The 144,179-nt window shown below is 46.8% G+C and overlaps 1 protein-coding gene, 1 long non-coding RNA gene and 1 other non-coding gene across 8 annotated transcripts; 1 reads left to right on the top strand and 2 right to left on the bottom strand.

The window, feature by feature from the left end:
• Nucleotides 1–9,607: 9,607 nt before the first annotated feature.
• Nucleotides 9,608–101,689, bottom strand: Homer2 (homer scaffold protein 2). Of its 6 annotated transcripts, none has more exons than XM_087551633.1 (10): nucleotides 101,420–101,577; nucleotides 42,431–42,587; nucleotides 30,197–30,328; nucleotides 21,108–21,200; nucleotides 18,170–18,276; nucleotides 14,566–14,722; nucleotides 12,465–12,575; nucleotides 11,534–11,614; nucleotides 10,567–10,741; nucleotides 9,608–10,443 (listed from the first exon to the last, which is right to left on the bottom strand). In XM_087551633.1, exons 1-10 carry the CDS (start codon nucleotides 101,422–101,424, stop codon nucleotides 10,409–10,411), a joined length of 1,053 nt encoding a protein of 350 aa, XP_087407759.1. In that variant the 5' UTR covers nucleotides 101,425–101,577; the 3' UTR covers nucleotides 9,608–10,408.
• Nucleotides 63,377–63,483, top strand: Rnu6-946 (RNA, U6 small nuclear 946). The gene has a single exon (XR_015656080.1). It is a non-coding gene; the product is annotated as a U6 spliceosomal RNA (small nuclear RNA).
• An 18,721-nt stretch (nucleotides 101,690–120,410) lies between the features above and the next one.
• On the bottom strand, nucleotides 120,411–122,812 carry LOC148007740 (uncharacterized). The gene is made up of 3 exons (XR_015655241.1): nucleotides 122,681–122,812; nucleotides 122,012–122,124; nucleotides 120,411–121,505 (listed from the first exon to the last, which is right to left on the bottom strand). It is a non-coding gene; the product is annotated as an uncharacterized LOC148007740 (long non-coding RNA).
• Nucleotides 122,813–144,179: the final 21,367 nt, after the last annotated feature.

Below are 144,179 nucleotides of genomic sequence, written 5' to 3' on the forward strand. Positions count from 1 at the left end.
TTCACAGCAGTAAAACCCTAACTAAGACTCTGACTTACTTAGGGCTTTGCAAGAAATCTCTGACAGCTTTGTGTAAGAGCAACCAGGAAATGAAGTTTATGGATGAGGGGACCAGCAATTGGGCAGGGATGGCAAAATCACAGCAGCCACGGGAGAGAGATGTGGTAAGCACAGGACTGCATCTCAACGCTGGGAAGGGCACAGATGACGCTGGCAAGGCCAGTCTTAGAATGCAGGTGGTGTGTTTATACAAGTGAGGTGGGGCGGGGTGAATACCCTCAAGGCAATATGCTAAGTGCAGAATGGCCATTTTAAGTTGCTCACCTCCAGGCAAGGGAGAGGGAAAGACCTTAGGGCAATGACCTTGGACAGAGCATTGGAAACCCAATAAAAACAAACCAGGGGAAATAAAGAAATACTCAGAGGCCAGATAAGAACCGGAAGGAGACACTGTCCATCCTCGGACTATAAAGGCCTGCTGCTATGTCTCAGTGACGTCATACGTGTGCTTCTTCCCCTGAGCCCTCACTCCCCAAATTGTTAAAGACTCACCTTGGGAGAAAGACGGAACCCAGAATTGCATGAGCCTGGTGCAACAGGGCTTAAAATGGAAATTAAACGAAGGCACAACAGGTCATGTCTGCCATTCCTCAGTCAAGGGCTGGGAGTTGCACCTCCCACACATTTGGGGAAAGGCACTTCTGTGCTTGGCACAGACTATGCTGTATGCAGAGCTCGTTGAAATTCTTCGGGAAAGGTCTGCTCTAGTAGGATGTATCACTGGCTTTTTTTCTCTTGTATCCAGGCAACCAGCGTCCATTCTCACTGCCTCTCTCAGAAAGCTAGTCTCTCCACGAGAAAAAATTTATATCGCTAGGAGTCATAGTGTGGCAGAAATATAGCGAGCTGTAGGGTAGCCACCCATCCCGTAAGCATCCCTGTGTAAGAGGCCACTCCCAAACAGGAAGTGAAAACATTTGCATGCTCAAAAGAACCTCCATTCTGCTCCCAAAGCTAGGGAGCCTCCACCCAGACGGAAGGACATCTTCTGCCCAGGAAGGACATCTAGAGGACATCATGCATTTCCAAAACACCTTGAAGCACGAAGGCCTTTCCAAAGGTTTCTGTCAGCTTAAAAACACAGAGATTTCACCGAGCCATGGATTTATACATAAACAACTCTATTACATCAAAGCCAAGGGACACAAGTCTTTAGGAAAACAACTTTTTCCTTAAATATAAAAGGGTCATTTTTCTATGGAAACAGAAATACACAAGCAGAAACTGTTAGGTACATGAGGAAAGGACAGACATACAGTGGTAATGGGACAAGCCTTAGTCGTTAATGAGTTAAAATAAAAGTTAAAGGTCCACAAGAGTGTATTTAGTAAGGTCAAATTATCATACATAGATCAAATATTGTTGCTTAAAAGCATATACCTTCTCTAACTTCCTGGGTATCTCACTAAAACTGAAAACCTACTAGGTCTCAACAAAATGTTAATGAACTCCAAAGCACACTGTGTGCAGGCCTTACCCTCCTTGACAACGAGGTAAAAACGCAGTCTGTAATAAATGTTAAAAGTAACAGCAACGAAGACGAATGATTGGGAAATCTAAAAGTATAATTTAAAATAACTCCTCAGTAAAAGATAAACCCCAACCTGAAGTGGTAAGTTATTTATAACAATCACATCACACGTAAACATTTATGGGATACAGATGTACTTCGAGGAAAGGTCACAGGCTTACAACAGGAGTTACTGTGCCTTTCCCTGCGTAAGAAGTCAAGATGGCCTTTAACTTGAAAAGCTGGAAAAATACCAAGGGAAAAACAACAGTCATAAAAAGGTAAAACTGGAGATGTGCGTATAAACTCCAACGCTGTGTTTTTGAAAAGATGATTAAAAATCGACTACTTATTGAAAACCTAGTCAGAATAAAATGGGAAGCAGAGACATACAACACTAAGGGGAAAAAAAATCATACAATTCGACATCAGCATATCCCAAAAACCTTAGACAATCATCAGTTAGTACAAGTTAAGTTGTCAGAAATCTTACAGAGTAAGAAGCAACTTCAAAGAGACCCATGAATATGGAAAACGATTTAAAATTATGGAAGAATTATTTCTTTAAAAGGCACTAGACTTGGACAGTTGTATACAGGTTATAAAAACTTCAAAGAGCGAGAAGTTCTGAATGTTACTTGAACTGTTCCAGGGCATAGAAAAAGAGATAGAAAGTGGCCCAAGATACATTTTAAAGGAGATTCACATAAAAACACCTGACAAGGACAGCAGAAAAATCACAATTATGCATCGTATTAATGAGATATGGAATTCTAAAATAAAAGGAACTGATAAAATCAAGAAGTCTTTTCTCATTGTAAAGCTCTTAATTTTATTATACAAGTAATAGGCAACTTTTGTAGAAAAAATCTGAAAGCACAAATAAGTAAAAATGTACCAAAGACCAACCAATCATGAGTAACCACTGTTAACTTCAAAGGGAGGTGTATATTAAAAGAATAACAAAGTACGGTGACTACATCAGGGTTTTGGGGAAACAGAAGGAGCATTTAACTACATCTTAAGTCATCTTAAGTCATGATAGAGAAAAGTCATTTGAACAGCTTTGACAGATGTTAAAAATTCATTTCCTAAAATCCTAACACCCCTTACTTGCCAGCAAACCAGAGACACGAGAGTATGGCTTGACTATACAAGAGTCACAGGTAAAGACACTAACTTGTCCTCACCAAAGGGGAGGTATGTGGAGAGGCATGTTCGAGACTAGCACAATCATAAACAACTCTGTCACTGTTACAGAGGGGCCGGTCAGCGTGGGAAGGCAAGAAAGTGAACACTCTGGGCATGATATCATCATTACTAATCAAGGTCATCACCTACAAGGAAGGCAAAGGAAGTTAAGACCAAAAGAATTAACCAGTGAGCGGCTGGACAGACTGGAAATGGACTTGTTCGCAGACACACTCTTCTGTGCAGATAAAATGAGGTAGATTGATCGATGCTTCCTGATGGTCAAGATCTTCTCCAAGCAAAGAATGCACGTAGCAGAGGGGCTGTGTCAAACTGTCAAGATGATAAACACTGTGTGTGTATTTGTGTGTGTATGTGTGTGTGTGTGTGTGTATGTATGTGTTTGTGTGTGTGTATGTGTTTGTGTGTGTGTGTGTGTGTGTGTGGTGTGTAGACTTTACATAATTGTTGAGTATCTTGGATCAGAGGGAATTTTAATTTTAATTATAGGAGATTTTGATTTTCTATAGTTTTTTTTATGTCTAAATTTATGTAATGTTTATTTGCTGTCCTCAAATAGAAATCCAAGGGGAAGGATTTTTCACTGACAAAGCAGTGTTATATCTATGTAACTGTCGGGAAAGATCTCATTTACAGCAACAACCGCAAGGAAAAAATTACCTTTATAAAAAATAGACTGAACATTATAAATTTAGTGAAACAAAAGAGGTTACAGAGATGTTACTTCTCTTGTAAGATAGAAATATTATGTAATTCAATTTCCAAGGATTCCAAAATTTAAAAAATGGCCCCTGAATTTCTTTTGGAAATATTAGTATATAAAGGAGACTAGCAAATTTAAAAAAATCATTAACTGGGGATTTCAAACCTAAATTAGGATTACCTAACAAGTGTAGTCCCAGTAGCAGAATACACGGACAGGCAGTTCACAAGTACAGCTCACACCCGCTCAGGGGTAGGGTACATAAAATGCAATTTGACATCAGTAAAGAAAGGGTCCTTTCCCCCCAAATAGTTTTGGTGCAATTTAGAAATAAATTAGGAATAAAAGGGCAGTTTTGCTTTGCTGTGTTGTTTTATTTGTTTTGGAGACAGGATCTCACTGTGCAACCCTGGCTGGCTTGGGAACTCACAGAGATCCCCCTGCTTCTGCCTTCTTTGTACTGGAATTAAAGGTATGCATCACAACTGACTGGTTGGTTTGTTTGTTTCTGGTTTGTCTTGTGTTTTTGAGATAGGGTCTCCATAAATAGTCAAGGCTGGCGCTTAGTCTTTCTATGCGGCTGATCGTCCTGCCTGGCTGAGATCAGAGATTCCACAGCTGAAACGGGGTTAATGAACGTACAAGATCAATACACTAATGAACAGAGTAGGCTGGGATCAGAACCAGAAAAACTTTCACAATCATGACAACAAAGGATTAACTATAAAGGAAAAGATAAAAAAAGGTTTCTTCCTGTGCAAGAATTTCTCTAAAAGCCATGATATGACTTTAGTTTTTAGAATATTTATGAAGAAATTTTGACATCAATGAAACCGCTGTCTGTGGTGGAGCAAGCCTGTAATTCCAGCACTTGGAAGGCTGAGGCAGGAGGATTGCCATACATTTAAGGCTAGTGTGGTCTACCCAGAGAACTCCAGGCTAGCCAGTTATATGGATGAGACCTTGTTTCAAAATAAATAAATAAATAAATAAAAAGCAAACAAAAGGGGGGCTGAGTAATGGAGAGATGGCTCAGTGGTTAAGAGCACTAGGTATGCTTTCAGAGGGTTTGACTCCCAGCACCCACATGGCAGCTCACAACCTTCTCCAGTTCCAGGGCATCTGATACCCTCTCTTCTGGTCTCCTTGAATATCAGGCACACAAGTAGTATACATATACTAAAAAAAAAAAAAAGAGGAGTGAATGAGACCACTAAAGACCTTATGAGGAAGCAGGCCTGAAGCAGGGTGGTGGTGCACACCTTTGACCCCAGCACTTGGGTAGCAGAGGCAGGCGGGGCTCATTTGCTAATGAGGATCATATTTTAACGAAAACTGTAACTTTCTTAGCTCCTGCCTCCATGATACTGACAGAGCTGCTGAGGGAGCCGGGTGCTCACAGACACTCTGAGGGGAGGTATAGTTGGTGTGGGGCATCTTTCTGAAAGGTAATTTGAAGTGCTATGTTTAGATCCTAAAAACATGGATGCCTTTCTTAGTAGTTAAAATAGGGCTGTGTTATGCTGCAGTCAGTCTTCAACCCTGAAGTCCCAGTGGTAAAACACAAGGGTCTATCTCTGTGTGTGCCGTATGGCTGTCTCGATGGCAGGCAGAGTGGGGTGCGAGGACCTGTCCCACACAGTCCCTCGAGGCCGGGAGAAGCCCTAACCCTGGGATAATACCATTTGTTATGGGAAAGGATCAGAGACACTGGAGACAAGCATGGCGCCCTCCACAGTCCTGGCTAGAGTTTCAGATACTACTTCTGCCCACATCCTTGACCAGAATTATTCCCAGGGCCCTAAAGAGCTGACCACCCAGGGGCTGGTGAATGGAGTCTCTCACATGTTTAGGAAGGAAAGGAACCAGGGTTTGGAGATCAGAAAAGTCTAATATTAGAAATTTATTCTATGCAAATATTCTAAACAGTTTACAAAGACGTCAGAAACAGTTTTTATTGAGTCCTGACTACAAGAGTAGAAAACTGGAAACAGCTTAACTATCCAAGGAATGACTACACAGGTGTTAAAAAGAGTAGTAGTTACTTACTTAGCAACAGAGAAACACGTCTGTGATACAGTGTAAAAGGGGACAAAGGTGGAAGAGTGTGCGTGAGACCAGGATATTTCATGGAAAAGGAACAAAAGCAGCGTAGTGAGGACGCTGAAGAGCCACACTAGTTAACAGTGGTTACAATCAGATGGTGGAACAATAGGTGGGTTGTTTGCTTTTTTTTTTTTTTGTTCCTTTTATCTTTAGTTTCATTTTTAAAAAAGTATCTATTACTTATATTCCAAAAAAGCATTTAAAAAGAAAAAATGACTCATGAAATAATTTGCTTATCCAATCCATACTTAGCATTAAGCTCTTGTGGAGATGTAAGAAACGTCTTCCTGCTATCACATCATGGTACAGGATGGAGACATCAAGCTGCTGATCTCCTGACAGAGTGGGCAAGCCTGCTGTGGTCCATGTGGCCTCTGCAGTGGTCCCTGTGGCCCCTCTCTGCAGCAAGTGCTACACTATCAAAAAGAACTGTACAATTTCACATCAAACCGAAGCCCCACAAGTCCTGTAAGTGGATTCCAGAACATTCGCCATCACCTCCAGAAATATTCAAAGACTCCTCCTGGTTATGGAGTTGTACTTGAATTCCTCCTAATTGTTTCTCTGGCTTTCCCTGATGCTTCCTCCCTCCAATGCCTGCACGCACGCACGCACGCACGCACGCACGCACACACACACACACACACACACACACACACACACACACTTCATACAGCTCAAAATTCCTACCAAAGTCACCTTCTTGCCAGGCTTGTTTTTAAAGAGGGATTTATATCCTTCAGAAAGGTGTAAGGAAAAGACATGTAAATAACTCACACTTCTATTTAGGGATCTGTCTCCATGCCGTCACACCCACTGTCCCCAGAACACAGTGTATTTCTTTGGGTGGGTGGGGGGCATGTATTCATAAGTCACGGTCCGTTTAAAATCATGCCTATCATTCAAGAGGCATATGGACACTGAATTGAAAGCTTCTGATTCATGTTGCAAGTGCTTCAAAATCCAGTGATGTTCCCAAGAGTCACCCGAATGTAACTTCTAGTGACCCATTTCCGTTGTCAGCAAAGAGCAGTGGTTGGTGCCGTTTGGTGTTCCCTGAAGGGCAGCTTCACTTGAACTCCTACCAGACCGCCCTGTTTCCAAGCATGCGCCTGGCTCCATGTGAGGTCTAAGTTGGGTCTCATTCACAGTTGCCCCCGATGTCTGCAGAAGAGGAATCTTGTCTGTAGAGAGAGCCCCTGCAAAATGGGCTTGCTCGGAATGCTTTTGGGCTGCATGGTGAGCTATCACTCACTCACATCAAATGCAGCTCATGCATCTGCCCACAGAGCAGCTGAAGGCTATGGCTGTGGAGTACGCAGGCTAGAGAGCAGCGCCCCCTGTGGACAGCCTGTCGTACACGCAAACCACTCTACGCACTGGATGGGTCTGCACCTCCCCAGCTGTGGCTCCTGTGCACCAGCCAGCCATCTCTGGGCCTGTTCCTACTCCTGACTCTGCCATCGAAGGCCTTTTCCCCCTCTTTAAAAAGACCAGTGTACCTCCATTAAAGCCATCAGCAAAGAATTCAAAACCAGACAGTGTTCCACCAAACTGGCCTCATCAAGCGGAGATCACTGAAGAGGTCCCTACAGAGCAGAATCATTTAAAACTAAAACAAAAAACAAAAACAGACCTTACTGTGTATGGTGAACAATTCTGCCTTGTCCCTGTCGTCGGCTGTTCTTTGCTGTGGACTAAAATTAATACAGTTGCAACATGTTTCTAATAGGGCAGAGGGCTACTTATTTCTTCTTGGCATCTAAGGGACACCAACGGGAGAGTGACAATATGGCTCATGGGAGAACAGTGGATCAAGGTCCAGGAGACCCAGGAGCCCACGCCGCTGGCCACAGCTGGGTAGCTCTGGGCATGCTACTCTGCCTCTGCTTCCTGTTGATAGTCTCCGCCAAGTTCTCTCACCCAGTCAAGGTCTAAAGTGACTGCTCTTGGGGAGATGCAACAGAAGACGACCGGAGGTCTAGCATGGGCTGTTTCTTCCCTTCCAATCCTTCCCTCCGGTGGTCTCTCATTCCTAGGCACCAGAAGCATGGCCTCTGCCCCACCCCAGCCCCAAGTCAGAAATGCATGTGGGTCATGGCTAAAGGCTTCTGAGGTTTTCTTGGCCTCTTTTAGGCTCTAAGTAGATGGCTGCAGAATGCAAGCTAAGTGAGGTGCAGACTGCTAGCCTTGGAGATGCCAAGGCCGATCTCATCTGACACCGGGCTCTGCAGGCAGCACGCGGTGGCTGTAATTGCTGGGAGGAAACAGCTCACACCATCTGCACAGGGTTTGAGGTCATGACAACAGGCCTAAGACTAGGTTGGATGTCATAATAAATGAAGGTACGGCCCACCAATGGGAATGGATAGGAACATTTCAGAGGGCCGTTTGCTCTGTACAGAGTCTACTTTGTACAGTGCCAGGGGCTGCAGACAGAGCCAGCCTATTGTTGGCCTTCCAGGCTCTTCCTGGGCCACAATTGTTTTTAAAAAGAAAGCAAACGAGGAATCATGAGGTCTTTAGAGGAAGCAGACAAAAGGGAGGTTCAGTGTTTCAGGCTTTAACTGTGAAGCCTACATCACTCTTCAGGGGAGACTGTAGTCTCTTAGGCTCATGAGTTGTGGCAGTTTGGGGGCTGCTTGGGTCCAAGAGTATAAAAACTCTATTTCCCCTGCCTACTGGCTACAAGAAGCTTGCCAAACCCCCGAGTGGCTAACAACAGGGATCATGGGTTCCAACCTTACAGCCAGCCCACGATGCTCAGAACTTCTAGAATTTTCTGCGTTTCTGATTCAGTGGCTTTAGCAAGTGTCCTCATGTGATCATGTCAGCAGGTCATACCTCCAGTCAGACAAGAGAGCATCTTCTACATGACCATGTTTCCTGCAGACGGAGGCTCATCTGAAGCTGAGGGTCCCAGTGTCCACTACTCTTGGGAGCCATGTTCCCTTTAGCCCAATGCTGGGTCATGGCTAACCCAGTCTATGTTCTCTTGGTGCAGCAGAGTTAGCGGCTGCTACTGACTTGAGAACTACTGGAAACTGTGGGAAAGGCAGGACTGGCAGTACCCTGGGCTGAATTACAGCAGAGGTGACCGCTCTGTTGCATAAAAAGTATCCTGACTGGATGGTGTCACCCCTGCCCTAATATACCTCAGCCTTCCATATCACCAGCCTTCCTTTCTTATCCCAGTCGAGTTCCTTGCTCAGAGCAACTCGTCAGCCACTGCAAGGAAAGATGAGGACTTGGAAGTGTCCACAGGGCTTGGGTCTTGAACATGCAGATCTAGCCCCTTCCTCAGGCTGTTTTCTCATTCAGGAGGAAGAATTTCTGATCCCATGTGGACACATCTAGAGGGGTCTTAGAGGTGTAGGAAACCAATGTTTCTCTTGCCCAAGGCATTCAGAAGGGTTGGGGGTTGGACTTAGCACAGTTTGCCTCCTGTGTGCAATCTCTCACAGGAGGAATGCCCATGGACCAGAATGTCCAATGACCCCACTAAGAAGTTCTCTGTGAGCAGAAAGAGAGCCTTTTGGCTGCAGACCCTTCCTTAGCAGGAACTGGAAAAGGAAAGGTGGACCTGGGAGGAATGTCTCCATCACTGAGGCTAAGGGCTGCCACCCAAGGGGCCCTCACCCCGTGGCCTGTAGGAAGGCTCTGCTATTGTTCAAACCCATTATGGGGAGCACAGCCTACTTTCTAAGCCCAGGGTAGCTCCTACACCATGCTCTCCTAGTATCCAGAAAGCCTCTAACTACAGGTCCTCTGCCTGGAAGAGAAGGTGGCCCAAAGGCAATGTCTTCTAGAGGGATCGTGGCTGGGGCCCTGCAGGAGGGCCTCAGAGTAGCCTATGATGATCACCTTGCCACAGTCTGAGCCTCAGAGCTAAGTCTAGGTTTGAGTACAGTAAACTGCATTTGTTTCTGATAATTACTTCAGCACAACAGAAACGATGTGTTGTTCAACAAGGGTCTGAACTCTGCTGTGCGGTCTGATTAAAACACTAAATTCTGTTTATATGTTTAAGTGAACGAATGTTTATTAAGCACCTATTATGTGCCCAGACTGTGCTAGACACCCTCCCTGCATTCTGTTCCAACAGCTCAAGCATCTGTTCTGAAATTTAAAAAGGAAAGCAAACAAAACAAAAACAAAACAAACTAACAAACAAAAAAACATTGTTGCAACCGTGACAAATCAGGGGAGGATGGGTCAGAGTAGGTACAAGTAATTCCTTGTCAGTAAGCGCACGCCAAAACTTCTGGTTTGTCTTCCCACTGGACAAGTCTCCATTAAATGGTTCCTTTCAAGTACGTTTGTGTGGCCTACAGTCCAAAGGCCACATGCAGCTGAGGGTAACTATGAATGCGCTCCAACCCAAAACAGTGTATTTACTTAAAATATGTTAGGTTTTTTTTTTTAAATAATTATTTCTTTTTGGGTAGATCAATTGTGCAGTTTTTGAGTGTGAAATCTGTCATAACTTCGAAAGGTTAGCTACCTCTGCTAAAGGAACAGAATGCATCCTGGGAAAAGATGTTCCCTCCACGTGCTCCCGGTCTGGAATCTAGAGTCTCACACACTGAGTGCCACGCAGCGGAAGGCGCCCAAAGGCCTGTTGTAAAGGTTAATGATACTTGGATTAGAAAATACTTCCCCCATCCCCAGTTCATAGGGTTGCAACAGCCCTTAAGGGAAGATCTGAATGTCCCTGCCCTGACTGCGTAAACGGCTAAGGTAGACCGTTCTGGATTCCTGAGTCAGAAGCTTCCAGGTGTCCACGACCTCACAAAGCCAGAGAAGCAAGAGATTTTCTATTCTGGAGGAGCGAGTGGACGGCACGACTGGCCTGGAGACAGACAGAACGCACCCGCATTACAGAAGCAAACGGAGAATGCCCTATGCCCACTTCATCTCTCACACACGCTTTCCACTCTCCATCTAGGCTCCGCCCCACCCTAGTTATCCGTGCCTAGCTTGGAGAGCCCTCGGCGGAAGTCGTGGAGGTCATCGATCTTTCCGTCCAGCACCTCAAGGAAGCTCTTGAGCTCCCCCTTCAGGTGGCGCTGCCGGTATTTACTCTCCTCGATGTCTGTCTTTAGAGACCGCACTTTGTCTTCCAAGTTTTGATTGTCTCTTTCTGCAGCCTGATGAGACAAAAGGGAGAGGGATCTAGAAGGCAGTGACTGATGGAGCCATCACTGAAAACAGCTGAACCCGGACCAAATGCTCACCACTCTAGTCAGAAAGGGGGCCACTTGGTGGTTTTCCTAAAGAAGGATTAAAAGGCCTGAACACCCCAAAGCGGCAACCAGAAATGCAGAACGCACAGTCCTGCTCAAGGGAGTGTCACGAAGGTTCCAATGGAGAACCAGAAATCTGAGGCCCCGTCCTTTCTCTTATATCCTACCAAAGCCAGAACACCATGGAAGAGCTGTATTCTGTGGTGCTAAACTAGGACTTTCTTGAATATGTGCCTAGAAACTGGTTATTAATGCAATCCTGGGGTTGTAATTCAATAAAGTGCCCCTTGTGTAGGTCAAGGGGACTGCAGTGAGGAAACCACTGAGGGAGAAGAAAACCCCTTGTTTTGTAGATCGGGGAGCTGATGGTAGTGAGGAAGGGCAGTTTAAGGTCAGCATCCAAAGGCAAGAGCTGGGAAGAGGCCAGGGCAGACTTGTACCTGACCCTGTCCAGACACCCAGGCCACTCCAGTGCCCCCTCCTGACTGGCTTGGTCCTGCAGGGATTTCCCATAAGTGGGAAACTATCGCCCACGCTCTGGCTGTGCACAAGAACCTTTGTGTAAATTCCTGAGGCAGCCCCCAGGAATGCTCTTGAAAGTAGAAAGCCACCCTTGACCATCCTAGGTGTAAACATGAGAGGGAACAGAAGAGTTAGGGACACGCTGATCACCTCGGGACCAATGTGCACCCTTACCTCTAACTTCTCAGAGACATATTCACACTCGGACATGAGCTGAGGTATGATTTCACTTTGTTTGCGGAGATCCTTCAACTCCTAGGGGAGACAGACATTTTTAAAGAGACACGGGGGGTGGGGGGAGGGAGAGAGATTATAACACACTCTTGAAAATGGCTGACTTGTATGTGTAGTTCTGGGACCCTGTCTTGCTCACTTAGATCATAACAGAGGGATCTATCCTGAAGCACCGCTGGGCTCTAAGGGTGCGTGCAGTATCTGATACATCACCACATCAAATCTGTACACGCTGTAAAATGACTTGTATTTTTATAATTGCTGCTTCATAGTGGTAAAAACCGAGGCCTAGGGAGGTCTCGTTGACTTGCCCATATCCCAGTGCTGTGTGCTTACCTTTTCTGTCTCCCCAAACATAAACGACTGTGGGGACGGAAAGTCTAGTTGCCTGAGCCTGATGGCGGAACTCTGCTCTGGTGATCTCTAAGACTGACTGTGGCTTTTGTGCTTTTGGGAAATCTTTTATTTTTCCCAGAAAGCACCTCATGTATCCAGACTGGCCTTAATGGAGATGGCCTCTGAACTCCTGATCCTCCTGCCTCTGCGAACTCTGGGTTGTGCCTCCATGGGAGTTCACACTGTCCTGGGGGTCAAACCCCAGAACTTACGCATGCTGGGCAAGCATTCTACCTACTGAGCTGCAACTGCCCCCCTCAGTTCACTCCAGGATGTCCTACACTGAAGGCTGCAAGCGGCCTGTGAGGCTCTGGCTCTCAGGGGAAGCTGATCTGTGGTACAAGCCCTGATTCTCTATCCTGGAGTCCAGGCAGTTGCCAGAGTCCCAGGTCACCTGTCCTGCTCTGAAGAGATGACAGAGGTCGCCATGCAAGGCCGGGGACATGCAGGGCGCTGCTCCGAGCTCTCTACTCACCATTTCCTTTTCTCGGACCTCTGACTCCAGCTCCTCAATCCTCCTCTTCAGCTGGGTGTTCTTTTCCTTCTCCCTGTTGATCTCACCGCACTGTTCTTCCAGCTCCTCAATCTTAAAGAACGGCACAGTTAAGGCGAGCCTGCCAGGTTGACTTTTATGCTCTCTTTTCAGATAAGCCATACAATACAGCGCTCCATAGGCACCGTGCAGCTCCCATCAGCTGTCTGCCTGCTACCTGAGAGTCTGAACTTAATCCCAGTGGGGCCACTAAGTCCCGAAAACCCACCTATGAGCTGGGCTTCTGCATTTCTCTTCTGCATTCTCTACTCCACATGGGAGTGAGTTGCCCTAAGGATCATCCCAGGCCAGATGTCCCCTGAATCGATCTGTTTTTCCCAAGAATGACTTTTACATCATTTTAATCACCTCAGGGTCTAAGGTGGCCAACTAGAGAATTTAGCAGCACTACGGGCAGGAGATACCAAATGGAAATCAAAGAAATTTCCATCACTGAAGAGCAAGATGGTCCCCACAGGAAGGGGCTTGGCTGGGGAGCAGTGTGGGTAGCTGATGGGCAAACCCCAGGACTGCCTCTTTTCCCCTGACCCCCACAAAGGATCACCAAGCAGAGCGACAGAACAGAGTCTTCACATCCTGACCCCATCGTCAGCCGCTTAGCATTTCTTGGAAACCAAAATGCGTGTGCAGAGTGGACGGTGGGAGTGGAGCCAGTGTACCATCCAAAAGCAGACACACTGCATTGCCACACTCAGACGATGCCAGTCTTTGGCATAAGGCCTTTCTCTGTAGCTGCACCAACCCCTGGGCCTAAAGCATCAGTCCCAACTGAAGCTGAGCCTCCAGCCTGGGAACCAAGCACCTGAAGTGTTCCTCCGAGGGAGGCCCACGCCCTCCCAGGGAGCCACACCTCAGCACTGCCTTTGGCTAACACACTCTGACCAGATGGAGAAATTCCATCCTTTGCTTGCAATGGAGGAGCAGTCGATCCCTCCCCTCTGCCAGCAGGATCGGCCAGGGCTCAGATAGGAACATGCAGAGTCAGCAGCTGGCCCTGTGCCCTGGCTGTCAGTCAGCACATTCATCACAGGGATGGGAAATGAAAATGACAAGAGGCTGGGTTGGGGATTTGGCTCAGTGGTAGAGCGCTTGCCTAGGAAGCGCAAGGCCCTGGGTTCGGTCCCCAGCCCCGGGAAAAAAAAAAAAAAAAAAAGAAGAAAATGACAAGAGGCAGCTGGGTGGGCAGTTAGCGCCTGAGGAAGGTGGTGCTGTGGGGCTACACCACAGTGGCTCGGCCTGGGCCAGTCAGGGCACGTGATACACGTGGGTCCAGAAACATGTCCCCCGAAACCCTGCACTTACGGCGCATTCTCTGAAGCCCTGTGGGCTCACACTCAGGGGGTTAATGGGTTCACACATCATAGTCTAAACAGAGACTGGAGGACTTCTACACGGGCATCCCTGAGCACCTCGCAGTACCACAGCACCAGATCAGATGAGAGTGACCACAGAGCTGATTACAGGGACAATCTGAATAAAATCTAAACCCTCAGTCATCAAAGGCGGACAACAGAGAGTCCCTCAGTCATCAAAGGCGGACAACAGAGAGTCCCTCAGCGGTTGGCACCCACCTTTCTCCTCTCTCAGTACTACATCACTCTTTTGGCTTCTAAACTTACATTTTTAGAAATCATGATTTGGATGGAATCAGGGTCTCTGTGGAAACATACTCAGCGTTTCCTGGACCAATTTCTCATTTGTCCTTGGGTTCCCTTCCTCGGCTGGAGAGCCCAAGCCACAGAGATGACCAGCTTGGGGCAGGGTGCAGGCTATGGGGGAACCCTTGGCAGGGATCTCTGGTTCACTTATCTTTTCCTTAGCCACAGGAATTCAAGGTCAATCATTTTCATGATTGAAGTCCTACTAAGAGAAGCGGGAAGATGGGAGTGTTGAAAGAGGAGATGAAAATGTCTTCCTCCTGCCCGTGGGGTGAAGGCAGAGAGAGGAAAGGGTCTTTCTGTGGCCCATCTCCTCCGCCCGCTCCAGCCCGCCAGGCCTCTGTCCTGCTGGCTGCTGTCCCCACCTTGCTGCGGAGCCTGTCATTCTCATCTCTGCAGATGGAGAACTGCCGCTTCCACTGTTCTACACTGGCCGCCGACTCCTGCAGCGCGGTGGTCAGCCGGGCATTGCTCTCCCGCAGGGTCTGCAGCTCGATCTCCCACTTCTTCACATTGGCAGCACTGGAGGGGTGACGGTAGGGACAGAGATTAGAAGTGGTGTCCATCACCCCTCCATCTGCTGAGGAGTGGGAAGCTGGCCATCCCTTGGCCCACCCCCTCGGGAAGCTCAAATTCCTTGTCTACCAGTCGGCCAGCTCTCTAGTGTTGGGTCTGTTTGCACGACTGCCAGGAGGGACTGGAGTCTCTCTGGTGTGAACATATCACTCTACCCACTTCTTTCCTGTAAAAGTTGCCTTAGAAGAGGGGCTGGGATAGAGCCGTTCTTAAGAGCCCATACTGAGTCCTGTCGCAGCATTGATCTCAGTGAAGAAGACCTTTCGAACAGAAGGAACCAAGCTTCCTTGGTTATCACTCAACCCCTCCCTCCCAATCCCCGACCACCACTTTCATTTCCTTGTTCAGGACTGGATAGTCTCACACAGCACTGAATGTGACCAGAGCCGACGGACCAGAGCTGGACAGGACAAACCCATGGGAGGTTCTACTGACAGGCAGAGTGACAGCCCAGTCTGTGTGGGGCTTGTCACAGGGGCACGAGGACCCGAGTCTGACTTAAGAACACAGGTGTAGAAATCCAGGGGCGTTTGTACATGCTTGGGACCCCTGTACTGGGAGGCAGGAGGATTTGTTGGCTGGCCAGTGTAGATGATGGATGAGCTCTGGGTCAAGTGAGAGACCCTGCTTCAAAATGAAAACCAAACCAAATCCTAACAAACGAAACAAAACAGGAGCCAGGCATAGTGGTGCACACCTTTAACCCAGCACCGCAGAGGCAGAGGCAGGAGGATCTCTGTAAATTATAGCCAAAGGTTCCTGGGAAACCCTGTCTAAAACAAAACAACACAAAACAACAAAAAGGAGGTGAAAGATGGGTCACTGGATAAGAATGGTTGTTGTGAAAGCAAGGGTTCAGAGTTCAAGTCCCCAGCGCCCGTGTAAAAGCTGGGCATGACCACAGTGCCTGTAACTCCAGCTCTGAGGGACGGAGGCAGACAGACTACAGAAACTGGATGCAGAGTCAGTCCAGCCAAATGGTGAGCTTCAGGCTCAGCAGAAACCGTGACTCCAAAAATAAGGTGAAAGGTGGCAGAAACAGCCCCCTCTGGTTTCTGTACATACATGTAAGGTGCACACACCCACATACATGAGTGTGCGCGCATGCGCACACGCACGTATACACACACACACACACACACACACACACACACACACACACACACAGTTATTCAAGTGCCATATACAAAGAAAAATTTTGCCCCCCAAAAGTCCTTTTTCTAAGGACTTAAAGAAAAAATTTAAATATATACAACTATATCTGAACAATATGTTATCTTTCTACCTACAGTCTCATGGATCTATGATATGACCAGGAACTGCGTGCTCTCAGTTTTAAATGCCGCATACTGAATTAAAAAAAAAAACAAAATAGTAAAATGTTTTTATCTGATGACTTTCAGAGGCGACGACTAAGAATTAAGCTGATCTAGGGAAACAGCTTCACAGCTTTTCCTCTGACTCACTCTCACTGAACTTGGATTTGAAAACATTTATTTTTAGGGTTGGAATATTTTCATTGGGGCATCCCACTGTGACTTTAAACAGCCAAAAATAGTCCTCCTAGCCACCTGGTAAGAGAAGAAACTGGTCAGTTTTGTCTCCGAAGCGCCTAAGTCAGCATCCAGACGCAGAAGGTGGGATCTGAGAGCCTCTGTGCTTTCTGGAATTTCTAGGTCAGAAACAGGAATCGGGTTCCTGACAGGGGCCAGGGTGCTGAGCTGCGGCACTGAATGGCGGCTCTTTGGGGGTGCAGGGGCTCCAATGGAGGCTGCGGCTGGCTGAAGAGACTGTCCACAGAGATCCGTTCAAGAAGGCAGTGCTGGGAGAAGGGGAGGCTTGCTTGCTTTTAGCCATGTGACCTTGGGCAAGGAGTCCCTCGATAACTAGGCCTCGTTTCAATAGTCCAGTGGGAGAATCTAGACAGGATGGCTCTTATGAGGGGGAATGTGGTGAGAGAATCTTCCTGGACAGAAAGACGAGACTGAGGGCACCTGGCTGAAGCCCTCAGCCAGGTGAGCAGGGTAATTCTGATGGTACCTAGGGCTAGTCCTGAAGGTCCAGAACACAGGAGAGCTTGTGTTGTCATCTAAAATCTTCTTGATATCACTATGGGGACCATGCTAAAGTACAGAACCACACAGAAGAAACGGGTACCTTGCAAACTCCTTACGACTTCTGATTGAAGGCCACCTGTGTTTGAACGAAGGATTGCTGACTGATTTGAGTACCTCATACTGTATGTGTTTAGAACTCTGTGTTAACTATACATGTTTTTAAAGATTTGTGTATTTGTGTATGTGCGTGTGCATGAGAGACCCCATATGCATGCATGTGTGCATGCAGATAGCACGTGTGCTGGTGGTGCTTTCAAGGGCCAAAGAAAATGCTGGGTCCCCTGCAGCTGACATTACAGGCAGTTATGAGCCACCCAGGGTGGGTTTTGGCAATGGAACTTGTTCTTTGTAAGAGCAGCAAGCACTCTGCTTAACTGGTCTCCACAAATTTTGTCCCTCTTTCTTCCCCATAAAAAAAAAAAATTAAAGGCAAGACACATGTTATATGTTAAATTATTTATCTGTGACCCTCAAAAGATCACATAGAGTCATGCATGCTTGTGATTTCAGACTTGTGACTCAGAGGCAGGAAGACCCAGAGTTCAAACCTGTGCTCAGATACAGTGAGCTGCAGGCTTGCCCACGAGCTGCAGGCTTGTTCATGCTGAGACCCTGTTTCAAAACAGCAGCAACCCCTTTGCTTCCTGTCATCCTGGACATTTCTCACCAGCTGTATCCTCATGTGTTTTATAATTCTAGTTAATTTTATAAAGAAAACCTCTTCTTTAAGTACTAGTCCACCTTTTTTATATATAGGAACATTATTGATTTTGTGTGTAATTTTGTATTATTTTTCATAATTTCTTAGACTTTCTTAAAAAGCAGAACTGGAGTCTACTGAAAGGCATTTTTAATGTAGATCTGGAACACAGGGGTGAGTAGAAAGGAGCAGGGCACACCCGAGTGTGGTGTCAGCTCCTCAGGAGGAGAACTGTTTCTTAGCTCTTACATATTTTTCTTGGATGTTTAAGATCCTTCTTGTCAGAGATGAATAAATAAATACTCCTCTTCAAAAGCAAAACACGATTAGAGATCCAGCAGATTTTCACACACACACTTGCATGTAATTGTATCTCCTGTACACACACCCTACACTAACACTCATGCACACTCACCGACACCGGTTGACACTGACAGACAGGTGAGGAAGACAATAGGTCTTCCTCTGACCAGGAGGGAGAATGAGATACCCTGAGCAGGACCCTGCCTGGTTGGGAAAGGCTTTCGGGAAACACAGCACGGAGAACAGAGGGCATGGATTCTGCTGCAACCTCACCTCTGTGTCAAAGCGATCTTCAGCTTGTCATTCTCAGACTTGAGGTGTGTGTCGGCCGGACTCGCATGGGAGGCTTTCTCGTCATCTGTCCCATTGACGCTGGATGCCTGAGTGGAAGACGGGGTTTCACACCCAGATTCCTGGCCAAAGTGAATTATCTTCACATGTTACTGCTTGCCCTTACATTGGCAGCAAATTAGGCATAATGACAAAATATGAGTCTGGACAAACCCACTCACTGAACCAGAATGCAGTGTAGACTGACTGGCAGAAAGGCTGACCAAGACAATCGTTCACGGGGTCTAAGTGCCACGAACACTCCACACCATGAGGAAGTTCATTATATAGTTTATGTCTAAAATTTTCACATATTAAAAAGCCAACAGCTGTGGTTGTCTGAACAAGCCTAGGATATAGTCAATCCAGGCAATATTCCAGCATGGAGGGTGGGGCTCAAGAGCTGCCACCCCTAATTGAAGAGCTACAGATAGTAGATATCTTCTGGAAGAGAAAGAATCAGTTCTCTTTAAGGGTTTGACCCCAGTAGGTCAGCTATGCTCCGGTGGACATGAGACTTCACATCCAAGAGTCTAAAGGCAGCCATATTGGACTTGGCAGGTTATTTAGAGAGAAAGAAAGAACAAAAGGTAAGAGGGGTAGATACACTGTGTGAAATTCTCAAAGAAGCAATAAAAATATCATTATATATTTAATACTACATAAATATCTGTAAAGCCCTTAGAAACCAACATATGAATACTTTACTCTCTTGAAAAGTAAAGAAAGACTATTGGTAATTACAAAAGAAGAAATGCACATAATCAATAAGCATAAAAACATTTAATGTCACTGGAAACGGAGAAACCCAGTGGAGATCCACTTGTCATCTGTCAGATCAACAGATTGGTGGGCTAAGAGCACAGCGCACCTCAGTGCTTTACATGCCCACACCTCAACCCAGGTTTCCATTCGTAGAGTTTATCCTGCAGAGCAGCCATCGAATGCTCACAGAGGGGCAGGAACACCACTGTCATGGTGTTCGTGTTAGTGAAGACATCAGAAAAGGCACAGCTGCCTCGGATTGTAAGGAGTCACGGGAATACGCCATGGCGAGACTGGGATACTCCTTGGGCGTTACAGCAGGGTTGAAAGGGAACACTGGGAACTGGGGGGAAACGGTCATGACTTGGAAAGTATTTTCTTAAAAGGTTAAAAGGAGTGGTGATAAAAGAAAGTGCTAGAAAGGTTTAACAAACTAGCGGCTTATCTTGTGGTTGATACGGCACATGGCAATACGACGACGTGTTCTGTGCTTGTTTTCCAGTGCTGGGGCTAGAACTCAGGGCCTTGTGCTTGTTAGGCAATATTAGGCGGTGTCCTACCATTGAGCTACATCCTAGCCAAAGGGCAACTGGGCTTTATTTCTTTCTTGACAGTCTGCTATGTTGTATTTCTTTTATTCTCTCTCTCTCTCTCTCTCTCTCTCTCTCTCTCACACACACACACACACACACACACACACACACACAAGTAAACATATAGCAGTTTTTTTTTAAACAAAAACAACTGACTGCAGTTTCTACCCACATTTCCATTCCAAGAACTCAAGTGATGACTCAATAATTATTACCCTAAATCAAACTGTCCCTTGGATCAAGGACTAGTTAAAGTCCCACCCACCAGAAGCCTAGCATTCATATACTCAGTCTAACTCCTCCTGGACTATCTTCTCTAAGGCAAGCCCAATGGGTGTGTAAGTCCGGACAGACGTAGGTCTGCCTGTGCCATTGTCCCAGCCACCGAGTCTGCTGGCAGACGCGGGGCCCCAGGTGGCTCTCTCATCCTCAGTGACTGCTCCACCTGCTGAGGCTTCTCCTTCCCAGGGCTCTGCTCAGCTCCTCTTTTCCTTGCTTCCTAGGCTTCTGCTTTTCCGTGGGACTCAGGGTCCAGTCCTGACCCCACAGCTACCCAGGCTAAGCCATTCTTCCCCCAGCAGCCTTGTGAGACACGCCCTTCCTTGGTGCCTACATATCCTACTCATGTCATATAACAACTCCGAAGGCTACTGACCACCCAGCTGATGAGATGAATGATAAATAAGGAAGAATTCCGGACTTCACAGTGTCTCCAGACTATCATTCTCAACCAAATCCCAATTCTGTTCCTGGAGGTCGCCCCCTCCCCCCCATAGGATAATTAAGCCTTTCTTAATTTTTTTTTTCAATTTTGGGTTAAAAATGGGTCCTTTATAGTCATTGTTATATCATGGTTTTAAGCAGACAGACTACTCAAATCCTGGCAAAGCTGAATCTCTTCAGACTTCGAACTGTGGGAACACCATCTCCCATCTGCCTCTTGTTAAGACAGGGAGAGGCTTGGAGCTCTGGGTATCAAGCATTTTCCCAGGTGCAAAGTAGGGACATCCTGCTATGGATTTCCCAACAATCAGTAAACACAGCCTTGTCACTCACATTCAAACACTGCCTGTCCTCGGGGCTGCTAGAGTTCAGGAAAACACAGAGACTCTGACCTAGCATGACTGTCTTAATGCAGACATGGTGTGCTAACCAAGCCCCGCCCCCTTCCAAGTGCCGGGAACCCATCCTGGTCTAAGCAGGCTAAGTAAGCAGCACTATTCCACAAAGCCACACTCTGACCTTCAAACACAATGACTGCAGTTCTTCCTGGGTCGGGGACAGGCAACCCTCATTGTATCAACAGCTTTCTGTCAAAAATACAGTACTACACCTGAGAAATTCCAAAGTCTCATGAAAACGTGTCACTTGCATCTCACCGGGAGCAGGCTAATAGTTGAAAAAAAAAATGCCTTCAGAATGTCCTGCTGCTAAAATTACCCATTTCTTGCCAGGAGTGACAAGGAATAGGGAATCTCAATTACTGATCACACTCAGATGTATTTCAGGGACAAATTACTTACTTGGGAATGATTACTTGACGTCTCGATTTTCTCCTGGGACTTGTCTCTGGCTAACCTGGCAGCTTCTCTTACCTCCTGGAATTTCTCTGCAAACTGAACACATAGAACAGTTGTTAGGGCTTCGATTTTATTCATGGCGTCTCCAGTGCCCACCTTGTTATCCTGCATCCATGCTAACCCTATAAATTCTGTACAAATGGCAGAAGAATTCTGTCATTAAAAGGAAACAAAGATAAGAAATCCCTTTTTCCAATAATCGCTGGCCCTGGTCAGCCTGGACCCAGTTTCAGAGTTACTGAGACTAGCTGGATGCAGTGACTGAGAGGACGCATGAATTTAAAATCCTCCGGCTAACAGTAACCAACACAAAGACATCGCAAGAAATACAGCTTCTCCACAGAAGGAACCCATGGCGAAGTCCACCGACTCTGTTGGTGGTTGAAGAACTTGTAAGTTGGTGCCACGAAAAAGGGAAACGAGGCTGTGGTGTGCACACCGGGAACCCCAGAACTTAGGAGGCTGTGCTGAGAGAATTGAAAGTTCAAAGCCAGCTCTTGCCCTGTCTAGGGCAGCCTGCAATATAAACAACGAGACCCCGTCACACTGACACCACTGCCATGTGGCAGCGGCAGCAGCAGCAACAACAAAACAAACACCTAAAGTGTTAGGGGAAAGCTTTAGGTACAAACCAGAAAATGCCATAAACAGCTGATGTCTAATGATCGCGTCATTAACTCTGAAATGCTCCAGCAAGAAAGGGGAAGCACGATAGACTGTTAGCATGGTGGTTAATCTTCACGGTCAGCCCGACCTGATTTGCAACCCTTGGAGATGCGCTTCTTCAATCTTCCAGAGAGGGTTAACTGAGGAGGAAGACACCCTGAATGGGCTATGGGCTGGGATCTGGGGATGCTAAAGGGGGAGGCGGTTAGTGCTGAGGACCAGCATTCGGCTCCCTGCTTCCTGTCTAGGGACACTTCAGGACCAGCCAGCCACTCCCCGTCCTCTGTACCCTGATGGACTGCACCTTTAAAGCAAGAGTCAAAAGAAACCCTTCTTTAGGTTGCATTTGACACAACCATGAGAAAACCTACCAACACGGTTAATCGGCGTCTGGCTGATAATTTATTATTAGCCACAGTTTATTATTCTATGTCCTCTGTTTTAAAATGTTTTAATATTTCTATAACTCTGAAAAGATTTATTTATTTGCTTTATGTATGTGAGTAATAATATATATGAGTACACTGTAGCTGTCTTCAGACACCAGAAGAGGGCATCAGATCCCATTACAGATGGTTGTGAGCCACCATGTGGTTGCTGGGAATTGAACTCAGGACCTCTGGGAGAGCAGTCAGTGCTCTTAACCGCTGAGCCATCTCTCTAGCCCCTTATTTCTATAATTTCAACATTCTAAAGTCAGGACTAGAGAGAGGATTCAACAGTTAGAGAGCACAGCGCTCTTGTAGAAGACTCAGGGTTTGGTTCCTAGCTCCCAGGTCAGGTGGCTTACAACCACCTGTAACTCCAGCTCCAGGAGACCCACACCTTTCTCTGGAGTCTCTGTGTACTTCACGTAAGCACACAAATCCACGCTCAGCCACACATATACGCACAGTCTAACGTAAACACTTAGAGAATCTTTTAAAAAAATCCAACAGTCACAGGCAATCACTACACTGTCTTATAGTCTCTGACAGGAGAGAGTTTACTTAGCAGTATGCCGTAGACCAGCAGATTATTTAATGATAATGCTGGAGTTATATATCTAGGAAGGCTAAAAGGGTAACACTGAGAAACAGGAAAAACCAGCAGGTTTCCAGACCCTGAGAATTCTGGAAGTTCTGCTACATGCTCATCTGTGGGTAAACACAGGGTCTCTTCTCTGAGCCCGCTTTCTGGACCCTGACAGACAGAACCCCATGTGAGGAGAAAAGGGTATGCTTCTTACTCCAGCCTGCATCTTCCCTACCACAGGGCCACTAACTAAGCCACAGACAAGAGGCTTCAGACCTGACCACTGCAAAGCTGTCAGAGGAAAATCATCTCCCACTGCTTAAGCACATGAGACTGATGGGGGGACCGATGGGTAATGCCACTCACTTTGAGGGACCATGATGGACATGGCCTCTCCTTCTGGAAAACCCCAGGCAGAGAGCAGGCACAGGCCTGTTGTGAGCCCCTGCCTACTGAGAAAGGACACAATCTTGTCAAAGACTCGGTCCCTCTCCACAAAGGAACTCTAAGGGATTTTGCTTACATTCAAACAAACACAAACTATAAAGGAAATTTCTGGGGGAAAAAAAGCTTTAAAGTAACAAAAAGGAAGAGTGGGACCAGAGAGCTGGCTTAGCAGTTGAGAGCACTGACTGATCTTGGGGACCTCAGGGCTTTGGTTCCCAGCACCCACAAGAGAACTCCAGTTCTGGGGGCTCTGGTGCCCTCTTCCGGCCTCTTCGGGAGTGGTGCATCAGATAACGCTCATGTAAAATGTTTTATAAGCTGAGCATGGTGGCACTTAGGAAGCTGAAGCAGGAGGATCACACATAACTGAAAGCCACCAAGCCTTGGCTACACAATGAATTCTAAGCCTGGACTATAGTGCGAGACCCTATCTCAAAAAGCAAAAACAGACCCCCAGAACAACAACAACAACGAAATCCCCTAAACAAAACAAATTTCTAGGTTACCAGTTGATATACAGGCCAGAGCAGAGTGAGCCATGAGAATTGGGCCCTGAGCTTAGGCCAGAAGGCGAACAGTAAATCAAGGTTATTCAGCTACGGTAAGTGGGAAACAAGAGTGCTGGACTCCTGATAGATTAAAAGGCCGACTTTGGAAATCAGTCCTGGGTGCAAACAGAATCAAGCCTTTATGAGACCACGGCTGGAGGGCTAGGACAGTAATTCTCTAAACTTGGAAGACATGAAAGAAAGTCACAGAAGTGACAGGTCTGACGATATACCAATTCAAAGCTTTTAAATGTAGAGAGAGAGAAAAAAAAAAAAACAAAATTCAAAGACATAAAACAAAACAAAACAAAAAAACCAATCCCCACTCACTCAGAAGGGAAACAGCAGCCACGTGTCCTCAGCCAGGGTAGGACTGCATGAAAAAGGACTAATACTGTTCACACAGATGAAAGGAAAAATATAAAAATGCCAATAAATAAATGGTGGAATTCATGAGCAGAATACAGGAAATAAACAGCGCATAACTAGGGTGGCTCAGCCTGCCTGGAGAACTGAAACAAAAATGACACGGTGCCATTCTTTGCCTGTAAGATTAGCACGCGCTAAATACAATCCCAAGCCCCCGTGCTGGCGAGATCGTTTTGTTTTGGTACGTGTTTTGGTACAGCCCCACTGAGAAGCAATTTGGAAGGACATATTGTGAGTGAGAAAAATATTCATACCTACTGATGCAACGATAGCACTCCTGGGAAACCTCGGAGAAAATAACTGAGAATATGAAAAAAGGGGGCCCTCAATACAGTGATCATAATCACAGCGTCGTCCATAATAACGAAAACCTGGACGTGATCCAAACCCCCGTGAGCATGCTGGGAGAACGCTACCCACCAGGAGAGCAGAGGCAGGCAGGAGACCCAGAAAGCTATCATCCAGTGGGGGTCTAAAGCTTTCTAATATCTCCCCCTTATTATATTAAAAAGCATATGTGGGCTGGGAATTTAGCTCAGTGGTAGAGCGCTTACCTAGGAAGCGCAAGGCCCTGGGTTCGGTCCCCAGCTCCAAAAAAAAGAACCAAAAAAAAAGCATATGTGCGTGTAAGCCTAGAAAATATTGTTTTATATTGTTTTAATTTTTTGTTATTATTGTATCTGTCGGAGGATAGCCTGTGGTGTCGATTCTCTCTCTGCACTTTGACATGGGTCCCAGGGATTGAACTCAGGATATGCACGCAGCAAGCGCCTTTACCTGCCGAGCTGTCTCAGTGGCCTCAGAAAAAAATGTGTATGCACATATGCACTCATCGCTTCTTTAAAATATGAAACCATACTGCAGATCGCGTGTCACAGACAATTTTGAAATTAATAATACGGCATTAGTACTCTCAAACATTTATGTGACCTTCTTCTAAATTATCTTCATCGCTGCACAATATTATCCTGAAGGATGCACGAGGCTATTTAATCAATTTTCTTTCTTCTTCTGTTAACCAGCTTCCTCAGGTTGGAGTTTTAGTGTGTCTGTTTGGTTTTCACTCTGACCCAGCAAGAATATCCCTATGGTAACTGCACCATGCAACCAATACCTCCTTACAGTTGCCTCATGGATGGCGGGGTGTTTAAAACAGGGTTTTCTGGAATATATTGTCAAGTGCATGGCTTATTTATTTATTCTGAGGTCATTTTTCTAAGATTTCTAAAAGCTGCAATAATTTTAATCAAAATCGTCATCATTTATGGAAACCGAGACTGCTCGACCTTGCGTGTGGCTATTTGGGGTTGGGGTAGGTCTCGAAAACCTGAACCCTAAACCTTATCCACTAAAACCTGAGTATTTTCTTTTTTGTTGGCTTAGTGGAATCTCACCACCACAATCTGGAACGGTGAGGAGGAATAAGGGCGGTCAGGTTTGTCGAGACGACCTACTTTCTCATTTATTTTGTATGTTTTGGAATGGAGGGCTGGGCACCCAGGGCTTGCGAGGGAGCCAGAGAAGGGGTCTATCCCTATTGTTTGTTTGGTTTTCAGAATAGTGCTGGTGACACCCTCTGCCTCCTCCTGCTTTCTTCCATGAAGGCAGGATGACTAGAGCTTGAGAAGAAAGGCCGGCAAAAGGAAAAACAAACAGAAGAAAAGCCATGAAGTCTCAGAGCCAATGGGGTGGAAGCAGTGTCTCAGTCACTGTTCTGTTTGTTGCTGTGAGGAAGCACGGAGACCAAGGCAGAAAAGCAGCATTTGCTTGGGGCCTCCATCACAATGGAGGTCATTGAATCTGGTCTGACACTCCCACCGCTGTTCTGGTATAAGCCACTGTCCTCTCTAACCTGTGTTTGTAGCATCAATTCCTACTGGGTCACACTTCTCCTGCCTACAGTCTCTCTCCAATACAGCAGCCATAGGTAAGGTTGGTGATGTATACCTATATTCCCAGCACCCAAAAGTCAAAGGTAAGAGGGGGACATGTTTGAGGCCAGCCTGGGCTATCTAGGGAGACCACTCTGTCTGTCTGTCTGTCTGTCTGTCTGTCTGTCTGTCTGTCTCTTTCACACACACACACCTCTGTTGTAGTCACTATTATATTGCTGTGAAGAGACACCATGACTAAGGCAACACTTATAAAAAGAAAATATTTAATTGGGAACTTGCTTACAGTTCTGGAGGGTTAGTTACTGTCACCGTGGCAGGGAGCATGGCTGCGTGCGTGGTGCTGGAGCAGTAGCTGAGAGTTACCTCCTGATCCTTAGGCAGATGGAGAGGTGTTGAGCCTGTGTGGGCTCCAAGCCCACACCCAGTGACACACTTCCTCTAACAGGCCACACCCCCTGATCTTTCTAATCCTTCTCAAATAGTGCCCCTCTCTGATGACTCAGCGTTCAAATACACGAGCCTCTGAGGGCTAATGTCATTCAGTCACCACGGTGCCAGCAACAGCCTGCCTCAGACCTTTGCATAGTAAGATTAACGGCATCCATTTAAGCACTGTGGTCATATTTTGTGCTACTGGCAGCCAAAAGCACTCTAACTAAAACATATCAAGAGAACGGCTAATGACTGTGGGTAGAAAACTGGCCCTGAAATTAGAGTAAATTAGGTGCTTACTCTTATGACCACAGTGAATAAATCAGGGAATGTGAGGGGACACGTCGGTCATGGGTTAACTTTTATTTTTATTTATTGAGGGTGTACACATACGCCAAGCAAGCATGTGGAGTCAGAGGATACCTTGCAGGAGTTCTCTCCCTTACACCATGTGGGTACCAAGGCTTGAACTCAGGTCTTTAGCCTTGGATGCAGATGCCTTCATTGACTGAGCCATCTCATGGGCCCCTGTCCTAACTTCATTTTTGTTGCTGAGGCTAAAATAATATGACTAACCCCCCCCCCCCAAAAAAAACAAAAACAAAAACAAAAAAACCCAACCAACCAAACAAAAAAAACATTACAGGAGAAAAGGTTTATTTTAGCTCACAATTTCATATTATTGTGGGGAAGTAAGAATCAGGAGCTTAAAATAGTTGTTTCTGTCCACAGTCAAAGAGGAATGAATGTGTGCTCAGCTCGGTTCCCTCACTCTCACACTGCATCAAGGATCCCCTGCCTAGGGAATGGTATCGCCCACAGTGGATTGGGCCTCTTAATACTAATTAACTAACAAAGACAATTCCCTACGGAGATGCCCACAGGCCAACCCAACATAGACAACTCCGCATTGAGACCCTTCCTCAGGTGGTCTACAAGTATCAGGTTGACAATTAAGATAAGCGCCACACCCCAGATGAAACTGTGGAAGCTGAAGGCAAGTGCCGAATATGCAGATGGACTGACCTCCATCCACCACAGAGCAGTGGAGATTCAATTCTGGGCCGTTGCCCACAGTGAAAGAACGTTTCCTCTCTGCAGTGAGTGAGGAGGTAGCAAATTCACAACAGTGGGGACGTGAGGTCAGATGCCAGAGAGATGAACTTCAATGGCTGCCTCACTCTTCTACCTCTGCGAGGCTCTTTCCAGAACCTCATCTTAGCAGAGCATGCCCGCTCCTCTCTACCATTCCTCGGTAGGCTGAGGAACTGCGTCTTTTCTAGTGGGTGGACATACGGATGCCCATTCGATTCCAGGAATATATAACTTCTACATATTTTTGGAAAGCCTCTCTAAGGAGCAGAACGTTTCTGCGCCATGCTTCCTGGGCTGTGGTTGTGGCTCCTTCTAATGAAAGCTGCGAAGAACAGGGTATCTATTTTCTTTCTGGGGGTTGGAGAGAGAAGTATGTATGATGTGTTCTTAAGTGAAAATGTCCACACTGGCGTTTCTTTCTCCAGCTCACCACGATGTCTGGTTACCGATCCTGCTGTAGGTCTGTGGGTGTCTGCACTGAGAAGTCAGAAACGCCCAGTCACAGCTGCTCTTCAGCACGCAAGCTTAGGAGCCTTCAGGCCCTGCCCCCCCCCCCCATGCTAGCTAATTGCCCCTGGTTGAGGCTGCTAGCCTCAATTCATGCAACTTCATCAGCGTGTGCTTAATTGCTCCCTTCAAAGAAATGGGAAAAGCTGATGTGAAGCATTTTTGGATGAAGGACGTATTGGGAGCTTGCCTCAGAAATCTCTGTGGAGATGACAGGTCATAGTCACAGAGCAGAGACGTCAGTGTTGTCAGAGACGGGGACTCGGGAAGAAGGGACACTCCTCCTTAATAACAGGACATTTTCTTCATTTGGGAGAAACTGGAAGGAGCTCAGATCAAGGTCTTTTCAGGTCCCAAGGCAGGAACATTCACAGCTTGTTCTAGCTTTTGTTTGGCGTTGTCCTTTCTTTTCCGTGGAGTCTCCTTCATCCGTCCTCACTACCTTCTTTTCTCTACAGAAAGAAAGGACTATACCGGGAAGCCAAGTGCTTCTCGCAGATTGCCCTGGCTCCGGGGAACTTCTGGGCCTGGACAGAGGCGGAGGCATGAGCTGAGCTAGGCCCAGACAGGACCTAGTGCCTGCCCAGCAGCGTGAGGCTACGGGGCCATCTGTGCAGGTGGAAGAATGGCCTGGCATGAGCACGGGTGAGACAGGAATCTCCTCTCCCTTCCCACACAGACCCCTGCTCCATTGCAGACACAGGAGGTCCCGGCCATCCCTGTCACAGTCACAGTGCACTTTGGTCCTCTCTGCCACCACGGCTCTGCACCCACCCCACCCACTTCCCATTTCAGAAGAGGTTACTGCCGTCCCTCCACCATCATCCCAGGGTCTTGGGCTCCCTAACCCATCTGGCAAAGTTCTGCCAAATTTTTAAATTCTTAAAAATTCTCTCTTCTTCAAATCTTCCTCAGCTCTACCCTGAACTGAATCTGACTTGCTTCCAGGAAATAAAATAAAATATACCTGTCTGAAATGCAAATCTGGCCACTTTACTTTTGGGTTAAAATCCTTCTAAGATAACAAGGTAAAACTCAGAAATCTCAGCATGCTCTACAAGACCATCCAAAAGCTGGCTTCTAGCAGTCACACCAAATCAGGGAAGACTCGGTGACAATTCATAGCGCCCCTCTATAGAATATAGCATGGTGCCAGTGTTTGAGCTGGGACTGCTGCTTCCTGCTGTCAGAATGACCATAGGCACCTCTGGAAGCAGGCCTTGGGACACCCACTCGCCCAAGTATACAAGAAAATGGCCATCTACACTGGATCCAGGAAAATCATCAAGGCCAGAGGTGTATGGGACTTCTCCCTACTGCAGTACCTCCCCGCCCCCGCCCCCGCCCCCGCCTCCGCCCCTGTCCCTGCCCCCACCCCAGCTCTGTTTCCAGAAGCACAGCACACAAGTAAAGTATAGCATAGTGGGACAGGGCTTAGGAGGAGAGTCTGTCATGATAACCAATGGCATGGTAACTTACTAATTCTTTTTCCTGCTGTGACCAGATACCTGCCAGGAAAAAACTTAAGGGTGGGAGGGTAATAGCTTAGTAAGGGGTGTGGTTCATCATGGTTGGGAAGGCTTGGTGGTGGGAGGTAAAAGCTGGCCACACCAAGAGTGGACAGGAAGTGAGGCCAAGCTATAAAACGTCAAGTCTGGGTCCTATGGAGCCATTTCCTCCATCGAGGCTCCGCATCCTGAAGATTCTATAACCTTCTCAAACAGTAACACCAGGACCAAACCATTTCACAGTCTCACTGTACCTGACCTCAGTGCTTCTGCTTCTTGCCCTGTGTTTCTGGACTCTCTTGTGGCCAGACAATGGACGTTCAGAGAGCTGCCAGCTGATTGTCTCGGGCTTAATGAACTTCCTTTACTCCAGACTGCTCAGTTCTCCTGGAGTCTGCTATGTCAGAAAGGACTCTCCCTCACCCACAGCAGCACAACACCACCACCACCACCACCACCACCGCCACCGCCACCGCCCTCACCGTGCATACCTTTGTGAGCTGCTGCTCTGAGGAGAATCCCAGACCGAACACGGTGTTGGCCCTGCTGTCAGCCCACTGCCCGAACTTCTGTGAAGTTTTGGTGAACGTCATGTTCGGGGTGATGGTGCTGTTTATGATTACCTGCAGGAGACAATCCAGAGAGCGTGTGTTAACTCTCTACTAGAGCCTTTCAATCCTCTCAGACAAAGCCATGACTTGCTGGTTTATGACCTTGAATGAGTCAGTTGACTTTGTTGAGCCTCAATTTCCCCTTAAAGATAAGATTAAGTAAAAATACTTTATAAATATTAGAACTTTTCTGGTTTTAAAGAAATATGAGAGTGTCCCTCTTATGATTGCACCGTGACTGACTCTGGGACAGCCTGTTAGGGGCAGGGCTGGGAGATGTGTGCTAAACTGGTCAGACTTTACTAACATTCAAGAGACCCCTTGGGGTACATTTGTGGTTGACCCAAGGTCATCTGGTACATGATTCATTCATGTATTAAGAATATTTATTGGACATTCATTTCATGGCAGCAATTCTGCTAACTAGAAATACAAAATTAGGGAACACGTGTTCTACATGACCTTTTCTCCCAGCGTCTGTGGCCTCTCTTCTTTTTGAGGCCATAGGTAGTAATGGCCAGCACCCGGCTCCTGTGAGCTCCCTTACAGACCCCCTGCTTATACCAGTGTGACAAATCTGTATCAATTAACCCTCTACCTACTCTCCAAATCAGAATGTCTTCTCCTTCCCCTCGCAAAGCAAAGGCCCTTCTGCTGGTGCAAGTATTAACTGGTTTGTCAGGATATTAGAGTGGCAGGTATTTCAAAACCCAGAGGCTGTGGGGGTGGTTCCCCGGGAATGTGCACACAGCTGGCCTTTAAGGATACTTTTATTTTTATGCTTGGTATGTTTCGGGTAATAAAACCTCAGTTTGGAAACCATGCTTTTCTTGGGAGAAGTATTTTCCTATTGATAATGTGAAAGATCCTGTTTTAGACTCTTCTGCTGTTAAGTGTCTGAAATGCCCGTTATCCTGGTTGTGTGTCTACCCTGGTCAGAACAGCTCAGAAACAAACACAGCAGACAGAGGAAGCACCCGCAGCCATGAAAGTCTATGTGTCAGAATGTGGTCAAGAGAATAAACCTTGGGGAATGATGCCAGGAAGACAGGTAGAGAGCCTTATTTTACCTCTGATACATTTTACATTAGATGCATTTTACCTCTGGTGCATTTTACCTCAGGTGCATTTTGTTCCCTGGTTTGTTCTGGAACATGATTTTTGTGCTTTGTGTGACAAACACTTACATTCAATTTATATGACATGCTTATTCTTGTAGGACACCAGAACATAGCTAATAGAACCCAATCTGGTCAGTGAATCCTGACCCTGGATCTGGCCTTCTGCCCTGTGTCTTCCCCACGTGTAATCTATACCACATGCCAGGCCATTGTGTTTACATTCGTCTGTCCTAAGAGAGTTCTGGGAAAGGGCTGCTCTGTTAATATTTGGATGTGCTTACTGATGCTTGCTTACATCTTTTTCAGAACTCGAACAACCTTCCTTGGATTGTTGTTTTTTTATTTGTCACATTCCTGTATAAAAGTACACCGAAATTGAGGTAAGACTGTCTACAGTGTCAGACTGTAGTCTGCCCATTGTCTCAGGCCCTCAGATCCCGGGTTCAGCAGACAAGATCTGCACAGGTGACGAAGTGGACAGCTGTGTGTGTGTGTGTGTGTGTGTGTGTGTGTGTGTGTGTGTGTGTGTGTGTGTGTGTGTGTATGTGTGTGTGTGTTATGAATGGATTGCTTACAAAACAGTGGTTAATTGATTTCAAGAGCAAGGTCTAGTCATCCTCCTTCAGAGAAGGGCCCCCTTCAGCTTCTCTGACCTATGAACTCATCAACTTTGGGAAGTTCCCACCATTCTCTCCACAGATCGCTTCTGGGCCATCTTTTCTCTTTGCCTCTCTTGCCACTCCTTCAGTTCTACACATGGCTAGACCTTTTGAGTGTGTTGAACGTGGTTAACACTGATTACCACCAGTCTCCTCATTCTTGGTTCTCTCTGGTTTAATCTGGGCATTTTAAAAAGGTTTATTTATTTATTTTTAATTTTGTATACGTGTTGGGGGAGAGTGGCTGCCTGTGAGTGGAGGTGCCTGTGGAGGTCAAAGGTTGGATGCCCTGAGGTTGGAAATACAGGTGGTTGTGAGTCACCCCAACACGGGTGCTGGAACTGAAATCAAGTTCTAAGGAAGAGCACTACGTGTTCCCAACCACTAAGTTGTCTCTCCAGTGTCCAATCTGGGTGTTTAAAAGTGATCTATTTTCTCGTTCACTGATCTTGGTGGCTTGGTGGTCTGTCTGGTGTTAAACCTATCTGTCCACCCAGCACTGTGTGCAGATGTGGGGAGTGTGAGAATGCACAGGGCAGGGGAGGAGAGTTTGGAATAGCTGGCTGCTAGTTTTATCATGTGGCCCAGACTAGCACTGAATACATGATACTCCTTCTTTAGCCTTCCCCGTTCTGAGATCCACTACCATTCCTGCCTCCATTGAGTTGTTTTTAAAATCCAGCATAGTTGATATTTTAAAAATATATTCTAGGACCAGGCATGGTGGAACATATCTGTCATTCTAGCAATTGAAAGGTAGAGGCAGATCCCTGTGAGTTTGAGGCCAGTTTCATGCACAGAGTGAGTTCCAGGACAGTTACGGTGTACTTAGTGAAGCCTTGTCTCATTCATTCATTCATTCATTCATTCAATCAATCAATCAATCAATCAATCAATAATCGATCGTCTACATCCCTAAGGATATTTTTCCTTTGCCTGTCTTGGTCATTTCCCCTCTATTTCCTCCTATATTAATTATATTTATTTTAAAATCCTTGCTGCAAACACTGACATCTGGACCATCTCTGAATCTTTCATTTTCTAGGTTTCCCCTTCCTGACTCTAAGCATATGGCCCTACCTTTCTGGAGGTCCAGTCATTTTTTTTAAATCTCATGCTGAAATATCCAACGATTCCATAGAATGCAACCATCTTCCAGGGGAAGTTCCCCTTCTCCTCTGCTGGGTAAAGTAGATAGACAAGAAATCCCCTCTTTCCTGGGCTGCACTGAGTCAGCCTGGGTTTCAGCTCTGGTGAGGTTCAGTGTCCCTTGGTTTACTCCTGGACTTAGAGCAGGCCCTTCAAACCCACATCGTCACAACTCGTATACTGCCCTCAGATTTGTACATAGCTGAGTGTGGCCTTAAACTCCTGATGCCTCTGCCTCTAACTACCACATGCTGGGGTTGTAGACATGTTACTCAGGTATCCCCTCCTGTCATTTAAGCCATGTCATCATCAGGGTCTCCTCTGGTTTCTCCACCAGCAGCAGCCTTTCTGCAGGGCTCAGCTCAGTGCACAGCTTTAAGCTGCCCCTAGTCAGTAGTGCCCAGATGACAGAGTGTATAGGAGCCCAGTGACCACTCCTCACTATCCCTGCGGCTTGCATGGTTTTGTGCACTGTTGATTCTCGCAGGGGCTTGGCTTCTATATACCATGAATGAAGAAGACGTCTTAGGTTGGGGAAGGGAGAGCCCGCCACATTGAAGCTCCTTCATGTTGAGCTTCAGTTCTATCTCTTGGTCACTGCTAAGTGCTTTGCTGATTCCCCTCCCCCAGCAGCATCTCTGCCAAAGTCACACCCCAACCTTCATCCTGTGTCCAGAATTGGCAAATGTTTACAGGAGAGAGGCCACCATCTTGGCTCTGAATGGTCTTATCTCTCTGGCTCTTATCGTGGTAGAGTTCTCTGATGTCCCTAAATCATATTCATGGGACTAAGGGTGCAGCTCTTGGGTACAGTACTTGCTTCGCGTGTGCAAGGTCCTAGGTTCAAGCCCCCAAATTGTCCCCAAAGTACTATTTTTCCTACTTGTTATCGGAGAGAACACTGGCCCCTCTAGAAGCTCCAAACCTCACTTAGAGCAGCATGCCAAAGCAACACGGGTTCAGACACACACTTCCCTGCGTGCCTGGGCATTAGTCTACAGTGGTTATGGGGAACATGCAGTCTCTCACAAGGCTCAAAGTCGCGCTGCTCACATCAAGGGAGCACAGCTGGGCTCAGCAAGCCAGCCTAGCTTGTGGGTATGGCTTCGAGCTCAGCTGCTCTCCAAGCCCTGCAACATTCCATGTAACGCAGGGATTCCAGACCACTTAGCACCTGCTCATCTGTTTCCTCCTCCATCTGCAGCATGTACTGTGGAGAGAGCAAGGAGCTGTCAGACCACAGTCCACAGCCCAGACTCATCCCATCTCCTTCTCTTCTGTCTCCCAAGAGAAGGGTCCAGCCACTCAGCCAGAGCCAAGCTCGCCCCGGTCTCCTGGGTCCCATGTCTTTGTCTCCAGCTCCAGGGCATTCCTCGCTCCCATCCAACTGCACTCTGTACTCTCTGGCCCCCACGGGTAACAAGAGGTCTGTTTGTCCTTGGGACACAAGATGCTGACCTTGCAGAACTCAGGAGGATTTCTGCGGAGGGAGCGGCATCCTCCTCCTCAGCCCTCACTGAAAGTCTGCTCTGTAGTCACCGGTCCCTGTCATCAGCATCAAAGTGCCAGGACCCTTATCTACAAGCTGGACATCGGCCAGGAGGGAGAGAAGTGAAAGTCACATTCGCCGTACTGCCCTTGTAATCCCTCACACTGGCTGGCTCCCTGCAGGCCTTGGCTGGTTCCTAACTGGCTCGCCCAAGGTTCTGAGACATCCTAGATCCAGAGGAAGGAAGGGGAGGAAAGAAAAGAAATGGTGGCAGGGAAGGCCACCACTGAGCATCACAGCATCCTTTTGCCTTGCCTTAACTACCTGAGATGTTCGCCCTGAGCAGAGGGATAAGCCACATGTATGTGAGTGGGATTGCCCGCTGCCTGCCCCAGAAAACCCAGAGCACCAACCTTCAGAGAGCATCAAGTGTCAACCCCAGTGCCCATGTTGTCAAAACATCTTCTTCCTTTACTTGTCACTAAGATGGGAACGGCCCTGTGCTACACCTGGCCTGTCCACTAAGACTGAGTCCTTCAGACAAGCTGGGCAGCAGCTAGTAAGACCGCTCCTTCCGCCTGCCCCTCTCAGGCTCTGTCTGTCCCTTCCAGCTAACTGCACGGGAAGGCTTGGGCATCTCTGGGAGACTCTTTTTTTTTTTTTTCTTTTTTTCGGAGCTGGGGACCGAACCCAGGGCCTTGCGCATGCTAGGCAAGAAGCACTCTACCACTGAGCCAAATCCCCAACCCCTCTGGGAGACTCTTAAGTCAGCAATGGCTCTCGCTGTTCAAAGACATAAAGGAAGGAAGGAGAGAAAGTGAACACATATTTAAAAAGAGCCTTTTAAAAACAATGTTTCTCTTTTTTGAAAAAGTGCCTTGCTGTAGCCCAGGCTGACCTTGAACTTGAGATCTTCTTGACTTAGCCACCCGAGTGTTAGTTTGGAGGCATGCACCTACAAAGCCAGCTGGAAAGACCTTTCAGTCTGCTGTGGGTGTGTAACGGTGAAGTGCCCTGTGCAGTTCGATGGGCAGGAGGGATAGCCTGAGGTTCAGGATAAAGAGATGAGAACTTAAGGGGCAGAGGACGGCTTAGTTCTGGGCAAGAGAATGATCTGCTCCTTGGAGACTGGAGAGGGTGAGGTTGATGGGCAGACTGATCAGTTTAGGTTTTACTAGCAATATGAAAATGGCTTCATACAATGGTTATCACTATTATATGATCACCACATTCAAGATACTTCAGATAGCATCAAAGGTTTGAGTAGGAGCATGGAGCAATGGGGCTGCCATGGGTCAGCAAAACTAACAACAACAACAACAATAATAATAATAATGTGGGCGGGGTGGTGGTGGCACACTCCTTTAATCCCAGCACTCAGGAGACAGAGGCAGGTGGATCTCTAGGAATTCAAGGCCAGCCTGGTCTACAAAACAAGTTCCAGGACAGCCAGGGCTACACAGAGAGACACACACTGTCTCAAAACAAACAAACAAAATGTGGCTTCTCAACATCTACGAATCCTCTTCTGCGCGCAGGCCCGAGAGGCCTCTGCACAGAGCGTGGGAAACGTTGCTCACAGGGGTAGTGTTAGCAGCAGCAGTGTCGACCACCAGCAGAATGTACAATAAACGGAAGCGCGCCATAATGAAAAGCTGACTGGCAGGAAAACTAACCACGGTTGCAGGCATTAATATAGATGAATTAATATTTTTAAAGGATATCATCAAAGAACACATATGGGAGTCTATTTGTATAAAAGTCAAAGCCAGATAAAATAAACAACATACTGGTTAGGGCCGGGGTCAGCACACTGTAATCCTCAGGCTAAATCCAACAGATAGCCTGTGTTTTTAAATCACATCTTACTGGAGTAAGCATTTACATAGAGTATGGGACTGTGAACATTTTCTTGTCACAAAGGAAAAACACGAAAGCTGCAAGAGATCATAAACTAAATCACTCACTCACCAGCGTGTCAAGAGGTTTGCAACCTCTGGTTTAGGGACACACACACACACACACACACACACACACACACACACATATATTCTCTCATAAACACACACACAGACATGCATACACACATACACCCACACAGAGACATGCACACACATTCACACACACACGCGCACACAAATAAATGGCTAAATTACCAAGGGAGTGCCTATTACAGTTTCAAGAGAGGAGAATCTCTTAATGGGTAGACGAGGGTCAGGCAATGAGGGAGCGGCCCACACATATTTTGGAATATGGACATGACTCTACTTTAAAGAGCCTTTGACTTTATCGTAGTGTGAAAATGATTCAGAGTCATTAGAAATCGTACTTCACATTTTTATTTATTTTACTTTATTTCTGCAGTGCTGGGTCTGAAATAGGGGGCATTTGGCATGCAGTTGAGAGCTGTGCCACAGCCTCTAAATGTTGGTCTTTCTGGAGCTGGTGAGGCGGAGGCAGAGCAGGAGGAAGAACGAGGCAGAGAGAGGAGACTGGGAGCCTGCTGCAGAGCAGGGAAGGGCGGCCTCTTAGGCCCAGGGGAGAAGGTCTACCTTGTGAAGCACCAGGCTCAAACTCTGATGTGGGCCCATGCATGCCCAAGTCCTGAGTTCCATCTGCAGCTTCCACAGGGAGCAGTGTCCCCATAAAAGATCTAGTGCCTGCAGGTCACTGGAACCGCATTTTCTTAGGATACCCAAAACACCATGGCCTTGCCTTGGAGGAAGGCCAGGTAGGAAGAGAACATTTCCAAGTCCAGGAAGCTGGAGGCGGAAAGGAGTTGGCAGGTTCCCACGAGAAACTGAGGTAAAACAACCAAAACATGGGCTATCTGCTCCCAAGGTGGATTAGCAAGATGCCCCCTCCCCCAGCCCATATTCTCCTTGTGCCTCAGAAATGGAAGGAAAGAATATGACATTCATTGAAAACCTGCTGGGTGGTAGGAACATTCTAGAAACTCGATCTCTTAACAGAGGGGCTCTTCAGAAGAGGAAATAACGATGGTGGGTAAAAGATGGGAACCTGTATTCTTTATTTATTTTTTTTAAATATTCCATCTATATATGAGAGGGAGGGGGAGGGGGAGGGGGAGGGGGAGGGGGAGGGGGAGCATGCATGCAACTGTGCATTTATGGAGGTCAACTTTTGTGAGTTGGGTCTTGCCTTCCATCATGTTGGTCCAGGGAACCAAACTCAGACTTTGAAGCTTGGCAGCAAACGCCTTCACCCGCTGAGCCATCTCACCGGCTTCTGGTTGTGCTTTTGAAAGCAACCTCACATTCCTAGAATACCCTGAGTATTCTAAGGTTTCAGCTGCTCCTCTCCTTTTGAAGCACCGTGAACAGGCGGGACCTTCTGCACAGTGAGCACTGCTAAATATTTGGAGAACAGGTGACCCCTCAGGTCTCTGCTAATGTAGGCTTTCTGTGATCCTATAAATAACCAGAGCCAAGGGCAGGAGAGTCAGCCAGCACACCCACGAGGAGCACCTGCTTCAGGCAAGCCCTGCCCGTGGGCACCGGCCGGCAGCTCTCCACACGGGTGACGGTGATCAACTTGGTCCACCAAGAGTGACAAAAGCACACTGAAACCAGGGCTGCAATGGCTCAATTAATGAGTGCTCTGGAACACAGGCTTCTTAATAACGGAGTGGGCCATTCTGTGAAAGCTCACTACCAATCATGCGGCTGTAAGGAACATGGCAGGGCTCTAGGAAGCTGGGAGCTGGGCGGTGTATTTCTGTGGTTCCCATCTGTCCATCATCTGTGATCTTGGCTCACCCTTGGCACAGGTCCTGCCCCTGCTCACTCTCCTTCTGTGTACATGGTTCACCCACTGCAGGCTTGGAGAAGGGACAACCAGGCCTGACCTCATCACAGTTACTTCCCCATCACCACTCCCTCTCTGACATGGCTATGGTGCTACCTACTCTGCCTGGGCTCTGAGATGAGAAAAGCAAGCCAAGCCTACCTCTTCCTAACTCCATATGCAGAGAACCCAGTCCATACACAAACACGGGACGCACATCACCTCCTAGGGCTTAGAGAACACAGAGGTACCGAATAGCAGGGTTCTCACCAGGCCGTGTCTTTAGGGCACAACCGGAAAGGGCATGTGCCAAACTGTCACTGAACAAAGGTGTTTGTGTTTCAAGAAAAATAAAGAACAGGGTGAATTAGGTCTTCCTAAGCAGCCTGGTTTCTCTCAGGTAGGCGAAGCCCTCTGTGCCTTTTTCCACCTGGAGATGACAGGGAAGAGGCACTTGCAGTGCCTGGGGTGGGCTGGCAGCAGCTGAGTGCTGGCTCCAGCACAGCCCCTCCAGCAGAGCCTGTGCTCTTCCTGTGGCTGAGTTTATACAGACTCCATGTGGTGTGGCCTTGGCTCAAAACGACCTTTGAATCTCTCCCATCCCAGCGACGTGTGACTGAAGTACACCTACTCCATCCCAGAGGGACACATTTGCTTTACCAGTAATTGATACCCTGTGCTTTGGGAGGCACATTTGACCTATGTGTGACAAGCAGAAACTCGAGGCCATGGGTTTGATGGGACCAGGCCAATAAAGAGAAGCAGGACCAAGGCCTGCCTCAGGTAATCAAGGTACGCACCTGAACTGAGTCAGGGTTCCCAGTTCAGATCAAAACTTACAACGAAAGGCCTTAAACAAAAGAGAGTCATTCTCCTGTGGTGGGGAATACAATGATGGAGAAGAGACAAGGTAGCCCTGGTGCATGGGTGCATCCATGCCTGAAGGGATTTGGAGCCTGGACATATGGCTGGAGGGATGTAAGGCCTAACTGAACATGGCCCATGGCAGCTATTCAGAAACAAGGACAAACCCGCCATGTTGATTTCACAGAGATGTTGAGGGGAGCCTGCAGAACAGAGCCCACAAGTGGAGGCCTCATGTCAGCACAGAAATCTGGAGCATTCAGACAGGGCAGGAGCTGGGGTTCAAGACAGCCAGACTTCAGTATTGGGCAGAGAAGGGTAAACTGAGTGGTAATCCCTGGTATGGGCTGAAGGCCTGTGTCCGTGCCCCACCTAACTATGGAAGCCAGAAGCACAAGGTTCTCTCTTGATGTTTCCTGTCCATCTTACTTGCTGCTGTCAAGGGAGAGTCCAGCAGGGACTGTAGTGGTTCTGGAACATCTAGTACTATTGGGACAAGAGACCTGCCCCTGTCCCCAGCTCCTGGCAAAGGGATAGTAATTCAATGACTAAGTCTAACCCACATTCTCTAGCCTTTTGCTCCCTTTGCTAAACAAGGCTCTGCCATGGTTCTCCATGCTGCAGTGGTGACTCTGGAACTCTAAGTGGACTTTAAGAACATAAGGTGACCAGGGACACGGTGGGAGGCAGCCTGAGACGCTCTGGCTTAGTCTCTGAATTCCAGTGGTGTTTCAGTCTACATTTCCAGTTCCCACTTCTTATATGCCTCTCTAACTCAGTGGCTACCCCACACTAGGCCAGAGTTGCCTCCCTTCGTAACTATGATATAACGCACCTCCCTGCACCCATCCGACTCCTTGGAGCCATTTTAGCTGGCTTCCACCACACTGCCAAGAACTGCAGAGGCATACCAATACACTGGCTGACAGTTTGACAAATTACTAAAAGCCCAGCTAATAACCAACGCACTTGCTATAAGGGCGCTGCTTTAGCTCTAGTTAAGCCCAGTAAATCCTCGGCTAACTCAACTGACAGAAGCGCAAACCCATCTAAGGGTGGCTGCTAGAATCTAAAGATGAAAAGGAAGCAGGTGAGCTGAGTTCTCCTCCTCTGTCAGAACATCCTGGAGAGAGCCCAGCGATTGCAGCTAGAAAAGCACAGAGACGTGGTAATTACAACTGCAGTCCCACTGTGCCTCCCAGAAGGAAAAATAAGATAAAATAAAACTTTAAAATCAAGACACCCTCTAGGTGGACCTTCATCGCAAATGAGCCACCTACTAGACTAGGCACTGTCACGTCCTTGCCACGGGCCACCCCATACCACGACCCCGATCTCGGCTGCTTAGATGGGGGAACTATTTCTTTAGTCTCTTAAGATGGTTATCAGGATAACTGCTGTTCTCTGAAAGGATGGGGACACACACTCCCTGGATGAAAAATGTCAGAAAAGCTCCTCTAATTGCTAGAGTGAGCCTTGAGCCAACCCAACGAGTCAGGACCGGTATCATAGGAACTGGGCACTGGCACCAGCTAGCCATGCCTCCCCACACGTATAAAATCCCACTACCCATGCCTAGACCTCAGCTATATATTTAAAAGGGGAGGACATTTTGGACCCTTTGCTGTGGAACTTGAAAGACCAACACTTTCATCTCTGGATGTCACGGAGTCAGAAGAAAGTCAGAAGGAAACACTTGGAGGAAAACCAGGGTCTGCATCAGATGGGGAGGCCTTGGCAGGGTCTCCTAGTGGAGACCCCCTCATTCTCTCTCTACCGGTTAAGAGGAGACGCTGTGGAGAGGCTCCCTTCTACTGCCCAGCTCCCAGCTCTTTTGCTCTCTACTGTCTAAGCAAGGTGGCCTTGTCACAGAATCCACAGGGGACCGCAGACAGTAGGTGAGGAACCACCAGCACAGGGATGCTGCTAGGGTCCGAGCATGTCTGTGCTACAAGAGCTGCAGTTTTAAGACAACCCAGAAGACCTCTGCTTTGGTTCTTATACCAAATACTAGAAAACAGAAATAGAATTGTGGTTTAGATGGTGCACACTGAATGTCAGGTGACATGGCAGCACAGGAAAATATCCAGCGGATATCCAGTGGACACGGAGTAGAGACAGACAGACTTAGATGTAGAAGGATTATTTAAGGACATGATAGTACTTTGGCTGGTATCCCTTCACTCTCTTCCCACAAACAATGTGGCCAAACACAGAGAGCGATAACAGACAGGGATGAAATTTCAGGAGTAAACGGTATTGGAAGAAATACTAAATCAAATATGAAAGGCCCTGCTTGTAATTCCCGTACTCAGAAGACTGAGGCAGGAGGATTGCCTCCAGCTCCCATCTAGCCTGGGCTACATCAATACCTCCTGCTCCACAGAAAGAAAAGAAGAAATATTCCCCAATTAGTTAATAAAAATTAATTCTCATGGCTAATAATACCAGAACCAGACTCGAGGTAACACTCACTGATCGCAAGGGTGTGCACACTAGCACCCTCATACGGGCTGTGAGAAACCTTTTGGAAAGCGCTCTGGCAGCCCACATCAGGCCATAAAGTGTTAACAGCAAGATCTATAATATTACCTGTAGGAATCCACCCCGAGGAAACATTCAAAAGGAAGCAGGAGGCTTAAAATGTATGACTGGGGATATTCGTTAATGGGGAATGCTTAGTCTCTGTAACTGCAAGAAACCGAAGCCATCATAACAAATTATGATCATTATAGGATCTTACAGTAACCACTGCATGGGCATTAAAACGTTAATTACGGAGACAGTGAGGTAACAGGGAGATCGGCTTCTTCACTCATTTGCCATGATTTTAGGTGGAAAAGAAAGAACAAGATATGTGATTATGCAGACGGTTCTGCAGCCCACGCTCCGTTTGTTATGCAGGTCTGCGATAAGACAGCAGGGTTTGGGATGCAGCCTCCAGAACCCTTCGTCTTTCAAATGCACCGGATTGCTTTGGAATGGAAATAGGCAAGGATGTCAAAACCGTCCGGCAGGCCAGTACCTTGGCTCCATCCACACTGATGATCCGATAGCTGTTCCTGGTGACATCGTAGAAGTAGGAAACAGTGACGGCCTGCTTGCTTGCCGGCACCCAGTTCTTCTTGGTGCTGGGGTCAATCTGGAAGACGTGCGCTCGCGTGGTGAAGATGGGCTGCTCTCTGCAACAAGACGGATGCATATATGAATTAATGGAACTTGACCTAATGCATAATTTAGGATTTCTAGGCCACCCACCAACTCATATGATATTAAATAGCTTATTGGCAAGAATACATATGCATGAGAACAATTAAAATGAGGGGGAGGAGGAGGGAGAGGAGAAGGGGGAGGAGGAGAAGGGGGAAGGGAGGGGGAGGAGGAGGAGAGGGGGAGGGGGGAAGAGGAGGAGGAGGAAAGCACCCCTGTAGGTAGTTTCTGCAGCCCACACAGCATTTAGCAGCAACTACCTGGAGACTGCTGGGCAACTGGCCTAATGATCAATTTGCTTAAAATGAAATTCTTCGTTGAGAGTTTTTACATTGCTGTCAAGAGTTCTATTTTTTTTTTCCTGACACTCTGTTGGCAATTGTGGGGGTGAGGGACTCTTTGGAACTAATTCATTTTAGAAAATTAAAAAATTTTATTTTGGGAGCCTCTGCATCAGTTTTAGGATTCTGTAACCTATTCGAAGCTTAATGTTTAAGCATTTCTCAGGTCTGGGGAGCTGTCTTGAATGACAGAATTATTCCACAGCCTTGGAAACATTGCCAGCTTGCTTTTAAAACCTGTAAGGACTGTGCAGTGTAGCGGGGCTGTCAGGTTTTGTACAGACACTCCTTCTGGTCTAATCCTTACTGAGTCTCCCTCCCACTCCGGCTTGGGACTGCTATCTCTTTCATCCCACCTGCCCATGACTGCTTCCTCTGACTGCTGAAAGAAATGAACCAAATTAACACATTATCTATGTTTCTTCCTGTTCAGTAAAGAATTAATTAGGTCCTGACAATAGGGATTAATAACTAAGACAGATTTGAAAACTGTAACAGAATCCACTGCACAGTCATGCTTTGAGATATCTACCTAACAAAGTAACAACGACGACGGCAACAACAACAGGAAGAAACATGGACTCATCACCAAATCTGCTTTTTAAAGAAAAGCTTTGTAGGCAAACTCTGGAAAATTCTTCAAAGTTCAAAATAGAAACTGGGGAGGGGGGCCTACAGCATGCAAAAATAAAGTCACAAAAGCACTATAGTAAGTACTGATTAAAGATACAAAATTAAATCTAAACGTTTGATTTTGGTTTAGTCAAAGTCTTGGTGATGTCAAAAGAACTGATGACGAACAGGGCACCTGAGTGGGCACAGAAGTTCACAGGGAACTGTGCAGTGGCTGTGCAGTCGGTGGGGAGGGGGAGGGCAGGAGTTTCTGAGCTCGCTCATGCCCTCATCCCTCCATACCTCCCACCCCCACTCCCCTACACGTAGCGCCTGCAGAAGACTCATTACTGGAAACCCAGCTCTCAGGGGAAACTTTATTCTAGGAAAGCAATTTACTCTTTGAGCCTCATACGAGGGATGTCAGATAATATTATGGATATTGGTGTGGTGTTAGAGGAACTCGGGAACATCTGGAAGAGTATGCTAAGAGTACAGTGCCAATATAGCTGCTTCTAGAGCTGGCATTCCAGAAGAGCAGCAGGAGGCCGGCATTCCTGCTCCCCTCTAGGCCCAGCAAGCCGGAAAAGTACCAGCAGGAGTGTGGGTCACTAGGTCATCTCCACCAAGTGAGTCTCAAGTTCATTCACTGGCTTCGCCCCAAACCCGCACCCTTCCTGTGGCTATGTGACAGCTGTGGAAAGAAAAGGAAGATTTTTGCCATAATGTTTCACATCTGCTGTCAAGAGGCCAAGCTGTGCAGAGCGCGTATCCATGTGGGGAAGTCTGACGTCTGGATGGCACAGCTGTGCCACTCACAAGACAGTACTGTAGCTTTCTAACCATCTAACTACAACACTGCAAAGAAAAAAATGTTCTCATGCAACATGTGAGGGATGACGGAGGTGAGCGGCTGTCACCACAGAGAGTTTGGGGGATTAAATTAGACTGAATCTTGGCTGCACTCTTCCCCTACATCATTAACCAGTAGCCCATGGGTCAGAGAAGAGCTCCTTTCAGGGATGGAGCCCCAGCTTTTGGACCTCCCCTTCTGCTCCCTCAATGAGGGGATCTGGGACTGAGTGTACACATGCAGGGTGTGGACACAGGTTTGCTAAACCTTCATGAGAGTGATTAGCCATGATTACTAAAATTACTAGCTCCCAAGCCTGTCTTAGCCCCTGGACCTGACTCTCTAGGGAAAGGGCCTGGGGCCTCCCTGATATCAAGAGTTCTAGGTTCCTGGGAAAGCCTGTCCTTAGACATTATCCAAGGATTCAGAAAACAACATGGTCCCCACAGCCAGTGTCTCTCATCTAGAATGACCCGGTTGACAGTTAGTGACTCAGTCTACTCCTGAAAGGTCTACTACAACTCTGGAGGTCAACAGTGGAACCGAGGAAGGATTCTATGGATGCAGAGTGTGAAGAGAGGGGGCTGGGGTTCTCTGGTCAGAGAGCAGAGGCAGTGTTCTCACCAGGAAGGAGGGAGAGAAGGAAGTCAGCCTATTGTGCTTCAGCAATGACTTTCTTAAGTACTGGGTCCTTAAAGCCTGCAGGAGTGAGGACCTGAGACGATCAGTCAAAGCGCAGAGGGATGCTGGGAGGAAGACTGGAAGGCAAGGTAAGAGCGCTTTGTGACTTATATAGCCCAAGTAGCCCACTGTCTGCTTGGATGACTTGGGTCAGGTGAGCACTCGGACAAGAGGCCTCCACCTCCAAATTTGCCTTCTCAGCTCTGGAATCTGAAAACCTTGAGTGCCTCCATGACCTCAACCTGGAGGTTGGGGGGTACAGCAGGTTCGTCTGGGCAAACCCCTGGTCACCAGAGCCAGGTTTTCCACAGGGAGAGGCCTAGAAGGGACGCTGTTAGGACTCCCACACCACACATCCTGGAAGTGATCACTTTACCAAAAAACTATGGCCCTACCGAGGCCACAGAGCTACTTTCTTTGGTCTTGAGGTCCCAGCAAACAAAGGTGGTGATGAGGAATGGAGGGCAGGGGGTTGGGCATGGAGATGGGACTAGACGGGACCTGGGCCTGCACAGCCATTCTAATAGCAGTTCTGTGCCCAGTAAGCCACCCACAGGACTGGGATTTCCACATGAATAACCCAATCTGAGAGTGCTGGGGAGTTTCGAGCTATCCTTCTGATATTCAAAAAGTCTAATGTTATTTCAAGAAGAAGAAGGAAAAAAAAAAAAAAGATCGGGATGAAAAGAACAGCCAGGCACTGACATTTACCAACTGCTTAGCATTCTGCATATGGGATTTCTCATTTAAGATCACAATAATCCTGAGGAGAAAGGGCTGTACAGGTGGGAGAGGGAGGCTCAGAATGGCCAGGAGGCCTGCCTGGGTCACACAGTAAGTGAGATCTGAAAGCTTTAACTCCCTGTTAACCGTGCCTTGCAAGAATACTTAACACAGTAGCTATGGGCAGTGTACAGCCTCTCACGTGGCTCCCAATGTAATCTCCTCCCCTTGATGGTGAGACTTACTTTGGCCTTGATTGATTATTGATTGATTGGTTGATTCCGATTGGGGTACAAGGCAGTTAGATTTTAGGCAGGGACTCCGATCTGTGATTCTCTGACTTTGGCCTCCTCTCTGGGGTTTTCACTACCAAGTCTGACTCTCTTAACCAACAGAATACAGCAAAGGCCACAGGTTGTCATGTGTGTGACTATACACAACTGTGACTTGTTTTTAACTGACTCTCCTTTGCTAGCTTTTGGAATATTAAGAGTCCCACATTGGGGCTGGGGATTTAGCTCAGTGGTAGAGCGCTTACCTAGGAAGCGCAAGGCCCTGGGTTCGGTCCCCAGCTCTGAGAAAAAAAAAAAGAGTCCCACATTATAAAGCACCCCCCTATTCTCAGGAGACAGCATTCTACCAACCACTATGTGAATTCCGAAGCAGATCCTTCTGCAATCAAGCCTTCCTGTGAGGCTTCAGCCCCTACCTGATTATAGGACCTGACTCAGGACCGCATCCAGCTAAGGGGCCTTCAGACTCCTGCCTTACAGAGACTTGGCTTAAGCAGCTAACGTTGCAGTTTATTACCGTGAGATAGATAACTAATTCACTGTCCTTTACAGGTCGTCGAGCTACACAGATGGTAACACCCTCATCAGATCCTCCTGACAGCTGGGAGGGGACGGTGTTCTCCACACAGTGCTCAGGGTCACAAGGCAATGCTAAGCTGCAAGGAGACAAACCAGAGTGCTTGAAATTCAGAGAAACAGACGCCAACTCGGAGAGTGAATTTGGCCTCACCTGAGAAGTTAAAGTGTGGTAAGTAGGACATCACTGTCAGATTCTATATGTGTGCAAATCACGGTAAGGAGAGTCTAAAGAATGAGGACTTCCCCACTCAGGAGGCCACAGGCCCCTCCCAGCAGGCACCGGCAGAAGAGTGTGATCAGAAACCACCTTCAGATCCAGTTTCACCCCCCTCTCCTCGGTGCTCCGTGGGTGCTTGGGGAGTATATCTGAAATACACTCCCGTTCCTTCTCCGTGGCTTTAAATAGAAAGCAGATGTTTCCGGATGGCGAAATGCTTCTCCAGGCAGACAATATAACCTACCGCTCCCTTGCATAGTCTTTTAAGAGCTGAATAGACACCAATTGCTGCTCATTGAGCACATTTTGGAACCTGACAGTAATTGTCCCCAAGAATAATTAGATGCTCCGTGCAACATATGTATGTTTGGAACATGAAAACCCCTCGGCAAAGCTACCGTTCCAGCTTCGAGCGATTTCTGGCTGGTGTGAAGTGATTCTGCAAAGAACTGGCATGCTACTTTTTTTTTTTTTTTCCGGAAAAGAGAGAGAAATGAGGCTTTAACTTGTCATAGTCTTGCACTTGCTCAGTGCCCGGCTGCTTTCTGACATAAATCTATAAAGCCAAATGACTCTTCTTTGCCTGCCTCTATTTGATTTGAATTGCAAAAAGTGATTTGGAAATTATTTTTGCAGCTATTTAAACAGTTCAAAGTCTCATAACATCCCTGTGTAGTCTCCTCTCGAGATCCTTCAAATAAGCATCCATGTAACACCTAAAGGAGAGATTCCCCAGGGCGAGATGGTAAGGTCTTGCCTGGCCAGCAACACAGGCTGCTCTGTTTTACCCCTCACGGGCCAAGCTTTGGGAACATTCACAGGCCCCAGAATACCTACCCTGCTCTGCCCTGTTACCAAACTGACTTCTACTGTTCCTCTGTGTGGGGTGTGTGTGTGTGTGTGTGTGTGTGTGTGTGTGTTGGGTGTAGTGTGTGTGTGTGTGTTGGGTGTAGTGTGTGTGTGTGTGTGGTATGTGTGTGGTGTGTGTGTGGTATGTGCATGTGTGTGGTATGTGTGTGGTGTGGGTGTATGTGTGGTGTGTGTGTGTGGTGTGTGTATGTGTGTGGTGTATGTATGGTGTGTGTGTGGTGTGTGTGTATGTGTGTGGTGTGTGTGGTGTGTGTATGTGTGTGTTGTGTGTGGTGTGGTATGTGTGTGTTGTGTGTGTGTGTGTGGTGTGTGTGGTGTGTGTGTGTGTGTCGCTTTAACCATTAAAGAACAACCTCAGGGGTCATTCTTTTGGTGTCTCCCACCTTTTGTTTGACACAAGGGTCACCACATAGGCCAAGCTAGGTAGCCAGCCAGCTGGGGCTCTGCTTGTCTCTATTTGCCTCTCACTTCACCGTTGCTGGGGTTACGGGAGCATGCCACCAAGCCTAGCTTTTATGTTGCTTCGGGGATGTAAAGACAGGTCCTCATGTTTTGTGGCAAGGACACCATTTCCCAGTCCCGTGGCTCTTTCCTTTAGGACTTCTGTTGTTTGGGAGTGTTGCGGATCACACCCAGGGCCTCACACACGCTAGGCAAGCATTCTACAACTAGCCTCTCCCCAGCCCTTTTCCAGCACTTCTGGATCTATACTTTCTTATGACCACGCCAACACCGGGGCCATTTTGGGACCTAAAATTCCTCTCGCAGTGGGCTGGAAGTCCTACCGTGGCATCTCATGAAGTCTGATGTGTAATCTATTTTTATTTTGTTTGTTTTGTGCATTACCATGTTATATTCCTTACTCTCTGAGGATACCAAGCAAGGACCAGAAGCGATGCTTACCTGGCCTCTGGCCAGCATTCCAGATGGCTAACAGGCCTCTTGCCGGTAAGGCCAAATACCCAGAGCCCAGACAGAGAGCTACAAGGGGTGGAGGGATGCAGACAGATTCTCACATATTCTCTCAAGCAGAAAATCTAATTCACAAGCACGTTGGGGTTCTACTCTCATACAAAACCCAAACAGAATGGCTACCACTATTGCAAAAATGACGGCACACATGAACAGGAAAATTCAGTAAGGTGATAAGGTATAAATCACTAATCAAAACCCATGAGTACAAATAACCAGACAGAAAGAATAATAAATTTTTAAAAATTTCCATTCATGGGGCTGGGGATTTAGCTCAGTGGTAGAGCGCTTACCTAGGAAGCGCAAGGCCCTGGGTTCGGTCCCCAGCTCCGAAAAAAAGAACCAAAAAAAAAAAAATTTCCATTCATAACATCAACCAAAGGAGTACAATGCCCAGGAATCTATTTAAGAAGTATGCAAAAATCTATTATTAAAAAAATAAAACTTCTACTAAAAATTAAAAATAATAAAAAACGTAAGACCTTCAAAGGTACATTGAAGGAATCACTAATAAATATGACCTACCCCATCCTTACATAAGAAAGTCACTATGAAGATGTCAATGCCTCTAAGTTAATATGTGAGGAATATAACGAGAATATCAGCACGATTATTTTTAGAACTAGACAAGGTCATTTGTATAGAAAATGTGAACAAGTCCAGAAAGTAGAAAGTCTGAAGCTGAGGAGCAATGGGCGATATTTAGCTGTGTCAGATCCTGAAGTGTATTATTATAAAGCTAACAGCAAACAGAAGGGAAGCGTCAGCAAACAGGCGGACCCAGGCACGGGCAAGAACACGTTCTATAAATAGAAGCCTAGAAACTGTGGGCACCATACAGACAGCTCTGCCCATTTTCAGGGACAAAGCATTATTCTTGTTCCAGGAATGCACAAGTACCTGGCGGACCTGACCCCGCCAGGCCTGAACCCCAAGCCCACCTCCCTGCCCCGTCTGAGCCCTTCAAGTGGACCACAGCTGCCTCGCTGTGTTAAATTATCCCTACACACCACCAGACAGCTAATTATCACACCTAATAAATCAGAGACCTCAGAGTAACAGCATTTGTCATAAATCTTCCTCATCCACTGACGGGGGATTTCCCTTCAGGTCACATTTACACCAGAGAGTAGAAGAGACAAGTGTCCCCAATGAACGATGACAGACTTGATTAACGACTCTACTTGTTCCTTGGAGTGTCCAGCAGTTTTTAAAGAGCATTCAGCACACATTCTCCTATTATGGTGTGGATCTAATTAAGTTCCATAGGCTGGGGGTTACCCCGTGGGAGGACATCTGATCCATGCCCATGGACGCCAGCAGGAGAGAAACAAGCCTGGAAAGCAAGTATTTCCACAGGTGAAGCTCCTCTGAGGATACAAAGTAATAAAGAGCTTATGGGGAAGGTGAGAAGGTGAGGGCAGGCTGAGGCTTCATCATGGACAGACTGGAGAGAAAAGAGAACTCATTACAACGCAGTTCCAGGTCCAAATGGCGCAGACACATCTCTCCTTCCTCCAAACACATCTCCCTCACTCCTAGCTGGAGGTCTGGGTCTTATTCTCTAGGACCCCTGGGCAGCTACAGGAAGGGGCATCTGGAGATGAAGCCAATGGCTGGACACAACCCTCAGTGTATCTGAACACCGCACGAGGAAATCAGTCTTTATCTCAGGGCCAGCATCTGCCAACTGTGCTCCATGGAAATTTTTATCAAAGCAATTTTCTCTTCCAAATGCATTTCTAAAAAATACATACGTAGGATAAATGTTAAATGGATTTAGATATTTGTTCCCATAATTATGTAATCGCAATTTTAAGACGTGGCATTCTCAACCCAATACTGCTGGGAAATCACATGGATGGTACGTGATACATACATCTGTCATATAAGCGTCACCTAGGTGTGTAACCTGCACTTACAGACTACTTTGGGCATGCAGGGGACATTCTGTCCACTATGTGTTACCTATGGAAAGCACCTTAAAATTTCAGGACAGATTCACCATATTCTGTAGAAAGCACACTGAGTATATAAACCATAATATTACAAAACCACTCCAGGGCTGAGGATATGGCTAAATCAATGGAGTGATTGCCGAGCACCCATGGAGTCCCAGGTTCAATCCCCAGGACTAAGACAGGTTATGATTGGCACATGCCTGCAATCACAGTACTTATGAAGTGGAGGCAGGAGGATCAGAAATTCTAGGTCACCCCGAGGGTACACGGTGAATGTGAGGCCAGTGTGGGCTACACAACGGTCTAGCTTCAAAAGAAATCAGGGTGAGTAGAACAAATTTTGAGTAAAAAAAAAAAATCAGAATTTTAGAGTTCACATACTATGAACCCCACCACACAAAACTGGGAAACATCCACAAAATCTCTGGGAAAGCAGGTGGTGGTTAAGTTTGCCAGACTCACGATTAATGATCTCTGGGACAGTCCAATTCAAGCAAGTGAAACGTCTCACCGAAGGAACAGTTTGTGTTCTTCCTCTTGCTGTAACACATCTGTGCACACAGATTTTCATACTGGACTGCAGCAACACAATGTAACCCACTCTATGTGGCTTGGCAACTCCATTTCTAGTCTTTTTTTTTTAAGATTTATTTATTTATTTATTTATTTAATGTATAAGAGTACACTGTAGCTGTCTTCAGACACACCAGATCTCATTACAGATGGTTGTGAGCCACCATGTGGTTGCTGGGATTTGAACTCAGGACCTTGGGAAGAGCAGTGAGTGCTCTTAACCACTGAGCCATCTCTCCAGCCCCACGATTTCTAGTCTTAACTAAAGAGGGGCTCTTTAAAAGACTAAGGAAATGCTGTTCTCAGTTTTAAATGTTGAGGGATCAGGGGTTGGGGATTTAGCTCAGTGGTAGAGCGCTTGCCTTGCAAACGCAAAGCCCTGGGTTCAGTCCCCAGCTCTGAAAAAAAGAAAAGAAAAAAATAATGTTGAGGGATCTATATTCACCTAAAATAAAAAATAAATTAGATGTTTAGATATGTAGTTTGTCTTAATAAACCAGAATTTTCTTTGATGTTTTATACTGACAGTGTGAGGAAGCATTTACAAATGAGTTGGCCAATCAGTAGCAATGAATTCGTTGGTGAGGCCATGCCTTGCTGCCTCTTACCCACTTAGTTTGGAGTCAGATCTTATGATCTGCTGCTCTCCCATTAGTATACCAAATGGGCTGGGGTGATGACACATGCCTGTAATCCCTGCTCTGGGGAAGCAGAGGCCCGACGACTGCCTTAAGTTTGAGACCGACTTTGTCTACATAGAAAGTTTCAAGCTAGCTAGAACTATATAGTAAGACTCTGCCTCACAGAGATTTTAATAAGTGGGCATGGTGGCACACACCCTTGATCCTAGAATTTAGGGCAGGCAGATCTCTGAGTCCAAGGCTAACCTGGTCTACAGAGTGAATTCCAGGAGATCCAGGGCTACCCAGAGAAACAAAGGAAAAAAGATGTTAATAAAGAAAATTAAAGCGTGGGGGAGTATCTCTAGGACATGCCAGAGACCTGGGATATGGGAGGCCCCAGTCAGTCTGTGAGGGGGACTCTCGCTGAGACTCCCAGCAGTGGGGGATATGGAGCCTGAAGTGGCCACCTCCTGTAGCCAGTGGGATCCCAGTGGAGGGATAAGGAGGCTAACTGACCCACAAAACCTTTCTACCTACAAGTTGTCCTGCCTAAAAGAAGTGCAGGGACAAAGACGGAGCAGAGACTGAGGGAACGGCCAACCAGTGACTGCACAACTCGAGACCCGCCCACGGGCCAGCACCAGTCCCTGACACTGTTAATAACACTCTGCTGTGCTTGCAGACAGCGTCCTAGCACAACTGTCCTCTGAGAGGCTCCATCCAGGAGTGACAGAAACATGCAGAGGCCCGCAGCCAAACTTCAGAGCTCAGGGAGTCTGGTGGAATTGCTGGGGGAAGGACTGAGAGACCTGAAGGGGACAGAGACCTCCACAAGAAGACAACAGAGTCAACTAGCCTCAACGCTTGGGAACTCCCAGAGATTGAACCACCAACCTGGGACCCTCCCCATCTCAGACCTTGAAGCAAATTTGCAGCTTGGCCTCCATGTCAGGGCGGGTCTCCCAACCAAAGGACTGGGGGCCAATCCCTGACTCTGTTGCTTGCCCGTGGATCCTGTTCCCCTAACTGGGCTGCCTTGTGTGGTCTCAGTGGGAGAGGATGTGCCTAGTTCTGAAGTGACATGATGTGCCAGAGTGGATTGGTACCCAGGGTAGGCCTCCCCTTTCTCAGAGGAGAAGGGGAGCAGTTGTTTGTGGGGAGGACTTAGAGGAGAGGGGGGCTATGATCAAGATATAAAGTACATAAATAAATTAATGGAAACTTTTAAAAATTAAAAATTAAAATTGATATTTTATGGTAGCTGGGGAATGCTGAGTTTAGAGCCCAGAAGTAGCATCGTAGGAAAGGCAACACAGAGGGGTGCCTTGCACCTGTACTGAGACTGAAGGGAAGAAGGAAGAGACTAGAAGCTTCTCCTGAGGCACCGTACAATCTTCGCTATACCAACGAGGAAAGTCGTGACTCCAGGGACCTCTGTCTGTTTAAACGTTTACTTCCAGGAGCCCCACCAAGTTCTGGCAATGAAGATCAAAGACAAACTCAGGTATGTTTCCTGCAGGTGGAGTGGAAGTCACCTCTAAAACACCAGCAGAGTGCCCTGCTTCACAAGGATTGCCTCAGAGGAAGCTAATGCACTAGGAGCATTGTCAGAGGCCACACAACCCAGGCGATTGGAAACGCCCAACTGCAGCCCCTCAGCTATCCTACCTGAGGAGAGGGGATGTTAGACCACCAAAAGACTGAGAACCCACTGTGAGACTGTTAGCACCCTCTCCCCAGCCACGGCACCATACCACTGCACTGCTGAAGGCTGACTCACTGAGGATCCTTTTATCCTGTACGTCATGTCTACCTTTCAACAACAAGAAATTACATGGAAGGGCTATTTGGGATGATCAGATCGGGAGTTTTTCCAAAACCGTGATTGATAAGATAAAAGGTTTAATGGGGAAAGTTGACAACAGGTAAAAAGAGATAGCTAATTAAGCAGGGAGATGGAAATTCTAAGCAAGAGTCAAGCAGGAATACTGAAGATATAAACCATGACTGGGGCCAGCAATGGCTCAGTGAGTAAAGGCTTATTGTGTTAGTCTAATGACCTAAGTTAGAGCCCCAGAATATGACAAAGGCAGGAGTAGAACCAAGTCCACGAAATTGCTTTTGACCTTCGACAAATGTAAGTGGATATGCATATCCGTATGCAAGTGGATGCCCACAGTCAGGCACCACACACAGATGATGGTGATGGTGGTGGCAGTGATAATGATGGAGGTAGTGGTGGTGATGATGATGATGATGATGATGGTGATGGAGGAGGTGGTGATGATGATGATGATGATGATGGTGATGGAGGAGGTGGTGATGATGATGATGATGATGATGGTGATGGAGGTGGTGGTGGTGGTGAGATGATGATGGTGATGGAGGTGGTGGTGGTGGTGAGATGATGATGGTGATGGAGGTGGTGGTGGTGGTGAGATGATGATGGTGATGGAGGAGGTGGTGGTGATGATGATGATGATGATGGTGATGGAGGTGGTGGTGGTGGTGATGATGATGGTAATGGAGGAGGAGGTGGTGGTGATGATGATGATGGAGGTAGTCATGGTGGTGATGATGATGATGGTGATGGAGGTGGTGGTGATGATGGTGATGGAGGAGGTGGTGGTGATGATGATGATGATGATGGTGATGGAGGTGGTGGTGATGATGGTGATGGAGGAGGTGGTGGTGATGATGATGATGATGATGGTGATGGAGGAGGTGGTGGTGGTGTGATGATGATGGAGGTAGTCGTGGTGGTGATGATGATGATGATGGTGATGATGATGATGATGGTGATGATGTGGTGGTAGTGGTGGTGCTGCTGATGGTGGTGATGATGATGGTGATGGAGGTGGTGGTGATGGTGGTGATGGTGATGATGTGGTGGTAGTGGTGGTGATGATGATGATGGTGATAGAGGTGGTGATGGAGGTGGTGGTGGTAGTGGTGGTGCTGCTGATGGTGGTGATGATGATGGTGATGGAGGTGGTGGTGGTGATGATGGTGATGGAGGTGGTGATGGTGAGATGATGACGGAGGTAGTCGTGGTGATGATGATGATGATGGTGATGGAGGTGGTGGTGATGGTGGTGATGGTGGTGATGGTGGTAGTGGTGGTGCTGCTGATGGTGGTGATGATGATGGTGATGGAGGTGGTGGTGGTGATGGTGATGATGTGGTGGTAGTGGTGGTGCTGCTGATGGTGGTGATGATGATGGTGATGGAGGAGGTGGTGGTGATGGTGGTGGTGGTGGTGGTGGTGATGGTGATAAACATTGTGACAGGACTGAATTATGCCTTGGGTGGGCTCACAGGTAAACTGGATGGGGCTGAGGATAGCATCTCCAAGGTTAAGGCCATGACAGTAGAAACTTTCAAAGCTGAAAAGCAAAGAGTAGGGGCCCCTCCCCTCATCCAATACAAGAACTGAGGAAAAACTGGGGAAGGCGTAGCATGCATAATAGATCTACAAGAAGAAGAACGAAATGAAGTAACGTCAGACACCAAACCACAGATCCAGGGTGCCAGGGAAGAGCAAACTAAATGTTAAAGAAAACCGTAAGCTCTAGTTCGGATTTCTGTTGCTATGGTAAAACTCCTGAGGAAGAAATGACTCGGGTGGGGGAGGGCGGGTGGCTCACAAGTCACACTCCATCACTGAAGGAAGTCAACACAGGGGCCCAGGGCAGGAACCTGGAGCAGGGACCGAAGCAGAGGCCCTGGAGGGACACCGCTTGCTGGCTCCTCCCTGTGGCTTGCTCAGCTTTCTTTCTTACACAGCCAAGGACCAGCTGCCCAGGGGTGGCCCTGCCCAGTGAGCTGGGCTCTCACACACCAATCACCAGTCAGTAAAATACTCCACAGACTCTCCCTCAGCCAGTCTGATGGAAGAAATTCCCCAACCTCGGATTCCTCTTCCCAGGTGAGTCTAGTTTGTTGTCAACTTGGCAAAAACAAAACAAACAAAACAAAACAAAACAACAACAAAACCCCAGCAAAGCACACCAGTACTTATTACACAAAACCTTCAGAAAATGAAAAACAAAACTTTAAAAAGAGATCAGGTGAAGGAGGAACAACCTACCTTACTAGTAAAGGAACAAATCAAAAAATGACTTTGCTCCAAGACCATGCAAGCAAGTCGACAGTGGGGTGTGGTGTTTAATGTGTTGAGGGGGACAACAAAACAAAACAAAACAAAACAAAAAACAGCCTAAAATTCTGCACTTTGAAATATTATCTTCTGGGAGTGCCCAAGAGAAAGAGTCTCAGATGAAGCTTGGTGGATTTGTTGAGGACCACCCTGCCTTGCAAGAGACATTAAAGGAAGCTGGAAATGTCAGAATGTAGATGTACAAAAAGAGATAGGGCTTCAATAGGTGAATGGTAAAACCAAACCGTCCCTTATGCTCAGATGGCTTAAACAGGTAACATGATGTTCGACAGGAAGCTATGCAAGGTGTCTGGCCATGCATGCATGTGCTTATGTAAGTGTGAAATGAGAGACCGAGATGACACAGGGTGAAGGGAGGAACTCTACCATTCCACTGCTGGAAGACACTGTGGGGGTCTGAATGAAAATAGCCTCCACAGGTCCACAGGGAGTGGCACAATTAGGAGGTGTGACCTTGTTGGAGTGGGTGTGGCCTTGTTGGAGTGGGTGTGGCCTTGTTGGAGTACGTAGGTATGGAGGTAGTGGCATGTCACTGGGAGCTTTGAGGTTTCAGAAGCTCAAGCCAGGCCTAGTGTCTTATTTATTTCCCACTGCCTGTGGAACCAGACATAGAACTCTCAGTTACTTCTCCAGCACCATGCCTGCCTGCATGCTGCTATGCTCCTCACCATGATGATAATGGACTGCACCTCTTAAAGCAGCCCCAATTACATGTTTTCCTTTATAAGAGTTGCCAAGGTCATAATGTCTCTGCACAGCAATAAAACCCCAAGATGGGCACTTCTGTCTGTGAAGCAGGATATTGTTATTTGAAAGTGAGTTTGGGCTGAGAATGTAGCTTGGTTAGTATCTCACATTCCTCAGAAACACAAAACATAAAAGACAAGAAAAGTATAAAGCCAAAAAAATTTGTGTGTGTGTGCATGCAAGTGTGTGTGAGGTGCGTGTGAAGTATGTGTTCATGTGTGAGGTGCATGTTAGAATGAGCATGAGTGTGTCTGTGTATGAGTATGTGTGCATGTTTGTGTTTGTGTGCATGTGTATGTGAGTGTATGTGTCTGTGTGAGTGTGTGTATGTTAGAGTTGGGAGGTGTTAAAGAACAAGAGCAGCACAAAAAAGCAAATATAAATTATCATATCTGTAGACATAATCCAATTATATCACCAATCACCTTAAAATGTCAATGTTTTCAATTCATCCATTGAAAGATCAGACTAGATTATAAACCAAACGCCAGTATCTGTTATTGACAAGAACCCCACTTTAAATATAAAGGCACAATAGACTAAAAGGGCAAACAGGAAGACAGTGATGGTTCATCAACAGATAGGAGAGATAGCTAGACTAAGCTCACACAGAGCAAATTCAGAAGCAACAGAAGTTACCAAGGTTAAAGGGTGCCTCGCTCTTGAGGGACTTCACTCAAACAAGACAGGGGATACTTGATGGGCATGCACCCCACAACAGTGTAAAAATACAGGAGCAACAACTGACAGAACTGAAAGCAAACAGAACCATGCATGGTTTTGGAGGCTTCGACAGCCCTCCAGGACAATGGAGGAGTCTAGAAGGCCAGGGCATCAGTCAGGGCACAGCTGAACCTAACATCACCATCAATCGGCGAGAAAGATGGACAGTCATGGGTTGTTTCATTCAAACAGAAAAACAAACAAACAAGACTACACATTGCTCAGCTCACCGGGGAATTCACCAAGGCAGACTACATTCTGGGTCACAAAACATATCTTAACAAGTTTAAAAGAATAAAAGTCACATGATATCTGCTCTGAGAGTGGAATTAAACTAGAATTTAATTGTCTAAACTGATGACATCATCATTCTGTGGTGTGGTTAAGGGGAAGAGTTTTATTGATAAGACAGCAAGAACAGCCAGAAGCCTCTGGGAGCGTCTATAGCAGAGAGAGAGTGAAAGACTGAACATGGCCATCAGACTGGACGTGGTCATCAGACTGGATGTGGCCACCAGACTGGGCATGTCCAGGACTATCTGTGAGAGAGGGGAGAACAGCAAGGGAGAGAGAACGGAGAAAAGATAGTGAGAGAAACAGGAGAGAAGGAAGGGAGGGCAGGGAGGGAGACAGAGAGAGTGTGTTGGAAATAGCAGGGTTATAAGGAGAATGAGGAGCTGCAGGAGGGAAGCCTGTGAGCTGGGGGAGTTTAGGGTAGATAGAGAGTAGGGTAGATAGACACACATGGGCTTTGACAAGCCTAACAGGTACTCGTGGTAGTGAAGGAGCCTGGAGCCCAGCCTGTGCTTTAGAATGCTACCAGGCATGGCAGATAAGCAATTTGTCCCTTCTTCCAATGACTCCATTCAATAGAGAGGAACCAGCTTCATAAGTTCCTGAGGGATGCTGGCTTTTACCTAATGACCAGGAGTCCTCCTGTCGTCTGGGCTGTACCCAGTTCTGGATATCTGAACTGCCTTTTGGAGTCTGGGGGAATTGAGGCTCCTTTGTACCTGACATTAATAATAAGGTGGGTGTGTTTTAGATTTTCATTGCTGTTATAACATGGACTAAAACCAACCTGGGGAAGGAAAGGGTTTATTTTGCTTACATTTCCCCATCACAGCCCAGCATCCCTGGAGGAAGTCAGGGCAGGAGCATGGAAGCAGGAACTGAAGCAGAGGCCACGAAAGAAGGCTGCTTCCTGGCTTTCTCTGCATGTGTTGCTTAGCCTGTCTTTTTACGTAACCAAGAACTACTTGTCAAGGGGTGGCACCATCCACAGTGGGCTGGGCCCTCTCATATCAACCATTAATCAAGAAACCATCTCACAAGAATAGTCCATAGCTGAAGGAGGCGGTTTCTCAGCTGAGAGTCCCTCTTCCCAGGGATGCCCATGCTTGTGTCAAGTTGACGAAGACTAACCAGCACAATGGCGCTGTGGTTTGGGTGGGAGGGTGCTTATCTAGCGTGTGGGAGACCATGGGTTCCATGCCTCAGCAGGGAGAAAGAGAAAAGGAGGGGGCTAGAATAAATCAATAACGAAAAGAGCTAGAAATTGCAAAATCTTTGAAATATTCAATAACACACTTTCAAACAGTACACGAGCCAAAGCAGAAACAGCATGATGATTTTAAGACTACATGAAAATAAAAATGTAACTTATCAGAATGTGGGGATGAAACAAAGGCAAGAGAGGGAAGTTTACAGAATTAGAGGAGAAGAAAGATGAGGGCTGGTGAGGCGGCTCCGTTGGTAAAGTGCTCACGTGTGAGCATGAAGGCCTGAGCATGGGTCCCCAGCACCTACGCGGAGAAGCTGGGCAGCCTACAGCTATAGCTGTGCACAATGAGGACAGAGGCAACTGGGTCCTGGGCTCACTGGCCGGTCAGTCAAGCCAGTTGGTGAGCTCTAGGTTCAGGAAGAGACTCTGTCTCACAAACCATGGTAGAGAATTCCTGAGGAAGATGCTCAACACTGACTTCTGGCCACACTGACCACATGCACCTGACAAAAATGCACCTACAGTATAGTACACTACAGTACAGTGTACTACACCAACACAGTACACTACACTACACCAACACAGTACACTACACTACACCAACACAGTACACTACACTACACCAACACAGTACACTACACTACACCAACACAGTACACTACACTACACCAACACAGTACACTATACTACACCAACACAGTACACTACACTACACTACCACAGTACACTACACTACACTACCACAGTACACTACACTACACTACCACAGTACACTACACTACACTACCACAGTACACTACACTACACTACCACAGTACACTACACTACACTACCACAGTACACTACACTACACTACCACAGTACACTACACTACATACCACAGTACACTACACTACATACCACAGTACACTACACTACACTACCACAGTACACTACACTACACTACCACAGTACGCTACACTACACTGCCACAGTACACTACACTACACTACCACAGTACACTACACTACACTACCACAGTACGCTACGCTACACTGCCACAGTACGCTACACTACACTGCCACAGTACGCTACACTACACTGCGACAATACACTACATGGACACAGTATAGTACACTAACACACTACACACACACACACACAGAGTGAATTTTCATCCATAACCAGGCCATTCATCTCAGCACTTGGAAGTCAAAGCCAGCCTGGAATCTGTAAAGAGATTCTGTCATAAAGGAAGGAAGGAAGGAAGGAAGGAAGGAAGGAAGGAAGGAGAGAAGGAGGGAGGAAGGAAGCGAAGGAGGGAGGGAGGGAGGGAGAGAGAGAGAGAAAAAGAACGGAGGGACAAGAAGGAAGAGCTAAATAGTCACCAAGCATCCATCTTAGAAAACTGGAAAAGGAAAGGAAATACAGAATAAACATAAGAAAACAGAGGCGATTAGATGAGAATATCTGTGACAAAGAAAACAGGAAATCAATATAGAACCAAAGGCTCGTTCTTTGAAAGGGATCAGGGTTAGCAGTAACTGTTGTCCAGGATAACTAAGGAAAAGAGCAAACATTACTGATACTAGAAACAAAGCGAGAACGCTACCACACATGCAATGGCAATAAGAAGACAGAGAAAATCATGAACTCATTGCCCACTGACTGACATGGGTAACCTTAGGTTAAAATGGACCAAGAAGCAGACACCGTGAAGATAGGCTCTACAGAAGCAATGGAATCAGTGGTTAAAAACAGGAGCTCCGTGCTTAGAGGGGCTCACTGCTGAACTCTGTCGAATGTTTGTAGAAGAAATTATATAAGTTCTTTAAAATCTCCTTCAGAGACAGAAGCAGAGGCAGTATTAATACCTCCCATGAAGACAAATAGTAATTCACTAAGAAAATATTACCAAATATAGTCCAATAATGTATAAAAAGAATTATATACCACAACCAAGTGAAAGACACCCCAGGGTATATAAGGCAGTCCACTATTTGAAAATCCATTAGTGTAATGCATCACATCAACAGGAAACTGAGAGGAAATCACATTATCGTATCAGTTAGAAAAAGTGTTTGAGGGGGAGGGGATGGGAGCTTATGGACAGGGAAAGGGAATAACATTTGAAATGTAAGTAAAGAAATATATCTAATAAAATTTTTTTTCAAAAAAAAGAATTCTAATTAATAACTAAAAATATTATTCCTTTTTATAGTATATGTTCAGAAGTATTTGGTTTATAATTAAAATTACAATGTGTTAAAATAAGAAATGCATTTTTTAACCAATGGGAATAATTTAGAAATAAGGTGTCACTCTCATTCAATATGATATTAATTGCTTCTCTGAAAATATATAGAAGTAATTATCTTCCTTAAATGACTAAATTATGAAGATAAATAATAAATTGAAAATTAGTAAAAAAAAATTTTGATAAAACTAATGCACATTCACGTAAAAGAAAAAATTTCTGCCCATCAGCTATGACCAGAGGGGACGTTCTCGGCTTTGTTAAGGACAGTTACAGAAAACCTGGCAACATGGCAATTACTGATGAGAAACTTAAAGTTTTACTACTTCCCTTTTTTCAGCACCATGCTGAATATCCTATCTAAGTAAGACAAGAGAAGGAAATGAGTATTAAATTTGAAGGAATAGATAAAGACCCTTTGTTCACAGATCACACATGGCTGTCTTGTAGAAAATCAGAAACAGACTTCAGGACCGAGTGAGCACCGACAGTGTGCAGGTCTACACTGGACAAGCGGGTAGAAGATACACAACGCTCTCATAAGGAATAGTGAGGAGACACTGTCCTGGTCGTAATGCTGAAACAGTGCCAGAGCCTGCTTAGTCCCAAGGAGAGCTCCAATGTCTGGATCACACAGTGGACGACATCACGTTAACACATAGGTGGAAGAAGAGAGCACGTGATGAGGAAGGAAGCCGGGCAGGGTGAGGAGTCAGGCCTGCTCTCTTCTAACTCATTTCCCCCAGGTGGCATCACTCTTTCTGATGGCAGTGCCTCCAATGGCCAGGTCACCTTTCACTAGGTCCTGCCTTCTTGAAGATTCTGCCACTTCTTATGTCACAAGACGAACCATATCCAAACTACAGCAGAGTTATATTCCATACGCATGGACAAGAAGAGTCAATATTGGCAAGATGTCAGTTCCTCATGACTTACCAACAGATTCAGCGCAACTCAATCAAGATGCCAGGAAGTTATTTTTACAGATACTGAGAAACTAAATGGATACTGAGACGGAGAGACGCAAAAGACTCTTGGCATCTTTAAGGATTACTAGAGACTGGGGTGCAGTTCAGTAGTAGGGTGCTCGACTAGAATTCAGGAGGCTCTGGGTTCAATGCCAACCCCGCTCCACAAATAAGAGGGGAGAGGAAGGAGGAGGAAGAGAAAGAGAGACTTATTACACAGAATAATCAAGACAGTGTGAAATGTGTGTGTGTGTGTGTGTGTGTGTGTGTGTGTGTGTGTGTGTGTGTGTGTGTGTGTGTGTAGTGGGGGGAGTAAAAAAAAAATATATCAACAGATCAGAATACAGACTACGAGAAACAGTCCCACATAGGTATCAACAGACCTTTGCCAAGGAGCAAGAGGCATTGAGATGACACAAAGAAACTCTTTCCAATAACTAGGCTAGAACAACCGTACATTCAGACGTGGGAAATAATCACGAGATGAACTAAAAGTGGTTACAGACAAATGTAAAATGCGTAACTGTAAAGTCCCTAGATTAAGAAGCGACTTAAAATACAACAGCACAGCCACAACCTAGGACAGAAATAACCGATGAGCTGGGTTTTCCTAAAATTTAAAACTTTTAGCCAGGCATGGTGATACACATCTGCGACTTTAATACATGGGCAGGAGAATCATGAACCCAAGGCCTGTGCTTGTTTTTATGTGACTGTCTTAAGCAAAATGAAAAGACAATGAGAAAATACTTCCAAAAGGCTCAAGTGAGAAAGGGTTTTCCTAAAAAGCATACAGGGAAAACTTACAACTGAGCAGTAAGAACACGGCAACCCAACTGATAAGGTCTGGCAACCTTCTTTCCAGTCTTCTATGTAGAAGGTAGAGAAGAAAATTGGCTTGAGTTGTGGGGTTCCAGGACAGACTGGGCATCGCAGTGGGACATACCCACCCCTCTTTTTTTCAGAAGGGTGAAACACAGAGAACCTAACATTTGATGCTGTTCAGGACGTATCCGTGGAAAGGTTATACAGCTGATACAGCTCAGCCCATTCTGTTCTGTATAACAAAATACCATAGACTGGACTCTTAAAACAACATGAAATTGTGCTCATGAAGTAGCACGTATACTAAAAATTGGAACAATTCAGTGAAGATTAGTCTGGCCCCATACAAGGATGGCGTGCAAATCTGCAAAGTAGATCCACGTATTTAAATGGAAAAAAAAAAAGCATTCCTCACAGTTTTTTTTTTTGTTTTGTTTTGTTTTTTGTTTTTTGGTTCTTTTTTTCGGAGCTGGGGACCGAACCCAGGGCCTTGCGCTTCCTAGGTAAGCGCTCTACCACTGAGCAAAATCCCCAGCCCCTATTCCTCACAGTTTTAAAGGGCAGGGAAGCCAAGGACCAAGGCAATGGCAGCTTTACTATCTGGTGAGGATCTAATACCTGACTCCAAGGTGCAATGAAAACCCATGGAAGATGGGAACAGGGGCACATTTCCTCCACAAGCTCTCTTACAAGAGTTCCTAATCCCACTCACAAAAGCACAACCTTCATGACCCAGTCATTTCCCTAAGCCAAACCCGACCCCCAATATTGTTGCATTAGGGTGAAATTTCAACGAGGCCTAAATATTTAAATCACAGCAGCTGGTCAACAAGTCTAAAAAGGAACAGTCAACGTCACATGATATTGGAGAATTGCTAGGAAGTGACAAAATACCATGACACACCTATGAGGGTAGCCGAAATCCCAAACACTGATAATACTAAATGCTCCAAGGATGTGGACCACCAGGAACCATCATCCACTGCTGGCAAAAATGTAGCTAAATCTGAAATGCTTTCAGCAGAGTTTTCTTCCCAGTAGCGACCCAAATGAACGGAAAACCATCCACATGGAAACCTGAGTGTGGATGTTTATTGAAGTTCTGTAGGCTTAATGTTATCGTTCACTGTGTAAAGATTATCCTGATCGCTGGTCTCTATGCCCTCATACCTGACTGTAAAACATTGCTCCCCGATTATTCCATAATTGGTCAATAAAGAAGTTTATTACTCAATGACTGAACAGGGGCGAGACTGGACTTCCAACCAGGGAGAGCAAAGACAGGGGGCTGGGGGAGGGGAGGAAGAGAATAGGGATTTACCACAGGGAGACCAACTATCTGCCAAAAGCAACTTAGTAAAGAAGAGGTTTATTCTGGTCATGGAGGGAGATATGGTTCATTACAGCAGGGGAGACACAGCTAAGGGTGGGTCTCCCCTCCTCAGTTGGATTCTCACGACATACCTTAACATGAACACCAAGCGGTTTGTCTTCAAAGCTCCTCTGCATCCCTTCAAGTTGACGACAGACATTAATCATCACACAGTATGGGTGGGAGCATGAGAACGCTGCAGGTTTTGCTCCCATTTCTTTCTTTCTCAGTTTTGCTGAGAAAATGAATGCTAATGCTCAGATGATGACTGTCCCCCAGAGCCCATGTGTGAAAGGTTTGTTCACACTTAGGTGATGCATTTGGGAAATGGAACCTTAGGAAGGCAGGGTCTAGGAAGTAGCCTTTAGCCCTCTCTAGAGGACGGAACCTATGTCTGGTATCGATAACTGAGCCAAAACTTGTAGTTGGCTAGGACACAGACCCTAATGGAAAACCTGGTACTCTAATTCCGCTAGGTGGAATAGCAATAAATTGCCCCCTGAGTTCTTATCTTTCTATCCATAGATTACTACATCTCCCAATCTTTATCAGAGACGCTGCCTTTTGCAGTAGATGATCAATACAGAGACCCATAACAACTCAACACGCAGAGACTAATCGTGTGGGATGCTTAGCTCTCAATAAGACATCTACATCACACTGCCCCCCTCACACAGGCTCAGAAACCATAAGAGAAGAGGGTGGAAAGGGTAAAAGAGTCAGAGAGAATAATGTCTGTGGCAGGACAGGTCGATGCATGCAGCCATGCACATGAACTCACAGCGGCTGGGGAATGCATGCTCCAGACTGTCACAAGCCCGAGCCTGCCAAAGTCCCACCATGCACATGCCTCACCCCTATACGGAGATTCTGGCACTTGATGGCTGTTGGAAGAATATGGTATGTATGCTTTCTTTGGGGTAACGGGTGGGCCATCGGATGATCTAACACCCACATACATTCAGGCAGCACTAGGGGGGCTGAGTGAGTGGGGGTAGGGGCTAAGAAAACAAAGTCAATACTGTGAACACATGTATGAAATTATCATAGAATAGATAAATAAAATCAAGTGTAAAATTGAAAAAAAAAAAGACGTGAGGGGGTGTATAAAATGCCTTTTTGGTATGAAGGGCAACCTGCTAAAGGAATATTGTAATGTGTTAATTACAGCCAGAAGATGCTACCGCAGAGAATCGTCCCATTTTACCTGAGGCAGTCGAGCCTGTGGAACCTGTAATAGTTCCCTCTCCCATTATCACCAGAAGTTAAAGAAATCTTCAAGAGGAATAACATCGTGCTTTCATAGTTTAATTTTTTTTTAAGTTTAAAAATGCAGAATTCTGGAGGTTTTTTTTTTCCCCTTCTTTGACTGGCAAATTAGTAGGATGGGTCTCGGTGAACTGTTTTTAGGAGCCCTTTGTACCTGGGCCGCAGCCGCAAAGCGGGGTCTAGTCCCAGTTCTGGAAGACAATCCTTGTGGGGGAATGGCTCCCACCCTGACTTCCGGCTTGGGGGCGGGGGCGGGGGCGGTGTTATTTTTGTTTTCTGAGGAACCATACTGTTTAAAATTAGAACGTACGGTGTGGTGACGCTGGCAAGTGACCAAGTCAATTACAAAAGGTGTAAAACACAAAAGCAGAGGTGCAGACATGCCGCAAACACGCTTGTGAGGATTTACTTCCGCCGCCGCCACTCGGTCTCTCGGGCAAATGCTGATTTTGTGTGTGCGCTCGAGTAAAGCTTTGTCCATGAAATAAACGGCAAGAGTGGAGTTGACGCAACTGGTGGATTAAAAATAGGGGATTTCTGGCCATGTTTACACTTTAGATAAACAATGAATATCTTGCTACACTTCTTACTGGGATATAGTTTGGACTCACCCTTGTGAGGTAGAGGCTCTGGTGGCTTTTGGGAACTGGTCAGCATCTATTGTAACGCCATCGCATCTTCACTGGCTGTCCTGGAAACACTGGTCTTCTTTCTGGCTATGAAGCTGCCTGTCGTGGACACTCCGGGTTTACACACTGTTTATAGTGTAAAGCGTATTTCATTGGAAAACCGTTGTATGCTGCTAGAGCTCACGGAGGAGCTGGTCCTGGCCCCGTGTCCTCTCCCCAGCCTCTGCTTTTCAGATCCAGGAGTATTTGTCCTCCAAGGCTCCTTGTCTGGGGACAGGTGCCAAACTCCCAATTCTGTGGCGATGCAGGTGAGGGTAAGGGGACAGAACAGTAAGAGCTCTGTGTCCTTGAGAATAGCTGGAGGCCAAGTGCTTCCTTCCATCAGATGTGCCTATTGTTTATCCCGAGATACAATGGCTGCAGTGGGGAAGTGTGGCCAGGTAATCTCGCTCATTCATGGAGAGAAAGCTCAGTGGGGGACTTAGCAGACTGCCTCAACTTCCCTGTTGGTTTCTTCTAGATGTTTAAGAGCCCTCAACTTGGTGATGTTGTCTCTGTCTGCTGCTGTTCAGTCTTTACTTGGAAGCCCTACACTAGGGACACTTTCACAGGGACTCCATCAGGAACTCTAGCTGTCTGCCTTTGTGGGGCTTCCCCAGGGCATTTCTTCTGGAAGTTTTGAACACCTAATTAGATGGTTTTATCCTTCCTTCCTATCTATCTCTATCTATCTATCTGTCTGTCTATCTATCTATCTATCTATCTATCTATCTATCATTATTTATTATTTTCCATGATTAATAAACTCTCTCATTCAAAATCAAAGTATGATTATAGAGCACTGTCTGAATTATACAGAAGAAATGGGACCATAGGTCATGTAGTTCTTTGATTTGTTCCCCCACTCAGCATAGCTCATCAATAATACAGCATGTATTAGTACTTTAAGGTGTGTGAGTGTATGTGTGTGTGTGTGTGTGTATGTATGTATGTGTGTGTATGTGTGTATATGTGTGTGTATGTCTGTATGTGTATGTGTATGTGTGTGTGCACGTGTATGTGTGTATGTATGTGTGTATGTGTGTATATGTGTGTGTATGTCTGTATGTGTATGTATATGTGTGTATATGTGTATGTGTGTGTGTGCACATGTATGTGTGTGTATGTATGTGTGTATGCATGTGTATGTGTATGCGTATGTGCGTGTATGTGTGTATGTGTGTATGTATGTATGTGTATGTGTGTGTATGTATGTGTGCATGTGTGTGTGCATGTGTGTGTATGTGTGTGCATGTGTGTGCATGTGTGTGTGTATGTATGTATGTGCGTGTGTGTGTTTGTGTGTGTGTGTGTGTGTGTGCATATATGTGTACAGGTGCCCATACATGTCAGAGACACTGGAGTCCCTGAGCTGAAGTGACAGATGGTTTGTGAGCCCCTGGACATGGGAGCTGGGAACTGAACTTGTGACCTCTACAAAGCCATAGGCTGCACCTTAACTTCTGAGCCCTCTCTGCAGCCCAAATCCTTCGCTCTTTGTATGGGTGAGTAGTATTCATTGTGTGGGCATACTATATTTTGTTTATCCCTTCTTCAGCTGACACATACTTGGGCTGTTATAATTAGTGATGCTATGAATATTCATGTACAAGGTTTATATAGGCAAATGCATTCTTGGCTCCTGGATATATAGCTAGGGGTGGAAGCTGTGGGCGACTTAAAGTAACTCTGTGCCTTTCTGTGGCGCCAAAGCAGCTGCACCATTTTGTCTTCCCACCGGCAATGTATCGGGCTCCAATTCATCCACCTTCTTGTCAACACTTGTTACTGTCTGTCTTTTAGAGTCAGCCCTCCTTCTGTGTGGGGGTGAGGAAAGGATGCTTAGCACACCTCTGAGGGACGTCATGTGCCTATGTGAAGACAATCTGAGCCAGGCCAGGCAGCTACTGTGCATATATTTTGTCTCCCCACTGTCACTCCTGGGCAGCTCCTGTGTGAGGAGCGAGTTCACCTCACCCTGGGCTGCTCACTGCAAGGTCTCTTATTAACACGAGAAAAAGAAAATTAACACCTTGGAAGATATCAAAAACGTAGAGAACGGGGTTAGAGAGGAAAGTTAGAAATCAGTGAAATAAAAGATTTGTGTGCAGTGTAACTTGGGAGGTATGCTTGCAGGTGCACACAGGCCAGATTTCAACACTAGGAAGATGCACCCTTCTAGGATCTCCACTCTCTGCATGAGGGTCCCAAGTCCCGGTGGAGAAGTGACCATAAATGCCCAGTGTCTGCCTGAGAGGCTCCATCCAGCAGCCAATGGAAAGAGATGCAGACAGCAAAACATTAGATGGAACTCGGGGAGTCTATGGAAGGACTGGGGGACAATGGGGGCCCAGAGAGGACAGAGACTCCATAGGAAGGCCTGGACCCTTGTGGACTCCCAGAGACTGAGTCACCAAGCAAAGAGCAAGCACAGGCTGGACCCAGGCCCCTGCACATATGTAGCAGACAAGCAGCTTGGTCTTCATGTGGGGGCTGTCCCTGAGCCTGTTGCCTACCTGCCTGTGGATCCTGCACCCCTAAATGGACCCCTAAGTGGGGCCCTGTCCCTTGGTAGGAGAGGAGGTGCCTAGTCTTGCAGCGACTTGATGTGCAGCTTGATGTGCAGGGAGGAAGGGATTGTTGGGGGGGGGGGGGTGATACCTAGAAGGGGATCCCTCTTCTCAAAGGAGAAGGAAGGGAGGAATGGGGGGAAGATCTGTGTGAGGAGGGTACTGGGAGGAGAGGTGGGGATGATGTTGGGATGTAAAGTGAATAAATACATTTTTTTAAAAAAAGCTCCAATCTCTACTTTTCTTACTTTAAATCTGAGTTACTTTCAAGAAGGCCTAAGCTGTGTGGAAATGCAAGCTTAAGATTCTTCTGGAACTTCCCCAGTGCAGGTGGGACCTCTCATGTGACTCCTCGTGTCGCCCATGACAACGGCCTTCTCCAGCCCTCATCTCCCACACCTTGCTTCTGTTATTTTATCCCAACAGCAATGCTCTCAGCTCATCGTCCTTAAAGCAACAGAAAACAGGGCTCAGGAGGGAACTGCCAGGTATGCCCAGAACAGTCAATGTCCCCCACTTCCTACAGGGCAGAGTCTCTGTGAGCTCCTCCTAGTGTCATATCTTCACAGGCTGTTTGTCCAAAACTGTGCGTTTAAGCCCATGGGAAACATAAGTCCAGAAATGGCAAGTGGTCCATTTCTAATCCGGACCCACAGAATGGAAAACGTAGACACAAAAAAGTGATTTATGTACCCAAGTTCAAAGCAGTACTCTGCACCATAGCCAAGAGGTGGATAGGACCCACATGGGTCCTCAAGATGAACGGATTAAAAAACCAACATGGTGTACAAATTCCTTATAAAGGAACCTTTGCTACATTCCATTAACACAGGCCAGACTTAAAAAGAAGTGTCAAGTGAAGCAAACCAGCCATGAAAGGGTTTATATTATGAGTCCACGTATCTGAGTCAAATTCCAAACTCACAGAGACAGGAAGAACAGCGGTTACTGGCCGGGTCTGGTGGGGTAAGTGCTTAACAGGGAGGCATCCAGCTTCTCCTTGAGATGCAGTTCTGGGATGGAGGCTGGAGATAGCCACGCTGGGAAGGTATTTAATGCCACTGACGGGGACAGAAAATGACTACACAGTAACTGTACACTGCATGTACTTATTAGAACAAAGTGCTGGTTGGTTGTTGACTCCTGGCAAGGCTGGGGGTGGGGTGAGTCCTCAGGACAAGGAAGGGGAGGAAGAGTGACCTTGAACCGCTCATTATGGCGAGCAAGACAGTCAGCAGCCAAAATTAGGTGAGCGAGAAGAGCACAGAACAATGCGAGTGCATTCTGGGAAGTCAGGGAAGCCCCGAGTTTGAGAGGGGATGGGTAATAGGACTCAGGAGAGCCAGGAGGGTAAGGACTGGACAGTTCCCATGAAACAGAACTCTCTGTCTCTTTACAGAGCATAGCATCTGCTCCGGCTCTCAGGAAGTGGTGCGGCTGCGTGGAACGCTTGCCTGGCACACACAAGCCATGGCGTTCCGTTCCCCAAACTGAAAAAAAAAATTACACCTCGGGGGAAAAGAAATGTGAGGTAAGATAATGAGGTCCTTTTTAGCATCAAATTGCAGAAGTTGAGAAGGAACAGAATTCTCAGACATCCCGGAGCTTGGTAGCTGGAGTCGCACAGTGGCGTGAATATGCCCGGCACTCTGAACTGTACCCTCGACGCCAAAGTGGTTCCATGTTGGAGACATTTTACCACAATTAAAGAAAAAGTTAGAAAACTCTGCTGTGTGCTCATCTTTCGCCACTGTTGATCAGGGCGATGTGACAGATCTCTGTAGCCATCTGTTCACTGTCAAATGTCCAAAGCCTTAAAGCTGCGTGCTCCTGAACCCCGCAACCTTACCTCTGAGAATCTGTTTAATGGCAATGAAAAAAGGATTCCGCGGGGGTCATCTGCAAAATGAGTATCACCAGCGAGCTGCTTATTACAAACAAAAATGGAGGCCAGAGAGATGGCTTAGCAGGTAAGAGCCTTTACTCCTCAGGCAGAAGGCTGCAGTTCAGTTCCTAGCACACACATTACCTGCAACTGCAGCTCCAGGGGCATACAAAACACAAGTGTGAGTGCACACCCCAACACACGAGCACGCAAAACTGAAAACAATAAACGTAAATCTTTTAAAACAAAAATAAGTGAAAATGAACCCAAAGTAACAAAGCGCCCAGGGCAATGGCTGAAGCTCTTGCTCACGGAAACAAAGTCCGTCTTCTAAAATGCTGATGGATACCGAGTATCCCCTCATGGAGACTTTCTTTTCACCTTCACCCACCGCGGGCTTCTTCAGTTTAGTTTTTAGGGGTTTTGTTTGCTTGCTTGCTTGTTTGTAAAGGCAAAGTCTCAGAAGCTCAGGCTGGTCTTGAACTCAATATATAACAGAAGTTGTTCTTGGCTTCTGATCCGTCTGCCTCCACCTCCTAGTCCTGAGGCTGCAGGCTTATGCCCCCGCCCCAGCCTGTTACGAAACAAGGTGGCCACGGACCACTGCTGAGTCTAACCGGCTGCACCCTTCTCTGCCCCTTCCTCTTGGTGTGTGTTGTGCGTGTGTGTGTAAGCCTATGTGTTTGCCTATTTGGGGACCCGTGTGGACACACATGCATATGTGTGTCTTCGTGTAGAGGCCCGAGGTTGACATTAGGTATCTTCCTTGATGGCTCTCATTTTGTTTTATTTCATTGTGACGAGGTCTCTCAATTGGACTCAGAGATCACTAGTATCCTGCTAGCCATCTTGCCCTGTTTGTCTCAAAATGTCAGGATTATAGGCAATGGGCATGCCTGCTCAGTTTTTATGAGGGCTGTGGGGATCTGAACTCTGGTCCTCGTACTTGCATAGCAAGTGCTTTATTTATCCACTGAGACTGAGCCATCTCCCCAGGCCTTTGGACTTTCTTCTACCAAACACAACACACACACACACACACACACACACCCCAAACCAGAGCTCCAGAATTCCAACAATAACCAATCAACACTAGGACTGAGATGACAGTGAAAAGGGCAGGTTACAAAATAGCATCGCTCTACTCCAAACCTCATAAACACACTTACTCGTGTATAAACACACACTTAGGCTACAACTGTAAATGGAATGAGACAGCAAAAGCCTTTGCTTGAGAACCCAGGCTTCTTAACAACTGTCCATGTGAGCACCTGTGTGCCTCAGGAGTCCCCCTGAATGCTGTAGACCTGGGGTTCTCCCTGAGAACAATCAAGAATCGGTTTGCTGAGCACACACAAGATCCAGACAAGGAGCTTTGATGGATGTAAAAACTGCCCAGCAGGGGTTGGGGATTTAGCTCAGTGGTAGAGCGCTTGAGCGCAAGGCCCTGGGTTCGGTCCCAGCTCTGAAAAAAAGAAAAAGGAAGAAAAAAAAAAAACCTGCCCAGCAAGAGCAGCACACCTCGTGGTTCCCAAGCTAGAGAGCAGGTCCAGAACCACCTGGACCAAACGGAACAGGTGTGAGCACAAACACGAGTGGCAGAGGGAAATACTCCAAAGAAGTGTAGAAGGAGGAGCCGGACAGGGGCTTGGACCCAAGGAGCCGAGTCCCCAAGCATCTAGGTGCTGTACTTAGTAGGTCCAAACTATGCATCACCCTGGAGAGACCAGGGCCTGTGTGTTTAGTTCTCATCTGGCTTAGTTTCTAGCTCACAGTGAACGTACTGGTTTCTAACCTACTGACCGAGAAGTACCTGTTTATCACCCGCCCTTTCCCTGGGTTCCATTACTGAAAGTTTTTGGCCTTGTAGGCAATATTTTTTTTTTTTTTTTTTGAGCTGGGGACCGAACCCAGGGCCTTGTGCTTCCTAGGCAAGCGCTCTACCACTGAGCTAAATCCCCAACCCCTTCTAGGCAATATTTATAAAAGAGAATTTGTTTTCGCATTTATTGGTCCGAGTCACACGTGACTGTCAAACAGCTTGCTGATCTGTAGGAATCCAGCAAGGTGGCCTCAAGAATGCAGGTGTGCTGGTTTTCAGCTCAAGCCACCTGGAAGCCTGGCAGCTGCCCTTTGTCTGCAGAAAGAATGCAGTCCTGTGGGCACCTATCTATCCCCTGTGCCAGGTTCCTGGGTGAGGGCTGCTGGGGCAGCCAGCCTTGCCTTCACACCCGAGGACACAGCTCAGGACACTAAAGGCATCTGCAGCCTGAGCTCTAGTGTATACACAAGGCAGTGATGCGCTGGGAACTGAGTATTCCAGGAGACGGAAGCACTGAGGGAAAGGAAGGAGGCCTACAGTAGAAACAAACTGTTCTAAAGCTACGGCAAGTTTACTGTGATATGGAGGTGGACGCCCCTCAACAGCCCTCTATTTGCTATAGCCCCAAGCACATAGTAGGTCCAAAATAACGCCGAGCTAACAATATGGACAGGCACAGTGGTGCATTCCTTCAAGCCCAGCAACTTGGGAGGCTGAGGCAGGAGGACTACCATGAGTTCAAGACCCCAACCCAAACAAAGCCTAATTATTTGGCTTTAACATAATGTGGAAGTTACATTGCATGTGCCCAGGAAGGGAAGATTCTGTTGCTCTATTACTTCCCCTATTGTCAAGGCCCGAAGTATAACCAGTCCCATCTTGTCTACAAGGACAAGCTATGGTGGCCTCCAACCAGATGTCCTTCCTGCTGGGGCAGGACAGGAGGTGCACAGGTGTAGAAGGATCCCAGGTAGATGCTGCTCTAAGGGCAGTACAAAGCTACAGGTGCCACTATGCTCACACCCCCCTCCAGCTGGGGCCTGAATTCCCTCTTCTACCCAAACATTAGAACCTAACTTAGCAGATAGGTCTTGGTCATCTGCTGCGCACTAGTTTTCCAAATTTTTGTCTGTGGAATTTCCTTGCCATTCCACAGCTTTAAACATTAACTCTACATGACAACGCCTGGATATATATCCCCAACTCACGTGTCTCTCCTGAACCCCATGTGTGCACCTCATTTCCTTGCACCATGTGGTCTGTCGCTACAGAAGCATCCTGGGCATCTCACATCTAGCATAGAGCAGAAACACCGCTCTGTGACTGTCCTCTCCAGCAGCCCAGGGCCTCGGTCTCCTTCTCAGTTGCTGCCCATGGCTCACCGACGTGCTAAAACTGCAAACGGCTACACGGTGCAGACTGTGCTATTGTGCCGGTCAACTACCTGGCAAGAAACAGATATCTGGAAGGGGTTCTGAGGAAAAGGTTAAGTGGCTTTGTAGAAAGATGCCAGTTGGGTTGGCAGTGGCCTGAGGGGGCAGGGCAGGACCAAGACAGTGGGCTCACAAAGGGCTTGTACTGTGGACGATCTTGTCAACTTGCCTAGGTGCTTTACAAATATTTTCCATGTGTCCACGACACCAGAAGGTTGGGAAACACTGACTACATTACAATGGCCTCTCTGTTTCTAGTTCTCTGTTGGCAGATAAACAACCTTGAGTTTCTCCCCTTCCTACCTCTAAGGCAGCATGTATGTTCCACCCAACATCCTCCTTGGCCCAGGGGCCCTCGTTGGCAAAGTCCCTATAGGCTGCTTGTTAATACAGGGCCAGGGACAGGCTGGTCTACTGGCCAGATGCCTAGCACAAATGGCTCTCCCCACTAAAGGGACCAGTCATTGGATGCCAATCAACCGCCTCCTTTCAGACCTCACCTGGCACCCGTGCAGTTGGAGCCCCTCCCACCACCTGTAATTATACATTATGAACGTAACAATTCAATTCTCCTACGGTTCCAACAAAGAAGTGTCAGTATCAAACTGAACTCAAAATCCTGCTTTATCTACAAAAGGTCAAGCCAATATTAACTGTAAAGTCAGGAAGAGGCAAGTCAGTTAACAAACACAATTGAGCATTATGTAACCATTTTCAAAAGAGAACATCACTGGACTAGTTAAATACCGCTCCCTGTAAATCAGTGGTTCTCAACCTTCCTAATGTTAATACAGTTCCTCATGTTGTGGTGATCCCCAACCATAAAATTATCTTTGTTGCCACTTTAAATAAAACTGTAATTTTGCTCGTTATGAATCATAATATAAGAATCCGAGATGCAGGATATCTGATACACAACCCCTTGGTTGAGAACCGCTGCTCTCTCTACCGGGGAGAATCTTTCCCACTCCTTCCAGTTTCTGGAACTAGCTCATTGGCTCATGGCCTTTTCAATCATCTTCAACACCTGCCACAAAGTATCTCCAATTTTTTCTCTGCAAAGATCCTCCCTCCCCTGCAATCTTCTGTCTGTGTACCTGAAACTTTCCCTTACTCTCTCTCTGGTCCCACACTCATGACTGACCTGGGCCTGGAAATTTGGGAGAATCTCCATGTACAATTCTTCATTCACCCGCCTCTGCAAAGATTTTTTACCACACGAGATTGGCTTCTAGGTTGCAGAGACTGCAGACTGTTATCTCTGAGGGATACTCTTCAGTCTGCCACGACAGTTATAAAATCTTTGGGCTGAGAGTGTAGCTCAGGCGGTAGGTGCTTGCCTAGAATGCATGAGGATGTGGGTTCAATCCCCAGCACCGCATACAGTGCGGAGTCTCGTGCCTGTAATCTCCACACTGCAAGCCCAGAGGCCAGGACTGGGAGGACAGCTCAACGGTGAAGTGCTTGCTCCACACATGTGAGAACTTGGGTCCAGATCTCTAGAACCCTCAAGCCAAACATGATAGCACACACCCAGAGGACTTCTTCACCCAGAGAGGAGGCAGAGACTCCTGGGAAGCTCAAAGGCCAGTTAGCCTGGCACACAATGGCAAAATGACAAGCGATATTATCTCTCCTAAGGTGGGAGATGAAGACCAACATCCCAGGTTGTCCTCCGACCTCCACGTTCAAGCTCTGACATACACAGAGCTATAATCACAAGAAACACATGTGCACACATACAAGGATTAAAACAATAGCTAATCGTAATCATAGTAATTCCTTCAACAGGTTAGAGCCTTTCTTTCTCTCTGGAACCATTAGCCGGCCTTCCCTGACTCTTCATGCACCCATCTTATCTGAGGTAAGGCTTCCATATTGACTCCTCCTTCTCTTCCTGACTCCCCAGGGTTGGATATCTGTGCAGATGGACGAAGGCTATCGTAGCATGCCACCCTACACTTCCAGCCTGGGCTGACTCAGTGATGCCTGCTTGTCTCCACTCCCTCTGATAAGCACAGCGTTCCTAGAACCTCCATCTCCCACTCTGAGCTCTCTGATGGGTGGGCGAAGCCGAGAGCCCGTAGGGGATCTGCAGGCTGGACTGGCTTCCTCTGGCTTCCTCACATTGCCTTTTCTCCCCTTCCTCTTTGCAATCGGGAAATTTGTTGCAGTCTCCCAATTGCTGTTAATTCCCTCTTATTCACATGGGTGCCCTGGGATTATACTTTGCTAGTCTCTTTATTATCATTTTAATGGGTTCTGAGTAGAGAAGGTATAGAAACACCCAAGATGTTTCCTCCATTTTGAACTCTAAGCTAATCTTTCATTTTTCAGTTACAGCTTGCATATGCTTAAAAGATAAGAGACGTTCTCTTCTAAATCCGCAGGCTGCCTTCAGGGGGTGACCATGGAGACTGGCAGGTTCCATCCAGTACATCCCAGCCTGCCACCTGGCCCTGCCTCTACGTGGAGCCCTTCTATGGATGTGTACTTCTGCCTGCCACAGATCAGCCGGCACAAGTTAAGAACTGGCCAACTGCATGAGGGCTTCCTCTTTCCAGGATTTGTCTTCAAGTAAATTAGTTCTCCCTCCTAATGTCAGAGAGAGACATTTGCAGCTGCACGGCTCAGGGACACCTTCTGCAGGTTCCGCTGGCCTCAGAGAACCTTTTTACTCAAAAGCAAAGATTGCATGTTACGGCTTTACAAAGTCCCGAGTTTAAAAATAAACATGGGTATTTGAAGGAACACAAAAATAGTTTGTGCCCTCAGCTCTCCAAAGCCCAATGGCACTAGGTGCCTGCTGGCTCCGAGGACACCCAGAGAGCCCAAATCTAACACAAAGCCCTCATGGACCTCAAATAAGCGAGACAGCAAGGAAGAGAGCCTCCCAGGTGCTTGGATCCTTTGTGTTATCCAGGCCCATCCAGGCCCATCCAGGCCCAGCTCCCTCCAGCCACACAAACACCCACCCTGTTGGCTCTATTCACAAACCAGTTGTAAAGACAGTAGCTGACCTGAAACCCTAGTCACCACCCAACTCCTGCCTTTGAGGTCTCCTCCTCTCCAATCTCTGTACCCAGCCAACAGGCTTAACAGTGGAAGCTCCTGGCAGGCTGTGGAAGCCCCTGGTAGGCTATTCATGTCTTTCCATGAGCTGTGCCCTCCCCGGGATGCCTTTCTCACAGCCCCCTGCCCCACCCTACTCCCCCTAGTCAAAGCCCCATCATGCTTCAAGGCTAGCACAAATGAGTTACTTCATACATTAGAACCAGCAATCTGAGTTCTCTCGTTGAAGCTTATCTTTTCTCTGTGCTTTTTCTTTGGTCGCTGTGTTGCATTCTGCCTCGTCTCAGAGTAGCTATCATTCTTTCCCTTCCATAATCCTATGAACCCTCTTAGGCAGGGATCAGACTTCCTTTTGTGTGGACCCTGAGTACATCAAGAGAGGAAGTGTGGGGCTGGAGAGATGGCTCATCAGATAAGGTGTTTATGATCCTTGCAGGGGACCCAAGTCATCAGCACCAACTAAGACAGCTCATAGCTATAGGTAAATCCAGCTTCAGGGGAATCGAATACCCCTGGCCTCCATGCACTCAAGTGCATATACCTTTCTGCACGCACAAACAAATGCACATAATTTAAACTAATAAAAATGAATCTTAGAGTGGGGCTTGAGGCTAACAACACCTTAACTAAAGCCAAAACGCACATAGCTTATACCAAGCTAGCAGAACCCAATGTAATTCCAAAAGGCAGGCAAGCAGACCCTTGCTGGATGGTATCGGGACCTGAGAATGCTTTTCCACGGTAGAACTGTTGTTGCCTATGCAAGTCCGTGAGCACTCGCATGTACACACAGGGCCATGCTGGGGTGCCCTGACCCGCTCAGCCCCCAGCTTCTGGAACCCTAGTTTGAACTTCTCCACTGGAAATCTGTCCCTGTGTCCTGCACAAGTGACCTTTCCCACTGTGCCCTACCCAATCTAAAGGGATGTCGAAAGCACAGCTTACTGGGTAAACTCACAGGCTATTGCTGTGTCTCCCATGCTGCTTCACAACCAGACTCACGACAGCCTGTGTCAACAGAGAGGCAGAGAGCAGGGCACACAGAGAGACAGAGAATGAGCGGAGACAGCCACAAACACCCACTAAGGCTCTGTTCAGATGTCTCTGAAAGATCCAAAAGGTCCAAAAGCAAAGAGTCACATGGTTTCCTGAGACCCTGTGGATGTCCTGGCTGCTGTTCGGATAACAGGTCATGACCAAGTAGGCTGGGCCTCCATACCGGCTCTTCTAGAATGCCTTTTCTGTGTTGTGTGGGGGCTTGGCTGCCAGCGGGAAGGTCCAGACAGCTGGGGCTCATGTGTCCTGGCTGCAGTCTGGCTCAGAACAGCCTGTGCTGGCTTCCATGAACTAAGGGCATGTCACCCAGCTCCTCCTCAGGGCCAGACACGGTCTCCACACACTCATTTTCACCTTCTCAAAGCACACTTCAAACTTCTATCCTCAGATTCGCCCATTCCCAAGCACATTTTACTGGGTGCCAGGGTGGTTCATACCCCTCATAAGGAATCTGCTTTCTAAACAGAAAGGGCCTTCCTGTGAACCAACAGCAATGCTGAGGTCCTTCCTACCAAGCTCTCCACAGGGTTTTAGAAGAGGTACCTCCTTAGATTGTGGTGTTTAACTAGTCATTTCTTGTGTGGGCATCATACTGGCCACCGACACTTGAGAGACCTCTCCCAATCCTCCCGACAGCCTTGAGATCAGCACCATGGCTTTTTTTGCAGAGGTAATTAGCTAAAAGGAAAGGTCGAGTAACTCATTCAAGCCAGGCAATGGTGGCTCACACCTTTAATCTCAGCCCTTGGAAGACAGAGACAGGAGGATCTCTGAGTTTGAGGCCAGTTCCAGGTCTACAAAGTGAGTTCCAGGACAGTCAAGGCTGCATAGAGAAACCCTGTATCCACCACACACACACATACACATACACATGCACACACACACACACACACACACACACACACACACACACACACACACACAGAGTAATTTGTTCAAGTTCATATACCTTCATTACACAATGGTCACTGTGTCACCTAATCCCTGTGATGCTTTGGGCTCCTTTAACATCTGTCCCACCGTGTGTGTCTGGTTACGCCCATACCTTTGTTCTACCTACCCTCCTTCTCTCCCACGCCCCCTCAGACCTTTGCCTCTCCTCCATGTTCAAGACGAAGTGTTCTTGGGATGCTCCGCTGGCTTCTGAGTAAACAGGTTTATCCTTGTCCATCTGTCCAGGGCAAAACCATCTCAGGTGCTGACTCATCATGAGACTGTCAACGTCAACTTCCAACACCCCTGTTACTTCCCTTGATTCTTGGTGATTTGGGCTCCTGAATCACCATCTTCTCTCCTCCACTGCCCTTGTTTTGATTCGTGGTGATTTCTGTGCATGCAGAGATGACCCTTCCAATCGGCCTTTTAGACCTAAACTTTTTCCTCTCTCTCAGCCTCTCTTAACCTCTCTTGTCCTAACTTGTCATGACCAGTATCTCCAACCCATCTACAATCTTCATTTCCTTGGTGCTTCTCTCGAAACCAATGCATATCATCCAAGTCCATTCCGGGGCTATAACAGTACGCAAGCGGCTGGGCGGCTTAGAATGGGTAGAAATCTATTTCTTACAGTTCTGCACATTGGGAAATTCAAGATGGAGGTGCTAGCAAATTTGGTGTCTGAGGAGGATCTACTCTCTCTAGCTGTGCTCCCTTATGAAAGGGTCAAGTCCTTTGACTTCTTTTCAGGGCAGGATTTCCATTCCTGAGAGTTCCGTGTTCGTGGCCCAATCCCTTCTCAAACGCTCGCCCTCCTCACACCATCACATTGGTGAGGAGAGTTGAAAACGAGAGTTTTGCAGAGTCAGCAAATGATTCCGAACCTTGCAACTGCAGCCACCCTGCCCCGCTCAGCGACACTTCCAGGCTCTCCCACCTCTTGTTTCTTTCTAACACTTACATCATAGGATTGACTCCTCCCGTTCTCACTCACTATGTGCTTCATTAGACTCTTCCACGAAGGCAAAGGCTCTTATATGTCTGACTTCCTGATACCTCGAACACCACCAAGAACACAACTCAGTGAAGGAATCAACTATAATTGAGTAGTTACTTTATGATTATTCTCAATCCATCTATCTTCCTTGCTATACTGTAAGGCAGGGGGTTCTCAACCTGTGGGTTGCAACTCCTTTGGGGGTCTCATATCAGATGTCCTGCATATCAGATATTGACATTACAATTCATAACAGTAGCAAAATTACTATTATGAAGTAGCAACTAGGTAATTTTATGGTTTATGTTCCTCAACATGAGGAACTGTATTAAAGGGTCACATCATTAGGGAAGTTGAGAACCACTGCTGGGTCCACAAAGGGAGGCCAAGTCTGTCTCTGCCAACACTAAAGGTACACAGTAAATATCAATCAATGAGTGATAGTTGGGGATCTAAAAAGGCACTGCTGGGCTCCGTCTGCTGGTTTTACAAGGCTAACCTCCTCCCAGGTGGCTCAAAGGTAGCCACTGGTTCTCACTGGCTGCCACTTGAATGTGGGCAACCCAATAAAGCTGATAAGACTAAGGACAAAGACCAGAGGCCTCTAGAGCAGATATTTGAGTGTACGTATACCTGCCTCAGCCAGCCAGATACCTGATCCCATGGATATAGGGCGACATCCACATTTCTATCAAGAAAAATCAGAGGTTACCTGAAATTTTCCTTCTAAGCACAGACCACAGAAGGCCTCAACTGGGACTTTCTCCCAGTGATAAGCACTTAATGAGACCCCATCTGGGTGTCACATCACATGAGTTCAGCGTTCCTTGCCAACTGAATTCATGATTCACTGGGTTAATTTTCCCTTTAGTGAATAAAGGACTCACCCTAGGAAAAAGAGCCTATAGAGAAATCCAAGAACTTTTGCAAGATGTGCAAAGAGAAACTCGTGTGACCTCTAAGAATTCAAACCCCCAACTTCTCTGAAGGGTTGGGGACCAAATCCTGAAGTCTATGTGGCTCCAGATTCCTTCCAGTTCAGCAGTGGAGGAAAGAACAGCTTCCATGCAGCTCAGACTCAAATAAGGGAGTAGCCATCAAGTGTGGACAGAGGAGCACCGGAAGGATTCTGAGTCATAGCCAAAAGCAAGCAAGCAGTACGGGCTCTGGAGGGCTCATAACCAGGCTGTGTGTCAGGGTCAGGATCAAGGCGATTGGTGCAGATCCAGCCCAGCAGGTTTACTTATCTGACATTTGGATTCCTATTGCATAATCTTAAATAACTCTTCAATGAGCATGGCTGGAGGAAGCAAATCCACAGAACTGAAGTCCAGTCACTCTGATAACCACGGCTGAAGTCTGAGGGGAAGGACCAGGGAAAGGCTGGGAGACGGGGGGTTGGGAAAGGGAAGACGGCTGTGCTATCGAAGGAGCTGGGCAGATGACATCTGCAGCCAAATGACGCACGTCAGAGTAAATCTTACTTTCAACCTCTGCCCTCTTAAAACTCTGTGGCCACAACCTGCCGGAGGGACACGTCTGCCTTCTTCTCTAGACCTCTTGCACTCTTGAAATAAAGAGGTCTTCCCCCTCTCGTGCAACTGTGAAAGTCTTACAAAATATGAACTTTAGAGTGCCTGCCTTTGTGTAGGACAATAGTGTGAAACCTGTACCTTGGCCGTGTACTTTGAATCAAGTGGCTTGGCGTCTCTGAGCTCCAATTTTTTTTTTTTTGAAACGTGGACACTTAGATGAAATAATTCACGAAAGGGATCAAGAAAGAACAGGTCCCTTGTCCTGGTAGAAGTCGTTCTTCCACAGAAGGCGAGGAAGACCCCATAAGGTCACTGTGTTCACCACTGTGACCTTGTGGCCCACCTTATATGTGCAAACCATGTCATTTTGTGGCCTCCACGGCAGCCAAGAAGTGATGGGCTGATCCCAAATGCCACCATTGCCAGGGGGGGAAGACTCTTAGGAAATACAAAAAAGGTTTCTTCCTTCCCTCTAAGATCGTCCAGAAACTTCCAGCAAGTAGTGGGGAAGCCAGCACTTGTATTAACAGCGGTAGAGAAGACAGAGACCTTGCCTGAGGCCACAGTCTTCTCACATGGCCAGCCCTCGGCAGTGGGGAAATAGAGAAGACCAGCTAAGAGGTCACTGCTCTGATGTGGCTGATACTGCTGCCAGAAAGCTCTTGTGACTCGTGCCATCTCCCCCTCTTGTGTGACATTTCAACAGTTTTACCAATTTGCCAAATGCTTGGCAGGCAGCGTTTGAAGTTGATTGATTGATTTTTTTTTTTTTTATTTTTTTGCAACCTCCTTAGGCCCCTCAGCTGGCTTTACCCTTGAGAGAGTGGCTCCTGGAGACCACGGTGTGACCAGACCAGCCTGGATCAATACTGCCGTGCTCAGTGTTCACCATTTAATTATTTAAGGCCACGAGGCATTGTTTTCTTCTTGGGGCAAAGCTTTCAGAGCATTTAAAATTCATGGGAGAAGCCAAGAAGCTTTTTTTAGCTCCCTCCCTCGAAGCAAATGATATGTCTTTCAGTCAGGCCTCAATTCCAGTTTTCCAGAATATTCTACCCTTGATAAAGCTCTCCTGCTTTAAAAAAAAAAAAATTAAAAAAAGAAAAAAACAAAGAAAAGAAAACCAAGACATGTAGAGGTTAACAGAGCAGTCTTGTGATCCCAGCACTTGGGACTGCGGCAGAAAGACTAAGGCAAGTTCAAGGCCAGCCTGAGAAACTCAACAAAACCCTGCATCAAAAACAATCGAACAAAAACAATAACAATGGGACAAAAAACTTCCAAAAACAAATTGAGAGTAGGAAAAACAAAAGAGCAGAGAGGAAAGGTTAGAGAAAGGAGCTTGAGAAAGCCAATGTATTAATCAGCAGCTGGATCCCACCTTTAAATTTTGCAAAAGAGATTCTCCGGGTGCCAGAGGAAGAGAGACGCTCTAACCATCACTGGGAAATCACTGAGTGCAGGATGTTGGGGGGGGGGTGGTGCTTGAAAAGATAAAACTGTGCTTACTCCAGGCTTTGTGGTCCCTACTCCAGATCACAGAAAAGAACCCAGTAGGCAGGTGACTGAGGTCAAATGATGGTGGGCTCACTGTCCTGAATCAGAAGTTAAGAAGCTACTCACACCTTAAGGAGATATAGGAAACACTCCCACTGCGGAGGAAGAAACTCGGGACCCTAGGCACTGAGAGACACCCTGACTAGGGAAGTTTTTAAGGAGCTGTCTCCAGAAAGGAAACGAAGGCAGGTGTCCTTAGCTGCACACCTGGGAGTCTACAGAGCTCTGTGGCTACTGGGGGTGAGGGTGGAGTGATTGGGAGGACTGGGGGAAGCTCAGCCCTCCGCCCCTTGAGGACCAGGAAAAGCTGGCCATGCTCAAACATGTTTACTCTTTCCTACAGGAAGGATGTGCCAGCATCACAGTCCACCTACTGCTGCTTCTGCCCAGTGCATACCATGGTATGGGTGTTCTCAGGCTCCCCTTGCCCCTCAGTAGCTATAGAGATGGCTCCCTCCCACCCCTATTGTGATGGCTTGCATATGCTTGGCCCAGAGAGTGGCACTATTAGAAGGTGTGGCCTTGTTGGAGGAAGTGTGTCACTGTGGGGGTGGGCTTGGAGACCCTCCTCCTAGCTGCCTGAGGATGCTCAGTCTGTTCCTGACTTCCTTCGGGTGAAGATGTAGAACTCAGCTTCTCCTGCACCATGCTTGCCTAGATGCTGCCATGCTCCTGCCTTGATGATAATGGACTGAACCTCTGAACCTGTAAGCCAGCCCCAATTAAATGTTGTCCTTTATAAAACTCACATTGGTCATGGTGTCTGTTCACAGCAATAAGACCCTAACTAAGACACCTATCCTCACCTCTAAGTCCAAGTTTTCTTTTATTTAGGTCATATATGTCCAAATTCTTAATTAATCTCTTTTGGGTCAAGCAAGGACCTTTGGAAATAGGTAAAATCTATGGACACAGACATACCTACAACACTGTTGGGGTACGGGGTCTCAGAGTCCACATTCTCATCACCCCTGCTCTCACACAGTTCAGGAGCCATCACAGAAGACAGAGTGGGAAGATTGTAAGAGCTAGAAGTCAAAGAGAACCAGAATTCTTGGTGTCCAGCCTTCTGGACACAAAACTACTGTATTCATGAACTCACAGCTGAGGTTGCCTGTACAGGAATCTGCTCATGATCAAGCCGGTCAACAGTTTAGCACAGAGTTAAGGGGTTCACAAGCCCTCACCCTTAACTGAGCTATCCAGGTGATGTTTCTGTGAGAGGGAACATCAGTTTTTCTCAAGGGTGTGGCTCCTGGTCGTCTGACAAGCTCCAGTGGATGGCCCCATGCCCAAGAGCATATGACCGGCACGGACTGGACTGGAAGAGGGATATAATAACAGTGACAGGCGTGAAGCAGGGACAGGGAGAGGTGGGGATGGGTTTGGAAAGAGGTGAGAAACAGGGCCCATGACTATGACTAAACTATTTTGTATAAACTTTTCAAAGACTTAATAAAAATATTTTAAAACGTTAAAAAAAAAGAACCCTTCTTATATGCAAAATACATTTTCAGAGATGTGAAGAGAGCCCATTAAGATAGAGTGGGAAACAAGAGGAATCTGGAGACAAGAGAGGGTGAAAGGAGGGATAGGACTCCACAAGTCCAACAGTCTCAGCTAACCTGGACCAATGGGGCTTCCAGAGACTGAACCACCAACCAAAGAGCAAGCATGGGCTAGACCTAGCAAGTAGCAGATGTGCAGCCCAATTGGTCCTCATGTGGGTCCCCCAACAACTGGAGCAGGAGCTGTTCCAGAATCTGTTGCCTGTGGATCCTGTCCCCTAACTGGGCTGCCTTGTCTGGCCTCGGTGGGGGAAGATGTGCCCTGTCCTGCAGTGACTTGATGTGCCAGGGTGGGATAATACCCAGAGGTGGCCTCTCCCTTCTCAGAGGAGACAGGGAGGGAAACTGGAGGTGGGGCTATGTGAGGGAGGAATGGGAGGTGGTGGTGGGAGGGCTATGATCAGGATATAAAGTGAATAAATGAAAAAAAAAAAGAAGAGAAAGTGGGTGAATATGATCAAAGTATCTTAGATAAACACGAAAACATCACAACGAAGCCCATTAATTTTATACAAATATATGCTAGCAATTAAAAAATTATGCACACATATTTATCTGATTAGACAAGGAAAGGCTATAATAGAAGAAATCAGAATCATAAAGCAGAAAAAACCTGTTGTGAATTCTGTCCTCCAGACCCAACACAGCTGTTGCCACCCTTGAATCAGAGCTGCTGCCATTACCCAACAAAATCCTACCAAGATGGCCCACTAATATTCCCTCCTGAAAGAAGGAAGGGGGACACTAGGCCTGCCACTCCCAGAGAACATATAAATGGATCTCTTAGTGCTACATCAGAATTGCCTTCTTTAGTAATGGCACTGCCAGTAAGTTGCCCACTGTCCTGTAGGTGACCCCTACCCCTGCTCCTGGAGGTCCCCCCACCCTGCTCCTGGAGGTCTCCCCCATCCCTGCTCCTGGAGGTCCCCCCACCCTGCTCCTGGAGGTCCCCCGCACCCTGCTCCTGGAGGTAACACCAATTAAATTCCTTACTTCATCAAGCTAGACTTGGGAGGTATTGTTTCTTTAGTTTCTCACCGATGATCGGGGATGGACAGACATTTTCTTAGGAAAAGTCATGCATAGAACCGTCTCTTTACTTTAACTATTCCCATAAAATGGATGCCCAGACCCTCTCATTCTGCTGCTCCTCAAAAAAAACCAAAAAAACAAAAAAACAAAAAAACAAAAAAAAAAAAACCTTCCACCGTCTGCATCTGAATGACCTTGGGCACCCACTGGAGAACCAAGATTTCACGTTGCTTTCTGCCTCCCTCTTTACAGCTCCTTCCCACTTTACCTAAAGCCTGAAGGGTTTTACTCAGCACCTCCCTCAGCTGATTCAGGGAGAACTCACCAACTCGGGAAATCCCCAGGTCTTTCTCACACTCAGCAAAGCTCTAGCTCACGTCCACACACCACCCCAGAGAGAATATATGAGTGTCACTGATCACCCATGACCCGAGGTCCCATGAGCTGTGCATTTCCAAGTCTGGGTGGGCCTTCCTTTATTCTACAAGGTCCTCATGGGCTTTTTTTAAACACAGGAAGTCAGTCAGTACCAGCTGTCCTTGCTCAAATACTCCCCTCCCCTTTACCTCTTAACTAAAACCAGCTGACCCTGAGGACAAGCCCCTCCAAACCACAAGCTGCTGTATCCTCGCAGGCCAGCATGCAGAGCACAAACAGAGGCAGCTGCTGTCATTGCAGCTCCTCGCTCCAAGCCCTGGTAGGCCAGGCCATCCCAGGCACCTGCTTCCTATGCACCTCCCTCTAAGTCACTGTCACTGATCAAGAGCTCCAGCTTCTTCTTGTCATGTCACCAGCCCCATAGAAGACCCAAATACACTGTACCATCTTCCTTGGACTTCTCTACACCAGTGCCTTCTTCCGCCTGCTCCCTCAGTGACTCTTGCCCACAGCCGTGTGCTGGACCCACTCATCTTAAAAGACGAACTGCCCATTCCCCACCTAACGGCCTAAACCTCTAGCCCATTCAAACATTACCAAGCCACAGAGCTCTCCAATCCAGACTCAACCCTCTCCATCAGTCATGGCCTAGCTTCACATTCCTTGTTGGCTGGCCCACACCCATCCATGGTCCATCCCTGCTATAATCCTGGAGAAGAAACCCTGCCTCCCAATCTGGCAGCATCCGACCTAATGCAGGCAGACAGCCCACACCCAAGCCACTGGGCAAACTGGGAGGATGAGTTTCACTCTAAATTCGTGTTCTCTGACTGTCTCTCAAACTGTCATTCCCCACTGGCTCACGGGCTTGTGTATCTGTGGTAGCCTTGCCATCCACTCCCAGATGATAATTTCTCACTGCTGTCTTTCCCAGCTTCCCACCCTGTCCTCCACCCTTGCTCTCAAGCTGATGACCCAGCCTCCCACTCGTCAAAGGCAGGAGGCACGGGACTCCAGGATCTTCCCACCACACCTAAGCCTCACAGTGGCCTCCTCTTTAGAGAGAGAGAGAGAGAGGTCTCCCTTGCTTCTCCAAGGCACAGCCCGTCCCTGTTGCTCTGAGCCAAGCTTCTCATCATTGCAAGGTTGAGGCTTCTCTGTCGCCTTCCTTCCCTGGTAGCAGTCACTCCATTCTGCAGCTACTCTCACTGGAGCTCCCTCGTATCGAGCCACAGCTACCATTTGAATTCGCTCCCTTAAGGCCAACTTCGAAACAGAGGTCCACCCATCTCCAAAGCTCTCCTTCCCTGCTGCCCATGTGCCCTCCAAGCCGCCTGGCTCCTAGCTCTGCCTTCACACTGACTTAGATCTGGTCCAGCAGCCACCTCTCTGGAGCTCACTGAGATGCCAAAGCCCTTCTAGGCATGTTTTCCCACCAGCTGCTCCTCTAAGTTTCTCCTTTCCAGCCAGCTACTCCTCCACCTTCTTTGCTAGCTTCTCTCATCTGGCTGCTCCAGAAAGTATGGGTGCTCCGGGCTCATCCCTGTCCTCTTTGTCCTTTAGCTCCTGAAGAGAACATGCTGGCACTGAACTTGGCTTCCACCCCTCCCTCCTAATGGTTCCTCTTCCAGGACCTTTCACCTCTGCTAGCAGCCTTGTGCCAAAGTCCTTTACTTTCCCTCTCTTCTTGACCCCATATGCCACATATCATATCATGTCATCCTGTGAAACTTCTAACAAACCATGTATGGAAAACAAGACCTTCCTATGTGATCATCCAGCCTGAGCATTCACTCTGGCCTACAGAGCTAACCTGCCTCAATTTTGTTCCTTCATTTTCCACAGAGTACAACTGCCATTGTCTTAGAATCTAATAAGGATCTTGTCACAGCCCTTTAGTATTACTCAGCTCATACACATGGGGGAGGAGGGACAAACAGAGATATTGATTGGATGGATGGAAGGATGGATGGGTGGGTGGGGTGGGTGGATGGATGGATGGGTGGGGGTAAATGGATGGATGAATGGGTGAGTGGGTGAATGGATGGGTGGGTGAGTGGGAGGGTGGATGGATGGGTGGGGGTGGATGGGTGGATGAATGGATGGGAGATGAGTAGATGGAAGGATAGATGGACGGATAGATGGGTGGATGGTGGATGGATGGGTGGGTGGGTGGGCGAATGGATGGATGGATGGATGGGTGAGTGAGTGGGTAGGTGGGTGGATGGGTGGGTGGATGAGTGGGTGAGTGGGTGGGTGGATGGGTGGATGAATGGATGGGAGATGAGTAGATGGAAGGATAGATGGACGGATAGATGGGTGGATGGTGGATGGATGGGTGGATGGATGGGTGGGTGAGTGAATAGATGGAAGGATGAATGGATGGATAGATGGATGGGGGATGGACAGGTGGGTAAGTGGGAGGGTAGATGGATGAGTGGGATGGATGGATGGATGGATGGATGGATGGGGGATGGACAGGTAGGTAAGTGGGAGGGTAGATGGATGAGTGGATGGATGGATGGATGGATGGTGGATGGATGGATGGATGATGGTGGACAGATGGGTGGGAGGACAGTCTGCAAGAGGCACTTCTCTTCTTCCTTCAGGTGAGTTTCAGGGATTGATCTCAGGTTGTCAGGCTTGACAGCAAGCACCTTCACCTGTGAAGCCATCTTCTTTCACCCTCATTGCCTGGGTCCCTGCCGCTTCCACAGTCATACCTGATTTGGACCTGGCCTACTTCTGTCTCCAACCCCAGCCTAGGCTCCTTCTTTCCCCTGCCTAGATCCTGCCATGATGGTCTGATGTCAGTTTTTGAAGCACCCAGGACAGCTCTCTCCATTCTTGGTGCGTGCACGGTCTCTTTGTACCCAGGACACTTTGCTGCTTCAGAGGAGTGGCTGCCTAAGGGCGCATGGCCTGTGCACACATCTGAAGCTCGTCAGCCCCCACGCCTTCCCCTCGAGGACGACTTGCGGGATTTTGCTGGTAGATTCATTTATAGAATTTATTTGGGGGCTGAAGGGGCTGCTTACAAGAGCAAATAGTCTGTTTCACTCCCTAAAATGTCTATCCCAGATAGACAGGGGCCATAACTGTTTCACATACCACTGTCCCCATGTTGAAATAGTATTCTGGACATGGTAGATTAAAACACATCAAGATTTTACTTTATCTGTCTCTTCTCTTTTTGATACGATATTGGAAAATGTATAATTACCAAGACGGCTCTAATGTTCCTATTAGAGCTTACTGGCTTGATTAGCAGGGGTGTATCATGCCAGATTATGGCACTGGTGACACAGCTTGAAATGATAATGAAATGTTTTATGTGGTGAACATTGAAGAGGAGCACAATGTGTTGTCGGCTACAGAGAGGACAGGAAGGTTGGGCTCGGTGAAACGTACTGGAAACGTCAAATTAATGAGGCCGGAGTCATGAGTCATTGCTGCTTGTCCAGATGCCGCCCAAGCAGCTTATGTCAAGAACCCACACGAATGCAGATTTGAAGGTCATGATCCGTGGGACAGAGGACGTCTCAACGTGATCACACCCGCCACGATGAATGGCATGCCACCCCGATAGCTCTGTCTGCTCACAACTCAGCACTCCCCATCTCCACTCTCTCTCCCATGCCCAGAGACCTGGGATTGCTGGAAGAAACAAGGGTTTGTTCCAGTTTTGTTCCTCTGGCCATTTCAATTCGGGGATTCTGAGTGGGCTGAGGGACAGCAACGGGAGAAACCACGAGTCCACCTTCTACGGGACACACACTAAGTCACGTAAGGTGGGGAGACAGCAGACACACCACAGCCACCCCTATACCACTTCCTATCTCAGCTAACCCTTCAGGCCTGCACGCTGATGTTCACTCCCTCAAGGAGATTATCTGCTCCTGTGGAGCAAGGAAATCCACTTCTCACAGAGGTTAATAAACTCACAGATCTCATTACTCAGAGAGGTCATGCTGGTGAGAATTTTCATGCATTTAAAAAAAAAAAAAAGAGAGAAAGTCTGGAAGAATACTAAGGGCGCAGTACTACTGTGAGGTGCAAGGGCAGAGAGGTGACCCAAAGGATGGAGCCCCTTCCTTACATGGGGTCCCCCCTATGAACAGCAAGGCTCAGAGTGTGCTCAGTGACCACAGTCACTGGCCACGGAACCTAGGGCTGCCTGCCTCTGCTCCCACGCACAGATCTCCTGGCATGTCGGCAAGTCGCCTCGCTGGGGCCACCTTTAAAATAATCTCGATTCTTCAAGAGACATCTGAAGGCTGGTGATAGACCTGTATTTGCTTCAGCTAACTGCCTGCCCCAGATCATTCCCTTTCTTCTTGACCTAGCCTCCAGCTCCTAGGTAATCCTTGGTTCACACTGAAAGGGAACCATCAACAGCTCCAGCCCACTCTTGCTCCTTCCTGCCCAGGTAACAACGCTGCTTGGGATAGAAGTGCAGCTCTGTGGTGGAGCCACCGTGTGTGAGGGCCCAGGTCCCATCTCAGCGCCCCAAAATACACAAGTGGATAAACGGAGACTCTGTGGCCCACACCTGCTCTGAGCTCTTCCTGGACCTCTTCCTCTAACATCTCCAATGTCCCCTTGGCTTTGCTCTCTGCCTCCAAATCCACCCTTCCTTTGACCCTGGCTCCTCTCCAAACGCTCTCCACTCCATCCCCCAACCCTCGCTCCTTATATGAGGTTCTCCTATGGGTGCATTTGTGTTTACCCGCTTAACTGAACCTGCTCTCATATTCATCAGTGTCCCCACACTCCCACTGCCACAGTATTTAACAATAGCCACCGTCTGGGTCTCACCCTCCTCTGGGTGTTAGGAGGTCGCTGGCCTAGTTGAAAATGATCCAGTTAATAGCATTCTTTCCCACAGTTCCTACAACCAGTCTCCTCTGCTTTCAGCCCGTCCCATCGCCTCAGTGCATCACTCCCTTCCTCCCATGTGTTATATCCCTTCATGGGGGTGGGGGTGGGGGTGTCTTTGCCTAAGTTTTATGTCTGTCTTTCATGTTAACTTACTCTCTCCCTGGGCTGGTAGATCAATCCACCTCAGGTGACGGCTGCCGAGTATAGATCTGACCCCCATATCATTTCTGAGTGTATACTTCTAGAAGGTGCCAGTGGATGGACGGCCACACATGGAAATTGGTGAACTTCCTGGCACTAAACTCCCAGCTCTCCTCCAAGAGAGAGAGCTGCCTCTCCTCTTCTGTTCCCAGTGAGCCAGGGTCACCCCTATCAGCCGCAGACCCTAGAACCATCCACACTGCTGACAGCTCGGCCTGTTTTTCCTCACTCCAGCAAGTCTGTCATGAAGGCCCCAGCCCCCAGCAAGAACAACTACAGAACGTGACTTTGATTCTCTAAGGGGCTCAGGCTTGCTCAATTCCCAACTCAGTCCCCTCCTGATTAAAAGATGGGACAGGTTGCTGAATCTCAGATTCACACGTGAGGACGCCTTCAGGGTGGGGAGGGGACACCCTTGTGGAGACAGGAGGTGGGGGGGGGATGGGATGTGGACCCTGAGGGGAAAAATAGCAACAAAACGAGACTCGAGAGGGCAAACCCCAGTCTCGCCTAATGTGCTCACGTGTGCCCAAGCTAAGCGAGCACGTAAGGAAGACCCTCCTAACTCCAGGGAGATTCCCACATGCTTGGTGTGCACTCCCGGAGGCGGCCTGGGCTCCACTCCAAGACTCACTTGCTCTATCTCTACCAGGCCTGCCCTCTTCTCCCTCTGCTCCCTTCATTCCCTCCCCGGACTGTGGTGGCCCTTTCACAGGGGTCGCCTCAGAGGATGGGAAAAGCAGATATTCACATCACAATTCACAGCAGTAACAAAATTACAGCTATGAAGTAGTAATGGAGACAATTTCGGTTGGGGTGGGGCATCACCCCAACACGAGGGACTGTATTAAGAAGTAGGAAGGTCGAGAACACTGCTCTAAGGTCTTTCTTCCTAATCCCTTGACTCTCCGTGCCACCCTCTTCTAAAATCATTTCCCTAAGATAATTATTCTCTCCTACAGAGTGGAAGCTATCCCCTCACTGCCGCAGACTGAAGTCCAGGGATGGCCGCATACGTCTGCCTTCCACCCTTATCTTCTGCCATCTTTTCTCTCCAAACCAGGTCTGGCTTCACCCTGGCAGTGGGTGTAACCACTCCCTGAGCATCTCAGCCATTCAACAGGTGAAATACAGTGGGTTTGAGGCTGGGGGGTAGCTCAGTGGAGTGAGATGGGAGGGAGGAGGGAGGAGGACAGGGAGGGAGGAGGAGAGGGAGGAAGGAACAGAAGGAGGGAAAGAGAGAGAGGGAGGCTTCTTACAGAGATGAAAGGACTTCTAAGCTCACACAGCCAACCAGGGGGCTGGGGTTGGCCCATTCTAGCTTCACTGATAGCCCAGGAGGACAAACTTGCCAAGCGGTCACCGGTCCACCTGGAGGAGGCAGAGACCACTTCTTCACACCATACGAGCTAAAGCAGGCCTTGCTAGCACCTTCACCCTGCCCCTTGTCCTGCCCCTTGGGACATCCTGGAGCAGGCTGCATCCCCTTTCCCTTGAGGACCTTCCCAGGTACCCTTCTCTCCCAGGACAACAGAAGCCAAAGCAACTCTCTTTTCTCCACTTATCTGAACAACTCCAATTAAACACTTTCCCAATTAAAGATCCCAGAAGGGCTCCAAAGCACAGGTGGGGTCTGCAGTGTTCCTCACTAATTAGGTCCCTGTGGACTGCCCTACCCCATGACCCAGACAGGATACCTCAGAGCTACCAAAAGGCTGGCTGCTGGGATCAGCTACTCTCGTGGGATCCAGACCCATGCCTTCCCAGGAAGGACAAACAGCAGAGCCTGCCTAACCTGAGCCCACCTCCCAGCAGAGTGGGAAGCAATCTCAACAGCCCCCCTTTGGCCAGGAGGCACCCAGGGCTTCTTCAGGTAGAGAGTCTGTGTTCTCTAATTCCTCTGAGAATAATAAGAAGACTATCAAGTTTGTGAATAAAAATGTTGTTGAAAAAAAAAATCTCTTTAGTCTTTGACAAATGTCTAAATGTGTTCCCCACAAGAGTATTTTTATTCTAACAAGCTAATTTGAAATATAATTTAAATAATTTCTACCAGAATGATACCATATGACTAACAGCACCTTGGTGGCAGAAGATCACAGTGCTTTCAAAGAGGCTTCCATCCTGCCTCGTCCCACACAGAACACACCGCGCTCTGAGACAACCGTGCTTAGTGCCAACTCTCACCTTCAAACTTATAAATATCCTGGGGGCGCCTGCACGCCCAGTACCTAGAAGACGAAGGAACACAGCAAAGCAGCGCTTACAAGGCCAAGGAATCAAAAACAACACACGGAGCTTTCTGCCCCAGCTCCACCACACCTCTCTCTGCTCCATTCGTTAAGCAAAGTGTGGCTCTGAAACCCTGCGGGGTCAGGGATCAGACCCCAGGGGCTCTGGTGTTCTGAGAACCTTTTTCTCTCTTGTAAACACACTGTGTGGTGCTATTTGCTTCATGTTGGACAAAGAGGGGGGAAGTTCTTTGCTTGTCAAGTGATAAGTTCCTGTGCCTACCCGACTAGTCAAGGGGGAGTCGTCCTCTGGAAGTTTTAAATGCTTTGGGCTGAGATTCACTGTTGAACCTACCTGTTTATTCTGTGTTCACATGTGTGTTCTATGACACTGGAGATGGCACCCTGGGCCTTGAGCGTCCTAGGCAAGTATTCTACCACTGGGCTACACCCCAGCCCTGGTGCTTGTTTTGATGTTTTAAAAACTGTCTTATACCTGAAGCTAGGAATACAATGTCCTTCTGCGAGTACATCTTGTCAGTCCTCTCCCTGGGGGAATTTTCTTTGAAGAGAAGGACAGTAGTCCTTTGGAGCACAAAGAGGATTTCTAAACAGGACACGGGTATTTTAGCTCCCACGGAACTATCCCGTTTGAGTCTTTGAGCAAAATTATTTCTCCCCGTATTTCTAAGTGAGGAAGAACACTGGGTCTCCGTCCACTACCCACCCTTAGCAACGATGGCAGGCGAGTCCTTAATGTTCTCACCATGGTTCACTAAGAAGCAGTGACTTACTCAAAATTACACAGGCTCCCCAAATTACCCAACGCTAATTGTGTTCTTCTCTCTTTTACCATTCTTTTTTTTTTTTTCCTTCTGGTAATTCATTTGAAGCCAACAACTGCTTTAAGGAACTGTTGCACAGACATTTTAAAAATACTCTGCCTTGTTCTTAGCAGGTTTACAAAAAAAAAAATATGTATCAAATTTGGCAAAATGACAACTTAGAATTAGGTGCAGATCTAAATGATGATGTATTTTTATAATTACTGGCAGGAGAAGATATCCACTCAAGACTCTTTTTTTTTTTTTTTGGTTGTAAAAATTATGTTACAAAACAGATATGCAGAGTGATTTCATCTTGTTAAAAATATATCTCCCTTTGTAGACGTACATCTAGACACACAGTCATACACACAGGAAGAGTCTGCAAAGGCTGGTACCCAACCAACTGTTGGCGAAGGTTGTCTCTGAGATGTGGGATGTCATTTATTTTCCTTTCCCTCTTCACTGTTACTCCATGGTACGAACGTACGATACTGTTATAATTAGAATAAGAAGCAAAGCTATTTTCACTTTGTTGACAAACAAGAACTAAAACCAAACGGTAGATGAGGAAGGTGGAGGCAACACAAGGACAGGGCAGTAAAACTGTCATCAGCTGTGGAGTGGCCCACGGAAAGTGCTTGCTGCAGGGGCAATAAGGACCTGAGTTCAGGTCCCAAGACCCACGTTAAAGCTGGATGTAGCGATGTGTCTACAACGTGATGGGGAGGGGGAGATCCCAGGGGTTCACTGGCCAGTGAAGCAAACTGTAGTGGTGAACTCTGGACTTAATAAGACACACAACCCAAAGACTGAGTTAGCAAGAACAATGAATGAGCTCTGGGTGAGTGTGATACACACTTGACTGAGGCATTACAGAAAAGAACATGGTAGTGTCCACAAACCACTGAGTCCTAACAAAAGCAAATCACCTGCTGGGCTCCGAGCTCTTCCTCAGGGGACTGTGTACAAGCTACTCGACTCAGTCCTAACTACCCTCAAGGTTAAGAATGGCGAGAGGCTTCCAACACGAATGATGGTATTTCCCAAAATAGAAGTGACCCCAAGCACTTGGTCCAGCTCCTGCTACCTGCTGACCTCTTCACTGCTCTTCCTCTCTGCTCCAGCCCTCAGCCCTCAGCCCTCTTCACTGCTCCCTAACAAGCTAGGCATGCCCACCTCGGAACCTCGCACTTGCTGTTGACTCTTTCCTCAGCTTCCTCTGGGCTTGCTTTGCTTCCTTTGGGTCTGTCAGCCCACTTCTCAGTGAGGCCTTCCAACTGGTTATCTAGAATCTCTTCTGCCACAGCACCTTTGAGCCCATTCCCTTCCTTTTAGTGTGTCTAACGAGCTGAATTTTATAAATAAAACAAAAACAATCCTGTTTACTTATTTGCTGATATCTATGCGTTTTGTAATCTAGTTCCTTCTAAACTCTGTCTTTCCCAATATAGAGACTGAAGGAAATTGCTATTTACGTGAACTGGAGGAATCCTAAATGCCAAGTCTTCTGGTACCTCTCCAGCAAGAGATCTTAGATTCCCCAAACACATGGACATCCCCCATCACCTTTTATACCCTTCAGATGATAACATTTTGTTTACACTCACAGCGTTTAAGCACAAAGAAAGTGCCAGCGTGGTTTAGCTCCCTCTTTAAATATATAAAAACCCACAGAATCAGGAATTAACTAGTGGGTCAGCTCATCTTTGGGTCCCCAACAGCACTGGACAAACATCTCACAGAGGAGGGGTTCAAATTAACCTTAGTGAAGTTGAACAACAACAAAACAAAACAAACAAACTGGGCCAGGGGAAAGGAAGCTCATTTTAAAATATTTTTAAATTTATGTGGTGGGTGTTTTGTTCTCCATGTGTATCTATACACCACGTGTGTGCCTGGTGCCCACGGAGGACAGAAGAGGGTGATGGATCCCCTGGGACTGACGGGCGTGAGCCGCCATGTGGCAACTGGGAATTAAACCTGTGTGCTTTGGAAGAGCAGCCAGTGCTCTTCACCAGCGAGCGGACTCTCCAGCCGCTGACTGACTCTATGTTAGTTAACTCAGGACCCAAAGTAAGTAAAACCCCAGAACTTGTAAAGGAACACAGTGTAGTTCTGAGGTGGAAGGGACATCAGAAGTCAAGCAGTATAGATCACAGAAAGGCAGCCAACCGGATCCGGTGACTGTGGCATTCATCCACTCCGAGTAGCTGGTGGCTGAACAAAGCAAGAGAGTGTGAAATGCGGGCGGCCGGGGATGCAGTAGATCCCACTTGTAAACACCAACAAAATCAGCTGAAGTCACAACAGCCAACGAGCTGCCTTTTCTGTTGGCCTTTTATAGACGGTAAGAGGAGGATTTACAGACCCAATGCTCGGCGGACAGCACCTGGCCTGAAAATTAACTCCCATCACAGTAAAAACAAAGCTGCATCCAAGCGATCCCCCCCCCCCTCTCTCTTTCGGCCCTTGTGACTCCCCACTTAAGAAAATCATATAAGAGGTCCAAAAGCATCGTCCCTCTGAAGCTGGCATGCAAGTGAGGCTCCCACCGTGCAGACAGTAACCGATCATAACATGTTTATGGCAGGCCTGCGAGGCCACTGTACCACACGTTGGGGTGCAATGGTAAAACGGTAGGTCCCATCTGCGTGGAATGATTGGAATATGACAGAGTATAAATGAGTCAACAAAGCACAGGTAGTGACAGCTATGCTGTGTCAAGGGACTGCAGGCGACGCGGGTGGGGCTGGGTGAGAGTTCTGGGAGTGGTGGCTGGAAAGACTGATCCTGGGTCAATGTATGAAGGAAGGCAGAGGATGTCTGCAAAGCCAGAGTATGAGGATTTCCAAAGGCCCCAGGAATACCGACTAGCACATTCCCAGCGCTGCAGAGAGTTCTAGCAGACAGTGCTGAGCTAGAATGTGCTCCTGTAGTGATGTTGAAAGGAAGAAAGAAAGTGGTCCTTAGGAAAGGTGGGAGGAGGTGGATGGAGGGGGTCCTCCCCGAAAGAGGCCAGGAATCTTCAGCATGTAGTAGGTGGCCCTGCAGGGTGACTGGTGACAGTGGAGATAAGGTAGAGGCCTGAGCCTTTGTCTGCTGAAGGGTGTTGAGACAGGAGAGTGACAAGATCTGATTTGCAATCTTAAAAGCCAGTCACTTGGCTCCTAGGAAAAGACTAGACTGGCAGTAAGCCAGCATGGAAGCTGTGGGTGGGTTGAAAAGTTTATCCTTCCAAGAGGGAGGCAGTGACGGCAGGACTAGAGCCAGCACGGTGGTTATGGGAGAGTAAGCATACTCCAGTGTACTTGAGAATTAGAACTCACGGGGCTCGTGGCAGCATGGATATGGGATTGGGAAGGGGGTGGGGGCAACCAGGGATGACTCTTGGTGAACTAGCAGGAAGACAGTGGGGCCCGCTGACTGGGGGGTGGGGCAACAGCGGGAAGGTGAACAGCAGCAGCAATGGCAAGAGCTCCAGGGACGGGCGGATTAGAAGTCCAGGCCTTTCTTGGTAATAAAAAGGGAGGGTTGACGATGTATAGGCAGTGATATTTAGAGCCCTGTAGGTGATGAGGGCAAGTTGAGGAATTGGATAAAATGACCTGGAAAGAGAGTAGTGGCCGAGAAAGGGAACGGGGAACAGCTCCTAAGCATATCCACCACTGGGAGTCAGACAAAGGAGCAGCCAGCAGAAACACTGAACCTCAGAACCAAGGGAACAAAAAGGCAGATGGTGTGATGTCAGAGGAGCTGAGGGGGGTCTGGCAAGAAGGAAGACAGGCCTCCTCCATGAGGACCACTGAGGAGGAGTAGGGGAAGAGACGGACTGGCATCTAGAAGTTTCCGTGCTAAGGTAAAGGCAGAAGCCAGACTGGAGTGTGGAAGTCAAACAAGTGGTAGAAAGGAAAATGAATGTTGGCGATGGGCTTGCCCTGTCTGTGAGATGTCCTTAGAGGGACAAGGAAGGGAACAGAAGCAGGACAGGCGTGCAGGATTGGGAGAGGGAGCAGCCACTAGCTACATGTCACTATTTAAGTCAAGCCCTGAGTGACAGTAGGTGCATTAAAGTGCCCAAGGGCTGCTGTAACCGACCCCATGGCCACAGCACATTTCCAGCGCTGCAGCGAGTTCTATGGTGCAGTGCTGAGCTAGAATGTACTCCTATCCTGATGCTGAGGAGAAGTTAAGAAAGTGATCCAAGATGTTGAAAGGGTCTGGGCGGAGTCTACATCGGTAGAGAGCTGTTGACCAGCAAGAAAACAGGCAGGAAAGAGAATGGCAGCGACTATATCTGGGCTTCGCCTACTTTGTGGGTTCTTCTCTCTAACACTCTTCATCCGTTTTCCACCTTTCAGCCTCCTAACAGTGGCCAGGAGAGAAAGGATAGAGGGGTAGGGCGATGTTAGATGACTCCCTGATGGTTAGGGGCCCAAGTTCCTTGGGAACAAGTTTGATCTTCCCCGTCAGGATATCTAATTCCTTCGTGTTGTTTCTCCTTTGCACACAACTACTTAACAAACACTGACCAGCAGACCACCCTCTTGAGGCCCAGCATTTATGGACCCTCTGAAAAGTCCCCAGAATCCCAGTGTCACACAGTCACAGAGACTATCTGCTGCTGGCAAAAATCACGCCCCTGCCAGAGCATGAGGCAAATCACAGTCAGCTGCTGTGGGCAGTCTGAACAGCCCCACATCCCAGGCCTGGGATTAAAATGAAAACGTGCTCACAATGTTTCTGTGTTCTTTAAAGAAACCAAATTTTTTTTTCTTTTTCTTTTTTTTGGAGCTGGGGACCGAACCCAGGGCCTTGCGGTTGCTAGGCAAGCGCTCTACCACTGAGCTAAATTCCCAACCCCAGAAACCAAAATTCTTACTACAAACTACATTCTTGCTGTAGGAAGGGCAGGGAGATGGAGGGAGAGGTTCCTTTGGTCTGTGACTGCTACTTGGTCCACGAAAGAGGAGACAGAAGAAGTATGCACAGAAAGAGTGAGCGACATCTGAAAGGAGCCGGGTGGAAACAGCTGCCTGGGGAGCGAGAGCAAACATTGGAGAGATCACACACTTAATGCAGACCGCTTCACAGAAGGAAAAGGGCAGTAAACACCCAAGGGGGAATAGTCTCACCGGAAGAAGAAAATGCAGACAGATTTTTTTTCTTCTTTTAATTTCCTTAAACCCTTGTCTCATCTGTCTATACTATAGAGCCCTGAGGAGGTCTGACAAAACTGTAGCCAGGTCTGCTGCCGGCTGCTCTCATTGGCACTTCCCTCCCATGCCCATCCTATGCAAGTCTCAGGAAGGATGGCAGTAGTTCTATTTTTTATTAAAATGGCTCCCTCCATCCACCTCCTCTGTCTACACTATTTATCCAGCCTTTAGCCTCATTTCAACTTACAAACCACGGCTTGTACAGTCACATGAACTACAAAAGAAAATGGTAAAATGGCAGGGAGAGGTGAGAGCGACAAGTCAGCCATTAGCTACAAGAAGTGAGTAATACCCATTTATTGAGTGATGTTAAAATGACATGAAAGACATGTTCTGCTTTTAAACAAAATGCCAAGCCGCTCCTCCCTGCTTTTACACAAACAAAAATTACTTTCTGGTATTTTCTTTCAGCTTTTATGAGTAAACGTTTTCATGCCCTCAAATCTATTTTAACCTGAGTTTCAATATTTGTTTCTGATCTTCAGGTGGGCTCATTGGTCTCGTGTCATCTGAGGGGGAGGGGCAGAGGAAGAGTTAAAATTACCTTTTATCTTCCATCCTGAGACCTACATTTGCTAACTCCTTCCCAAAGATTTTGTTTTTTAAGTATGAAACCTGAGAGCCTCAAAGATTCCTGCTGCTCAAAGATCAGTTCTTTCATATCTGCTGAGAGATGGCTGAAAGTGTTACAAAAAAAAAAAAATCTGCCTTCGGGTAGGATGACTGTCTATCACCGGCATCCCAGTTGTCCAACATAAGTCTCTTGGATAGGCATCAATATTCCTAAGCAAACTTCCGATGGGCCCTTCTGTCCCTCATGTTCCTTCCTGTCATCCACAGCCATCTGCTCTCCTTTCCCAAGCTCTCTACCTTGCTTGCCTCTGCTCCCTCCAAAACTCTACCAGCGCCATGGAAAAAGCAACTCCTGAGGCTTGTTTAAAGAACGCTCGCTCGCTCGGCTCAGCAGCAGAGGGCAGAGATTTCAGACCTCTGGTTCCCTTAACCATCCTCATGGCCAGTCAGTCAGTGTGGCCTAGCTTCTGCCCATAAGCAACCACACACTAGGTTCTCCCCCTTTTACAAGGGTATCTGCTGTGCAAGCTGGGAGAAGTCTCCAAACTACCCTGGTCTCAGTTTCTTCTTCTGGTGAGCAAGCACAGAAACCATTCCTTGCATAGAGACTAAACACCATTGAGTGTGCGCTCACATCGGTGAGCAGATGTAAAGAGTTACTGTGTTATTAGCACAGTGGCTCCTGACTCACAGCGCCTACTGCTCGGAGAAACGCCGAAGAGAAATCAATCCTGCTTTTAAAATTACTTTATACACTCAGAAGCATTAGTCACTTCAACTGAGTGCTCCAACTTCCCTCCCAAGCAACTGGATCCTCACCTAGGTTCCTAACAGATTGCCACAGTCTTCAGCCATCTCAACGCTGCCTACAAGTCCATTCCTACACCGAAGGGTTATTATTGGGTGTGTTTCCTTTCCAGGAAAACTTCGATTTCCATGTAGCTGGCTGTAAATGCAGCGGTGAAGAACGGCAAACTGCTTTTCACACTCACAATCCCAGGCCCTGGAGTTGCTCGCACTAGGGGCAAGGAGACGGCGGAATGGCCCAGGCGCCGAGACCAGCCCCGGGTGCGGGTCCCCGCCAGGTGTCTCCGCGCCTGGCTTGGCTGAGACGGGAAGGGCCGTGGGCTCCCGGCGCAAAGTCCGCGCCCAGGCCGCCCCCCCCCCCCACCTCCCCAGGCTCCCGCCGCAGCACGCGACCGGCGGCCCGTAGCCCCTCGCGGGCGCTCCACGAGCTCACTCACCCCATCTCCGGCGCTGCTCCTGTGGCCGCTCCGACGGGGCCCCTGGCGTTCGCTCTCCGCCCGCTCGGCAGCTGCTCCCCGCGCGGCACATGCGGCGGCCCGAGTGCGCCCGGCTCAGCCCCGGCGCCGCTCCATTCCGCCGGCAGCGCGGCTGCTCTGTCGGTGTCGGGGCCGCCGCCAGGCGCGGGCCGGCGGGAGGGCGGGGGCTGGGCGGCTGGGCGGCCCGGGGCTGGGCGGCCGCGCTCGGGCGGAGCCGCCGGTCCCTCCCGCCCGCTCCTTACGTAACCTCGTGGCCCCCGGGCCGCCGCCGCCCGCCTGGAGCCGGGGGCGCGGCAGCGTGTGCAGCGTCCCCCGCGCTGCCGCGCAGTCGCCGCTTCTTCCCGCAGCCCCCTCCTCTCCACAGTCGACCCTGCACCCGCGCGCCCTGCCAGGCTTGGCGCTGCGCCTCGGGCGGGATGTCCCGCCTGCTGGACTTGAAGTCGCAGCTGGCAGGGACTTTTTGGCCACCTTTAGTTTGCAGACAAGGGAACCGAAGCCCCTCAGGGAGGAGAAATGATGTGACCAAGGTCACATACTCAGATTAGAGCTCAGGTCCCCAGAGTCTGAGATGGGCAGGACCACGACTTGCTCCCAACCCCCCTTAAAGCCCACCTTCATCCAACCCACCTGGCTGGCTGAGTGGCCTTAAAATCCTGGAGGCTAGCGCTTACCTAGGAAGCGCAAGGCCCTGGGTTCGGTCCCCAGCTCCGAAAAAAAGAACCAAAAAAAAAAAAAAAAAAAAAAAAAAAATCCTGGAGGCTAACATGGCAGGGAGGATCCTGTAGCCCAAAGCCCGTGCGAGCCCTGAACTCTTCCCTGGGTGAAGGCAGAATCGCACACCCTCAGCATAGCGGGTTGGCAAAATTTGAGAGGCTTCGTTAAGCTTGGCTAAAGGCAGTATGTCTCCATTCCACTCACCAGGTCCTGATTTACTACCAAAGCCAGCACTGGCTCCAACCTAACCCTCACCCCACTATGGGCCTTCCATGGGATTGTCTTCTGCTGAGCGCACATTGCCCACAGAAGCCAGGCAGCTCTGGACAGGGACTGGGAGGGGGAGGCAAGGACAAGAAACTGGAATAGGGCCACCACCCTGCTCCCTCCCCCCATTTCCCTTTGGGCAACTCTGACCCTTCACCTCACAAGAGCACCCGCCCCATTTCTAAACGATGGTCAGTAATTTCTTAAAGACACGTTGATGTGGGGCTTCCCTCCCACTGCCCTTGGGACAAGCCCGGCCAGTCCGCTACCATCTCCAGCCCTTTCTCCTCTCACTTTGCCCTTGCTCTCTGCTCTCCAGCCAGCTGGCCATTCTCTCAGCCTCCACACGTGCTAGTCTCTCTATCTGGGAAGATTTTTCTCCTCATGATTCCTACTTGTGCTTCAGATCTCAGTTTAATTGTCGCTTCCTTTAGAGGCTTTACCTAAGGCCGTGGATGGCATTGCCCGTGTACATTTTTTCTTCCTTGCACTTATTGTTAGAAGTATCCAATGTAAAATTATTGATTTAATATTCCAGACACACCTGCAAACTCTTAGAAAGACATGGCTTTCTGCCCGTCGTTGTAACCCCCAACTACCTACGATGGGAATTCAAAGTCTTCCACAAATATTTGTCGAATGAATAAGTAAATAGACCAAGCCCTATCTACACAAAATTGGTCAGGGTCTGTGCACACAGGTGACTCTGTTCAGAGTCAACGAACAGTCGGCCCCAGAGGAAGTTCTTCTAACACAAGCTGAATTCCAAAGACCAGGGCTGTGCCAGGGTGCTGGGGGGAAGGAAGAAGCCAGCAGAAGGAAGATCAAAAGCAGGAGCCATTGACTGTGTATTTCCGGTATGGAAAACAAGACCCTCTGGGTAAAGGATCTCAAGCCCTGGGGTCCCTTTTGCTCCTCAGATGCACAGGGTGCGCCCACATCACCTTGGCAAGATGCAATGAGGCTGAACAGGCCGGGTGGTGAATCACAGCCAGTGGGAGACAGAAACATCTCGGAGGTCAAGTGCTCTGCAGCTAAACTGGTTGTCCTCTGTGTAGAAGGCTCTGAGGGAGGAGGGAGAGGAAGGGTGGATCAGACTCAAGGACTGGGAAGGGATGTGCTTTCTTTGCCTTCTCAAGCTACTCCAGGAAGAGCAGTGTGGAGGACTCTGCTACTCTCCTCCTCTCCTTCAACCCAAGGCTTCCCTGGAGAGTTCTCTCTGATGGCCCCACACTCCATCTCACCCTTTGGATTAGTTTTACCATCACTCTTTCATCATCTTGGGCTATTCCCAGGAGATGGGCATTTTGTTTCCCTATTAGAGGCCTTCTGTGGACACCAATGCCAGCAAACATTGTGGAGCATCTCTCCTCCCTGTGGTCTCAATGGCCCTAGTTGACAATGGAGATGACAGGTGAAATCTGCTATTTCAGGAACGCTGAAATGAAGAGACTCTGTGCTGGCCGGTGGTTGAGGCCAGGCTAGAGAGAGCCTATATAGACCAGTTAGCTGGGTATAAAAGGAGCCAGTGATGGGGACAAAGCTGAGAAAGTCTTGGAGAAAGCAGGGGAGGTTATGATCTCGACCTAGAGGAACTAGTCCTGAAGAAGGAAGGAGGTATTGCCTCAGGCAGGAAAGGCAGAAGCAAGGTTTACCTGGAGGGCATCTGAGGAAGCAAGGACACCTAGTGAACAGGCAGGAGGGAACACACAGGGGAGATGCCAAATTAGAAACAGAAGAATTACAACCAAACACTAGACAGAACTAGAGGAACCCCTAAAAAGACAGGGAGGATGGATAGTAGGAGCCAGAAGGGTCAAGGACACCAGAAAAAAAACAGCCCAAGGAATCAACTAAGCAGGGTTCATAGAGCTCACAGACGCTGAAGGGACAATCAGATCCTGCATGGGTCTGAGCTAGGGTCTCTGCGTATAGATTATATTTGTGTAGCTTGGTGTTCTAGAGGGACTCCTAACAGTGGGTGTGGGGGGGGCATGTCTCTGACTCTTTTGCTTGCTTTTGGGACCTTTGTCCTCCTACTGGGTTGCTTCATCCAGCCTTGATATAAGGGTTTGTGTCTAGTCCTATTGTAACTTGTTATGCTGTGTTCGATTGATATCCCTGGGAGGCCTGCTCTTTTTTTGAGGAAAAATGGAGGAGGGGTGGCTCTGGGGGAGAGAGGAGGTCAGGAGGAATGGAGGGAGTGGAAACTGTATGAAGAATAAGAAAAAAAACATAGGAGTTGGGGGAAAATTTAAAACGAGTGTTAGGACAAAGCCGTAGTTGGAAATAGCAGGGTGGGTGCTGCTTTTGAAGTCTAGAGGCCACACTTTGACCACCATACGCTCAGGGACTCAGAACATTTGTCATTCTGTGCGGGGATCAGATCTGATCACTAGGCACAGACTCGGGCTGAGGATTCTGCATTCTAACTGGACCAGATCAAATAACCTTGGGGAGCTCATCAGCAAGCAAAGAGAGAAAAATAAGGAAAGAAAGGGGTGGAGCTGTGGCTCAGTGGTCTCAGAGTGCTTGCCTGGCGTTCTTAAAGCCCTGAGCACCACTACTAGAGTCACAACAAAAGGAAACAGAACAGCTCCCTCGTGCCCACTAGCTCACCAAAACCCCCTGGGCAAAGAAGCACCGTGCATACTCTCTGTAGCAAGGTACAGAGCTCTCCACAGCTCTCTGGCTTCTTGCTCTCAAGAGCTAGCTTCTGGAGATGTGAGGCAGGAAAAAGACAAGTTGAGTCCCTGAGACATCTTTATTATTTTTTTAAGATTTATTTATTATATATGTGAGTACACTGTTACTGTCTTCAGACACATCAAAAAAGAGCATCAGATCTCATTACAGATGGTTGTGAGCCACCATGTGGTTGCTGGGATTTGAACTCAGGACCTCTGGAAGAGCAGTCAGTGCTCACAACCACTGAGCCATCTCTCGAGCCTCTGAGACATCTTTAAAGTTATGATTATGATTATTAATAGTACTTATTATGTGTGCATGCTTTGTTCAAGTGCAGGTATACATGCTATGGTGAACATGCAGACAGCTTTAGAAAGTCCTTCCCTTCCACTGTGAGTTCTGAGAATTGAACTTTACCCACTGAGCCACCTTGCCAGCTTTACTCAAAGCCTCTTGTCTTTCAAAAAAATAAAAATAAAAATAAGAATGTGGCCGCAAATGGCAGCATTACATCTGTAATCCCAGCACTAAGGAAGCTAAGGAAGATCATTTAAATCCAAGGTCAGCCTGGGCTATGCTGTGAGGTGTTCTCTCTAAGCAAACAGAAACAAACCAGCCTGACTTGGAATAGACCATGTCAAAGGATACAGAGATGCCGGGCACAGTGGCATGTGCTTGGAATCCCAGCCACTCAGAGGTAGAGGTGGGAAGATCCAGGCCAATCAGGGCTTAAAAGTGAGACTTTGACTCCCTCCGCCCCCAAAAAGGATGTACAACAAGTTAGTAGTGAGATGTATACGGTAAGTATATGTAGGATGGTTTAAACCATCATCACCATCACGTAAGGATAGGCATCCTCCACGTAAGGATAGGCAGATCTTAGTGACCGGATTCCGAAGACGGGTTATGGAAAATGCAGCAGTTATTTCCCTCGTCGCGAAAACCCCGGCAGCTGCTACATTAACCACAAGACTAACCAAAGTCACCACCACCCATGAGGTCTCGTGAGTGTTATATACTTCTTATGAGAGGGTATGGCAAAGAGGACCTTCACTTATGTGGTATTTCCATAACACACCAGTCTATTCACGAGAAGTACTACAGGCAGTGTTAGTGTGAGAAACCATTTGCAAACGCCTGACATGACATGACATGACAGCTCAAAGCTGTCATGGTTATCACACACGAGAGAAGACGGAAGAACTTCCAAGACCAGAGGAGACTACGGAACACAGCAACTACCAATGCGCTATCTGGATTAGGTCATGAAAGGAGAAAGCCTGGTTAAATCTTGGATTGTCTAGATAGCTCACTGGGTAAAGGTGCTTGCTAAAGAGACCTGGCAACTAACATTCAAACTCCAGAAACATGGAAACAGGAGAGGACCTACTCCACAGACGTGTTCTGACCTCCCGTGTACACCATGGCATGCAAGGCCCTCCTGGCTCCACAAATAAATAAAACTCATTAAAAAATCTAAAACTTGGGGTTGGGGATTTAGCTCAGCAGTAGAGCGCTTGCCTAGTGAGCGCAAGGCCCTGGGTTCGGTCCCCAGCTCTGGAAAAAAAAACAAAACTAAAACTTACAAAGTCTAGAGTTTGGTAATAATGTGGCCCTGTTGGTCCCTTAGTTAAATAACACAGGATCTCATGACTGGGCAGCCACAATACTTTACCCCTTTAATCCAAGCACTCAGGAGACAGAGGCAATCACATCTCTGAGTTCAAGGTCAACCTCGAATAGTAAGTTTTCCAGGACAGCCAGAGCTACATAGTAGGACCCTGCCTTAAAAGCAAAAACAAAGGCTAAAGAGATGCGGTTAAGGGCACTGACCACCCTTCCAGAGGACCTGGGTTCAAATCCCAGCACTCTCATAGCAGCTCACAACTGTCTATAACAAGATTGGACACTCTCACACAGACATACATGCAAAACACTAAAGCTTATAAAATAGAGGTAAATAAATTTAAAAACAACAATAAATGAAAGAGGAAGGCTAGGAGAAGGGACTATGGAAAAGCTCTATATGATTTTTGATTATTGTTTATTTATTTGTTTGTTTTTAAAACAGGCTCTCACTATGCAGCCCTAGCTGTACAGCAACTTGGTATGTAGACCAAGCTGGTCTCTGACTCATGGAGATCTGCCTGTTTCTGCTTCCCAAGTACTGAGGTTAACGGTTCATGCACTACATCTGCCTTTCTATACTATTTTTAAAACTTTCCCCAAAGTCTAAAATTATCTGAAATAAAATATTTACTAAAAAACATAAATAGGATGATGAGATGGTTTAGCATGTAAGGGTACTTTCTGCCACTCCTGAGGACCTGAGGGCATGAGTTCAATCCCTGGAGCATGGTGGAAGAAGAGAACTTACTCTGAACATCCTCTCTATCTCTCTGTCTGTCTCTCTGTCTCTGTCTCTGTCTCTCTCTCTCTCTCTCTCTCACACACACACACACACACACACACACTCACACTCACACACACACTGTCATTCCTGCATATATGATAGGCAGCTGGAGCACTAGAACAAGAGCTGTATCAAGACAAGATCTTCAGATTTAAACACGTTTGCATGACTGGGCCACTGAAGTCAACAAAGTTTTTAAAACTGCAACCAAGTAAAAAATATATTTTACTACAACTGGATATTTTCACTCCGTATGGTTTTATCTACATCAAATGGAAACAAGTTACACAGGACAGTTCCTCTCCTCTCATCTGAAGTACATTCTGACAGTTTTCCTTCTGGGCCATCTCTAAAAGCAGCCCTGCTCACAGCCTGCTAAATTTATTTTGAAACCTGTAATCTGTCTTTCTGTTGGTCTGTCTGTCTGTCTATCTTTTCTTTTCTTTCAATAGCAAAGTTAAGCTGGAGCATCTAGACAGAACGTTATCATTAGTAAGCTGGGTGTCTGGCATCACTAATACATTGTTTCCAACCTTGAAATAGTCCAATTCTCTCAATTGCTTATGAAACAAATATCCTATTAGAGTCATACAGAAATGGAAAACTATTAATTACTATAAGAGCTATTAGGCCATATGGGTAAAAATAGAAAAGCAATCATTCCTTCAACAAATATTGTTCACCTACTATGTACCTGCTTCCATGATGGGTATTAGTGATACAGTGCTTGGAAAAATAAGCCACAGTCCTTCTGCCACCAATGTAGAAGACTTCGGAGAATGCTTGAACCAATCAATCACTACGCTATAAAGTTGTGATTGAGTGACTGAAGGTTAGTGAGGAATGACCTCTTTAAAGAGGCATTTAAGAAATCTGAAGACTAAGAGCTTCAGTCAGGAGGAGTATGGCCAAAGAGGTCCCAGGCAGAGAAAACTGTGAAGACTCTGGAGTGAGGAGAATTAGGTGAGAGAAAAACCTGAAGGGATCAGCCAGTGTAGGTAGAATGAGAGAAGTCTAGCAAAGCAGGAGATGGGTAAAGGAGGTGTGTGGGACCTGGGGCTAGGCTGAGAATCTGTGATTCATCCAAACACATGGAGAAGCCACTGATGTGCTGGAAATGCCATGATCTGTTTTTCATTTTTAAAAGGTCACTCTGTCTCCTGGGAGAAGGGACAAGAAGGGAACAAGCTTTTGGGGGCAGGGAGCGTCAGATTCCCTCAGAGATGGGGTCTCTGGTCGTTTGTCCATGCTCTAGTGACCAGAGTCTAGTGAATGGACACCCCTTACCCTTGTGAATACAGGCAGAAGTAATTGGACTCAGTGAGGAAAAAAAAAGACAGGAAGTTGGGAGGGAGATTGAGAGTGGGGAGTCTTAGACTGAGTCGGAGGGGAGGTAGATGTAACCAAAACAAGTTGGTGTGTGTGTATGAAATTCCAAAGAATAAATAAAATATACTGAAAGGGAATCTCTAAAGTCTAGAAAACAAAAGAAAAGAGGGAAAACTCAGAGACCAGTTAAAGAGGCTCTGTCCCCCACTCCTATCTAAGGGTGAAAGGTGGATCACAGACTAGAGAACTATTTCAAAGGGAGACTCATCAGGATTTATCAAGATGCACGATGTGTTTAAAGATATAAAGTTCATGAAATAATCTGGGCTGCAGCTGCTCCATGATGATGTTGCAGAGGGGCAGGGTAGTGGCATCACAGCATCACAGAGACTGCTGAGGGATCACCGCAGAGGGATCACCGCAGAGGGATCACCACAGAGGGATCGCAGCTGAGGGATCACAGAAGAGGGATCACAGAAGAGGGATCACAGCAGAGGGATCACAGCAGAGGGATCACAGAAGAGGGATCACAGCTGAGGGATCACAGCAGAGGGATCACAGCTGAGGGATCACAGAAGAGGGATCACAGCAGAGGGATCACCGCAGAGGGATCACAGCTGAGGGATCACAGAAGAGGGATCACAGAAGAGGGACCACAGCTGAGGGATCACAGAAGAGGGATCACAGCAGAGGGATCACCACAGAGGGATCACAGCAGAGGGATCACAGCAGAGGGATCACCACAGAGGGACCACAGCAGAGGGATCACAGAAGAGGGATCACAGAAGAGGGATCACAGCAGAGGGATCACAGCTGAGGGATCACAGAAGAGGGATCACAGCAGAGGGATCACAGCAGAGGGATCACAGCAGAGGGACCACAGCAGAGGGATCACAGAAGAGGGATCACAGAAGAGGGATCACAGCAGAGGGATCACAGCAGAGGGACCACAGCAGAGGGATCACAGAAGAGGGATCACAGAAGAGGGATCACAGCAGAGGGATCACAGCAGAGGGACCACAGCAGAGGGATCACAGCTGAGGGATCGCAGCTGAGGGATCACAGAAGAGGGATCACAGCAGAGGGATCACAGCTGAGGGATCACAGAAGAGGGATCACAGAAGAGGGATCACAGCTGAGGGATCACCACAGAGGGATCACAGCAGAGGGATCACCACAGAGGGATCACAGAAGAGGGATCACAGCTGAGGGATCACCACAGAGGGATCACAGCAGAGGGATCACAGCAGAGGGATCACAGCTGAGGGATCACCACAGAGGGATCACAGCAGAGGGATCACAGAAGAGGGATCACAGCTGAGGGATCACAGCTGAGGGATCACAGAAGAGGGATCACAGCTGAGGGATCACCACAGAGGGATCACAGCTGAGGGATCACCACAGAGGGATCACAGCTGAGGGATCGCAGCTGAGGGATCACAGAAGAGGGATCACAGCTGAGGGATCGCAGCTGAGGGATCACAGAAGAGGGATCACAGCTGAGGGATCACAGCTGAGGGATCACAGAAGAGGGATCACAGCTGAGGGATCACAGCTGAGGGATCGCAGCTGAGGGATCACCACAGAGGGACCACAGCAGAGGGATCACAGTTGAGGGATCACAGCAGAGGGATCACAGCAGAGGGATCACAGCTGAGGGATCACCACAGAGGGATCACAGCAGAGGGATCACAGCTGAGGGATCACAGAAGAGGGATCACAGCAGAGGGATCACCACAGAGGGATCACAGCTGAGGGATCACAGCTGAGGGATCACAGAAGAGGGATCACAGCAGAGGGATCACCACAGAGGGATCACAGCTGAGGGATCACAGAAGAGGGATCACAGCAGAGGGATCACAGCAGAGGGATCACAGCAGAGGGACCACAGCAGAGGGATCACAGCAGAGGGATCACCACAGAGGGATCACCACAGAGGGATCACAGCTGAGGGATCACAGCTGAGGGATCACAGAAGAGGGATCACAGCAGAGGGATCACAGCAGAGGGATCACAGCAGAGGGATCACAGCTGAGGGATCACAGAGGAGGGATCACAGCTGAGGGATCACCAAAGAGGGATCACAGCTGAGGGATCACCACAGAGGGACCACAGCAGAGGGATCACAGAAGAGGGATCACAGCAGAGGGATCACAGCTGAGGGATCACAGAAGAGGGATCACAGCAGAGGGATCACCACAGAGGGATCACAGCAGAGGGATCACAGCAGAGGGATCACAGCAGAGGGATCACAGCAGAGGGATCACAGCAGAGGGATCACCACAAAGGGATCACAGCAGAGGGATGGTGTGAAAGGACTGGCATCGCACCTGGCACAGCATTGAGTCCTAGCTCAGCCATTGGCCATTCCTGTGACCTTGGACAAGGTCTTCCCTTTCTGGGCCTTACCTCACTCATCTCTGAAGTGGGGCTATTTCATTGGACATCTGGAAGAGGAGATGAGATAATGACTGAAAAGTGCCTAGATCAGCCCATGATGTTACATCCTCAATATAGCATAGTCGTTATTACTGTATTGACTTTAGTGGCGGAACTAGGGTGACATTTCTGTTTTCTTGGTGACTGGGTTAATATGGTCATAATCAACATTTTAACAGGAAGCTGGTACTTGTGTGTAATCCCAACACCTGGGAAGTAGAGGCAGGGGGATCAGGAAATCAAGGTCACCCTGAACTACACACTGAGGCTGGCCGAGCTATATGAGACCCTACCTCAGAAACTACAACTGCCAAGAGTCTGTTAGAGAATCCTGTTGGCCATTCCCTTAACAGATGCAGCTCGGTGCTTCCTGCCATCTTTTGTTCTCCTGTGTGGAGAACCTTCCATGGTGGTCAAAAAAGAGTGGGTAGCCTCTCTCTCCTAAGTGACAGTAGATATAATTGGACCATCAACCTCCAACCCTTCAGTTGCCAAACTAGCTGAGAACTTTTCCTTAGAAACTTGAGCTATAAACAATCTTCAATGTTCCTACTGTCCTACATCTTTCCCAAGTCCTTCCAGCCTAGCACACTCCTGCAGTTCTTGATAGGGTTTATCCACTCATTTAACCTGTACTGAGCACCCATTCTGAGCAGGCCTGGGACCTCAGACAACTTAGCCAATCAAAGAGAATGAATAAATTCCAGGAGATAGTCCTCTGCATGAGAGAGGAATGTATGGGCTTAAAGGACATTTAGGAGGAAAAGCCAACACAGAGAGACCTGGAGGCATTACTGGGAAGGACACATGCATACATTGATGACAGAAATGCCCATGTGACTGGCTCAGTGGTGGATAGTGGGAAGTGGCCAGGGAGTCAAGTGAGACATTTGAACTTGATTGCTTGCCACAGGAATACCAGTGTAAGTTCTGATGTAGGGAAACAGCATATCTTGGATCCTCTTGGTGTCAGTGGAGAGAATGATCTAAAAGGGCAGAGACTAGAGGTCAGAGAAGCTAGCTAGAAAGCCCTACAAGACACAGGCTTCAGTCAAGACCGTGCAAGAGGGGAAGGGGTGTGCACCAGCTTGAAGTTCATTCCGGTATGAGCAGAAGAGGGCTGGGAAGTTGCAGCTGCTGGGGGAGGGGCTGGTCCTCTCACAACTCCACAACCTTGAGAGGCTGGACCTCAGTGGCTGACTCCCAACAGAATCCAACCCTCTGAGGCAAAAATAGAAATGACCACAACTGGCCAGCCAACTGCAAGTGCCTGCAGGGACACAGAGGCATCCAGGTGGTGCTGCCCAGATACCTGAGCTGTCCTGTAGGCTTCTCCTCCACTATCTTGTGCTCCCAAAGGATGGGATCCCTCCCCTGGTCTAAGCTTGTTTCTCTTCTGAGTCTCATGTTCAAATCTAGCAAGAAATACAGTCAAACCAAAATGTTACAATTGGGTCTCAGTGTGACTGACAGGCTTGTCTTGGGGACAGGCCCATCCCTGAGCCCATCACTGTGACTAGGGGAATGGACTCTTTAACAAGCAGGCTCGGGTGGAGTGTGCTGGCAGCCTCTTAAGACAGCCATTGTCTGAGACCGAGACAAAGCAGAAACCTAGAAGAAGATCAAGAATAATAGATTTAGGGTGTTGGCCAAAGCATCTCCAATGCAGGAGTAAGTGTGTTGTTTTATTTGTTTCCCAGTTCCAGCTACAGAGTATACAGATGTATTCCTGGATGAGCCAGAGCTCAGAGTTGAGCTATTCCTGAACTGGTAAGGAGTTAGCTAGAGAGTGGATACCATGCTGAGGCTCTCTGGCTGTTAGAGTAGAAATAGATGCTTCAAACAGGTTATTCTCAAGTTTGTCTAAACAGTAAACTCAGCTGGGGAGCCTTGACAAACTACTCACACCAGGACCCCGCCCCCACAGAGCACAACTGGTCAGAGGGGTGGCCAGACATTAGTAATCCTTTAACAGTCATTCCAGCGGATTTCAAAGTGTAGCCTTCTCTACACCCACTGGTGTCCAAAGTGAAGCCGCGGAGCTCCAGGTATTTGGAAGCTGATGAGAACAAAAAGGAGCATACTGGGGCTCATAGGCTGAGCTACCCTGAGGTAGGGCTCTGCAGGAGAAACAAAAAATCCAAATGATTCTGTGAAACCAAACAAGAGCAAATACCTCCCGTGGGCACAGGGTGGGGAAAAAAAGAATTCTGACTTCTAAATTCAGTTTGCTCTCTATAGGGGACACGGGTGCGGTATGGATTGTGTGTCTAGTCGGCAGCAACAGAAGAGTTAGGCACCTGCTTGTAAACCAGGACTCCCTGGGAAAGGTCAGGCTCCAACAGGCCAGCCTAAGCTATGGAACCAGCCTCAGCGCCCATCAACAGAGATGCACAGTGGGGGCCCAGCCAACCATTCAGAGGGATGAAACCGCATTGTCAGAGAAATGGATAGAACTGGGGATCATTATGCTGAGCAGAATCAATCAGACTGAGACAAATACTGCATGTGTTCTCACGTGCGGGATTTACATTCAAACTATATAGTGTGCATGTATGTGCTCATACACATCAGGGTATGAAAGTAAAACCAGACTATGCCCAGGAGGAAGAGGTCTTAAGGATGAAAGGAGAAGGAACATATGTGAGAGTGTGTGTAGCATACTATATAGTAAATGTATAAACATACTATATTCTAAATGTAACATATATGACATGAGTGCACAAGTGGAGGTATTTGGGGGTGAAGAAAAGGACTGGCAATAGTGAGAGAGGTGGAAGGAAATGGGGAGACAAGGGCATGAAATACAAACACTGTGAACAATATGAAACCCATGACTTTGTATGCTAACCGTGCCGTTAGTCTTTGTCAACGTGACCCAGACTAGGATCACTTGGGAAGAGGGATCCTCCATTGAGGAACTGCTTCCGTCGACAGGTTTTTAGATTACCGGTTGTTGGGGGAGGGCCCAGCCCACGGTGGGCGGTGCCACTTCTGGGCGGGGCCATCCTGAGTTGTGAAAGCAAGCAAGCAGAGCAAGGCATAGAGAGCAAGCGAGTGAGCAGCTTTCTTCCTCCGTTTCTGCTTTAGTTCCTGCCTCCAGCCTCCAGCTTTGAATTCCTGCACTGATTTCCCTCGATGAAGGACTGAAACTTGTAAGATGAAGACAGGTGTTGGTCAGTATTTTATCAGACCACTAACACCAAACAGTAGGTCATTAATAAAATAATAGTAGCAACAACAACAACAACAACAACAACAACACAACAGCAACAGCAACAACAATCACATGATAAGATCCCCAGATCCATGTCTGAGGCAGAACCAACAAGATGAGAGCTGCGCTGGAAGCCCCTGGAGTCATGTGCGCACAGAGCTGTGTGACTGGAGATGCTACGGTGGTTCACCCTTGTAAACACGTATATGGAATCCAGGAGGGAAAGAGGCATTAGCAAATCAGAGGATCAGAACGGCGAGGGAGATATTAGATATTAGGGTGCAGGAATCTAAGGAACGAACGAGAAGAAGCATCCCTGGTGCAGGGGTAAGGATAGGGTGCTTTCCTTGCATGCCCCAGATCCTGAGAAAGGGAGAAAGGAGGTGCCAGCCGGCAGTGAGATGTCATGTGTCAACTGTTTAGAAAGGAGACTTGGGAGCCATGGACAAGTCGGTCTCTGAATGCAGGAGAGTGTGTTAAGTGAGCACAAGTAGGGAGGAGGGAGACATGGGCAGAATTACTAGAGAGGGAAGTCTGGGGATGAAGGGTGGTCTTGGGACCTAGGGTACCATCCTATTCTAGATGTAGATCAATCTCCCTTCAACCCAACTTCATCAAATATCAACTACTAAAGCATGAAAAGATCCTCTGTCAGTAAAATGAAAAACACACAAAACAAAGAATACAAGACAAAACCCAAACTAGACAAAAGAAGACACACGTGGGCTTACCATCCATTTCAATGTAGCAAATATTTACTGAACGCCTACTAAGTGCCAGATTGACCGCAGATGGTTTGGCTGGCATGGTTAGTTTATCAGGCACACAGCCCCACTCCCACACTCTCCCCAGCCCCATCTGGGGGACCTCAGTGGTTCTGGTTCCTAGAACTTGCCTCTAATTCACCAGTTCCAAGCAAAGTCTTTCTTGGTAGATCTAGGTCCTTGCAGTAGCTAACGTCTTCTCTGGAAACCACTTCACATTGCTGCTCCCTGGTGAGGTTTCTGCCTGTCACACAGGGCCCCTGCCTATGCTGGGGCCCCCAGAATATTTGGCTTCTGTTGTAAGGCCCTCCCGTGGCTCTTTTCTACCTTCTACAAAAGGCAGAGAAACATGATCTGGCCATCGGCTGGGGAAGGATAGCGAGGAGACAGCCATACTAGCGAGGAGACTCTCCCATGGCTGAGTCCGTTGCTGTCCTCACTCGCTGTCACTTCACAGATGACACCACAGAACAGTCCTCAGAAGCATTTTGAATCAAGACAATATGTTCTAGTCACATTAAGTAAAAGACTATCTGACCCCTCCGTCACCCCTTGTCCCCTACCCACAGAGACTTCCACTCTCACTATTTTCTCTATAGTTCCTTGTCCCCTCACGCACCAGCCAAATCCATCCCACCTCGAGGTAGGTCTGTAATATGAGTGTTGCCTCTTTAACGGCCTCATCCTTTTCACATGCTCTCGTTCTGTTTGGCGTGATTTCTTGCTCTCTTTACACATGACACCTCTTTGCTTTGTATGCTTCTTCATTCGTGACTCTATACTACCTTCCAAGCCACCATAAAGCTGGGTATCTTATCTTCTTGACTGAGAGATCCTCTTAAATTATGTGTCCATTGCACTTCCTGGTTTATCGCATGTCTTTTCCTGAAACAAGTTGATAGTTTTCACTCGGGCAGAATGTATACGACTCGCCAGTTTAGTCAGTCATGCAACACTATGTAACCCTCAGGACTGTCCATGTCAGGACCTCTTCGTTATTCCAAAAGTCAAAATAAGTTTTTAATACTCAGAAAATGGGGACATATTAGCCTAATTTTTATGATTAGTTCAGCATGTAGCATATATTTTTTTCTTTTTTTTCCTTTTTCTTTTTTTCGGAGCTGGGGACCGAACCCAGGGTCTTGTGCTTGCTAGGCAAGTGCTGTACCATTGAGCTAAATCCCCAACCCCGCATATATTTTTTAAGGGACATTTTCTGTTGCTATAACAAAATATCCAAAACTTAAAACTTTATTTTAAAAAAAAAACTTTTTTTTTAAATAAGAGCTTAGAATACTGAAGGTTGGCTTAATTAAGTCTTTGAGCCCAGGACTCAAGAGGAAGAGGTGGCAAATCTCTATGAAATAAAGGCCAAACAGGCCTACATAGTGAGGCCCTATTTCAAACAAACAAGCTGACTAACTTACTGTGGTGGTTTGAGTATGCTTGGCCCAGGGAGTGACATTATTAGGAGGTGTGTCCGTGTTGGAGTAGGTGTGGCCTTGTTGGAGGAAGTTTATCCTCCTGGGAGTGGGCTTGGAGACCCTCCTCCTAGCTTCCTGGAAGTCATATGGCTTCTATTCCTAACAGTGACCTCAGCAGAACTAACACAGAAAAGGCACTGCCCCATGATTTAATGTCCTTCTACTAGGCTCCTCTCTTACAGGTTCCCCCGAATCTCAACGTAGTCATACTCCCAAGCATCGGGCACGTGACCCATGGGGCGTGAAGTCAAACTTCACCTAAGCCACAGCAGCATCCCATAATATCGGCTCAAGCTGAATTCGTGGGACACATCTGGAGGCCCAGCTACTTAGAAAGCGGAAACAGGAGGATTGCTGATAGCACAGGTTCAAGAGCAGCCTGGGAAACCCAGCAAAAGTCCATCTCAAAATAAACAAATGAACAAACACCTGGTTAATCAGAGAAGATAAGAATATAAAACAGCACAAATGTCAGAGCACTAACGGCGGTTCTTCAAGCCACTTCTAGAGTTCCCCACTAAGACAGGAATAGTCAGTACACAGAAGGAAGAAATGATTTATGAACTTATTCTAGCTAAATCTAAATCAGGCTAAGTCCTGACCTTGGCCATGGGGTCTAAGAGACACCCAGACCCTAAGGAGATGCGGACAAGGCCTTTGTCACCTGTTCTGCTTCATCTGGGTTCTGGCACCCCAATCCAGATTACGAAGTGAATTGGGAGGAGGACCGGGCTGAGCCCCTTACTGCTGAGTAAGACTTGAACAACTGGAACACTGTCTCCTCCCCCGCCTGCCCCATCACCTGACATTAGGCATTTATTAAACCAGCCTAGTCAGTGCTGCTGGGGTAGAGTATGAGAAACCACATGTTTCACAATGGCCAGGAGTGATTTTTAAGAGAAGCAAGTTTAGGAAGAGAGAATGGAAGTATTTCATTAACAACAAGGGCATGAGTGAGCTACCTGGGGCTGCAAGGCCAAGGCCTCCTGACAGACTCACTACAGGTTCCTGGGAGCTGATGGGACCACTGTGTGGGAGCTACAAACCCTTGCAGGGTCCTCGGGGTCCTGGTGCTCCTTCCACATCTCCTGCAGAAGGCCTGGTTTCCATTGCCTCTCACTTCCAGCTCTATGGCCAAGACCTTCGGCGATCCTGTGTTCTAGCTGCCCATCCCAGGCTGGATTCCCTGCAGTGGAGGAATGGCAATGAGATGTAGTCCCAATTTAGAACAAAAGAGGCATGTATTCTTTGGCCAGGTATTAATTAGAGAATGGCTACAGGCAGCTGGTGACTTCATAGTCTGCCTTTGGATCCAGTTGGACCATTTCATGGAAATAAGTTGGGAAGCTTATCTACTGCATCTAGTGTGGTGTTTACAGAAGGAGATGTTGGATACCAGCAACAATCGCTGAAGCTCAAATTTCACCTCGTACGCTTGTGATGCAAGTCAGTGGTGTGGAGCTGGGAGGCTCCTTTGGTCAGATTGTTCCAATGTTTCCTGCACTACACACAGCACAACCACAAGATGACCGCATGCTCCCCACAGCCGCCTTGGTTGCAGTGGTCAGAAGGAAAATCAGACTGACTAACGCTGTTCGCACAATGAACCTACTTCCTCCTTCAGATGAGGAAAGACTGTGTCTTAGCAAAGACCTGTGGGACAGTGTGGAGAGTCTTCATGGGTACCACTGGCTGCTCTGTGTTAAGGAAAGGTCCCATGCTCCTTGGGTGTGGGGAACAGTGGGCTAAAAATGTCACATAGGCTTCTCACTGCTTTGCAGCAAACTTTTAACACGTCATTGTGATTTTGGAAACTCCACAAGATGGCTATAATTTATGACCTTATAAATTATTATAAAACTATAATTTATGACATTTCCTAAAGTAGGTGCATTTATCAGCAAGGAAGCCTTAAGTAGTTTCCCAGAGAAGACACACAGAGGATGCTGAAATAAAGGACAGTGGCTCTGAAGAAACAAGCAGTTGCCACTTTGAATGTCCCTTGTTCCTTCACAGGACCTGTCCTCTGCAACCATGGTGCTCTGGGTGCTCTGAGGGTTCAGTGGTAGAGAGGAATAGCTAAGTTTGTGAAGGTGTCTGGATATTTATCTGGGATAACTTATTAACTCAGACATTTTATCTATCTGTCATGCACTTCGAGATGCCCAGCTCTGAAAGGCTGTGGGGAAGATTAGATACAGGCTCACACCGTCTCCTGATAGGCAGTGAGTTGATCCCAGTTCTGGGCTCGATCTCTGGGTAGATAAGCCAGGGGATGCTGTGGTGGGTACAGCGAACTTGACTTTGGGAGCACAGTCAACAGAGGAGTGGGGATAAATTGAAGAGAGCCATTGTGCTCAGACCATCTGGGGACACAGCACCTGCTGCAGGCCAGGACAAGAGCCCCACGATGAAGGAGAGAGTTCACTAAAGTATAGTGAAGAAAATAAAAGAATGGGGTGAACCTTAGAACAGGTTATACGGAAGTGCATACTTACAGGGCTCAGTAGTAGAGTGTCTGGTTAGCAAGCGCCACACTATGGACTCCATACCCAACACTGGCTGGGAGACTCGAAATAGATGCTTATGTGGGTCATTAACTGCTTTCTACACACACACACACACACACACACACACACACACACACACACACACACAGGAGACAGACAGACAGACAGAGAGACAGAGAGGGAGGGAGAGAGGGGGTGGGAGAGAGACTTGAATTCCACGATTTCTTTCAGTCAGCATCCTTTGTCACCTGTGGTGCCTGAGTGAAGCCCGCTGGTCCTTGACTGTCTTAGGAAGCTGACAACAGTGGTGCTATTCCAGACAATATGAGAAATGAACTTCACTACAGTCCTCAAGAAGGAAGGGAGCACGAGACAGGAGCAAGCTCTTCCTGCAGAGCCCCACGAAGCAGAACTTTTCTTTTTGGGTCTCAGGGGTCTCCCTGACATTTCACGATTGGCACCCACTACCATGCAGCAGTGGGGGCCACTCCAGGGGAAGGAGCTCTGTGGACAAAGTTTGAGGAGAAGTAAACCTTTCGGGCCCGTGCTCCACTCTGCAGCCACCGTCAGGTTAGAGCTTGCCTCACTCAAACTCCCACAGTGGCTAAGGATGGATTTAGTGCTTGGCTCTTGGGAAAGTGGCTTGGTGTCTTCACAAATCACAAAGTAGTAAATCCAAAAAGGATGCAGGTGAAGTGGCCTGGACACTTTTCATGCCGTGCCTTGATGACTTTAAGGAGTAACTCAACTTAGAGGAGCGATGATGTATTGTAGATGACCTGTTTGCAGAAGTGAGTCCTGAGTGTCTACAGATTGTTTCCAGGCCATTTAACAGGTTTGAGGGAGAAGTGAGTTAGGGTAGAAATTAAGTTAGAGGGGCTCTGAGTGGCTAATTGTTGAAGCTTTGGGTAAACATGGCCCCAATTACTGTTCTAGTTCTATATGTAAATGAGTTTTCCATGAAAAATGCTGAGTGCACAAATCATCTAATATAAATATGTATTATATATTAATATAATTAATATACTATAATTGATAAATAATATATACTATGTAAATATAATGTGCATTTTAGGCTGTCATCCACTCATTTATATCATCATCACATGCATAATCATTGTAAAATTCATGTTTTAAAAAGATTTATTTGGGGGTTGGGGATTTAGCTCAGTGGTAGAGCGCTTGCCTAGGAAGCGCAAGGCCCTGGGTTCGGTCCCCAGCTCTGAAAAAAAGAACCAAAAAAAAAAAAAAGATTTATTTGTACATTTATTTGTGTGTGTGTGTGTGTGTGTGTGTGTGTGTGTGTGTGTGTTTTGTGTGTGTGTGTGTTGGGGGATGGTACATGCCATGATTCGTATGTGGAAGCCAGAGGACACTGCCAGGGGTTGGGTCTGGGGATCAGTTCAGATCATCAGGTTTGGCACTAGGAGCTGGTACCGCCCACTCTATCCTGTCAGTCGGATTCTGTGTTTTAAAGCACACGGTCCATAGGCCAGGATTTTACACACTGCTTGGCCGCTCACACTTCACTCATATCTTGGAGATGGTTCTAAAACAACAAAAGAACTTCTCTTTTGAAAAAAAGAAGTGCTTTTATTTTATTTGCATGTATGTGTCTGTGCATTATATGGCATATAGGGTACAGGTGCCCTCAGAGGCCAGAAGGGAGTGTTGGATCCCCAGGATCTGGGGTTACATGCCGGTATGGGTCACTCAACATGGGAACAAACCTCTGTGAGAGCCACACTGGATCCTAACCACTAAGCCGTCTCTCTGGCCTCGAAGCTTTTCCTTTGCACAGCTGCATAGTGTTTTCCTATTTCACCCTGTGCTCTGCAGTGAGGTCTGGGCTACAGAAAGAAATACAGGATGGTGCCCTTCCCAGAGGCTGGAAAAGACTTCCTTTGGACAGGAGGATAGCAAATGGGAAGCTTTAGCTTCAAAGTTAGTCATCATCTCTGATACCTCCATAGGCAGGCCGCGTGGGAGGAAAAGTGGTCTCTAAAGTAAAGGGATTGAACTGCTGTGGTGAAGGGTGTGAACTGGGTGTTACGTGGCTTCAACAGGCAGCATTCATTGGGTCTGAGAAACATCATCCAGGTAAGCACCGCCGAGGGCACGGGAGACCACGAACTGCTGCTTGCTTCCGCTCTACCTCGTGACTGCCGACAGCACTTGTGTCTTCTCTTGATTTTTTTTCCAGATTATAGAAGACTTCCTTACTGCAGAGGTTGAGAAAGTATGTAAAGAAGCAGAAAAAAATCCATAAATGGTTGTAAGCATATTAAAGAGCCGCTTAAGGCGTCCTGCACCGGCACAGCGTGATGACCACAGGGTCTCCCTATCCCACCCTACATTACACAGGTCGGACGCTAGAGCTACTGTAAGTGCAGATTTCAAAGGAAGAAAAGAAATACCTCAGTGCATAGGGGGAAAGAGTCAGGTAAAGAATTGCACCCGACAGGCATATTTAAAAATTATCTGCATAAGATTGAAGGCACAGAAATGAACATGCTTAGAGAGGGTATGGGAAGAGAAGACCAGTGGCCAACAGCCAAGGGTTCTAGGAGTCTAGAAAGTACTGGAAAGCACAAAAACGAAATCGAAAGACAAACTAGAGAAAGATACAGTAGAACCCTGGTTGTCGTTAATGGTTTGTTTTGTTTTGAGGCACGTCTCAGTCCATAAAAGAAGTTAGCCTGGAACCCACTATGCAGTTTAGACTGACCTCAAAATCATGGCACTCTCCCTGCTTCAGCCTCCCAGGGGTAGGACTGCAGGCAGGAGCCACCCCGCCTGGCTAGAACAGAGTCTCAATCTCCTCCGAAGCCACAGAAGATCCTATTGAGCCCAGGAAAGAGGGATTTGTTGAACTGAACATGGGAGTTGTTGAGGAGGGACCTGGGGCATCTGACAACAGTGAAAGAGACTATCCAGTGTGATCTACACACTGGGCCTTCACCACCTCCGGGACATAGGTGTTGGCTGAAACTACAGGCAAAGGAACGGCTTCCTAGGTGAATATGTGGAATGAGATGAGACCCCAGGGCAGCCTCGTAGGCACCCTGATCTTGGAGAGGACAGCATCATGGCTACTAAAAGAACCCAGCAATTCCTCAGACTCGGAGTTCTTCCTGCCTGAAGGATAGGAGGATGGAGATTCCAGGAGGAGTGGGGGAAGTTTGGGGCATCCAGTTTAGCAAACGATTTGAGAGGGTCCAGGAGGGGCCTGCGACTTTGGAGCCGAAGAGGTTCCTTATCAGCCAAAGGCCCTGTTGCTAGGTCCCTGACAAACAGACAGGACGCTTCCTTACAAACAATGTAATTTTCACGGAGAATGGCCCTAATAGCGCGTCTCATGCTACCCTCAAGGCTAAACTGGGTGCCACTGACTCACGAGTCTTTTTTTGTCTTCAGTTCCAATCGTTGTTTCCCATTCGACTCAGTGAATGACAGGGCCGCTGTTCTTTCTCCCGGAGCATCTATTTCAGGGACAAGCAGTGGACAGTCTGCGGTTGCCTGCGCGATTATTACCCAAGGCAGAGTGTGACCTTTAGAGCTTTCACTTCAAAAGTGAAGGAACCAATGAAGTAGAATGACATCGTGCCAGGTGACTCTTCCAAGTTGGGTGACACCCTTTCTAAAGAAAAGAAGCTTCCAACAACAGCCCTTATGGTCAGTCCCGAGGAGCAGTGGTGGATTAAAACACCCCTGGCTCCTGTCCAGTCACGAATCATTTAGATAAGACGACTCGACTCTGGCAATATTAAATTCCACTTGGCAAATATTTATCGAGCAGCGACTGTCTTCCCGAGCCTGCTGGAAATGTAGCATATGGGCTCTAGAAGCACCAGGACACCCAGATGGGAGCAAGGTGGACCCTGGATGCCTGGTGAGAAGTAAGCCACTCAACAAGAGGCTCTCGTTTTAGGTTATAAACCCACATCTGGTTTACTAAAAGAGCAGTGTGAGTCTGGTTCACAAAAGCCAGTTCTTGATGGTGAGCAACACTGGGGTTCTGGAAATTCTCAGCTCACACCTGGCTGCTGGGCCAGCACAGCTGAGGGTAATTAAAATCCTTTGATGGGAGTGGAGCATGAAAAAAAAACCCATAACCTCCCCTGTAGTCCTAAGCTCCCAAGGGCACTGGGATGGTTGGTTTCATACACGTCAGCAACTCTGTCCTTTCTCCCTCAAGGATTCTGAAGCAGGAGGGAGAGGGGAAGAGAGACAGAGAGGACAGACGCTGCTGAGGAAATACAGCAGAAGGCTGCCACTTCCTGACATTGTTTTTCCAGATGTCGGACTTATATATTCATTCATGCATATACATGAAAAAATAATAATTAAAGAATAACAGGCTGTAAACTTAAAAGGGACTTGGAGGATGAGCTTGAAGGGAGGAGAGGAAATGGTGCAATTGTATTTTATTCAAACAAAAAGCAAATTAAAACCAGCAACAAAAGAAAATGTTTAGAAAGTAAACTTCGTGTGTCTACCATCTTCTCTTTTATTGCAGTATATAGGAGACTTACATAACAACATAGATTTTCCTTGATTTAAAAAAAAATCTGGGGGTTGGGGATTTAGCTCAGTGGTAGAGCACTTGCCTAGCAAGCACAAGGCCCTGGGTTCGGTCCCCAGCTCCGAAAAAAACAAAACAAAACAAAAAAAAATCTGAACAAGATGGGCAATGGTGACACGTGCCTTTAATTCCAGCACTTGGAAGGTAGAGGCAGGCAGATCTCTGAGTTCAAAGCCAGGCTGGTCTACAGAGCGAGTTCCAGGACAGCCAGGGCTACCCAGAGAAACACTGCCTCCCAAAACCTAAATAAATAAATAAATCCAAACAAGACCTCTGCATTTGCACAATTGTTGCCTCCTGCGTTCTTTTCTTGTTTCAGAATGTGATCGTGGTGTTCAAAGAGAGGACATATAATTAAAGATAGGGTAACATGTATGACTGCATGGGTGTGTCACTCTTGTTACCCTAGGTTCTGTTTATGTTTGGGGCAGTGGGTGAGGAACATCTTAATAACACAGTAATTAACATAGGCTTGGTTTCTGTCATTCATTCAAGCTTATTCATCTGTGAGAAAAAAAACCCCATAGAACTGACAACATTTTTTTTTTCTTTTTTTCGGAGTTGGGGACCGAACCCAGGGCCTTGCGCTTGCTAGGCAAGTGCTTTACCACTGAGCTAAATCCCCAACCCCTAACATTTTTTAAAGATTGGTGGTCACAGCATTGAGGGAGGAAGATGGGAGTATAGCTTTGTTGGTTAGCTGGCTTGTCTGCCATTGCTCTGCAGAGGCAACTTTGACTGTGAAATAATTTTAAAATTCTAATAGATTTTAGAAGATTCCTGGAAGCAGGAAAGAACAGCTCTGGCTACCAACTCTGACTCTGTAAAAATCAGCCTAGTCCTGGACCAGTGCCTCAAAATGTTCTTGTGGAAGAAGAAAATGGATGTGGAAATATCTTTTTCTGCTACAGGAATTGCTGATATCTGGCTGTCGTCTTTCCAAAGCACACACTGGGAACTGGGTGAATGTAGAGCTGGATGTCTGCATCCTGGTTTTCAGTATGAATGACTTCCTTCTGTCCTCTAACGACATTATCCTAGGGCTTTCCACCGGGGTCAAGCTCATGGTATATAGCTCTGGGTCCACAGCTCCTTTCCTTTCCTGCCCCTTCTCTTCCTGTTGTTTCTCTCCCCTTTCTCTGAGGTATTATTTACAGACCCAAGAATTCACATTACCTGGGTTAATGAGTCATAGTGAACTTACGGGCATGTTCGATGTGTTTTAGGGCATTCTGATCACTCCCCCAAAAGATGCCCACATTCATTTGTAGTCAATCCCCGTCCTGTATCTTACCCCCTATCAAGTATGGGTCTGTTTTCAGTCTCTCTTGGTTTCCTCTGTGAACAAAATCTGGGTGTTGGCTAGTTTCCTTTCTGTGAATGTGACAAACAGGATGATCAAAAGCAACTTAAGGAAAGGGGGTTTATTCCATCTCATATTTCCAGCTCATTGTCCATCACTGAGGGAAGCCAGGGCAGGAACATAAGGCAGGCACCTGGACCAAAAGCTGTGGAGGGAAGCTCCTTCCCAGCCCTGGCTCACGCTTAGCTAACTTATATATATACATATATACCTGTTCAAGAATGGTGTCACCCACAGTGGTCTGAGCCCTCAGATATCAACTAATAATTAAGAGAATCCCTTGTATACATCTCCATAACATTCCTCAATTGTAGCTTCCCCTCACACTCTAGACTTTATGTATCAAGTTGAGGATTAAAGATACTATCCAAAAACACTTCAGTGGTTTCCTAGCCATGAATACAAGAAGGCTGGTTTCTCAGTTCTGACAATTTCATGCCTGCATACCTTAGGAAGGTGTGGTCAAGCTGCTCACAGAAAGCACTCAAGTGGACATAGGGTGGGCCATCCTTAGGCCACCAGTCAAGGCTGCAGGGACACAGAGACTCCCTCCAGTGCTGCTACCTCAAGATTCAGGGCCTCTGGTATAGGCGTCAAGCCCAGGTGAGGTGGCTTCCTGAGGCTGGTTTAAATGATTATATAAACTGTGCTGGGGCACAAAGAGGTGAACACAGCTCTGTGTGCATTGGACCGAGTAGACATCCCAGTCTGTGTGAGTGGTCAGACAAAGCAGACAAGAGTCTCCTGTCTTCCCGTCTCTCTTGTTTTCCTTTTGCTTCATGATAAAACAAAGGAACCCATGAATGTGTCATTTGGACTCCAGATAGACACCAAGTTCTGGCTCACGTAGTCTAAAGTGGAAGCCAACGTTGCATGCTTCACCTGATGTCGTAGAACATCTGCATTTTAATCCCTTACCACAGAACAATCTGGACCAACCTGCTAGACAGCTCCTAGCTCCCAGAACTACAGCTGCCGCGTGTTCTGTAGACTCCTAGGATCTTTCTATGTAGGCACAAGCTTTTAGAGAAATGAGCAAGCTGAAATCCCATTTCTTCCTGTTGACTTGTATGAGCTTAGGCAAATTACCCATCAACATCTGTTAGTTTTTATAATTTAGACCACAGGAAATAATCTCATTTCTCAGAAAAATGTTTGTGAAGGCCACTTAGGTCGTCTTCCTGGAGCCACTGTTCTTTCCATCTAAAAGAGGATCTCCACAGAACATTAGCTGTGTACCAGCCTGACCTTAGGTGAGGGGTCAGGGGCTCGGGGGTTCAGGGTGCAGTCAGTGTTCTGCAATGCCAAATGGAACACCATTAAATCTAAGAAGTGTATTTCTCCAAGCGAGCCTAGATCACAGTTCATATTCCGAATAGATGATGAGGCCAGGATCCCATAGGGACTCCTGATGGTACAGATGTAGGAGAAAGGACTAGTCAAGAGCTCTGCGGAGGGGCATTTGGAGAAACGGAGCAGCATCTGGAGTCCTTCTCTAAACCGTATACAGCAGAAGAATGGCTAGTCTCCACCCGCAGCCATCTATCTCTAGCAGAGGCTGGGGAGGGTGTGTGTGTGGTGTGTATGTGTGTGTGTGTGTGTGTGTGTGTGTGGTGTGTCTGTGTGTGTGTGTCTGTGTATGTGTGTGTCTGTGTGTGTATGTGTGTGTGTGTGTCTGTGTGTGTGTGTCTGTATGTGTGTGTCTGTGTGTGTGTGTGGTGTGTGTATGTGTGTGTATGTGTCTGTGTGTGTGTGTCTGTGTGTGTGTATGTGTGTGTGTATGTGTGTGTGTGTGTGGTGTGTGTGTAAGCCTTATGAGCTTGTTCAAGTCGCCAACTGCTTGCTTTGCTTATTTCTTCATTACCCTGGATGAAGACCCTCTGTGTTCGTGGATCTGGTAAGACAGACCTTCTTCCGAGCACTGTCAGGTTGTCATGAGCAGACATACAGATGTGGCATTATACCTCTCTAATGGAGGGGCCTTCAATTAGTCTTATGGTTTACGTGATCCTCTTTTGCTTCCTGTCCTTGTCCCCAAGAAACTAGGCCTAGAAATAAAATGGATGTCAATAAATATTTGTAGAATTAAACCAAGGAGAGGTAACGATCTCAAGAATATTGAGATTGGAGACTTTTTCCTAGAGTTCCATCAGCATAGAAACCAAATTTTTTTTTAAAGATTTATTCATTTATTATATGTAAGTACACTGTAGCTATCTTCAGACACACCAGAAGAGGGCATCAGATCCCATTACAGATGGTTGTGAGCCACCATGTGGTTGCTGGGATTTGAACTCAGGACCTCTGGAAGAGCAGTCGGTGCTCTTAACCACTGAGCCATCTCTCCAGCCCAGAAACCAAATTTTAAATGAATGACACTGTGTTTGGTTTACAAAAGTGAGCAACTTAGAGTGAAACCCGAAGGGAAAAGGCCTTTTTTTCTCTCTCTGCAGAGAAACTTGCTTATGCTTGTTTCTTGCCAGTGGGGTTTAGTCACAGGATGGCTGTTAAGCAACTACCTAAGAAGCTCTCGTGGCGCACATGAAGGGACATATGGGACATACCATCAGGTGGTAGGGGTGTCTGCGACACTGATACCCAGCTTTGCTCTTGCTCCCACGCCTCTTGGATGCACCACCTCCACTCTGACTCACGTTCTTCAGTGTTTGCTTTCTTATCTGCCAACCGTTTGAATCGGTGCCTCAACTGTTCGGACCATCTGCTTAGGGAGAACTTCTCGATGATGTCACAGTTTTGGGAATCATAAATAATACAGTTTGGGACTTGGAAGAGCCCTGGGAAATGAGCAAGTCTAAGCCTTCCATTCATACACTCACACCTCTACATGGCGGCCCAGAAGTAGGTCCCTGGACTCCTGGCACTTAGGCTGTAGCAGAGAAGATGGATTTTAAAATGCCACTGACAACAGGAAATGCACCTGGTTATTGCTGGCAGTGCAACCAGGATCTTGACTTGCAGTGGAAGAAAGAACTTCAGGACAAGTTGGAGTGGAACACAACTGGTGAGTTTATTGATTAAATAGAAGAGACTCAAGTGGGTGTTGGGAAAGGGGGCCCTAAATGGCTCAGCTGTAGTCATGCCTGTGACTGGGAGCTCTGCAGCTTAGTTCTGCCAAGGCTTCGATATTAAGAGGAGCAATGCTGGTCCCCATATTTTTGCATTCACAGAATTCTGTCCTTAAAGAAGAGTCTTATGCATTGTGGAGGTCTTCCTGTAGAGAAGGGAGTGTACAGGTAAAAACATCAATCAAAAGAAGCCCTAGGTGACTGGAGATCTGCACTTAAGTGGTAGTTCTTTGGCCCTTTTAACAACCCCACTGGTGATATTTCTCAGAAAGGAGAATGTGGTGCTTCAGTGGGGTAGTTTGGTTACTGATGTTGAAATTCCAGGATGTCAGCCCGTGGGAGTTAGAGATCAGAACCAGGAGGGTGGGGCAGCTTTTTTTTATTAATGGGCCCTCTAACTCTGCCTAATGCCTGGCTGGGTGATTACTGGAAGAGGAGGAAGTGAATGGGAAAAGATTTATCAAATGCAAAACTGGAGAAGTAATCAGGGGCCAGGTTGACAAGCATTAACTGAGTGCCAACTGTGCCTCGGGTTGCTAGACTCTATGCTAATTGCTAAAGATGTGAAAGATAGGCTCACCTCAGAGAGTTTATAGTTTGGGTGGATGTAAATGAGTCACAAGTAATTGTTACAAAGTCGTAAATATATATATGTGAAAGCCACAAAAGAGGAAATTGGTTCTACTTGGAGATAGGGACGAATGAAGGAATTATAGACGATTTTCTACAAAGGAGGAGTCTAAAGTTTACAGGAAGTTTGAGGACAGAGCTGCACACAGAAGGAACAGCATGTGTGAAGCACAGCGTGCAGCCTGCCAGGAGCCTTACAGTTTCATATGGATGAGCATTTAGTTCTTTCAGGGAGAGCGGAGGGAGATAAGAGATGAGAGAGCAGAACAGAGACCGACTTTATTTGCAATGCTTAGGGTTAAAGTGGCCTCTCCTCAGGCCTTGTGCACACTGGTCTAGCTAGTATACTGCTAGTGAGCTCAACCCTCGAACTAGCAGATAGGTTGTGCATTATCCTTCAAGGAGCTTTAACTGTATCCTAGAAGCAAATATCTGTCGAAGGGGGCTCGTGGAGGTGTGCCTCAGTTGGTAGAGTATTCGTCTAGCATATGTGAAGCCCTACATTTGATTTCTGGCCCTGGGGTTAGGAAAGAAGACCCCGAAAGGATAGATCGAGGTGTAAATGTACTCAGTGTTTTGTTTTAGAACAAGCCTACCCTGAGCTGGCTGGTAGATAGATACGAAACAGCTGTATTATTATCAAGTCTTTATATCCCATAGTAACAAAACATCTGTCTGTACAGTGGCGAGGAGGATCTGCAGGGGGGCAAGGGTGAGAACAGGGATCAGTTAGATGACATCACTTCTGCATGGGAAATGATGAGGGCCGGAATTAACAGTGACACAAAGAAGAGAAAAGAAATAGAGCAGGTTTGGGGATTTAGCTCAGTGGTAGAGCGCCTTAGCAAGCCAAAGGCCCTGGGTTCAATCCTCAGCTCCGACAAAAAAGAAAAAAGAAAAAGAAAAAGAAACAAGCAACAAGGCATGAAGAGAGATCTGGGTGTGTGTTGTAAGAAAAGGGGAAGAATCAGGAAGCCTACTGGGCTTCTGGGATTGGTAACTGGAAGGAAAGATTCCTTATGAACTGGAACAGAAGCAGATGAACAGGTTCCTGAAGAAAGATGAACGCTCATTTAGACATATCCTGCAATTGCCTGCTGGAGATCCAGATGGAAATTTCTGGTACACGGGAGTATTTATGAGTCTGAGCATAGCTGTGACGGACGACTAGAGATATCCATCACTGAGTCATCTGCACAGAGACGGAAGCTGAAGCCACTTAGGGACAACTGCATAGGCAACACGAGGAGACACCAGCATCTAAGGATGTTGTGTGGCTCTTTCCTTGAGGCTGGATGTGATCGTTGCCACCCTGGTTCAGAGCAGCAGTGAGTACAGAAGACCCCCAAGACCAGGCCCATTACCGTCATGGAAGTTAGGGGTGAGGCATATATTCGAGAAGATATAGGAAGCATCTCTTGGAGGAAGGGAAACTCTTTGGTGGTGTGGCTACACGTAAGTCGCTCATGGTCCTGTAAGTAACCACCCACCCATGCTTTCTTGTAAAGAACCAATGTTAATTCATTGGTTCACCAAGCTAGAAGGGTAGACCTGTTTCTCTGCCATCCTTTGACCTTTCTATCTGAGGTGAGCCCAGTAAAGTCACTCAACAAGGAACAAGCAGAGGGGTAGACTCATCCGGGAACATAAAGAGGTGTGCTGTGTGCCAATGGTTAACTTTCTGTACATAATGACGGTAACTGTATGTTCATTACTTCTCTCATTGCTGTAGAGAAATATACCGGACAAAGGCAACTTTAAGAAGGAATGGTTTATTTGGGTTCATGATTTGATAGTACTGTCCTTCACAGCAGGGAAAGACATGGTGGCAAGAGTGTGACCACATAGTGTCCACAGTCAAGGATCAGAAAGCAGCAAATATGGATATTCAACTCAATTTCCCTCTTTTATTTATTCAGTTTATGACCTCAGCTGTGGGATGGAACTCCCAACAACTGTCAAACCTCCTTGGAAACACCCTTACAACCATAGCCAGAGGAGGGTTTCATAGATGGTTCCAAACCTTGTCAGGTTAACAATTGGTATTACGAATGTGTGTGTGTATGTGTGAGTGTATGTGTGAGTGTATGTGTACATACACACACATATATATATATAATTTTTTTTAACTTCTTGAAGTAGGGTTTCATGTAGTCCATGCTGGCCTCATTCTTACTTGGTAGTTGAGGACAGCTTTGAACGTCTGATCCAGAATTTCTGATCCTTCAGCTTCCATTCAGGCATGTGCCACCATGACTGGTTTCATGCAGTACAGAGTATTGAACCCAACACCCCACAGACCTCAACTTTCAAGCACTTATACCAACTGAGTTACATCCTCAGCCCAAGCATCCATCCTTTTTTAAAAGAAAAAAATAATAATAAACTCTTCTGACTCGGGTGAGACCAGTGGTCTTTCCCACTCATGGGTAGCTAATTTTTAAGGTTAAAGGATTCAGTCAGAAGCCTCTCTTTGATAGACACAATAACCCTATCCATCTTCTGCCTCTTGGTTTCCCTATGAGTATCATAATCTTTGTTTCCTCTGGCCTTGCTGCGCCTCCTGTGACCACATAAGATACCGCAGGGAAGATCACTGGATCATATCACAATGCAGAACAATAGGAAACAGCGACCAGGGCAGAGGAGAATCTCAAGGAACAGAGTAGAGAAGGATGGTAGAGAAGGAGGAGGGGGAAGGACATGAAAGCATCAAGTGTTGAGCAGGTAAGAGGGAAACTGGAGACGGATAGTCTCGAATTCAGCCCTGGTGAACTTTGCCAGATGGTGTCAGTGGAGTGCCTAAGGACAGAGGCCTGGCTGGTGAGTCAGAATGTGGGGAAATGTGAACTGAAGGGTGAAACACTGTAAAAGGCTCCCTCAGGGACCTAGCTAAAGGAGCAAACAGGATTGAGAGCAGGGTCTCGGTTTTGATACTGAAGAAACCTGAGCCAGTCTGAGGTAGAAGTAGCTAATGGAAGAGTATGAGACAGAAGACGGGCCAAAGAACAGCAGGAATGGCTTTCAGAGGAACAGAGAGGGGTGCTGACCAAACAACACAGGAGAAGCAAGAGCCTGGAAGGCAAGCAATGAGGTAGAACTGAAGGAACAGGCCCGATGAACCATGGGGAATGAATGCCGCGAAACAGGAAGCGGATGAGAAGACTGAGGCCCAGTGGCCCAGTGATGCTCGGGTAGGGATATGGAACGCAAGCCTCGTGCCTTCTTTTTTTTTTTTTTTTTGGTTCTTTTTTTCGGAGCTGGGGACCGAACCCAGGGCCTTGCGCTTCCTAGGTAAGCGCTCTACCACTGAACTAAATCCCCAGCCCCGCCTCGTGCCTTCTTACCAGGTGACCTTTGGCCCTGTACACACATGCGCCCACCCACAATCCCTGTGCTTTAAAGACCTCTCTGTTCAGATGGGGGCCTTTGTGAGGGTGAGTGCCTTCATTTTGAAAGGTTACTAGACAAGGCAGGAATCACATAAGAACAAGCCACCCGACATCAAAATAGCAAGTGTACCAAGACTGCAGAGTTGAGACCCAAGAAAGAAATGACCCTAACTTGTGTCAAGTTGATATAAAAACTAGACAGCAAAACACCCATGCATAAACTAAATAAAAATTGTAAAAAGACTCAGGGGACTTCACTCTTCTTAAAACAGAGAAGACAACAATTTGTGCCCAGATAGCTAAGGACCCTGATTTGCACATACCATTTATGAGTTCTCAGAGAACGTTTCTAAAATTGAAACTCCAATTATTACTTTTCTGAAAGGATTATGGAAAATTGCCGGAAGGGTAGAATATTATGTGAGGGAAGGAACGATTGAGAGGAAGTTTGGATAAGTCTCATGGGCTCTGCATATTCTCTAGGTCCCTTCTAAGTAGCACACACATTCAATGAGGAGGTAGGTAGAACAAATACGCTTAAGTGTATGACAAGAACTAGCCAGCAGCACTTGTAAGAGAAGTGCGCGCGCGCACACACACACACACACACACACACACACACAAAGGGGGATGCTACAGACCAGTCCATGGCTATCCAGGCAGCAGCTGCAAAGAGACGCACAGGTACCCACCAAGAAGGCCTTGACTTGTTCAGCAAGTAAGGAGGTGTACTTGTTCTCTACAAAGCCGGGACTTGCTTATACTGACTGACGATATAACAGGGCACTGATACAACCTTGTCCATTCATAGGAAAAACTGGCAAGATTGTGAGCATGCTCCTGGAGAAATGAACAAGTGAATTAGTAAATAAATAAATAAAAATGTTGAACATGCAGTTTCCTCTGTGATGTGAAGAATGGCAGGGTTGTTGAAGTTACCACTTGGGATGATGGGAAATTTCTGCATGTTCATCAGCATGGTTTCCCTGGCTTCCACTGTCTCCAGTCTTCGACGGTGTATACACTCAGTACTCCAGTGATGCCCCCTGCTGACCTGAATGGTGGTGCTGCCTATTGGCTGGGCTAGCAGTGACTTTACATGGGAATGACAGCAACAGAATAGCCCATGATTGGTACTTTATTGGATGGGATAGATCTCTGATTTTAGTGGTTTACACAAAGCCTAGAATGATCTTACACCTCATGGCGTTCCTGCATACCTCCGCCATGACCTCTGCAGGAGGCATGCATGTGTGGCATCTGCTTGAAGCCCACAGTGGAGTGTTTTTGATAATAATCATGAAGCTGGATACGTCTAAGGAAACCCAGAGGACAGAAGCAGGTTGCTATCTGACTGAGTTTGATTCCCTAGGATCCACACAGTGAAAGGGGAGAACCAGTTCCTACAAGTTGTCCTACAAGAACCATTCACAGCAGTGTGTCAGAGAGCACTGCACAGAGTTTGAAGACATTGTCACTCTTTTATCTATCTATCTATCTATCTATCTATCTATCTATCTATCTATCTATCTATTATCTACGTACTTGTTCATCCATCTATCCATCTATCCGTCTACCTACCTGCCCATCTGTCCGTCCATCCATCCATCCACCCATTCATCCATCAATCCATTCATCCATCCATCCATTCATCCATCAATCCATTCATCCATTCGTCCATTCATCCATCCATTCATCCATCCATCCATCTAGAGACAGGGTCTCTCTACCATGCCTAGGCCATTCTGGAACTTACTATGTAGATCAGGCTGGCCTTGAACTGAGATCCCCCTGTCTCTGCCTCTTGAATGCTGAGATAAAAGGTGTGCTCCACCATCCCACACCTGACAATGTCACTCTTACGAGGATACCTGATGAGAGAAGGGCACTAAGTGCCTTTGAAATGCCCCTCTTTTATTTAGAGAAAGTGATGCCTTATGGGTCCCGCCTGTCTGATAAGGAAACGAGTCCACTTAGTTCTCCATTTCACTAAGGACTAGCAATATGATAGAGTTCTGCCTGCAAGATGTATCTTCAGGGGATTTATTTTCAAAGCAATCAGTGTGATGAAAGAAGCAGTTTGTGGCTTTGCCTTTAGGCAGGAAGGCTACAGGATCAGAGTTCCTGCCTTCCAGGGCTTTGCTCTAAGTGGACTCTGCATTGAAGGCTCTACCACTGTAGTCATAGGCCTTATTTGGGGGTTCGAGCGATATTTTGAAGGCAGAGAGGACAGAATAGTTGACCCTAAAGAAAATCAGAAGTTTCTCGGTAAGGAATAACACTGTAAGACATCAACACATGGAGATGGAATGGTACTGACAGCAGGGATGATGTTAGGACGCACCATCCCTAGGTATAGTGCAGGTGTTGCAGGCAGTGAGGGAACAAAGTTCCACAGTACTGCGGAGGGAGCCCTGGGTCACCTCTCAGTGCAGGTGGGCTTCTTGGTTGACAAGGCCACAGAAATGAACATCAGGTGGACCAGAATGAAGCCAGTGGTGAGTTTATGGATGAGGAGAGGACAGATGGACTTGAAGAGAGCCAAGGATGGGTGTTAGGGAAGAAAGGAACAAGCTTCAGCAGCAGCTATACCAGTGCCTGTGGAGCTCTGGGAGTCCTATTGTTTAAAGGATTAATATGTAACTACGTTTGAGGAAAGGGAGAAGTATGTGTTGACCTATTCATTCCTTATCACAGGAATGTTTTTATAAATGAAATTGTGGCTGATTTATGATAGCTCTGAGCAGGCTTACATATGAGGAAGAAATGTAACAAAGGTAAAATCATGAGTAAAAATTATATAAAATAGAAACAAAGTAATTTTTTGCTATACATAGGTCATTCAGAGACATTAAGAGGCATACTTTTCTCCTGAGCGTGGTTTATATTAGTTATCTTAACAGTCTTGTTTGTGGCATCTTCAGAAACAGAATCCCAAGTCTGTTTTCAGCTTCTGAGAAAGGCAGTCTCCATTTAGCAAGAGATAAGTCAGACTGAAGTGAATGATGGGGAACTCTCTTCTTTTCCTATGTCCTGTTAACCTTCTCCTGGCTTTCTAGCCTGCCTCATGAGGAATAACGAGTTGTTTAATGTGGTTTAAGATTTTTGAGCTGGGGGGCTGGGGATTTAGCTCAGTGGTAGAGCGCTTACCTAGGAAGCGCAAGGCCCTGGGTTTGGTCCCCAGCTCCGAAAAAAAAGAACCAAAAAAGAAAAAAAAAAGATTTTTGAGCTGGGAAATCAAAATGAACACAAAGCTCTTGAAGTGCCATGAACCTGATCCATATCTCCTTTATTGGCTATAGCCTTGGGTGCATTAGACAACCTCTTAGCCGTTAGCATTATCTTTAAAGTGGTTATCGTTTACTTTTGCCTTATTACACCTGCAGAAGAAAAATAGGTTGCCAGCAGCTTTCCTGAAGCTCTGTGTGAAATCTGACCTGGGTTCTCACTCTGGCAGTGCCTACTCAAACTAGCTGCTGATCCAGAAAGGTGACCTCAAAATCTGCCACTAATATTCCCATCTGTATGCAAAAGACACAGGTTTTGTAGAGCTGGGTTAAGTGATCTTTCTTGAATGAATTATCCAAGACAACTACCAAAGAAGTAAACCCCATATACATAATAAAGACAAGACACTCAGACAATAAGATTGTCTATGGTCTCTTACTACATCTGAAAAGTGGACTTTTTCATGATACTATTACCCAGTTTTGCATCTAGATCATCGAGTCAAGATAAGGCTTAAAGTTCTAGCAATTGTGTTGTCTTTTGTTAAGTTTCTATTGCTGTGATAAAACACCACAACCAAAGGCAACTGGGTAGAAAAGGATTTATTTTATCTTACAACTCTCAGGTGACACGACATCACTGAGGAAGTCACAGCAGGAACTCAAGAAAATGACTTGAAGGCAGGAACTGAAACGGAGACCATGAAAGAATGCTGCTTGCTGGCTTGCTCTCCTCAGCTTGCTCTGCATGCTTTCTCGTACAACTCAGGACTACCTCCCTAGGAAAGACCCTCCCACACCATTCGTTAACCTAGAAAATGCACAGGACAAACGTATGAAGACATTTTCTTAATTCAAATTCCCACTTCTCAGATATGTCTAGCTTTGCGTTGAGTTGACAAAAACCCAACCAGGTCATGTATTCTGTTGGTGGGAAAGGAACAAGCTACTAGGGAAAACATTACACCAATTCCTTCAAAATATTAACCAGTAACATTTCTATAAATTGAAAAAGGCATTCAAAAGGTATTGAGTGCCTTTCTCTTACCAGGTATCCTTGTAAGAGGGACACCATCTTCAAATTCTGTGTGGTGCTCTCTGATACAGTGCTATGAGGCCCAGGGAAGACAAGGTAACATGGAGGCCCAAGAGCTTTCTTTTCTCTCTTTCCTGTTTGTTTGTTTGTTTGGTTGGTTGGTTATATTTGTTTAGACAGGGTTTCTCGATGTAGCCCTGGCTCTCCTGAAACTCACTCTGTAGACCAGGCTGGCCTGAAACTAAGAGAATCATCTGCCTCAGCCTCCCAAGTGCTGGGAATAAAGGCATGTGCTCCCACCACCCAGCTTCTTCCCTGTTTTTTTTTTTCTTTTTTCTTTTTTTGGGAGCTGGGGACTGAACCCAGGGCCTTGCACTTGCTAGGCAAGCGCTCTACCACTGAGCTAAATCCCCAACCCCTTCTTCCCTGTTTTTTAAAAACATTTTCAAAATTTATTTATTAATAGATTTACTATTTGATCCAGAATTTCCAGTTTTAGGGATAAGCCCATCAGCATTAATAATAAGGACTCAAATTGTTATCTGTGTCTACATAATCCATAGAGACAACCCAAGCTAAGTAAGACATAGCATAAGCACACAATGAAATATTACTTAACCTTAAAAAAGGAAAGATGTGCTGATACATGCTACAGTGTGAATGGATCCTAGAGGAAGTGTGTTGACATGAACTAAGACAGCCACCAAAAGGAAACTAAAGCATGAGTCCACCTAATAGAGATGCCAAGAATGGTCAGATTCATAGAGACAGAAGTGTGGTTGTAACAGGCTAGGGAGAAAGGGAAGTGGGAGGTTAATGCTCCTCTGGTACAAAGTTCCAGTTTAGGAAGAAAATAAAAGTCCTGAAGATGATGGTTCTACAATGTGAAATATTTAATGTCACTGAGCTGCACGTAAGAATAGCTAAGGGGTTAAATTTTATATATTTTATTGCAAGGCTGCACTCATGAAGTCATAGCAACTATATGGTAGCCTGTCAGAGACCTGCCCAAGATCAAGCCAATCAACATTTTAGCATGGAGTTCATGACCCCACCTCAACTGAAGAGCTGTGGATAGCTGGTAACTTCTAGAGGGGGGAGAGTAAATTTCCTTTAAGAGTGTAGCTCTTTGTTGATTGGCCACACTCCAGTGGACAGTCCCACACCTAGGAGTGTATGGGTGGTACAAAGAGTCAATGAACATAAAGTTGGGAACTACGGTGGTGGTGGTGGAGGATCTGGGAGGTGTTCTGGGGGAATCGAGGTGGGTATGATTACAATACATTGTATGAAAATTTCAAATTCATAAAAACACTAGAACAAAATAAAACAAAGACAAGTCTTTTAAAGACAAACAGAATATCTATAACAACTTGAAATTACCTGATGCAACATTTTCATAGGATTTTCTATTTTACGATTTTGCTTAAAAAAAAAACTAGAAACAAAACATATGGTAATTTAAATTCCAGTGTTCTAGGAAATGGCTGCTTGTTGTTGGCAGGAGACAGGGTAATGTAAGGGAAATGTGACAGGCCATTCTAGAGTTTTCTGCTTAGTATGCCCTGTCTGAGGAAGGAAAACCAGCCTGGTTCTTACCCCCACACAAAAAGGATGACAGTCCTGAAAAACATGGAGACAAGAAAACTAAGAGTCTTTGCTGTGCATTACAATGGCTTGTTAAAGTCAGATGGACTTGACTGAGAGCCGAGAGGGGGTTTGGTTTTGTAGTAGAGGCCCCCAGGGAGGAGTAGCTAGAGCCTCTAAATTGAAACTGTGTCTGTGAGAAAATAAGTGCTTCAGTCTGATGAGCTGCACTTCACGGTAAACAAAGTTGCCATTTTCCACCATGGACTTCAGAGAGAATCTATTTTCAAGTTAACTGGTAATTTTGTGCCACTTTGTTAAAATCATCAACCCGCTTGGATAATTACATAAGAAACTCCTTACCAAGCACCATTTGCTTGGAATTTATTGATCCATTTAGTATATTAGAAAGTCCTTTCTATAAGAATGTTTGCTTTCAGAGGCAGATTACGAATTCAAGCAATCTTTAAAACAACTTGTAGAGAGAATTTATAATTCCTTATACAAGCTACTCTAAGGACCATCTTTCAGAAAGATGTACTGAGAATGGGAATCTAGCTTCCTGAAAAGGACGCAGTTCTTGAATCAGAGGAAAATGCTACAAAGAGCCTCAGTAGCTGTGAGCACTGTGATGTCCAAAGTGGTGTACTTACAGAGCTGGGTGAGCCTGTGGTGTGCCTGACAGCAACAGGTGTGCGTGTGCATGCGTGCGTGCGTGCGTGCGTGCGTGCGCGTGCGTGTGCGTGAGTGTGAGTGCGTGTGTGTGAAGAACCACGGGTGCTGAACTCTAGCAAAACACAAAGTCTGAACCTCAGTCTGACCATCAGAAAACAAATGGCAGCATAGAGATGTTAACCACAATCCCATAGTTCACCAAGCCAAAATTCATGCATTCCCCCAGCTCTAATGTGTTAACAACACAATGTCATTGAAAGTGTCATCATTTAATTACCGGAGCACCAGGAACTCAGTAAAAATCCACTGAGGTGAGGCAGCAAATCTAGAAGTGATGTTTCAACCATGCTGATAATCCCCCTCCAAAAGAAACTAAAAGGTTGTGTACCAACAAAACCATGACATGTAACAGTGCTTTAGATGAATTCAGAAATACAAAATTTGATTTACATACAGTTGAAATAGCCCACGTTAATGAAGATAATTCTGAAAGGAAACACCTATTATCAGAGGAAGAATTTCTAAGACTTTTAATGCAACAACAAGAAAGCTCCTTGTCCTTGTCCTTGTCAAAGGACAAACCTATAAATCAGAAGCTCTGAGACAACCTCTACTCAGAAGCTGGCAGAATGCATAACCTTTCTTTGGTCATTTACCTGGGGGTTTTGGTTTGGTAGTTGACTGGTTTGTTTCTGGGTTTGTTGTTGTTGTTTGTTTGTTTGTTTTGTTTTTTGTTTGTTTTTTGAGACAGGGTCTTACGTAGCTCAGGCTGGCCTCAAATTCACTATGTGGTAGAGGATGATTGGAACTCCTGACCATCTTCCCTCCATTCTCCAACTGCTGGGATTATAAGCATACACCATAGTGTCTGGCTAAAACTGTATTTACCTTTCTTGTTTAAGCACCAGGAAATAACCAACCAATTACACCTGGTGTTTCACCCATTGATGGTAGGGTACTGATTCTAATCATGACAAATGCTGCAACGAACACGGCTGATTTAACCTGATAGAAAACAAACGCTGAAGCTACCTAGAGCTCACTGCTGTCTAAGTTTCAGCAGCATTAAGTGACAAAATGTTGATAAAGACATACTTGACTAGCTTGCAATATGAGTCAAAATGGCTTTAGGAACTCTTTTTTTTTTTTTTTTTTTTTTTTTTTGGTTCTTTTTTTCGGAGCTGGGGACTGAACCCACGGCCTTGCGCTTCCTAGGTAAGTGCTCTACCACTGAGCTAAATCCCCAGCCCCGGCTTTAGGAACTCTTAAGCAGAGTCTAAAAGCTTTAACCAGAAACATTTAGGAACATCCTCTGTTACAAATATGAGACTCTGCAAAAATCTACTGCTATTTTTATAGTACACGTGTCACATATACAAGCTTCAGGGTTTTTAAAGACATTAAAGACATAACAAAAGCCACCCTTCTATTCTAGAAGCAATTCTATTCAGTCTGCGGGATTTAAACTCAGTCCTTCAGTTGAGTGTCTCATAAGGCTTTTCCTGTTGGGATCAAGCAATTGACTCTTTCAATCACTAATACATATAATAATTTCAGGAAAATGTGGCAGGCATGGGCTCCCTCTCCTGGTTTGGGCCTGGTTAGGCCAGTCATTGGTTGGCCACTCCCACAAGTTCTGTGCTGCCACTGCCTCAGAACATCCTGCAGACAAGACAGGTTGTAGGTTGAAGGTTTTGTGGCTGGGTTGGTGTACCAATCCCACCATTGAAGTCCTTGCCTGGTTACAGAAGATGGCCGGTTCAGGCTCCATATTCTCTATTACGAGGAGTCCTCCCTAGGGTCAGTCTCAGAGGTTCCAGGAAGTTTCCACTGCACTAGGTTCCCACATCGCCCTCTAATGCTCGCTAGTCCAGACATGTCTCCCAGTGTTCTCTCCTTGTCCCTCCTTTCCCAGTATGTCTCCTTAGAACTCTTCTTGTTGCTTAGCCTCTGGGTCTGTGGTCTGCGGCATGATTATCTTTTACCTAACAGCTAATGTCCACTTATAAGTGAGCAAATTTTATGTTTATCTTTCTGGGTCTGGGTTGTTTGGCTCAGGATGACTTTTTTTCTAGTTCCATCCATTTGCCCCAAAAGTTCATGATGTAAGCTTTCTAATAGCTGAGTAGTACTTCACTGTATAGATGAACCACATTTTCTTTATCCATTCATCAGTTGAGGGACATCTGGGTTGTCTCCAGTTTCTGGCTATTATGAATAAAGCTGCTATGAGCATAGTTGAATAAGTGTCCTTGAGGTATGGTGGAGCATCTTTTGGGCATATGCCCAGGAGCGGTATAGCTGGGTCTTCAGGTAGATGAAGTCCCAATTTTCTGAGGAACTGTTATATTGATTCCCATAGTGGTTAATCAAGTTTGCACTCTCGCTAGCGATGGAGGGGAGTTCCCCTTGCTCCAAATCCCCACCAGCATGAGCTGCCATTTGTATTATTGAACTGGCTACTCTGTCAGGTTTAAGATGAAATTTCAAATTCAAAAGCTTCTTGATCCAATAAAATTCATTATATAATATAAAATATAATAGAATATAGAAGGAATTTTTAGTCATTTAAAAAAGTTATATTGTCAGTGGGTTCTAGCACTGGTGTTTCTTTTTGTCTTCTTAATATATATGTTTCATAAATCTCAATGTTGATACTTTGGAGCGAATGTTTGAGTACAGTCACTTATAGTAGTAGTATAATATAGATAATAAAACCATATACATTTCTTTTATTTTTTTATACATTCCTTTTTAAGTTAGGATTTCCTATATGCTACTATGCTGGCTGGTTTTTATCAACTCCCACACACACTTAGACATATCTGAGGAAAGGGAATCCTAATTGAGAAAACGCTTCCATTTTCTTGATTAATGACTGATGTTGAGGGCCCCACCCACTGTGGGCGGTGCCATTCCTAGGCAGAGAGTACTGCTGGTATAAGAAAGCAAGCTGAGAGCAAGCCATGACAAGGCCCTTCTCCATGGCCTTAGCCTCAGTTCCATCCTCCAGTTTCCAGCCCTGACTTCCCTGGAAGGGAGCTATAAGCTGAAAGAAACCCTTTCCTCCCCAAGTTGCTTTGGCCATGGTGTTTATCCAGCAGCAGAAGCCCAAACTAAGAAACCCAGACATCATAATTATTCTAGTTTGTATAATTTTCACATTATCCAAAAAAAAAAAACCTAACTGGTTAGATCCAGTTATATAAATTTGAGGCATATATTTTGAGATATGTCTTTATTGTGTATGTTTCTAGGGTGAGACTGATTTTAAAATATTTAAGACTGTTGATTTATATTATTATGTTAAAAATAGTCAGGATTGCAATTAGAATGTTCCTAATGGAAATATTATGTAGAAAGAAAAACTCCAAAAATATTCTAGACTTTCTGGATATGTCCTATCTCCAGCTTAAGAACACTTCTGAGAAAAAAAAAAAAAGAACACTTCTGAGGTAGATAAAGTATAATTGAAAACGTCTTGGGAAGTCTATGGGCTTAAAGCTTTGGTTCTAGTTTTAAGACTGCTTCTGTACATCGTCTGGAGTAGTCGGAATGTCTTCTCCATCATCAGTAGATACAAGTACCTTCATCTTCTGGTAGGATGATGTCATCTGGTAGGTGTGGCAACTTGACATTTATTCCAAGACTAACACTCTAACATCACACTGACCTTCTCTGTTCTTCAAAGAGAGTCAAGCAACAAATACTGTAAAAAGGAAACACAAAAGGGACTCAGTACACACTCCTGGCTTGCCTTGCAGAAATAATACTGGGTTCCCATGTCTTCATCTATAAACTCTCCCAGGTTTCCTTTATTTTTAAACTTCATTAATGTTACTAAATATAGCAAGAGACTATGTTATAACAATTTGAAAATATATCTGTGTCCCTGCATTTGTATTCCTGCAAAAAAAAATGAGAAAGATCTAATGTCTGTTTTTCAAATATAAATAAGACAAGATCAATTTTACAATAAAAAGAGGCAAACCGCTATAGCAGGTTAAATGGTTTTGTTTTGAGAGAGGGAATTGTTCTGCAGCCAAGGCTGGCCTTTAACTTGGCTTCACTTTATAGCCAAGCTGTCCTGGAACTCATGGAATCCTCCTGCTTCAGCCATTCCCCCAACCCTGTACTTTGATTACACGTATATACCACCACATCCAGATGGGAAGAATGTCTTAACTACATTTTTCCATGACACAGCAGCTAATGCTATTCTCATTCTGTTTAGAAAATATTCCTTTTTTCATTAAATAATTAATTTACTTTACATCTAGATCACGGCTTCCCGTCCCTCCTTTCCTCCCAGTCCCTCAGTCTCCCTCCCCCTCTCCCCTCATGGGAAGGGCCTAGGGCCTCTACACAAATATAACAGATGTGCAGCTAGGGCTTCATTCCCCTAACAACTGGAGCAGGGGCTGTCTCTGACTCTGTCCCTGCCTTTGGATCCTTTTCCCTAACTGAGCTGGCTTGTCTAGCCTCAATAGGAAACATTCCTATTGCTGCTCTTTTTTTTTTCCTGCGTGGAGAGGTTTAATGAGGGAAGAAGAGGAGAGGAGAGGAAAGGCAGCCACAGGCACGTGGAGGGAAAGGATGGGGGAATGGGGAGAGAAAGGACAGAGACAGAGAGGGCTAGAGAGATCAAGAGGGGAGTAAGATGCTGCTCTTTGGGGCTGGGGATTTAGCTCAGTGGTAGAGCACTTACCTAGGAAGCACAAGGCCCTGGGTTCGGTCCCCAGCTCCGAAAAAAAGAACCAAAAAAAAAAAAAAAAAAGATGCTGCTCTTTTTTTAAAGTGTCAGCACTGAGTTGACACTACCTCTCTTGACACCAAAGGAAAACTAGTTGTAGTATAATTTCCATTACTTCATATTTTTCCAATTAATACTCACCAACAGACGTAACAAATTAAAGTTTTGCTTTAAGAATTTAATGATAGGGCTAGAGAGATAACTTCTGCTCTTGAAGAAACCTTAAGTTTGGTTCCTAGTACTCTTGTCAGATGGCTCCCCACCACCTTTAGCCAGGCTTCAAGGGAATCCAACATACTCTTCTGGCCTCCATGGGTAGCCATATGCATCTGCGCCCGTGCATGCATGTGCATACACACACACACACACACACACACACACACACACACACACACACAGATACATATAAATAAAAAGTATTTAATGACATTAAATAAGACATTTGTCTTATGCTAAATTTGTTGAATTATGAAATGTATTATTTTAAATTTATTAAAAGATTATCAATTGTTTGAGTATGTTTTGACTTTCCATATCTTTTACTCCAAATACATTGATACAT

This window comes from Rattus norvegicus, chromosome 1, assembly GCF_021556685.1.
Source record: "Rattus norvegicus strain SHRSP/BbbUtx chromosome 1, alternate assembly SHRSP_T2T, whole genome shotgun sequence".
Classification (NCBI taxonomy): Eukaryota; Metazoa; Chordata; class Mammalia; order Rodentia; family Muridae; genus Rattus; species Rattus norvegicus.

Coding starts and splice junctions, on each gene's coding strand:
- Homer2 (XM_087551630.1), bottom strand. Junction 12,576..14,565: donor ATGACAGGCTCCGCAGCAAG/GTGGGGACAGCA, acceptor CCGTTCTTTAAG/ATTGAGGAGCTGGAAGAACA. Junction 10,742..11,533: donor ATGTCTCTGAGAAGTTAGAG/GTAAGGGTGCAC, acceptor TTGTCTCATCAG/GCTGCAGAAAGAGACAATCA.